This window comes from Aotus nancymaae, unplaced genomic scaffold, assembly GCF_030222135.1.
Source record: "Aotus nancymaae isolate 86718 unplaced genomic scaffold, 86718_ANA_hifiasm-v0.15.2.pri h1tg000039l, whole genome shotgun sequence".
Taxonomy (NCBI): domain Eukaryota; kingdom Metazoa; phylum Chordata; class Mammalia; order Primates; family Aotidae; genus Aotus; species Aotus nancymaae.
In genome coordinates this window covers 10,137,067-10,251,789 of record NW_026988453.1, presented here as the reverse complement: position 1 = coordinate 10,251,789, position 114,723 = coordinate 10,137,067, and the positions used below count along the sequence as shown (strand labels likewise).

At 42.8% G+C, this 114,723-nt stretch overlaps 4 protein-coding genes and 1 non-coding gene across 11 annotated transcripts; 3 read left to right on the top strand and 2 right to left on the bottom strand.

The window, feature by feature from the left end:
- Positions 1-3,711: 3,711 nt before the first annotated feature.
- On the bottom strand, positions 3,712-13,764 carry C4BPB (complement component 4 binding protein beta). 2 transcript variants are annotated; one of them, XM_012459277.3, is made up of 6 exons: positions 13,371-13,764; positions 12,662-12,832; positions 11,329-11,505; positions 6,757-6,850; positions 5,146-5,260; positions 3,712-3,915 (listed from the first exon to the last, which is right to left on the bottom strand). In XM_012459277.3, exons 1-6 carry the CDS (start codon positions 13,426-13,428, stop codon positions 3,754-3,756), a joined length of 777 nt encoding a protein of 258 aa, XP_012314700.2. In that variant the 5' UTR covers positions 13,429-13,764; the 3' UTR covers positions 3,712-3,753. The 2 variants fall into 2 exon arrangements, with proteins under 2 accessions (XP_012314700.2, XP_012314699.2); XM_012459276.3 differs by having other exon boundaries at positions 12,662-12,835; positions 13,371-13,763.
- An 8,192-nt stretch (positions 13,765-21,956) lies between these two features.
- On the bottom strand, positions 21,957-48,637 carry PFKFB2 (6-phosphofructo-2-kinase/fructose-2,6-biphosphatase 2). Of its 5 annotated transcripts, XR_001108491.3 has the most exons (16): positions 48,533-48,637; positions 47,112-47,213; positions 40,754-40,879; positions 40,136-40,232; positions 39,645-39,711; positions 39,434-39,508; positions 39,024-39,080; positions 37,652-37,776; positions 35,261-35,468; positions 34,685-34,831; positions 33,767-33,871; positions 32,894-33,023; positions 32,055-32,117; positions 31,690-31,754; positions 30,156-31,066; positions 21,957-23,962 (listed from the first exon to the last, which is right to left on the bottom strand). XR_001108491.3 is itself a non-coding variant. In XM_012459279.3 (15 exons), exons 2-15 carry the CDS (start codon positions 47,194-47,196, stop codon positions 30,899-30,901), a joined length of 1,518 nt encoding a protein of 505 aa, XP_012314702.2. In that variant the 5' UTR covers positions 47,197-47,213; positions 48,508-48,637; the 3' UTR covers positions 21,957-30,898. The 5 variants fall into 5 exon arrangements, 4 of the variants coding, with proteins under 4 accessions (XP_012314702.2, XP_012314701.2, XP_012314703.2 ...); XM_012459279.3 differs by having other exon boundaries at positions 21,957-31,066; positions 48,508-48,637; XM_012459278.2 differs by having other exon boundaries at positions 21,957-31,066.
- Positions 48,638-50,547: 1,910 nt separating this feature from the next.
- On the top strand, positions 50,548-57,553 carry YOD1 (YOD1 deubiquitinase). The gene is made up of 2 exons (XM_012459282.3): positions 50,548-50,890; positions 51,864-57,553. The coding sequence occupies exons 1-2, from the start codon at positions 50,548-50,550 to the stop codon at positions 52,565-52,567; spliced, it is 1,047 nt and encodes a 348-aa protein (XP_012314705.1). The 3' UTR covers positions 52,568-57,553.
- A 4,407-nt stretch (positions 57,554-61,960) lies between these two features.
- LOC135268261 (small nucleolar RNA U13) lies at positions 61,961-62,067 on the top strand. The gene has a single exon (XR_010336531.1). It is a non-coding gene; the product is annotated as a small nucleolar RNA U13 (small nucleolar RNA).
- A 10,371-nt stretch (positions 62,068-72,438) lies between these two features.
- Positions 72,439-84,943, top strand: CUNH1orf116 (chromosome unknown C1orf116 homolog). 2 transcript variants are annotated; one of them, XM_012459283.3, is made up of 4 exons: positions 72,439-72,613; positions 78,065-78,250; positions 80,674-80,851; positions 82,225-84,943. In XM_012459283.3, exons 2-4 carry the CDS (start codon positions 78,146-78,148, stop codon positions 83,724-83,726), a joined length of 1,785 nt encoding a protein of 594 aa, XP_012314706.2. In that variant the 5' UTR covers positions 72,439-72,613; positions 78,065-78,145; the 3' UTR covers positions 83,727-84,943. The 2 variants fall into 2 exon arrangements, with proteins under 2 accessions (XP_012314706.2, XP_012314707.1); XM_012459284.3 differs by lacking the exons at positions 72,439-72,613; positions 78,065-78,250; positions 80,674-80,851 and adding an exon at positions 81,461-81,614.
- Positions 84,944-114,723: the final 29,780 nt, after the last annotated feature.

Here is a 114,723-nt window from a genome sequence, read left to right as displayed (position 1 = left end):
ATTGGGTTTCCACTATGTGCTGAGTTATCTAGAACGTATTCAGAGTTCAGCAAATGTTAACTGCTACTACACGTCAGGCATCAGAGGGCCTCCGGAAGTTATCTATCCAGTGTTGCTCAGAAGAACACAGTGAAGGATTGGCCATGTTTCTTATCACATGGATCTAAAAAGACCACAAGCACTGACATTGTCCAATTAAGCTACTAATCCTCAAGCTTAAGATTTGTGTGCTCAGAAGATTGCTGTTAAAAGACCATTCTTTCTGAGAACTTCATTTTTTTCTGTAATAAATACTAAAAGTCCCAGAAGAGTTTCAGAAAAGGAGCTAAACTACAACAGATTGAGTTAATCAAGGAAGGTGTTACAGACGATGTGAGATTTGAATAAAAGGTAGAAATTATTAGATAAAAGTGGTAAGGACATTAGGTGTAAAGAAACCATTTGCTAGTCACAAAGGTGAGACACTGATTTGACGGGAATGAACAGAGGAGGATTCCAGATTGCATAGTCTTAAGAGCTAAATTGGAAGAAATATCACCTTTAAAGCTGGTATTTCTTTAAAGTAACGTTTCCCAATGTATCGAAGTCTTTCACTTACTTTCCACAGTGATTCTTGCAGATTTCTCTCTCCAGGTCACCAAATTGTCATATTCCCTCTCAGCAGATGCTCTTACTGCCTACTTTACTAAAAATCATTCTACCTTAGCTTCATCAACGTCAAATTTTCCCTCCTATTCACTCTTCATCCGGAGGAGAATTGTTTCTTCTCTGCCTGCCTCATTTTCAATGCATCTCTCATCCTGAAATGTTGTTTCAATTTTGCCAGTACCTCAAATTCCATCTTTCTTCTTTAGCGTGATGTTGAACTTCTCAAAGGTGTAGCCTATTCCATCTGCCTGTTCCTTCTCATTCATCACTCTGCCTGTAGCTTTCCCATCTGGCTTCTACCCACTCTTCTACTGACAGGTCTCTCTGAGGCATGCCCTTAGGTCCAATTCCAAAATATCTTTAATTAATTTCTTTATGATCTGTCTGCAGCCTTTGTCACTGCTGACCCTTTCCTTTTTGAGACTCTCTTGTCCTTTGGCTTCCATGACACTAAACTTTCCTGATTCCCTTAACTAACTTCTCTTTCTTAGTTATAGTTACCTCCTCTTCCTTCTCTTCATTCCTGAATATAGATATATCTCAGGCTCCTCTTTTAAAAAAAAAAATCCCTTTGTAATTTTGATGATCTTGCTTTCTGTCACAGCTTGAACTATTACCAGTAAGAAGACTAGCTGGCACTACATTTCTATTTCTGACTACTCTCCGAAAGTCAAGACTTGCTTTCTGCCGTTTTTTGTTGTTGTTGCCCACTGGACATCTTGCAATCACGTCACCCTCAGCACATCCAAAGAGGAATTTCTCATTTCCTGCTAACAAGCTTCACTTTCGGACCCCGACGTTTTTTTTGCCTCTGGTTCTCAGGAATAAAATCTCAGATTCACTTTTTAACTCCTCGTTTCCCTCACCCTTCAGTGTTCAATTGTTGACAGGTTGTTTTGATACAAGTCTTGCAATGTCTCTCGTGTCTCTGCTGCTCTCTTTCATTTCTACTGCTGTCAAACCGGTTCGGGTTGAAAGTGCCTCCTGTATGGACGATTGTAGTCCTTTCATTGGCTTCTCTGTCTTAGTTCTTTTCCCTCATCAACCAATACTACAACCAACATTGCGAGAGAAATATTTATGTGTTATCCTTATTACGTCCTTGTTTGAAAGGCTTCCGTGTCTCCAGGGTCTGCTGCCGAAAACAAGTATATATTCTCTGCCTACCAAAGACAAGCGGATATTCTCTAGCATGTCATTCAGATCCCTCCACAAACTGACTTTGACTTCTCTTTCCAGCCACCTTCTTTCTCACCACTTTCTATGCCTCATCTAGGCCAGTCCGGGCTGTGTGCAAGTTCCTAAACATAGGCCATTTTTGCTGCCTCTGTGTCGTACCTTCTAAATGTATTATTATTTGAAATTCATTTTACAAAACTAATAAACACCTATAATGACACCACTCTAAGACAACTGTCTTTATCCACACCTATCATTGTCTAGCCCTTTCCCACAAGAATAAAGGTTTTGCATAAACGCAGTCATAAGCCCTTGTTATTAAATATTCTGTTTTTACTTAAGATTATATTTTTAAGATTTTCTACTTCCTCATAATTATCACTGTGTAAGTCTGCATTACATTTGAAGTACCATAACTTTCTAAAAATTTTCCTAAGAGTGGACATTTCAAATGCTCATAAGGTCCCCCCAGATAGACATATATGTAAGAAGTAGCTTCAATTTCAAGTCATTTTGCTCCAGTTAGATTAATCCTAGGAATAAATTTACTTGGTTAAAAATCTTATTATTGTCTCCATTTCTCGAATATTCTTTCCACCCGGAATGTGCTCCCTAATCTTTGTCTCTAATTCTCACTCAGCTTTGAAGGCCCAAATAACTATGACTTCTTCCCTGACAATGTTGCTGCCTCCTCCCAGACGGAAGTGAACCTCCTCTCATCTGAGCTCTCATAGCCCACTGTTGTCTGAAAAGTGTTTAGTTCATTCTATCCACTCTAAAATAATGCTATGTGTGTACATGTCTTGTCTCTATTAGTAGACACTGGGGTACTCAAGAGTCCATCTCTTATTCCCCTTCCTAACTCTACCTAGCAATTTTCCATTATTTCAAGCTGGCTTATGTATTTTGGTTGTATTTTATCTGATATCCTCGTGTTTCAGGTAGCAGTCAGAATAAGAGATGGGAGAAACTTGTCATGCCAACTCCGTATGACATCTTGATAGAAAGCCATAGGATTCTCATTTCTTCTACCCTCTAAAAAAGGAGAATTGAAAATAAAAACTAATTTAAAATTTTTGTTTCTAAAAAGAGAAGAAATATATTCACTCGTGTTGCACCATCTCAAATCTACCATACAGGACTAGGTTTCATTCAAAAGGCAGTAAGCCATTTTCCTGCAGAAGATTTGGAAACCTGCTTTGATAAACCAGATGGGCAAGACTTGGAGGAGAGTTTGGGTCCTAACTCTGCTTCTGTTCCAATGGGTCATTTCTGAGGATGTAACTATTCTAAGCATCTTTTCCAAAATGGGAGGTTAATTTTTGCTTCATAAGTTTCTATCAGTTTTGGTTTCTTTGTTTTTTGTTTTTTGTTTTTTTGAGATGAAGTTTCGCCCTTGTTGCCCAGGCTGGAGTACAATGATGCAATCTTGGCTCACCACAATATCTGCCTCCCAGATTCAAGCAATTCTCCCATCTCAGCCTCCCAAGTAACTGGGATTACAGGCATGAGTCACCACACTTGGCTAATTTTTTATATTTTTAGTAGAGTCGGGGTTTCTCCATGTTGGTCAGGCTGGTCTCTATCTCCTGACCTCAGGTGATGAACCAGCCTCAGCCAGTTTTGGTTTCATAATTCAAGTCTTATATTAAAATACGAGGCATGCTCTCAGCTGAGATCAGAGTTTCCCCATACTCGTTACAGACTGGAAATTAAGCCCATCATTCTCCAATAACATGTTGCTAATTCTGGTCTTAGACAACCACTACATTTGGCCTTTTCGCCTTCTGAGAACAACACACACACACACACACACACACACACGGTGCATTACACAACTGCAGTTGGAAATTTCAGCCCAATAAGAGGTATATCTGAAACCAATTTCAGAACCAAGAGGAAAATTTATTCATAGGTTTATTTCTATTACATCTGCTCAGCTGCAGTTTTAAACAATTTTGCCTTCAACTCAGTTTTCTTCAGCTCCAGAGAATATTTTAGCTCCTCCATTTTCATGTCATTTTCATTTAATCGTCGTATAAAGTTCTCTATGGCTTTGCAGAGGTCCTTACTCTCCTGAAAGGCAAGCTGAAGAAAGAAAATGTTCTATAAGTTACAAGGGAAGGACTGAGACCTGGCTATATACTCTGAAGCCAGTGAGCAGCAGTCAGCTCTCTCAATGGGGGCTCAGAACCAGGCTAGCTTAAGCAAAGATTTGTGTTTTCAACATGGTGAATAATTTATATTTTCTGGCTTAAATATACTTATTAATATTATCCCAGTGATAAAGATGAACTAAAAGAAGAGTCTCAATGAAAATGGATCTGCTCAGTGTTGTTCGTTTCTTTTTGGAGCCTAGAAGAATTTTAGAGACTTTTCCCATTCTTACACATTATGCTTATATGCCTTGCTCTATAACAGGGATCTCCAACCCCAGGGCCACAAATCAATACCTTGTCCATGGCGTATTAGGAACTGGCCCGCACAGCAGAAAGTGAGTGACGGGCAGGCAAGCAAAGCTTCTTTATAATTAAAGCCACTCTGCATTGTTTGCATTGCTCCCTGAGCTCCACGTCCTGTCAGATCAGTGGTGGCATTAGATTCTCATAAGAGTGTGAACCCTACGTGAACTGCCCACGTGAAGGATCTAGGTTGCCCACTCCTTATGAGAATCCAACACCTGGTAATCTGTCACTGTCTCCCATTACTCCCAGATGAGAATCTAATGCCTGATGATCTGTCACTGTCTCCCTTCACTCCCAGATGAGAATCTAATGCCTCATGATCTGTCACTGTCTCCCATCACTCCCAACTAGATAGGACCATCTAGTTGCAGGAAAACAAGCTCAGGGCTCTCACTGATTCTACATTATGGTGGGTTGTATAATCACTTTATTATATATTACAATGTAATAATAATGGAAATAAGGTGCACAATAAATGTAATGCACCTGAATCGACCCCAAACCATCCCCACTCTCTCCACCCCCATCCATGGGAAAATTGTCTTCCATGAAACCCATCCCTGGTGCCAAAAAGGTTGGGGACCACTGCTTTAGAAGGCACATGAGACAACACCTCCTACCAACAGGGTCTCATGAGGCATTTGCGATGGTGGTGGTGAACGGGAACTCCAACTTCCATTTATAAAAATATGAGTTAATAGTTTATGAGCCCCTTCTATAGCCAGGCCAAGGCCAAGACATTCATAAACAAAATATCCCACATTGAACGGATATATACTGAGCATATGCCAGGAGTGATGCCAGGCCCTGGAGATCCAGCTGTGAACAAGATAGACACGAGCCCCCTACTTACAAGTGCCTTCTCATACTCTGGTTTGGGAGCTTCCTGGATCAACTTGCAGACTGGAGGTACACTGCTCCACTCCCCATCAATGCACTGCTGCTCCTGTGTGCCCACTAAGTAGTATCTAAACAGAAATTAGAACAAGGCTTATCTTTTCCACCTCCTGAATTGGGTAACGGAGACTGGTTTTGTGTAGTTGTATTTCAGTATTTCATGCTGTGATGGAATTCACCTCCCTGCCCTTGAGCCTCAATGCATGTTTAAGTTATCTCGGTATTACAAAGCTGTTAAAAGTGAAACCATTCTCCTGGAGGTGGGAAGGACCCAAGTGATGAGTCAACCCATTAAACATAGAGAAGTGAGAAATTCTGAATCAGGTGTTTACCCACACAGATTTTGTGTGGGGAGAGTGAGAGAAGCACTTTATCATTCAATAGCCTAAAAAGACATCTGGCATCTAAGCTCTAAAAAAAAGTAGAAAATGAGAAACACCTTTCAAATACATCTTAGCAAAGGGACTAAAAAGGAGCAATAGCTTTTAATCAGAAAAACGGAATCATTGCCTGCAAAGTCCATTGAAGTGCCAGGGAGGTCACTTGACTCTGAGTTAATTAGGAGGCTTTAAGGGTCTGTCTGTATACTAAGTCTTTATATTTCTGCACTTCTGTATTTGTTTATTAGTATTTTTATTCTCTGATTTTTTTTTAAGAAAAACATACATTTTAGGCTAGGTGGGGTGATTCATGTTTGTAATTCCAGCATTTTGGGAGACGAAGGTGGGAGGATCACTTGAGCTCAGGAGTTCAAGACCAGCCTGGGCAACACAGGGAGACCCTGTCTCTACAAAACTTTAAAAAATTAGCCAAGTGTGGTGGCCCATGCCTGTAGTCTAAGCTATTAGGGAGGCTGGGGTGGGAGGATCATGTGAGCCTAAGAGGCAGAGGTTGCAGTGAGCTACGAACACAACACTGCACTCCAGTCTGGGGACAGAGGGAGACACTGTCTCAAAAACAACAACAACAACAACGAAAACAACAAACACATATTTAATTTATTTTTAAGTTTTTTAGGCAGTCTCACTTTTCCGCCCAGAATGAAGTGCAATGGCGCCATCTAGGCTCACTACAACCTCTGCCTCCCCAGTTCAAGTGATTCTCATGCCTCAGCCTCCCAAATAGCTGGGATTACAACCATGTGCCACCACATCCAGCTAATTTCTGTATTTTTAGTAGAGACGAGGGTTTTGCTATGTTGGCCAGGCTGGTCTCAAACTCCTGACTTCAAGCAATCCACCTACCTTGGCCTCCCAAAGTGCTAGGATTATAGGTGTGAGCCACCATGTCCAGCCAAACCTATACATTTTAAATAATGTATCTTGTCTTGACAGAGAGGAAAAAGAGATACTTGCATTAGGATAAATAAGATACTTTAGTAGGATCAATCTCTCTTCTAGGGATTGGGGAGAGTGAGCAGAGAGCCAAAACAGCTCTCAAAATCAGAACGAGCTCAGAATCCTGCAGCAGTAGGAAATTAGACAGCCAAGTAGACACAGATGGGTTATTCTCAAAAACAATGCTGCAAGGGGCAAGATCTGGCATTTGACAGGCTGTGTTCACTTACCTGTCTTCACGGTGATAACTAATGGTGGATCCTAAGGTGAAATTATGTCCTTCAAAATAGCCATGAGCTGGATTCCCAGGAGGGCCACAGTCTCCTGAGAAAGGAGTGTAGAAGTGGCAGTTGTGAGGGCCAGGTATACTCAATGAACAGCACCCCTACGTGCAGCTGTTTGATGTCAGCACCTGACATCCTCAAAGCAGCACCTGTGAGATCTGGGGATGTGTTCTCCATTCATTTCCTTCTCTTTTAAATCACATTTGTCCATGGGAAAGAGCTTTCCCCCAGCTCATCTTCTGAGTTACTAGGGATTTAGAAGTAAATGCCTAGTTTTACTTCTAAATCCTCTGACTAGCAGGAGCTCAAGGAAAGAAATTTTAAGTTGTAGTGATGCTAATCGTTAATGTACATGAAAAGAAAAATTGGGCCATAGGTGAGGGCTGAAGAAATAACTCCCTGAGAGAGGAAATAAAGCGTGTGAGTTCAGATGGAAGCTGACGTCCGTTGTGGACAAGAGTGTGTTAGTCCATCTCACATTGCTATAAACAGAGACTGGGTAATTTATAAAAGAAAGAGGTTTAATTGACTCACAGTTCCACATGCTGTACAGGAATCATGGTGCTGGCATCTGCTTAGCTTGTGGGGAGGCCTCAGGAAACTTGCAATTATGGCAGAAGGGGAAGGGGAAGTGAGGCATCTCACATAACAGGAGCAGGAACAAGAGAGAGGGAGGAAGTGCTACACACTTTTAAACAATCAGATCTCATGAGAACTCACTCACTATCACGAGGACAGCACCTAGGGGGACGATGCTAGATCATTCATGAGAAATCCACCCCCATGATCCAGTCACCTCCCATCAAACCCCACCTCCAACACTGGAGATTACAATTCAATATGAGATTTGAGCAGGAACACACAGCCAAACTATATTAAGGAGAGTATCAGAAAAAGGGGAGAAGGCATGAATAGTGGCTCATACCTGTAATCCCAGCACTTTGGGAGGCAGAGGCAGGTGGATGGCTTGAGGCCAGGAGTTAGAGACCAGACTGGTCAATGTGGCAAAACCCAGTCTGTACTAAAAATACAAAAATTAGCCCGGCATGGTGGCGCTCTACTGTAATCCCAGCTACTTGGGAGGCTGAGGTATGAGAATCATTTGAACCTGGGAGGTGGAGGTTTCAGTGAGCCGAGATTGTGCCACTGCACTCCAGCCTGGGCAACAAAGCAAAACTCTGTCTCAAAAGAAAAAGAAATAGGGGAGAACATGGCTGGAAGGGAAGAGGATGAGTCTGTGGAAATGTGGAAAGAAAATTGGATGACGTGTTAGGAGTTGGTGAGTTCTGATTCTGGCTCTTCCACCAGCTATGTAGCACGAAGGAAGCCATTTTGCTCCTCTTGGATTCCCTCCAAATATTATCAGATAAGCAGGTTAATTAATATCATCTCTAAGGTCCCAGTCAGCTCTGAGACCACAGGACACTAAACATGTCGATCAAGAATAGTGGCTAATAATGATTTTGTAGGTGTATGTTACTCAACCATTTGTTTAGAAGACCTGAAACATAAAGGTCTTCTAAACAAATGGTTGAGTAAAAATGGCAAATCATGAAAGAGCATATGTAATATTATTTTTGTAAATCACGGTTACACAAACATAAGCAGAGAAAAAAAGTGTGGAAAGTAATATGCCAAAAACCAATGCCCTTATCCTTAGATGGTAGGCTTGTAGGTAATTGGTTTCATCATTTATTTTCTATATTTTTCTACAACAAAGATGGATTAATATTACTTATGCAGTTAATACACTAATTTCTTAAAGCTCAAAGACTGAGCTCAAAGGATGAATAGAGGAAAGCAAGAAGAATTTCCATGAGTTGTTTGGGGGATTATAGTCCACCAGAGTTCTGGGAACTTTTATGAGTACAATTTTGGACTGAAGGAGATGATGTGGATCTTGGATCTAAACAGAAAGAATGTGCTTTATTTGGAAACTTAGGGAACTCATCCTAGATTTGGAAAATGAAGAGACATAAAAAGATAGGGATCCTGTGGTTAAGAGCTAGAATAGAAACGACTGAATTAAAAGAGAGTGAAACAGAAAACATTTGGAAGAAATAAGGAAATGCTTTAAACTTGTGTCAAGCAAATGATATAAAATGATATTATATGCATGTAATTTAACTGTATGTATGCATATTATAAAATATTATATGCATGTAATTTAATGGTATGTATGCATATTATAAAATATTATGTGCATGTAATTTAATGGTATGTATGCATGTTTTAAATAACCCCAAATCCCTTCATGTAAGAGCATATATAGTTTGTGCTCTTAAACTGCCTGTCTTCATCATTTCATTTTTATTTTTTATTATTTTTAGAGACAGGCCTTACTATGTTGTCTAGTCTGGCCTCAAATTTCTTGGCTCAAGCTATCCTCCTGCCTTAGCCTCCCAAATAGCTGGGACTACAGGCATGCACTACCATGCCTGGCTTTTATTATTTCAGTGGCTACTGCCAAAATACATCCAAATAGTGATAGCACTTTACACTCTCACTGATAAAAATGGCTATTTCCTCAGATCCTGAATGATATTAAATTAGATTCATCTTTTCATTTTTTGCTAATCTGATCAGTAAAAGATGTATATCAAATTTAATTTCAAGTTATATAATCATTAGTATGTTCAATATCCTTTCACATAATTGGGAAACAGAAATACTGTTTAGGGCCATTATTTTGGAATTACCTGTCCGTACACAACTTTGCTTGTTTTCTATTGGGTTGTTTGTTCCTTACTGATCTCTAGGAGATCTTTGTGTACTAAAAACATTAACTCTTTAACCATCAAATGTGTTGCAAATACTTTCTTCAAGTCTGTTATCTTTTAACTTTTATGATGTCTTTTAGTATGTAGAAGTTTTTCTTTTAAAAATTTAATTAAATCTGCCCACTTTCTTCCTTTATGACTTCTGAGTTTTATGTTACTGCTTAGGCTTTCCCCATCCCAACATAATAAATATGTCATCTCATGTTTTCTTTTAATGATTTAATAATTTTGCTTTTTATAGTTATATGTTTAAAATCCATCTGTGAATATGGTATGAGCTACAGCCGTAACTGCATGTTCTTCCAAATAGATAATTATTCCATTACCACTGAATAGACTTTTCCTCCTGACTTAATATGCTCTACTTATCTGTACCTATACTTTGCTATTTTAATGCCATATAATTTGTAATACTACAGTTTGCCATTTTAATGCTATTGTGCTCATGGTAACTTTGTAGTCCATTTTACTATCTAATATAGCAAGTATTCCCTTCCCTTTGATTCATCATTCATCTTTTTCCCAAAAATATTTACAGTGTTAGATGTGTACCCTACTAGGTGAGACCTTTTTAATTAATTTTTTCTTGTTTTTTGAAATTAAGCTTCTGGTAGGCCTTGCATTGTAATACTAAGTCTGCCCCCCAGGACCACGGCATGTCTTTCTCTCGTTCAAGTCTTGGTTCATATCTTTCAGTAAACTTTCATATTGATTTTGTGAAGAGAATTATTTTTACATTTCAAATTCAACTAATAATTATCAATAGAAAGTAAAAATACTGATTTTTTTCAATATTTATTTTGTATCCAAGTATGTATTAAATATTTTAGTAGAATTTCTTGGATATTTGAAGTATATTCTGCAAATAATGGCATCCTGTGATCCAGCAATCATGTTAAGAATCTATCTCATAGAAATAATAATGTAGACATAAGGATATGTGTATATAAAATGTTCATTTCAGCATTGTTCCTAATAGCAAAAATATGAAAATAATATGAGAGATGTGTAATAAATTGTGACATACACATATGCAGTTATTAGATAGCAGGCAATAGAGCTATATGGACTGATCTGGGAAAATTGCCATGTATATTGTTATACGAAAAAAAGCAATTTAAAAATATGTATAGCAAGTCCCATTTCTATAGGTATATTTATATAGATACATACATGCAAAATAGTTATTTAATGCTTATTTAATTTACACATTTTATTTGTGTGTGTTTGTTTTAAATGTCTGTATAAACATAAGAAAATGTCATGCAATAAACACACCCTACTTACTAACTCTGAGACATATGAATTGTAGTGATAGAAAGATGGTCTTTAGCTTCTTGTAGATACTTTTGCAATAGATGAGTTATGGTCTTTTCCCCTTGTTTTCTGTTTACTTTTCAAACAAAGACTTTAAATCACTGTCTTGAAATTAAAAAATAAAATAGCCAATGCTCCAAACTACCCTACATTAGACCTAGCAGGACAGGACCCCTATTTGAGAAAGAAAAAGGTGTGCTTTGGATGCCATTCATTGCATTGGGATGTATCTCTTGAGGTGAGATTTACACCTGTGAGTAAAGGTTCTGTGAGCTCCACTTGTTTCATAGCTGTCTTCTAGATCTTAAGCCCGTCCCTGGTACAAAAAAAAGGAACAAGCATCCCAGGGATGTGGCAAATGTCTAAGTTTACACTATTAAGCAGTATTTTGTGGATTCTTCATGATTTCTCTTATACTTACTACTTTTGCAGATGGGAAAGGGAGGTGCCCAGGTGTGGTCCTCTAGACACTGGCTCCAATTGCTGCCCTTGAGGATGTAATGATCATTGCACTTAAACGTGATTTTGTCACTTACATTCACAGGCCCCGAAAAAGAGACTTCACCATTCACCAGCACAGGGTCAGGACAGTGGCCCACTGAAGAAGAAAATAAGCAATAATCTGAAAGGGCAAGGCTAAAGCCCAACACAGCAAAGGCCAGACCTCCTCAGTCTTCAGTGAGAGAACAGCAAATTAGGGCTAGTACTGCACATTTTGAATTGGGTGAGGTACATGGTACTACCATACCGATACAGAACAAAGAAAGAGGGATGACCTAAGTACAGTCAAAAAGATCTTTGTCATGCACAAGAACCACATGACCTGGGAACTGAAAGTAAGTAAGTGCATAACTGAAAATTACCAATAGCATGCTTGTTGTACTGTTACATTAAGCACGGCTCAAAATTATTGAGCCTATGTTTGAGGCAAGTCTTTCCTTTCTTTTCATCCACCCAAATGTACACTTACCATTTTTAATTTTGTTATGCTTTTTCCCATGGAGTGGAAAAAAAGCAGGAGAGAATGCTCAGGGACATGAGTTTGGTTATATGAATGAAGGATAATAATATTGGTGTGCTCTACTCTGGGCATACAAGAGAACTAATATAACTATTCTTTAAAAAATAGTAGTAATACATGGAATATGGATGAATTATTCCCCATCTCCACAGAGGATACCAGAAATGAGTTTTGTGACCTTGAGCAAGTCAGTTGGATCTCCATTATCACATCTGTAAACTGAGAATATAAACTATTCCCAGTTTAAAATTTGATGGGTGAAATAAAATGATACGATGTACTTCATTCAAAATAATAAAGTGAGGATATACATGAAACAAGATTAGTCAGGTGTGGACAACTGATGAACTTATGTGATGAGTCTATATGAGTTAATTTGACTCTTCTGTCTTTTGTATACATTTAAAATTTTTCATAGTATAAACATTTTTAAAGCAATATCGGGTTAAAGAAATTACAGCAAAAAAAAAAATAGTACTAGTATCTGGAAGAAATTTCTTTATTTCCCATCGGGTGAATTGATACTATTAATTCAACTAAATGGATACTGATCAAGATCTGATCATGGAGCTTCCAAGAGATGCTCCTCCACTGGTGTGCTTTAAAAGAGGGCTCCTAGAAATTGAGAATTTTCGTTTTCTCATAAAGTTTTACCACGGCCTACAAGAAGTAGGATGTGAAGGAGTAAAACAGAATATCAACACAGGCAAAGATGTAGAAAGAGCTAACTTACAGCAGCACTCAGTAGTGGTGTTACCCCACTCCTTAGAGACATTGCAAAAAAGGATCTTCTCTCCTACCAGGTGGTAGCCCTTGATACAAACGTAAGTGCCCAGAATCTGTCCATCCACCTCCTTTGCAACAAATATGCTATTGTCCACTGGAGGAAGTTCTGGACAGTGCTCTGCTGGAAGGAAAAAGAAAACAGATTCATTTGCCATATCATATGCTGTCAGGGAACCGTTATTAGGTTTCCCCATCCTCGTCTTTTTTTGCTGGATTATTGATTCTGTTTCTTATAGTCTTCCATGTCCCTCCCTTCCAGAGGATTTCCAAAGTTTTATTTCCAAAGGAATTACAGAAATTTTACTCAAATTCAGCCACAAGTTGTCCACTCCTAAACAAATGGTTCCCTCCCCAAATGGTGGTCCTGGAGTTTATAACAAGTAAGACCTCACAGGATTTTGAACTTAGTACTCTTCTTGCTCCCAGAACAGAAAAGGAAAGTAAGCAGTAACCACCCACTTCAGAGAGCAGGATCATTATTAAATGTATACTAAGCTGCTACCGAGTACAGAACATTAGGATAATGTGAGATTTTTCAGTAGAAGAAACAAATATCATAAATGCAAACTTCCTTAAAGCTCTAGACACAGTTTCTCATAACCTCACAAATTGACACCAAATGCCTGGTAAGCTGAGTTGAAGGAAAGCATACGTACCATTTGAAGCAGAAACCAGCCACGCAACCACAAGACAGCATGCACACCAATAAAACATCTGGTGATCAAAGTCCTCGCCCCAGGCTGGAATTCACCCAGCCCAGACACCTGGTTTGAATCAAAAAAGATCTTCTAACATGCTTAAGACCAGCCCAACCACCTCCTTTCTAGAGAAGAGGTAATATTAATTTCCCCTCCCTGGAGAAAAAGAAAAAAAAAAATCTTACAACAGGAAATCTGAACAGCTGTAAGAAAGCTGGCATAGGGAAAGACTGCAAAAATACAAAGGGATGCCAGAAGAGCTACCAGTTTTCAAACTCAGTTTCAGAAATGTCCTGGTTTCTGGGAATGCAAATCTAGTTGACCAGTCTTTTTGAACCGAGGGTTTATCCTTCCCCAACAGACGTGGGCCAAATGGCCTTGCCATGACCTTGACTTTTGTCAATATTTGCCAGTGTTTACAGTCCACCTTTTGTAACTCTGGCCAGCACTGGGGGAAGAGAAGGAGCTGTCAATCCCTGCTACTTTCTCAGATAAGACCCAACTTTGAATGTTACTTCATCCTCCTTTCCTGAATATCAGATATCCTAAGACTTTAAGCAGCACCAAGGACAGAAAGCTCAAGGAAGTGAACTTACCTTACCTGCCTGTGTCCCTCCAGATCAATGACTTCCCAGCAAGGAGCTGGTCTTAATTGACTCCAAACCTGAGTCCTGCAGTGACACGTTGTCCTTGCTGGCTGGGCCTGTACCAGGCTTCCTACTTGGTGGCTCTTCCTGGGACAGGATTTGGTCTGAGTCCAGAGTGAACCAAATGAATAAAGAGAGAGGTGAGGGGAATGCTTTGGTCTTGGGAATTAAGCATGTAAAATTGCTTTGGGGGCTCCCATTTCACCTTGCTCATGACTATTATAACACTTGGTTGGTTCTCTTTGCTCTAATTATGAAACTGGGGTAAAATGCCTACAAAATTTCAGGTTTTAACAAAATAATAAAGCATTTAGGACACAGCAAGGTTGCAAACGTTCCTCTCTTCTGCACCCATTGTTACTATTTTGTCATGATTAATTTATGTCTTTCTCCTGAAAGAAATCAGGATATGCCATCCCCAAATATGCCACTTTGACATAAATATTATTTTAAGCTAAAGATATTTGAGGTTCAGTGATATGGAAAGGAACAAAGCTTTTTTGGGATTCTCTTATCTGACTAAGGGCGGCAACCTTGGAGATAAGGTGGCCATAAATTAATTCCTCTTCAGGGCAGATCTATCCTGGAAGGGAGAGCATGAGTAAAACATATTTCAAATTCCTTCTCCAGGGAAATGTTGTGGCCTTGAAGGAGAGACAGAAAGACAAACATTATCACAAACTTCCTTATTTCCTAGTTTTCCCCTGTAATCTCTTATCTTTCCAAAAAGTAATCTGTCATCTTTTCTGTTTAAGATGGTGTCTTGGCACAATGTTGGCTCACTGCAACCTCTGCCTCCCGAGTTCAGGCAATTCTTGTACCTCAGTCTCCCAAGTAGCTGGGATTACAGGCATGCACTACCACACCTGGCTAATTTTTGTGTTTTTAGTAGAAACGGGGTTTCACCATTTTGGCCAAGCTGGTCTCGAACTCCTGTCCTCAAATGATACACCCATTTCGGCCCCTCGAAGTACTGGGATTATAGGCGTGAGCCACCGCACGCAGCCAGTAAGCTATTTTCTTCTAAGTGCCTTTCTTCTCCCCACCTGCACCTATTAAGATGATGTAAAAGTCCCCGATTCTAACCAACTTTTTAAATTACTTACCACTGAGTTTTCCCACATGTACTCACGTTGCATGTATAAATAGAATTTTCTCCCCTGTTAATCTGTCTTAGTCTAATTTGCAGGTCCCAGCCATTGAATATAATACAGTAGAGAAAAGGTGTTCTTTTCCTTCCCTATATTCCCGCATGAAACTGCTAACTCCAGGACAGGGTTTGTGTCTGAACTGTACTTGTATTCTCTTCCACAGTGCTTCATATTGCAAAGCAATTGTCTGTTAAACGAATAAAAGTAATGCAGAAATAAATGAAAAAAACAGTCATCCAGAAACTCTACCACAGTCCCCAAAATCCATATGATCACTCGTCATTTATTGTATGCTGCCTTATAATTTTTGTCTTATCTTTTCTCAACTAATATGCAAATTCCTGCAATGTAAGCATCCTCTAAGATACAATTTTCAAAAAGTTAAGAATATGACACTTATGTAAATATAAGATGAATACGTATCAAAGGTTTAATTCAACTCATTAATTAATGAGGAACCATCCAGATGCTACAACTGGTTCAAAGAAGAATTTGAGGACTAGGAATGCATATAGTCAGTCAGTGGAAAGCATTCTGAAGTGACCTTTCTAATAGATACAAAACTGGTTAATATCCAACAGAGTAACAAACTGTAATATTTGCACCTGGCTTTCTTCCTGGTGGAAAGTAATTAAAACAAAATGAACAAAATGTATTCGCTCTACCATAATCAGGAATCATTTTCATTGTTCTCAGATGAGAATCATTTGCATTCCTATCAATTTGCTGCAAATTAGCCTCTTAAAGAGTTCTAAAAGAGCCTAATTAATACAAAGTCCATCAGAGTCGCATACTCCTGTGAATTGATCATCTCCAGAGGTTCCACTAGAAAATGCCCAGGGACTATTGAGCATTTACTCCAGTGATGTCTTTTTGCTAGTCCTAAGTTTTGAATAATTTTTCTAAACATACCCCATGTTCTACTTCTTGAGGAATGCATGTTCTTCAGTATCTTTTATAGATTTATATACAGAATGTTTATACAATAAATTATTTTAAAAAGGGAAGAAAATCTAGTTTATCCCTACATAAATATAGAGATAAAATAGAACATGTATTACAGGAAATAATTGCAAGTAATTCTTCCTCTTGATGGCTTACTTCAGATTGAGAACTATTAGGGCTTTAGAAACCATATTGCTGATACTATTGTCTTACTAATATTTCTCCATAAAATATTAAAATATTCACACTAAGTGCCTATACAGAGACAATACATATCATCACAGTTTGAGTCGGGTTTTTTCTGTTAAATGTATTAGAAGAAAACTTTGCCTCAAAGGTGCTCGGATTTTAGAATTACAGATTAAAGAGAGAAACAGAGAGTGATCGAGAGAGAGAGAGAGAGAGAGAGAGAGAGAGAGAGAGTAACATGGTGGGTCCTGAGGGAGAGGCAGAATCAGAGATGGATGCAGAGAGACAGAGACACTTTGGAAGGGTTGTCTGGGGACTCTGAAGACAAGTCTCCACCTGGCACTGCCATTGTCCCCCCCACCCCTGCCCCAACCCCACTCCTCCCTCCCCAACCCTCCCTTCCCTAAGGACAAGCAAGAACATCAGAGACAGAGACAGACAGAGATGGAGTCAAAGACAAAGAAGATACTGACACAGTGAATCAGAGAGAGACAGCGACGCTGAAGCACGTGCGAGGTCAGTGCTGGGAGAGGGGTTTCGCCTCTTCCCTCTGCCTCCCTCCTCCTCTCCCCAATGTCTCCCCCTTCACCACCTTCCTGCCTCACTCTGCTCCCCTTCCGAGCCTGCATGTTCTTCAGGGCTTTACCTTGGCTACAGGACAAGATCCTCCTGGAGCTCCTGATGGGTGAATATTTATACAACAAGAGTAAATATACATTATAGGCTTATATATTTTACTATGTGTATCCAATATTAGGTAAATTAATAAATGACCATTTGCAGGCTCTTCTATTCCCTTGAACGTTAAGAAAAATTGGATCTATGCCAGACTGTTTCCTGGAGAACAGGGGTAATAGCTTGGGTGAAACCATTGTTCTCAGACTGGTTTCATTTTTCATGATGGAATAGGCAAGGTGAGCGTAGTGGCTCACGCCTGCAATCCCAACACTTTGGGAGGCCAAGGGAGGTGGATGCCTTGAGCCCAGGAGCTCGAGACCAGCCTGGGCAACATAGCAAGGCATCATCTCTACCAAAAAAAATACAGATATTAGACAGACATGGTGGCACATGCCTGTAGTCTTAGCGACTTAGGAGGCTAAGACAGGAGGATCACCTGAGTCCGGGAGATCAACAGCAACAATAACAAAACACAAAGAAATGGGCAGACAGTAATTAAAGGAAGAGCTCAGGAGGTGAGGAAGGAGGAGTAGAAATGCAAAAGTCACCAATGCCCAATCTGGGGGAAGAGTTGTGGGGAGTTTTATAAAAGGGGCACACGCATTGCAGTGTGTGTAAGATTTTAAGAGAATTAGGGAAAGACTCCTTTAAAAAGTTCTACGGGGTGTCATGAATGGATTCCCTTTGGTCTTTATCTAGAGAATTCAGAAAAGATTTAAATTGCTCTTCTAATTCTTTTTTACACATTTGATGTTTCTTGAATGTCTCACCAAAACAGCCTGGGTCAGAAAAGTAGCCTTAAGGGAGATTCCATAAGAATATAAATTTTAAAAAGAATTTTTAAAAATCAAACCGTGCATGAAACACTGTTGAATAAGATTCAATTATGAGTTTAGATGGATCTGCACTGTGGCAAGATCAGAGCTAATGAATGAAAAATACTCTAAGTTGTAGGGGACCAAAATAAGTCACCTCAAAATATGCCTCTCTGGCATAGGGATTATTTTGAACTGCAGGTAAACGAGACGCAATGGAAACAGAAAAAAAGCCTTCTTGGAGTTTCTCTTAGATGACTATAAGCAGAAACTTCTGAAAAATGAGGACTGCTGTAAATCTCTTCTCCCGAGGGAGCTTTAGGGCCATGAAGAAGTCAGTGTCAAGACGGACGGCCGGGCGCGGTGGCTCACGCCTGTAATCCCAGCACTTTGGGAGGCCGAGGTGGGCGGATCATGAGGTCAAGTGATCGAGACCATCCTGGCCAACATGGTGAAACCCCGTCTCTACTAAAAATACAAAAAAATTAGCTGGGCGTGGTGGCGCGTGCCTGTAATCCCAGCTACTCGGGAGGCTGAGGCAGGAGAATTGCTTGAACCAGGGAGGCGGAGATTGCAGTGAGCCGAGATCGCGCCATTGCACTCCAGCCTGGCCCCTGGTGAGGGAGTGAGACTCTGTCTCCAAAAAAAAAAAAAAAAAAAAAAAAAAAAACACAAACCTTCTCTACTAGTTTCTTTCAGGTATTTGCCTGCCCAAAATCTGCAGCCCTAGAAACTCAACATCCTTTTCCTTTGTCTTGTCATTTCTCTACAAATTTATTGCTTTTGTTAAGATGCTATATAAATCTAAGCTCTAACTCCCCTTTGAGTTATTTATCATGGGGTTCCTCCCAGGTGGGGTGTGCCGCACACATTAATAAACTGTTTGCTTTTGTCTTTTCAATCTGTTTTGTCAGTCGAATTTACGAAGTCTCAGGCAGAGAACCTAGGAGGGTAGAAGGAAAAATAATTTTTTTCCTCTCTTACAAAGTAATGGCAGCCTAACTCCTCAAAGGCAATTGCTTACCTTATTATAGCCCTTCACACCTGCTACAATGTTTCAGTTTCCTCCTCAGGCAGATTGCTACTTTTTCCTCAATAGCTATTGAACTCTTCTTTTGTAACTAAACCCTAATTAGAGCTGGCACAAAGCCACTTGGAATAAAAATATTCCGGCCTGCATGAAAGCTATATGTAGCCATTTGACTATGTTTTGGACAATGAGATGTAAGCATAAGTAAGTGTGCTTGCAAAATCTAGGAAATATTCTTTTTTAATTTCTTACTTTATAGTAGATGTCTATATTTATGGGTTACATGAGAAGGGAAATATCCTTAAAAGAAGTTGGTATGTCCTGTTGCCTTCTTCCTTCCTGCTGGCCGGAGTGTAAACATGTTTCCTGCAAATGGAGTAGCCACCTTCTTCTATGAAGTAGAATCCAACACATTGTCCTTTTCTTTCTTTTTTTTTTCTTTTTCTTTTTTCTTTCTGTTTTTTTTTTGTTTGTTTGTTTTGAGATGCAGTCTCACTCTGTTGCTATGCTATAGCGCAGTGGTGCAATCTCAGCTCACTGCAACCTCCGCCTCCTGGGTTCAAGTAATTCTGCCTCAGCCTCCTGAGTAGCTGCAACTACAGGCGTGCACCACCACGCCCAGCTAATTTTTGTATTTTTAGTAGAGATGGGGTTTCACCATGTTGGCCAGGATGGTCTCGATTTTTTGACCCCGTGATCCACCTGCCTTGGCCTCTGAAAGTGCTGGGATTACAGGTGTGAGCCACCACACCCGGCCACATTGTTCTGAGAGAGAGAGAGAGAGAGAGAGAGAGAGAGAGAGAGAGAGAGAGAGAGACCATGGAGATGTTATTTTATATTTACTGAAATCCACAGCTGAAACGAACTCTAATCTGAAGCAGTTTGAGTGAAATGACTAAGGAATTTAAATTCAGAAAATAATATTTAACAGACTTTATTAAAGCATACTCTGACAGTTTCCCATCCATAAATTCTACAAAGACAATGGATGAAAAAGGAGAAAACCTAGGAAGTGAAAACTGAGTGTGAATGATGAGGCAAACATATCAGTAATGAAGGAAACCCAAAAGGATAAACAAGTTATTCTCTGAAAGTAGGCTGGATGCTTGGTGAAGGGCGTTACATTTACTGAGCATAGACCCCTTTAGAGATGCAACGCTGCTTCCCAGGTGTTCCTATGCTTCTGAAATTATGTTGCTTAATTGCAGAGAAACTGTCCTGTAGAATCTAATCTGATTTTCACAGGTAGAGTGTTGCATGCAACCAAAAAGGAAATTTAAATGCTTTTGGGAATTCAGAAAAGTAGTTGTTCTGCATGTAAAGGGCTGAAGGAATGCAGCTGACATTGGCTTGATGAGAATGAAAGAAGAAAGACAGTGCTTTTAAGAGAAAGAAAATATTATTCTCCATGATTACAGTCATTAAAATCCACATTCTTAAATATCCCAGTATCCAGTAAAAAATATTAGTACATCATACATTCCCCTCCTCTGCTTAAATAGTATCAAAAGCATGTCACTGGCTTATTTTTTCTTGTACATGTTAAAGGAGAGAAATGGACAAGAGGGTATGCAGTGTATTACCTAGCTCCCGATTTCCTACCCTGAGGTCCAAGGACGGGTTTCATGTCATGACCTCACTAAACTGTATGCAGAACGTATGTGACAACCTTTTTCTGGGCAGAGAGTCCTTAGCATGTCAAATTCTCAAATGAGTTCAAGAGAATGAATATAAGATAATGAATGTAGGTTGGATGGTGCAAAGTACTTCTAGAGATCATAAACCTTAGTGATGGGCCACTGTCAGACTCCACAGGAAGTGTCCATGGGGTCGTCACTCCCACCGAGTTCAAAACCAGCTTGGGCAACATAGTGAGACCCAATCTCTACAAAAATTAAAAATAAAAAAAATTAGCCAAGGCAAGCTAGTGAACCTGAAGCCTGATGCTCCTCACAGTGTGTCCTGAGTGAAGACCTTGGAGAAGTTTGAGAAATGGTGCAAGAATCAAAGGTACAGGAGAAAAGCAAACAATGACCTCACCTAACACCGAAGCACTCTCTGAGTACTCATTTTCCAATGCTGGTATCTTTGCTAAGTTACCAGCAGCATTTTAAAATAGTGTGGCATGTGTCTGCTGGGTCTTAACTTATCTTGTTCTGAGATATCATTGGCTTTATAAAAATTCCCACAGTGTTGAGTGTGTCACTCAGTAATGGTGCTCATTTACCTCTCTGTAAAACCCTGAGAATGATTCCAGACACCCCAGCCTTTTACAAATGATGACTTGATGGCTGAACTAGAGAACACTCGCAGAAGTGCCTGGAGATATTTCCAAGGCAACTGTACCTTGACCCTACATCCCCATTGCTGTCAGTCCACCCGCTAGATTGTTAAAGCTCCATGTGTTCATCAGTACCTATAACCACTGTCTCTCATCTGATTTCAAATTGGAGAATTCGCAAGTCATTTTCATTCTATCAGAAGAACCCTTGAACTTAAAGAATTTGGAAAGACTGTTGTTATTAGGAACATTTCATTTTATCTCTATTGCAACCGACCTCAAAAGAGTGTTCCAAGTTGCTTTATCATATACATTTATGTAACTATTACCTAACATTATTTGGAAGGTCATTCATGAGGGGGAAAGCATCCCCAGCAGAAAGAGATGGGTCAGGTTATAGACCCACTGTTAACCTTTCCTTTCCAATAATAAATTCTAGACAAAGGTCAGGGACTTTGTTTTAGTCATTGCCTGGCAACTAACAGGTAGTCGCTAAATATTTGTTAAATAAATGAATGAAACTCTAGGATGTCAATAATGCGTGGTAGTCACAATCGTACAGATATCATTTTGAAATGCTGGTGGAATTTGAACTGGTTAAAATTATTAGTTGGAAATATACATACAATCTCATAATTTGGAAACCATTTTAAAGAAGCTAGTTTCAAACACATTTTGGACAATGTTATTAATATTTTACATATGTATAAGCTACCAAATGTTATCTTTTTGTGTGTTACCTTAAAATTAATTGTATTTTTAATTAAAAATAATTTTATTTTCTTATTACAAAAGCAATACATATTACTCACGCATTTTAGCATGATTTTATTAATCCAGAAGATAAACTTTCCTCCAGAGAAATGCATCTCTTGGTTTACACTTATAATAAAAATCAATGAGAAAAAAAAGTATTCAAAAAATCCACTGTTCCTTAACATTGTTATTTTCCTTTTACAGAAGACAGATATCTTCATTCTGGAAATGTAACTTAAATTAATATGACATTAAACTTAAAAGCTCAAACTACCTAAATTTCTACCAAAAAAAAAACAAACAAACAAAAACCAACAACATAAATTACATTACATTCTGATTAAATACATGCAAACAGTGACACAAAGACTCAAAAATGCCTTACACGGATAGAATAAATAAGTATATTGTCTGATCATCAAAAGACAGTTTTTGATGCAGAGAGAAAAATCATTACAGTACAGCATGCGGTAGGCAGCCAGATGAAAATCATCTGCTACAGAGTAAGAAGCCTTCCTGAAGGCAGCTTTGCATGTAGAAAAGAAGCTCCGAGTTGCTGGATGCTGAACTGCCTGCAGCCCAGCTCATCACGTCTTAGGTAATAGAGTCCTGTATCATCCACAGTATAAAAGAACCATTTGAGAAAAGCTACATTTTATTACTTTTCTTGCTACTCACCCTTTTGCCCAGCAGGTGAGCATTTGAGTGAAAAGGAAAAAAAGAAAGAAAAGTAAAGCTAAAAACATACTATTCTTTAAAAAAATAGACTTTACTTGCAAGATATAATATCCTTTGGGGATTCCATACTCTCCTTCAGGAACAGTGACATGTCAAAATCACATTTACAGAGATACATTCATACATTTGACAATCATTGGGAAAGAGTTATCTGATTTATCTGTAAGAGAAACTGAATGACTAATGCACTGAGGCACTGGTCCACAACCCTGCCACCCTCACTTTTACATGAAACACCAGTGACCACAATAGTGACAAGTGGCCAAGAGGCAGGTATCAGAAGACTGCTGCTCTCCAAGTCACAGACGCACCTTTCTCAAGGACTGCATCATGGTGACAGACCCCACAGAGGAGCATGTATCCTTCCACCTGTTGTGAAACCAAAATACTCCCTGATAGGGAGCCTTCTTGACTTACTCATGTCATATAAATGGCACTCTCCTTTTCTCTCTAACCCACATTCCCAGCCACCCAGGAGAACTACACAGCCCCATCTTCAGCTATGAGAGGCACATGCATCAAACAGAAACTATAGCAGTTACAAAAGGGAACTTAGAAGATGGGTACCCATTTTAGGGAGTCTTGCTGTCAGATCCTGTCTGGAAGGGCCTGGAACAAGAAAAAACTTCTCTAAATGAAAAGGTGGCTACTGACACCTGTTCTTCTATCACTGCAGAAGAGAGGTTTTAGGGACTGAGTTTCTCAGAACACCCTCCATTCACCTGGTGATTTCTCTCTTGTTTCCAATGTGGCAAATGGTAACTGCTGGCATATATATACTGGACTCTAGCCTGCTCGCCTGGAACAGATGCAGGGACCAGCTCTTACTGCATAGGAAAGGCTTTATGGAGCTCAGTCTTCTCACTTGGAAAGTAACTCTGAAGAGGTGCATTTGCACTCTGGGCAAAAAAAGAGCCAGCAAAGGATGCAGACAGTCACAGATAGGATGTTAAGTGTCTATACAGAATGAGATTGACCAACTTGGACCAAACCCAGTAAAGAGATGATAAAAAGTCATTGGTTCACGTTGCTAAATGTTTTGAGGCACAGGGAAGTTTAATTTTTCAGTATAACTGATATTCCTATTAGGCAAAAGGGAAGGAAATGTGGTGACGTTTCTTCAGGTCTCATTTTGGTAGCCCCAATAGTCCAGTTCCCACTTAACTTCCTGTTCTAGCCTCTGTGGAGCTGACATTCCAAGCTTTTCAGTAGATCCCAGTCCTTTGGAGAGGTGTGGCCTGAACCTCCACATCATCAGCAAGCCAGCATGAGGGACGCTGCGGAGGGGCGTCTGCGCACAGCCAGTGTGGTCTCTGCTGCCTACGAGCCAGAGCGGAAGAGACATAAACCTATTACACCACTGGCCAAGCAGCAGACATAAAAGTAGAGCAGACTCCTTCCCCTACCTTCCCTCCTCCCTTAACCTCCTCATCCCCACATCCACACACATGCATGAACACAACGGCATGCCTACACACACACCTTGACCCTGGGGAGTCAGGCAAACTCGAATGGCGTAGTCATGGGCTTCTTTCCCTGAGGAGCTGACCTCGTGACCATATTGGACCAGGCACTCCTTTCAGACCTGGACCATAAGCTACATACCCAAGATATGAAGCAGAAGCAGTCAGGATCCCTTTGGTAGAAGGAGATCGTGTAGGCTAAGTCAGCCAAAAGACAATGCCAATAAAGTGGCATTGTGGTCAGTGCTACTTGGCTTCTGAGGAGGGTCCCTACTTGTAGTTATAGGAGTCCATTCTGAAGTCAGTCATCAGAGCAGATCAACTTCTTCCCATAAACTGGCATCTAACATTTTACCTTGTGGGAAATTCTTCCCCAAGAATGGTGTTTCTCAAATGTTAAATGTGCATACGAATCACCTGGTGGTCCTGGTAAAATGAGGATTCTGACTCAGGAGGCCTGGGATGGGGCCTAGGATTCTGCATTTCTAATGAGCTTCTGGTCCTTGTTAAGGTAACAAGGAATAAGGCATGAGGACAGTAAAACAATCCCATCTGCGTTTCCTGTCCCAAAAGAAATGAAATGCTGTTTTGTACCATTGACCGTAATCTCTTTAGAAATGGGTAAATCACATTTTAGGAGCAACAGTCCACTAAATGCTAAAAAAATCTTCAAATGTTTTCTTTATAATAGATAATATGAGTTACATGTTGCTAACATGTAGCGGGAGTTACTGCATAGTGCAATGAAATGTAATTGTTTTTTAATTCTTGCATAAGTACCAACAGGTACACACAACTATTGAAGTTCGTGCACTTTCCCTAATGTTCTTCCTATCTTTCCCAGAAGGTGGCAGAAGAGATCCATGGCTATACCATGGTCTTCAAATAACAGTGAGAATTTTGTTGGCTTGTCTGAGTCTGAATCCTTGCACAGCATGAGGCAAAGTTTTAGGGATGGGGAAGTGATGGGAAACACAACTGAAAATACAAAACAAAAAACCCAGAAGGCTTCTGATAGGTTCAAATTACTCAACAATTTTATTTACCCATTCTACACACACACGCACAAAAACACATTTCAAATACAGTTTAAAACACCTTAAATGGATCTGAGTGGCACACTTTGTTATCAGTGACACCTGATTAAATCAGAATGTTGCTAAAGACCTATGTTCCTACTTTCAACAGAGCAGTGCCTCAGAAATCTGCAGTAGAACTCTATTTCCTAGGCTCCCCAATGAGACCCATTCCCATTCAACCCAGAGGTGCTCAGCCCCACACAATTCCCCTTCCCAAAGGGCACCGTGCATTTGGTGAGCCCTTTGCTTTGGCCGTAGCAAAACCATCACCATACTAGCATAAGTTGATCTTCTTGTTACGTCAACATAATAAAAAATGTACATAAGCAATTCAGATACAAAAACATTGAGTAGGTAAACATTGGTCATAAGTATCCAGTGAAAGGCTTACTGGAAAAAATACTTCTGCCAACCCTTAAAATCAATTTCTGAATGCCAAATTTCCTTCTCACTTTTATTTATTAGATTCAGTGTAAAAGCCAAATGCGTGGCTGACTAAAAACAGCAGCCCTCTCCAACGGAATGCAGAGTTCCAGAACAGGGTAAGCTGGGGACACAGAAGCTTCAGAAACAAACAGCAAAAGTGAAGTCCTGCCCTAAAGCAGGGGAGTGGATGAGATGACCTCAAGTAAGGGTAACAACTCCAGGCTCTGAACAGGCATTCCCTTAGCTGAGTTCACAAAATACCATAACAGTGATGTGCAACCTTTATCTTTTACAAAATAAGGAGAATTTGGCCACTACTATACAAGAAATGTCTATTTAAAATCATAGTGTACAAAACTCCCCTATAAAGAAAACATCTAGAGTGCTTAATTCCTTTCTTTGTTAGACACATTTAATAGAGAATTACAATAATATACATACACTTCAATGGGTGCAATCAGACAGCAGGCAGACTGTGACTGTCAGCTTACAGACTCTATAGTCAGGCAATACCCGGATGTTACTAGTCTATCAGTCAGCACACAGACGCTACTAGAGTCTGTCAGTCAGTTGACATACAGATGCCACTAGAGTATCAATCAGTCAACACACGGACACTAGAGTCTGTCAGTCAGTCAACACACAGACACTACTAGAGTTTCTCATTCAGTCAACACACGGACACTACTAGAGTCAGCCAGTCAGTCATCACACAGATACTACTAGAGTCTGTCAGTGACAAACAGATCCTACTAGTTTACCAGTTGGCCAACATATAGACACCACTAGTGTCTTTCAGTCTGCACACAGACTCTAAAGTCTGCTGGTCAGTCAGCACAGAGATCCACCTAAAGATAATCTCCTAGACAGTATGGGTCTAAATTAAATCCCTAGACACACTTCTGATATCTGTGTTACCTTGGGGGTGACCCACTAATGTTGCAACCAATGTTGTTCAGGTTGTTATATATTTTTAATAAGTCAAAATCCATCCTAGAAAAGCTGGGTAAATCTATCAAATTTCTTGACAATGAACACAATATGGCTTCTGGGCTTGGCAAAGACAATGAAATGTGCATAAGACTACATAACCCAGATGCAGTTCTTCTGATTACTGGATACTTTTTCCCTTGCCATGGGCCACCCTAACCACGAAGGAGTTTCTGTCAATTAAGATCTCCTGCTCACAAAAAAAAAGTAACACAGATGAATTTATTCCCAAACAGCTATATCATGTTTCTTCAAAATGCCAGTGTCTCCGAAGATCAAATGTGGGTTGCAAAGAGGATCATGCAGATCCTCATATGGAATACTCAGCCATTCAGTCTAGGGGTACAAACATATTGTATCCTTAACGCCAACTTCTTCGGAAACAAACAATAACAACAACAACAAAACCCAGAACCAAAGCTATGGGGCAGATCCCCAGCACAGCGCAAGGTTTTACACGCTGTTCTTATTCCACTTTCCGACTCAGTGTAAAATCATCCCTTTACTGAAACAGAAACGACAATACAGGTAAGAGCTAAATTCCAATTTAGGGATTAGGAGATAAGACGAGAAGCAGGTTCTCTAAATCTGCTTAATAAGAAAACAGAATAATTTCCCTTTCCCCACTTTAGACAAGTAAATTTTTAAAAAATTTTTCAGGCCGGGCGCAGTGGCTCACGCCTGTGATCCCAGCACTTTGGGAGGCCGAGGCGGGTGGATCACGAGGTCAAGAGATCGAGACCATCCTGGTCAACATGGTGAAACCTCGTTTCTACCAAAAATACAAAAAATTAGCTGGGCATGGTGGCGCGTGCCTGTAATCCCAGCTACTCAGGAGGCTGAGGCAGGAGAATTGCCTGAACCCAGGAGGCGGAGGTTGCGGTGAGCCGAGATCGCGCCATTGCACTCCAGCCTGGGTAACAAGAGCGAAACTCCGTCTCAAAAAAAAAAAAAAAAAAATTTCAGAGGTCAGGTCTCAGTATGTTGCTCAGGCTGGTCTCAAACACCTGGGCTCAGGTGATCCTCCCACCTCAGCCTCCCAAGTATCTGGGACTACAGATAATAAGCCGCAGTCACCAGCTTATTCCAGTAGATTAAATGCTAATGTCTTTATCTATTTCTCATGACATAAAACCTATGGCCTCAGCAAAGAGTACTTTTAAGTCCATTTTTATTTTGTAGGACTTGTGATAGACACAGTCATAGCAATGTGTATATACTACAACATGCATTCAAGTAAGAAGACCAGGAGAGAAAAGATGAGAAGTAGAGACGAAACTTCTTTAAAATGTGGAGTAAAATTCTTTTCCATTCTACATTCTCCTGGCTTCTTCCTGCTGGACTTCTCTGAAGGGATCTTGCTTTAGAAACCAAAGGATGCTGAAGCCCTTGTTTGTCAAATTCTAATTTCTCATGTTCTATTTGAGGATAATAAGACCCGCCTCAGCTCCTCTTCTGAGGAAAGCAAATGGCATGGGGGAGAGTGGGGAAATAATGTCAGGCTGAGAGCCAGAGTGGACATCCCAGTGACCTGTCTCTAATGCTGGGGCTACTGACAGGTTAACACAACGCTGGCTTGTTAGACAAGTCTCCTCTTGCTAAGAGTAGGTACAGTGTTAATCCAATCTGTGGATCAAAGTGCTCCCTCTTCTCATTCATTAGTTCTGAATTACTCTCACCTCACAGCAGAAGAAAAGACTGAATGCCCATTTGGGCTACATAACTGGGAGCAAATGTAGACAACGCAACCTTGTAAAAGTGCCAAACGTGCCTCCCCAACTGTATCTCCTTCTCACATTAGTGGTGGTGGAGGCATCCCCATCCCCCAATCCTTGTAGTCTCATAGCCATAGGACAACAGAAAAGTCAGGAGAAGCGATGTGATGGTGAGCACTTCTAGACTCAGAGTGTTGCTATATTGCAAATGTTCATTTGTTACAAATTACGTCATGTCTCTTAAAATAACCTTCCTCTGGGCGATAACCTTTTCTTCTACTTCTGTGTGTCTTTCTCCTATCCCTGCCCCCACCAGCCCAAAGCTCCACAAAGACACTCAGTACGCATTATATAACCGCTAAACAGGAATAGCAGGTTACTTTACATCTTGGACATAATTTTGAGACGAATCTAGGTAAGCAGCCTTTAGAAGCTGGCTCTGGTATCCTACTTGGGACGTACGAGTAAAAGACTCGGGGTCAGGGAGTTATTGCCTGTGATGACAACTTTATCATCCTGCAGAGTCTGTAGCTCTCTCCAGGGTGCTTAAAATTCCCAGCTTCTATCTAGGGACAATTAATTAATTCAGTGATTTCTTCCACATCGCTCAGCAATGGAAAGGATTAAAGACGGGACTAGAACCTAGTATAACCCTCTAAAACACAGCAGCCTGCCTTCCAGAGGGTTATATCATTTAATATTATGATCTCCTCAAACATCAGTCCCAAAGAACTGTCCTTTAAGGACTGAGAAATTCAGAATTCCTAGGCTGACACTTTTGTCTGAGGAACTACTATCCCAGTATTTTTCCACCTAACTTCCTAAGGTGGAGTTCTTAACCTGGGCTATGTCAGAATTATCTGGGAAGCTATGTAAATACATGCATGTCCAGACCCAGATCCCAGAGACTGTGAGTCAGTATCAGGCGTAAGGTAGACACAGGCATGTTTATGATTCAACATTTCTAAAGGGGATTCTAAGGAATACTCCTGGATGAGAACCACAACAAAAGATCTTCCGTTACCGTGGAAGCAGACAAGCCGGTAACTTTAAGGTGGGGAGTCACCTATCTCTTTTTAAAATCCCATGAGAACTCTAAACTTGCCTCTCAGAAAAACATACATATATTTGTACATTTTGCATGCAAAATTGGAAAAGAGGATAAGCCATCATGGTCATCAAGCAGCTAAGAATTCCTTCTCTAAACATTTTCTGTTTAACCCTACAAAGCAAATGAAATGACAGAAGTGACTAGATAAATATAAACAGTTAAGAGCTAGATCCCACAGGGTTCCGAGGACTTCTCTGGACTTCAAGATGAGATAGTTTCTCCTTATGAACAAAAGAACACTCCAGTGAGAGAGATTAAATTCATCATCAAGCTTTTTCAGATTTGGGAAATAAATGCTAATGTAAAAACTATTTTGTTTTGATGTGTCTTTCTTCTTAAACAGGGTGTGAAATTATGCGAAAATAAGCCGTTTTAGTGAACTCTTCTCTGACTCTTGCCTTGAGCAATTCAAACATCAGTGGTGACTCCTGAATCTAACTGCCCTTCTAAACCGCCCCAGAGGATACTGACTTTGGCAGGAAAAGTTGCTGTGATTGGCAAAGAACCCGGGAACCATGGGAGAAAAGATGTGACTGGTATCCAAGAGCCCCGCATGAGCTGCAGCCCACCCTGCTCTCCAGAACTCCACTCTGCAGACTTCAACAGACCCAGGCCTGACTCTAAGTTAAAAATAAAAGCCAAGATATTTCCCACATCCTCAGAGCCAGATTCCCCCAGGGCATCAAAGACTTAGGACTGTTTCTCGTGAAAGGAGGCAGGAGCTCTCACCCTATGTACACTTGCAAGCTCCAGAGTATTCTGTGGATGTTCTGTAGCCTGGGCTGGCCCTTGCAGGACCTGGCTGGAGAGGAAGGGAGAAAGGAAAGGAAAGACTCCTCCAGTCCAGATCCGTCTGGACCCGCTGCAGAAAGCATCAGCTGGGCCAGACTTCTCTCTTGCCGATCACGCCTTCCTTCCTAGACAGACACCACAATGCCATGCATTACACCGGACAATCCAGAGGGGACATGAAAGTGGGAGAGGAAAGCAGTCAAGTAAGCACTGTGAGGAAAACACACATTGAAGAGACAGAAGTGAAGGAAGAATGGACGTTTTGTCCCCCCACCACTCACCCACCCTCCATCCCCCCAACACTTTACCCACACGAGGACATTAGTGAAGTAAGACACCAGGAAACACAGAGAAGAACCGAGAGCGTGGGGCGTGCTCAGCCCCAGTGGAATGTATCTTTTTCCTCCTCCTCCAGACCATTCCATCTGAGAATCTGTCCTGAAAGACCCAATTTGCTAACCTGCCCCTGGGTGGAAAGATGTTTCAGACTGGAGAACAGCTAAGGTTGTCCTATAAACATATAACCTCACGTTCTATGTTAAGATTAATGGTGAAGTGTCAGGGGTGGGGGTGGAGGGAGGAAGTTAAATGACTCCTTGATGATTAGTGACAAGGGCAGGAGGCCAGGGCTGGAGGGAAACACACGGTCACACCACCGGAATGCTGACTTGGGTCTTCGGCTAGTCGGCCCCTTCTTGCATGTCCAGGGCACGGAGAGGGCTGAGGGGCTTGAGGGGCCGGCTCCCAACACTGTAATTTCTTGGACGCCTTATTGTATTCGAACTGGACAGAGGCGTAAAGCTGTTCCTTCTCATCCTTACAGGGGTTTGGTTCTTGGGGAAGTTGTTCTGATTGGAAATGGAGCAACACCACACAAATGAAAGCCAAGCCAAAAGCTCACTCATACAGGTTAATAACCTGTAACCACAACAGCTTCCCTCACTCCTGCTCCTCTGCACACAGGGTCCCTCAGAGGACATGGGCTGTGGCCTGGCCTCCTAGCACCAGGGAGCTAAAGGGGAGAAGCTCCTTGAGCATAACATTCCAAAGCAGGAAAAAGACCCAAAGAGAAGAAGGGGCTTATTGAAGACCACACAGAACCAGGGACAGACCTAGGAATGAACCTCCAACCTGTTGACCCCCACCTTAGAGGCTCCTCTGGACTCTGCTTTCTGAAGGAACACTTGGGGTTGGAGGGGGGTGGTAATTTGCATTTCTCTTCAGCCAAATACTTTCCATATTTAATTGAATTTCCAGGAGCCAACATTCAAGGTTAAGACTCGCGAAATGGGCACTAATTTTAAAAAATAATAATTCCAACATCTCTTTCAGACCCAGCAAACTATGTAAAACATAAGTTCCGAATCTGTTCCCTTTCGTACATAAAAGAAACCCCAGACTCTTAATTCCAAAGCTTCAAAGACTCAAGGTGGCAGGGAAACTGGCGTGTTCACCACGGGAAAATACTTACAGTTGGCTTGTCGCGGTGTGTGTTCACGGCCTCCACGTTAAGCTTAATTGTTTCCACTTTGCACCCTGGGAAAACAGAGGAAAGAGAAGCCTTAAGGAAAAAGCAGAAAGTAAAGAGGTGGGTTGTTAGCTATTTCTTTTTCCCAGCTGGAAAGTTCCTTAGTCTCATTATAGGAAAGCATACCACAAAGGAATGTATGCATTCTGCAATACATACAGTCACGCACAGATAACTTTAAAAACAGAAGGCGCTGATGGAATATGTAAGTACATAGGGATAATGAAGCTGAACTCTAGAAAAACTTCAGAGAAAGTTCTGACCTTCCTCAATTCCCAGCTCCCGCCAGCCCCTGAGCGCATAGTTACCGTAGGCCACAGGAGTAAGTCTGAAGATGGTATGGAGAGGGCATCTCAAGTATGGGAGCTCATCTGAAAGCAGAAAGACCAGGTGAGGGAAGTTTCTTAGTATTATGGAGTAAGGTCAAGTTAGTGGAAGAGCGACCCTCTGGAGCTCATAATGAGTTTCCCTTACCCTGACCACCTCCTAGAGTTGTATGACTCCTCCCTTAAACCCCAGAACACAAAGCCACCCAACCTTCTGCGTGGCTAAGGAAGGAAATAAGGCCATCTTAGATCATTCTATGCAGGCAAATCCGGAAGAAGTACTGTAGTCAGAGAGCCCCACGGAAGGGGTTCACCTGGGTACAGCAAAGGCCAGTAATGCCTGCCCAACAGCTTCCCAGCAGCTCAGGACACTGAGCTCAGCCTCCACAACGCAGGCTTCTCAGTAGCTCCAGAAGATCAGGAAGAGAAGTATGAAAGAAGGCAGTGGCACCTTCTTACTGCCTTTACCCAGAAGCAACTGCTACTCCTAAGAGACTACCCGCCTAGTAGGCAGTGTGGAAGGCTGGGAATGTCCAACCACTGTCTTGATGCTGCCAGGAGTGTCAGCATGACACTGGCCCTTGAGCCAGGCAGGATCAAGGAGCACCAGCAGCAGCCACTTTCCATTGGAAGTTCTTCGAGCAGCAGAGTGACTCAGCAAGTCATTGACTCAGTGGCTGCTGGAAGCCCCGCACTGCTGCCTGGAGAAGGTACTCTAATTTGAGTGGAAGACAGGGAGGTCTGTTTCCCAGGAGTCTTGGTGCCACTGTGAGTCTGGCCCCTCCCCCAGCTGTGTCTCCCAGCCCCTCCCTCAAAGGCACCTGCGCCCTTATCCAAGAAGTAGGCCAGAAGGCAGCGCATGACAGCCTGGTGGGAGATGACGAGGACGTTGCCCTGACGCTCCAGCTCCATGATGACAGGCTCCAGCCGCTGCACCAGGTCCTGGTATGACTGTGGAGGGAAATGGGCCAGGCTGGCAGGAGGCCAGGTGCAAGCTGCCAGCCAAGTCCGTGGCTGGACCTTGGAGTCTAAGGGCCACTTCTTCAGCTGGCTTTCCCCCTGGAGGCGCAGTGAGTTTGCATCACTACCACCTGCTAACTGCCCCTAGCCCTGTTATCTCTTGAGAAAACTCGGATCTTTCAAGAGCAATATTCAGACCAAGAAAACTATAGGTCAAGATGAGGACATGTGAGTTCAACTTGTGCGTGTGTGTGTTTTCTTCCCACAGAGTGATACATGCAGGAGACAACAAGAGACTTCTAGGGATTTCCTGTTCAGTTTTCCTTACTTTTGCCTCACACATCCCTAGAGAATGGAAGCCACTTAGACAAGGAAACAGCCGAAAACACAGAAGATGATAGGGAAACAATTCCTATCCCATATATTTACTTGGTGACTCCACTTGCTTATGTGGAGGTGGGATTGAGAGAGTACAAGGAAAACAAGCAGGAAAAATGATTGTGTCAATTCTAAAACATACTGAACACAGGGGATGCCTTTGTCACCCTTATCCCTGGGACTGTTAACAATTAATGAGTAATTCGATGGTCTAAGCTGAATGGAACCACAATGATCCAAGGGAAGGAAGATAAATGATGCCTAGACCCTCCAAATCACATTCACTCCTTCCCCCAAATTAAAGCTAAAGCCTTAGCAAGGGCCCAGGCAGTCACTTTACATGACAAGGGTCTTACCTCCCCACCAGGATAGCGATACAGATACTTCTCTTGATCTCGAAGTGCAAACTCTTCAGGGTACCGCTTCTCAATCTCTGCATAGGTCATCTCTTCACACACGCCCTGCAAAAAGCCACCTGAACCTGGCTTGAAGAGGTAGACCGTCTCACACCGGCCCCATCCCAAATAAGGAAGATGACACTGAAGAATGCTAGTTTCTTACTACGTGCCAGGCACTGTGCTGGGTCCTTTCATGTATTACAGCCGCCTGTGACCAGAGTGTCACAGAGTGTCTGTGACTTGCAGGGTGAGGACCACTGCAGGGTGGAAGCAACTTCTCTAGCTCAAGCTACCATGTTCTCCTACTACTGGGGGGAACTTATAGGTCAAGAAAGTCGAGAGGCTCAAAGGAACAGGAAGCAGAGAAAGAAAGAAACTGAAGGGACTGGAGACCTGCAGGAAAAGTAAAAGGGTAGAAGGAAGGAAAGAAAAAGAAATGTCTACTTTTGTTCTCAAGAAGAGAGAAAGCCAAGAGAAATTTCGGGAAAAACTTTTCCTGAATAGCTGACCAAATGATTTAAGCAGAAAGTAAAGAAGTGGGTTGTTAGCTATTTCTTTTTCCCAGGCAGCAAATATACAAAGGAACAAAATGAGTCCTTGTTAGCCCCACTTTCCCCAGGTGCCAGAAAGGCTGGCTCAAAAATTGATTTGGGTCCCATGATTGGCACAGGTACCGAAGCAGGCAGGAAACTCCCGACTGGAGGTACAGCTGTCCACCCTGAGCCTCTGAACTGGCCGCAGAGTCGGCCTCCTCAGGGCTTTTACTTGGTGTTCTAGCTTCCTGGATAAAACTGTCCAAATAGTGACTTCTGAGAGTTCCTGCCTGAATACGAGACTCTCATTGGCTTTTCTGGACCTTCAGAGTTTCCTACTCACAGCATCAATCTCATTCAGAATCTTCCACTGCTCATAGGGCACGCCAAGAGATTCAGCAGTCTGTATGGTCCTCTTCAGCTGGCTTGTCCACACTTTGAGGTCTGTTATCTCCTGTTCCTCCAGAAACTTCCTTAGAGCTTGGGCAAACTGGAGTTTAAAAATAAAAATTAAGGGAAAAAAATCACACACAGACACACACACACACGCACACACACACACAGGGCCTGCTAACTTGGCCTTTAATGGACAACATGATAACCATGGTCAAAATCCTCTTGGGTATAAACCTAAGAGGAAATGAACTTTAACTGGAGCACCCGGTATACTGCTGAGTACACAAGTTATGCCCAATAAGTATCTGATGGCTGAATGATCACAGCAGAAATGGGTCCAGGTTATCTACACGTCAGCACAGAGCTAGACACAGTAGCAAGAGCACACCTCGATCACCTGCCTGACTGTGAAACCACGGCCTAAGTCCAAATGGGATTTAAGTAAGGAGATAAAAGAGATGACCTCAGCCATGCCCTTCTACCTCTAAGCCTGGAACATCCAGTGTGCTGACTAATTACTCACCTGCTTTCCCCGTACCGAGAGGCCAGAGTCGCCCCCAATCTTCCCCAAGAGATTGAACTCGCTCTCCCCGTGCCGGCAAAGGTAAATGGTGCGAGGCTGGACGTGGATATTCATGAGGTAGTAGACTATCTTGCTCTGGATGTAGTCCTGGACTCTGTTGACTAAAAATCGCTGGCCCACATTTATCACCTTGATGAAAGAAAGATCCCTGGGACAGGGCAGAAAAAAAAATTCCCTGGGTATGAAAATCTGAGAATAAGAATCAGAGTGAAAAGGATTTCTACAGGGACTTGCAGGTTCCCAGCTGCTTTTCCTCCTCTCCCCTGTCACACCCACATTTATGGAATCAGATGGTAGGAGATTAATTATTCCTTAAAACCAAAATGAAGTACAATTTCCTGAACTTCTAGTCAGTCTGCACCATTTCCTCAGTGCCTGTACTGTGCCATGTAATGTAAATAAAGATGATAAACAGAATTCAGGCTTCCCATCAAGGGCTAGAGACTAGGTGACCTGAAGATTTTGCTAAGCCCGAAATTTGGTGAGAAGAATAAGTCCCATTTGAGGCAGTTGAGACCTGGGCAGAATATGGCATGACAAGCAATGAGGGGAAGGGAGGAGGGGGCAGAAGCAGAAACAGCAGTGTCTAGACACTCCCTGCATCTACCTCATCATGCTTCTCTCAAAGACACTTTCAGATATTGCTTGCTTTGAGGCCAACACGGGATTGTCCTCTTTATAAAAGTCCTAAGTGTGGCCAGGCGCAGTAGCTCATGCCTGTAATCCCAGCACCTTGGGAGGCCAAGGTGGGCAGATCACGAGGTTAGGAGTTTGAGACCAGCCTGACCAACATAATGAAACCCTGTCTCTACTAAAAATACAAAAATTAGCCAAGTGTGGTGGTGGGTGCCTATAATCTCAGCTGCTCGGGAGGGTGAGGCAGGATAATCGCTTGAACCCAGGAAGGCGGAGGTTGCAGTGAACTGAGATTGCACTACTGCACTCCAGCCCAAAAAAAAAAAAAAAAAAAAAAAACATAAGTGCTTATTTTAAATAAAAAATTCAGAAAAAAAGATGGAAAGATACAAATCATCCATCACCCTACTACCAGAGATAACATCTACCAACATACACATGTATTTATATGTAGAGATATGTGTGCGTGTGTGTGTGTATTCTTCTGAATATTTTTCTAGGTGAGATTTTGTTGCAGCTGAAGAATACTTTTATGCCAAACCACGAAGAGGTGGTTTTCAGCCTCCATATTAAGGGGATCCTGGGAAACCCACTTGAAGGAACTGAAAGGCTCACAACATTAAGCAGACCACTGTGTTAAGTGTGCCATGCACATGAAATGGGCCATTTGCTTGGCTGCAGGTCTGTATTATTTGAATAGAGCTGTTAACTGCCCTAAATGCATGTTTTTTTACAAGGCCACATTCCTGCAGATTTCCATGTGTACACCATTTTTCTTCAACATGGACTTGGTATTTTGTTACAGCTAATATACTTCACACATGACAAGTTAATCTATATTCTATACCATGCTACCAACAGATGCTTCCACAGTAATGATGGCTGGCATTGATCAGACATTTCTCTGAGTCAGGCATGAAGCCTGGCATTGAGATGTGGAGCAATGGTTCCCAAGCAGAGGTGATTTTGCCCCCCAGGGAACATCTGCCATGTCTGGAGACATTTTTGGTTGTCACAGCTTGGAAGTATTACTGGCATATAGTGGGCAAAGGCCAAGGAAGCTGCTAAACATCCTACAATACACAGGACAGCTCCTACAGCAAAGAATCACCCAGTTCAAAGTGCCGATAATACTGAGATTGAGGAAATCGTGCTCTAGAGACTAGAGAGAAAAAAATTAATGATAAAAAACACTTCCGGCCAGGCATGGTAGCTCATACCTGTAATATCCAGCACTTTGGGAGGCCAACGTGGGTGGATCATTTGAACTCAGGAGTTCAAGACCAGCCTGGCCAACATAGGGAAACCCTATCTTTACTAAAAATACAAAAAATAGCTAGGCATGGTGGCACACGCCTGTGGTCCCAGCTACTCGGGAGGCTGAGGTGGGAGGATCACCTGAGCCCAGGGGGCAGCCGTTGCAGTGAGCGCTGATTTCACCACTGCACTTCAACCTGGGTGACAGAGCAAGATCCTGTCTCAAAAACAAAAACAGAAACAAAAAAAAACCACTTCTGCTTTCGTGTACAAGATGCAACCCACATAAAAGCCACAAATCCATACCTTATTTCTCTGGGGTGATGTTAACACTAGATTTGGATTATCAGAAGGAAGTTAGATAATAGAGGGAGAAAGGTTATTTTCCCAGATGAGACCTTTGCCTTGGGCCCTTCAAACCATGGCCTTAAACCTTACTTGTCATAGTTGTCTGGGTCAAGGGGACGGTAGGTAACTTTGTAGCACTCAATTCTCTTCAGGAAGTCCTCCATCACGTTTTCCCTGTTCCTTTCGGGGTAGTCAGGGCTGGACACCTTAACCTCCTAAAATCACAGGAACAGTAAAGGCCTCGTCAGAGGTCTGCCCTTAACAGCCCTCCTACGAATAGCCACTGCTATAAAAAGAAAAAGAACCCCATAAAAGTCGCCTTTCACTGGAATGTTGGCACTCCACTCATTGAGCACCCCCTCCCCCATCCTGTGACCCTGGCAACCAAAAAAGTAAAGACAACTGGGGAGTCATGTGCCTGCACTTGGCCGCAGGACAGAGGCGGTCACGCAGCCGAAGCTGCTCCTGGGCCCCAATCCCTTTATGTACTTTCCTGAGAAAACAGAACAGGCTCCAGTGTTTCCCCATTTCAGAATAGGGTGCATGACCCCAGTGCCTGACTTGGGACCAGATCCCTCTTCCTCAGATGATCCCAAGTTCCAATCGCGGGGAGAGCACCTGCATGAGACCACGTACGGATATCTACTCAGCCCAGCAGGGCACGACCCATCCAGTGTGGACTGGCGTATGCTGTGACCCACAGGGCATGAGGAGCTCGATGTACAGAACACTGACTGGAACACTGGACAATTGCTGAGGAGATAACCTTCCTGTAGGTAAGTCCTGAAATGAAGAGTCTGATTCATTCCTTTTTTGTTGTTTTTTGAGACAGGTTCTTACTCTGTCACCCAGGCTGGACTACAGTGGCACAATCGCAGCTCACTGCAGCCTCGACCTCCCAGGCTCAGGTAATCCTCCCACCTTAGCCTCCCAAGTAGCTAGCTGAGATTACAGGGATGTGCCATCACACCCAGCTAATTTTTGTGGTTTTTGTAGAGACAAGGTTTTGCCCATGTTACCCAGGCTGGTCTTGAACTCCTGGTCCCAAGCAATTCACCTACCTCAGCCTCCCAAAGTGTTGAGACTACAGGCGTGAGCCACCACACCCAGCTGATTTATTCCAACATCTAGGTCTCAGCATCCAGATAATACGCAGAACACAGGGCTGAAACTCCTACAACCTAAACCCTGGTCTCCATTCAACAGCTAATTCTTACTTGATTCCCTAAAACCTCAGTTTCCCTTCCCAAGAGAAGAGTATAGAAGTACCAGATGGTGCTCTGGCAGATAGAAAAGATCTCTTTGAGATGTTAAACATGTCCATTTCTCTCTTTCATTACCCAAAACACCCCTTCCCCACAGAACACACACACACACACACACACACACACACACACACACACACACACATACACATAGCACAAAAGGTGAAGAGGAGATGACAGGTAGGGGTGTCACCCACCAGAATATTGGCAGCAATGACATCAGGATCATCACAGACAGATTCCACAAAGAATACCTGGCCATGGAGAGAAGGCAGTTATAAACAAGTTGAAAATGCCAGGCTGTCAATTAAGAGCACGTGCTCATCTACCCCACCCAGCCACCACATCTCCCAGGATTTTCTTCATGAAAGTGGCCTTCAAGTCCTCCTCATAGCTCTTACCACATCCCCTGGGCCTCAAACATACAGGCTAAAGGTCTGAGAAAGGACCTGAAAGAAAACACCCAAGGACTGGGGGTATGCTCTGAGAGAAGAGGTTCAGATATCCCATCCTGCCCTCACCCACTAGAGTCAAAGAGATCCGTGCCCCCAGCCTGACTCCCCACCTCTACTCATCCTTTTTCTCCCAGCATGGAGTCAGATCCTACCTTGAAGGCATTCTGTTCAGCAAAATTCAAAATCATATCTCTCCTCTCCCGGGTGGTATTGGTGGCATCAAACACCTGTGAAGAACACACACAAGGTAAATGAGCAGGAACAGAGAAATGGAACCCCACCAGGGCAGACTCAAGGTGGGGCTGGGTAGCCAGGCGCTGCAGGGGTGAGGACCAGGAAGAAGAAGAAACAGATAAAGCTTACCGCAATCTGACCATTCTCCTCGGTGAGATACGCCTTAACGTCTTCCAGCGCCACCAGAGCACACTGTCTGCCAGGAGAGCAAATGAAAGCAGCAAGGAGAGCTAAGCTCAAACACAGTGAGAGACACAAACATTCGGGTGGCTACAGGAGTCACATCCCTACTCACTTAGTTTCCCACTGCTGAAAACCTTCCTCTAACTAGATCTTTCAGCTTACTCACTGAGGGTTTTCACACCATCCTGTAACCCCCTCCTGCCCCTGCCCCAATGCGCAGATCTTAGCCCTCATTAGAATTCTCCTGCAAGCACACAGGTATCACCCTGAGTCCTGTTCTTCTGCCCACCCAAGCCTAAGGTCACTTGCCCATCAGGTAACTTCCACTTAACTTCCCCGTAAGATATTTACTGAGATGAAACCAAGCCCTGTCACACCGAGTCTCACAACAGCTGAGAAAGAGCTGACCTGGAGATCAGGCCTTAAACAAGACTCACTTGCGGATCTTCATGGCCTCCTCATTGTCATGCCGAAAGAAGTCGTAGGACTTATAGGACTTGACAGCTTCACGCCGATACACCCCAAGATTAAACACTGCAGAAGACACCCAAATCCTTCAGCAGCAAAACAATATGATGGCCCCACCAAATGGGACTTCTTGCTTGGCCTAATGTCGGAGTGGCCAAGGGGATGAAAAAAGCAGCATGGTAGGTTGGAAAAAGCATCAGATTAAGAGTCAAAAGAGTTGGGTTCAAGTCCTGACTTTCTAGACCTTGGGCAAGTCTTAAGCTGTCTGAGGTTTCCATGTCCTCAGCCACTCTGTCTAGTTCGCAGAGACACTGCTAGGGTTGGATAACGTACATGTCAGACCTCTGAAAATGTACAGCCCTATGTTCTAAATCTTAATAGTCCTATCAAAGGCATTCTCTCAAAACTAGGCCAATCCACCCATGCCAGAAGTCTGGGAACAGAGAATAATGCCAGTAAACCAGACAGCAACTGCTATTTCTTCCAAAGCACTCTATAGCATTGATGCCAGGAAGAATAAGTCTCCCAGAGACCTGTGAGGCCCAGGAACTAAGAAATTCTCTTCCTGAGGAATAAGCCACACTTACCTTTGGTGGGCACTCCAATCCAGTTGAGGTAGCGTGTTAGTTTCTTGGACACATAGGTTTTACCCCGGGCTGGCAAACCAATCATAACGATGAGAGTCGGGGAGTTGGTCATGTAGGAGGCCCACGCTAGAAGAAAATGAAACAAACTAAAATGAAACGACTAGGGGCCTACTAAGGTTTATACACTGAGCTACGAACTTCATAGTCATAATCTCATTTTATCTTCATAAACCTCTAGAAAAGCAAAGGTTCAGGAAGTCTGGGAAGACAAATAAGGAGATATCAGGCAGGTCTCCTGAAACAGAGTTAAAGGGTTGAGCAGACTTCCAGAAAATGCCCAAACCAAGCACGTCTCTTCTCCATGTCTGAGGTCTTCACTGAGGTACCCAAGGTAGAAAGAGGGGAAGAAGTGGCAAGGATAAGAAAGAAAGTAACCATGGTGGGGCCAGACATGATAGCTCATGCCTGTAATCCCAGTTATTTGGGAGGCTGAGGTGGGAGGATCACTGGAGGCCAGGAGTTCAAGATAAACCTGGGCAGCATAGAGAGACCCTTGTCTCTTTATATATACATATATATATACACACACACACACATATATATATATACATGTATATATATTTAACTTAGCCAGGTGTGGGGGTGTGCACCTGTAGTCTCAGCTACTCAGGAGGATTGCTTGAGCTCAGGAGTTCAAGGTTGCAGTGAGCCATGATCACATCACTGCACTCCAACCTGGGCAACAGAGCAAGACTTTGTCTCAAAAAAAGAAAGAAAAAAAACAATGACATCCTCCTTAACATAAGAATGCCTGGCAATATAAAAATGATAGAGCTGAGAAGGAAGGTCTAATGCTTGGACATTCTACCAGTGCAGAACTGAGCTGGCTCCTATAATAGGTCCAACAGAGTTTCTGTCTCCAGGATCCCACTCATCCCTTCAGAAACATGCACAAGAACTAGCTTGTCCACTGCAGAAAGCCTTGCCTCAAGCTGTTTTGGCCTTTGCACTCAGGCCATGAGCTCCTCTTTAAGCCAGAATTTCTAAAGCATAGTGAGACTGAGTTGGGAAAGCCTACTTGATACACATTCTGAACAGACCTCAGGAAGCTTCAGGGTGGAGCTAGCCCACACAGGGCATCAGGGCCAACCTGCCATCATGGCCCATGTAAAAGCAAGACAACTGAGAAGCATTAACAGTCCTCAGTTTACCCTTCCTTAGTAAATTAACTTACTTCAGGAATGCTCATTTGCAGAGATAAGTCTCACTGGACAGGCAGGGCAAATGATGTCCGGGGATAGCTGACTTGTCTAGGGACACATAATGAGTCAAGGGTACAGCTAGCTGGCACTAGAACAGCGATCTTTGGGCTTCCTTGTAGCTTTTCTCCATAAAAAGAGGCTCCTCATCACTTTGCTCACAGGGGCTGGCTCCTCCCGGCCCATCCTGCTGCAGAGGAGAGGTGGGAAAAGGACCCGCACTGTTGCCAGCCACTGTCCTGGGGCCAAGAACCACACTGAGGTCATCTGGGATGGCTCAGGCTCTGCCGGCTCGAATGAGGGAAGACCCTGCACAGGATGGGGTAAAGGGAAGAAACACCTTCCCCTCCCACTTCCCACTACTGCTTCCCAGAAGGTGCCCTGAAAGTTGCGGCTGCCTCTCTACCTGGGGCTAAGTGACCTTGTGTGATTAAGAAACTATTCTGTAAGTTGGAGGTACTTGGATGGGAAATACAATACAACTTTCATTTTTTGAGAAATAAACGTAAAAAGATCTCAGTGGAGAAGTGGGTGGAGGGGCCTGGGTAGAGAACCAACCTCGGAAGGAAGAGTTTCCTAAGGGTGTTTGGCAAGTACTCAGAATGACCCTGGGGGTGAGGAGGAAGAAGTGGAGGCCCAGACCTGGGGTCAGAGGGTCTGGCTGTTAGCCCTCTACCCACTGTACACATGGAAAATTCCTGATTCTCAGCAGGAGCCTCTCCAAGGTAGGTAAAAGAGCCACATAAGTGATTTTCATCTCTGTCCAAATAGGGAGCTCAAAGGCAAGCAAACTGCACCCTGCAGCCTCAGCTGGCATGAATCCCTGATCACTGACCCCTAACAGGCAGATAGCCTCCGCATGGGATCAGCTGCCTCAGGTTTAAGTAGTAAAATCCCCTGAGTCTTCACTTTCTCCAGCTCAGCTCAACGCCTCCTCTCAATCCCCCCATGATTTGGCTCATTACCTTCACTCCTAGGCCTGCTGTGTCCACACCTTCCAGCCCATTAGGCACTTCCCCCAAAGGTCCTGTTACCCTCCCTAAAGCTTAAAATGAACTGATACTTGGGAGCTGCTCTGAAGGCAACCAGGGAACCAGCTGCTCTATGTTTACCCATGTGGACAGAGAATGCTAAGAACAAAAAAAAACTCTATCCACCAGGGACCTCCCAAGAGCCCTCCAGCAACGCACCTCTCACCTCTTCCTGGAACACACTCATGCACACCTGTTACAACCAGGGCTTCTCATTTTCTGGAGTACAAAACTAAACCACACTTCCTGTCTCAAATTGCCACACTGGCAAAAGTAGGAACATTCTGTCCTGCCCCTTAAAACACAAAACTACCTGCCACCACCACCTGATTAATTTTAGAGACGATATAACCCATCTCTTGACATACAATAGAAAACTACTCAATCCTGAAATTTTCTTCCACCTGCTTTAAGCCAGATTCATCTACTTTTCTCAAACTTAAACTTATTTTCCCTTCACAAACTTGCTTAGATAAAATGAGGATTTGAGGCTGGGCGTGGTAGCTCACACTTGTAATCCCACACTTTGGGAGGTCAAGGTGGGTGGATTGCTTGAACCCATGAGTTTGAGACCAGCTTTGGCAACATGGTGAAACACCATTCTATTAAAAATATAAAAATTAGCCAGTCTCAGAAACCAGTCTCAAAATAAATAAATAGATTTAAAAAAGAATTATTTACAAAAAAAAAAGAAAGAGGACTTGATAACTTCCCTCATGTAAATGGAAAAACTCAAGCTAAGAGCTTTGCCCATGGTCCCACAATAGACAGTCAAGGTCAGGGCTCTGACCAGTCTCCTGATCTCATGACTGCCCATTCAGTCCCAGCTGCCAGTTCCTGTGCCTCATGTCAGCACTTGACAAAGGTACCCTCACGATAAACCCAACTATGCTCTCCATCCTAATCCTGAAGGATGGTCTAGGAGAGCAGTGGTTCCCAGCCTTTTGATGACCCAGATCATCTTCTTTTATTGGCTCTAAAGAGAGATAACATTTAGAAATATGCAGCCCGTAACGCATGTTTTATTAGTAATATTTTACCTTTATTCATCAGAAGTCAGAACTGCTGATTATCTCCTGCCAGTTGACAGGCACGAAATAACCAAGGTCATACAACTACAGTCAAACACTAAGAAAGCTGATATTTCAGTTAACCACTAGGCTATAGTTGACACTGCCCAATTTCCATCAAATATCTTGAAATATTGAAAACAGTTTATAATACAGAACTTTTTAAGAGGGCAAATTAGTAATACCGATGAACATTTCCAATGTGTCTATCTTTTCTATTTCTGTAGGAAAAGTTGCTGGCACAAATGTGCAAAGATGTATGTGTAAGAATGGTCACTGCAGCACTCTTTGTGATGATGAAAAACTGGAAATAATTTAAATGTCCATCCGTGGAAAGCTGGCATATCCATACAATGCAGAATGAGGTAAATTTGGATTTACCCACATGAAAAGGATGTTCACAAGACAGTAAGTTATTAACAACAAAAAAAAAGGAAATGACAGCTGAACAGAATGTGAACAATATAAACCTACTTTTATTAATAGGATATACCAAAATAAGATGTCTAAAAGAATCATACGTGGAAGAGATAGGAGTTTTTTTTTACTTTTTGCTTTCTAAATTCTTTCTGTAGTTTCAATTTTTTATGAACATACATTGCTTTCATGTTTAGGGAAAGATAAATGGAAGAAATTGTCTGTTTCAGAACTACTCAAAAAAAAATTTTTTTTAAAGGAAAAAAAGCATGTAGATTTCTCCATTTCTGCTTTCATAAGACTTGCAACCAGTCCTCTGAGCACCTTAAAGTCACCTCGGCCAGTAGCCCCTCTTCACCTCATCCCTGGAGCAGCTGAAGTCCCAGTAATGCTCCTTGGGAGGTTTTGACTCCCTGAAGTCATTCTTCAGCCCTGAAATCCTTAAGCCCAGCCACTTCCCAGAGTCAAAGTTGGCCAACGCAGGTGTAATCAGCAGCAAGGGGACAACAGTTAAGCTAGTAATGAAGCAGCTGCTGACGTGAACACTAAGCAGCTAGGGGAACCTGCTCCAAAGCACAGCTCCAGAGGAAAAGGAAGTGAACACATTCCCTCGGAACTGTATTTTCTCCTTTGACTATGGCTGCAACAGTCTCACAGCCTGCTTGGGAGGTGGAGAGAATGGGGTATATAAACCACGATGGCTTCTTCTTCTCTAAGAAAAAGGTGTTTAGAGAAGCTAGAGCTTGCAAAAAAGAGATGCGAGCCCAGAGCAGGAATTAGAGTTTAGAAGACAGGAAAGAAACCAGGGATTACTGTTTCCTCGACTAATTGAAAGCCCTCAAGGCAGATGAACTGCAAAAGAATTAGGAAGGCAGGTAGAAGAGATTCCTACCATGGAGAAAAAAGCAAAGCTAGGACTGACACAGGGCATCATGTAGTCAGAGACTCCCACAATTATCGATTCCACCCCTCAGCCCCAGCTCTCTTTTGGATCAAGCACCCTAGTAACGCGAGTGTACCTCCCTTTAAGAGGCATGTCCCAGATCCCCAATCTGGGTTACAATATTGTCAAACAAGAGGAGAAAACATTCTTCACTGAAAAAATAATTCTTCCCAGGCCTCTTTTAAATAATGAGCTTCCAATATACCATCTGAGTGTGATTCAATATAAACCTTACAGGAATAAATGCAACAGGCAGATTGAGTCACCTGTGAAAAATAACACACACTAGCTATATGCCCAACACTCTTCTAAGTGCCTTCCCACATTTAGTCATTAAATCCTCACATCACACTTGGGGGACATACTATTAGTATCCTCACTTTTAAAAAAAGTGAACTGAGGCATGGAGAGGATAAACAACTTGTTCAAGAGCTAAGAAGTCATAAACCCAGGATTCAAACCCAGGCAGTGTGACTCCAGAGGCTACACTCAAACCTCATGCTATTCTAGTTATCTCTCATGGGGTATTTTGCCCTTAGCACCTGGCTTCTTGCCCTGGCAGAGAAAAGAGACCCTAATTGTAGACCCTAACTGTGCCAACCCCAGTATCTCATCTAGCCAGCTGCTTCTGTCCAGCAGGCTTCATGGGAGCTAGGTGAAGAGAGATTATCATCGTTAATCATGAAACTGACAAGGGCATGACATCAAGGTCAAGGCTCTGGGGAAAGCTTTGAACATAAGACGAGTCCTGATCTCATGCTGGTTGGCTGTTTCCACCTGCTGATAAATATATATATATATATATCTCCACTGAAGTTGAGAAGAACTGACAGGATTCCATAGGGAAGGTGCAATCCAGAAGCAGAAGCAAGAGTTAGCCTTCCTTGAAGTTCCCCAAAACATATGGAGAACAGCATCCCAGACCTTTTGGGAAGCTATGCAACCTATAAACATGCTTAGAAATACAGATGCATGGGGATAGGAAATGATGCTTCATCTCCCCACAAACCCTCCTGCTGTCTCTAAAAGACAAGCATGGAAATGCTCAGGTGAAAGCTGTCCTCAAATAAATGAGCCTACAGGGAAAACAGTTTACCAGGTACAAAGGCTAAACCTGTAAGAAAGTAAGATGCCCAAGACACTATGAGAAGCCAAGTGTCAGGGCTCATTCCCCCAAGCCCGTAGGGAATAAAGCCAAGCAGCACTGGCTCCCATCTGCTATTTCTACAATGAACAGCAGTCTCCCAAAACTTAGCCCAACAGATAAAGCTGCTAACATTACCAGCTCCAAGTAATTCCTGCACCTGCAACTGTGCCTTACTCATCGTGCGTACAATGATGTTTGTTCTAACTTCCATCGGGAAGCCAATGTGCAAACATCCCAGGAGACAGAGATTCAGTTTAAGAAAGCAATAAGAAACTTCTGGGCTACACCGGTAGTCCAGCCCCAAGAACAGACATTTCACTAAGTCTACTGGTTTTAGACAGGACATTCCACCCTGGAGACTTTGTATTAAATTTCCATGTCAAAGAATTATTTATCACTCCCACCAAGCAGCAGAGTCCAGGATTATAACTATATTCCCAAGATAAATGCTGAGAGAGAGAGAGCAGTCCCTCCTCTTTGCCAGAACTCACAACATTTCTTCTCTGACATTCGAAGATTTGGGGGTTTGCTTTCATAGCTGTTTTTATTCTGTTCTGAGGAAGATGTCCCAGACATGGCAGCTCTTCAGATGTCTGAAAGAGAGAAGTAGAATGTAAAAAAAGGGAAGGGGAAGAAAGAAGACGTAACTCAAAAAACTCAGTGCATTGGATTCCTGTGGTATCAGTAAAAGCACCCCGGGCCAAGAGTCAAGTTCAGTCCTGTTTCTCCCAGTTAACAGCTACTTCTCTAGCTCTGTTTCCTCACCTATAAAAAGAATTGCACTAGAAACTTACATTTGTATGCTGACTGACAAGTATACATTTACAGAAATTATCTTCTTCAGTCCTGCCAGTAATCTTGTAATTAGGCAGATTTTGCTACCATTAGTTCTTCTCCTCATTTTACAGATTGAAAATTTGAGATTCATCGAATTAAGTGGCACGTTAAGTTCTTTCAGGACCTCAGATTCTAGTTTTAAGAATCTGGGCAGTGTAGTAGCAGCAGTTGGGGTGGGGTGGGTTATAAATAGACCAAGTTCATTACCAAGAAAGTAACTCCAATCTAACCGTAGGACTCGGTTTTGGAAAAAGTGAGGCCGGGTGCTGTGGCTCACGCCTGTAATCCCAGAACTCTGGGAGGACGAGGTGGGCAGATCACGAGGTCAAGAGATCGAGACCATCCTGGCCAACATGGTGAAACCCCCGACTCTACTAAAAATACAAAAATTATCTGGGCGTGGTGGGGCGTGCCTGTAATCCCAGCTACTCGGGAAGCTGAGGCAGGAGACTCGCTTGAACCAGGGAGGCAGAGGTCACCGTGAGCAGAGATCGCACCACTGCACTCCAGCCTGGCGACAGAGCGAGACAGACTCCGTCTCAAAGAAAAAAGAAAAGAAAGAAAAGAAAAGAGTGAGAGACATGGGAAAATCTCGAACACATTCCCTGAAGGAAAAACAGTAACTGGACCCCAAGACAGCCTTAGCACGCCGTTATTTCTACTCTGGTGCATTCTCACGCCCTGCTCCGCACCCTCTCCCCAGTTACCCTCGGGACTCAGTCTAAAAAACACCGGACAGCTGAGGTGGTAAATGACTTCCCCAAGGTCACCTCAGAAAGAGGGGTAAGCCCTGATTCGAATTGGAGTGGGAAACCCCTGAGCTCATGCCCCAAACTCAGACAACAGGGGGCTGGTGAGGACGGAAGGTCCTGCGGCTTCAAGAGCCTTACACGATTCCACCGCTGACCACACAAATCCTCCAACCCAAACACCGGCTGTGGCTGCCGGTCCCAGAACGTCCGCGCTCCCTGCCGTGCCCGGGGACCAACACCTCGCCCCGCACTTCACCCGGGGGCACGCAGCCCCCTCATCCAGCCCGCTAGACCCTACCCGGCGCTGCGCGGCTGTGGCTCACCCTACGATCTCTCCTATGATCCCTCCCTGCCTTGGCCCCGGCGCCTCCCCAGTAACGCAACCGAACCGACAGCTGGCGGCCGGGGAGGCGCTCCAGTTGCCGGCAAATCACGTGAGCCCGTCTGGCCCCACCCCTCGAGCCTTGGTCCTCACCTGGAGAGAATCATCCACCAATCGGGGGCCTGGAGGACCCAGGGGGCGGGGCCAGGTCGCAATTGCCTACGCGGGCTCCGGAAGGCGGGTGGAAGTGGGAACCCGAGAGATCGCCAGCTCCCGAGTTTCCCAGCGCCGGGGAGCCTGGTGGCATCGTTGCTTAGCAACTAATAGGGCTGGGGGCGGGGTTAATAAAAAGCCTGGCTTTTTTTTTTTTCTGACTCTCGCGAGAGTGAACTATTCAGTAGGCGCCTTGAGAGGGAGTGTGCTCTTTGGGTGACGAGAAAGTGTTGCAAAGATTAACGCTCTCATTCCTGAATCCCAGCAGAACCTCGTTAGATCCCTAAATGGGAACGTAGCCTTATAAAGATGTTTTTGCTAGAATAAACTACCAGGACACTTGAGCTGATTATACCTTAGGGTGTTTACATATCCCTTTCCACAGGTCAGAAGCTGTAGCCTAAGAGAATCAACTACTCTCATCGTTGAACCACAAGCGTCCCTGGACCCACCCATACACCGCAGTGGACTTCTAACCACTCCTACCTTCCCTCCTACCTGCCCCCAACCCAGGCTGTATCATCTGTGGTGGTCGTCCTGAAGAACCAAGGAGGAAAATTGCACCAGAAAATAAAAATTGAGTCATTAAAGGTGTGAAAAGATGGAAAGATTACATATAATTTATTCAGAAGCGAAGTCTTTTACAGTGGAGGTGAGTTTGCACATTCCACGTGAACTACACTTTTCATAGTTGCCCCAGCGGGCCCATCTGATGCCTGATAAACCCACTTTAGGCAGGTAGGACTTGCTATCTGGATCCCAGCTGGATAAAGAACAATGAGTATGGATTTCTTGGAAAAAATAAATATAAATTCAGGGATGTCTTTATTCCTCCTTCACCAAGAAATTAAATTCATTCTTCCTAAAGTTCAAATAGTTATCTCCTCTTTGAGGCTTTTACAACTCCCAGAGCACTCTCGTTGCCCTCTCTGTGTCTGTACAACTCTGTCTTTATTCATTCAGCAAGTATTTGTTGAACACTTTTTATTTACGAGGCACAGTCCTGGGTTCTAGGCATACACGGTTGAAAAGGTACACGTAATCTAGCATTATCACGTTGCTTTGAAATTCAGTGGCTGTGTGTCTCACAGTCCACCCTCTCTCTCAACCGCAATGAATACTTGTTACACTGAAGGCAGGAATGAAGTCTTCATATTTGTATGCCCAGGAACTGAACTGGAATCTGATGACATTTGTTTCATGGCTGCTCCTTACACTGCCACCCCCTGAATGAGGCAACTGCCCTGGGCCCAGATGCTGACCTCATACTGTGCTTTCTGATGTGGCAAATAGACGTTTTCAAGCACAGTCTCAGGGAGGTCAAAAGGCCAGTCCTTTGGCCCCTGAAACTCCAATGAGTCAATGTTTAATGCAGCCACGAGTCTAGTCACAAGTATGATTGTTTTTGACTGGTCCTTTGACTCACTGACCATTCCTGGCATTCATTTGCGTTGTGAACTATGATTCTGTTTCTCCTGGTGTAGTCTGGGTGTAGTGTGGAAGCCCCAAATTTCCGACCTCATTAAGTACAAGGTCACATTCCAATCTCCACGGCTTCATTCAGGAACTCCTATCCCCGCCCTCTTCTTTGAGCATATATGCTACCCATGCGGAGGGCACCTCACTCGCTCTACAGTTAGCAAGACCCGTTGTCCTTTAGGAATACGGAGGTTTACATCTTCGTTCTGAGGGTGCGGAAAAAAAATTGTTACCACTTTAAAAGTGTTCGCGCTTGCTAGGGTGCTAAGGCAGAAGCCGCGCCCGAAGCGTCGCGAGAACTGTAACCACCCGCAACTTCTCGCGATGTTTGGCCCCGCTAAAGGTCGCCATTTTGGAGTCCACCCGGCGCCTGGTTGTCCCGGCGGCTTCTCTCATCCTGCTGCCGGGACCAAAGCTGGCCCCGCGGGTGTCTGGCCTGTGGGCAGCCGGACCGACACGATGTGGCGGCTCCGCTGCAAGGCCAAGGACGGCACCCATGTTTTGCAGGGGCTGTCCAGCCGAACCCGGGTGCGGGAACTCCAGGGCCAAATTGCCGCCATCACCGGGATCGCCCCCGGCGGTCAGCGAATCCTCGTCGGATACCCTCCCGAGTGCCTGGATCTCAGCAATGGGGATACCATTCTGGAGGACTTGCCCATCCAATCTGGTAAGGAATCAGGGCTGGGGCCAGGGAAAGTCCCGGGAGGACGGAGAGGGGCGTGAGAGAGAATACAAAGCCAGTTACGGTGGCTGTGGGTCAACTGGGGCTTTGAGACCAGGGTGAGGATAGATCAAAGAACAGAGAACTCTGACGGAAGCCGGGGCAAGTGTCTCGTAACTCCTGGTCTTTACACAGGCTTGAAAAGCAACCCACAGCCTTGAAGACCCCCTTCCCCAATCCGCTTTCTGGTCGGCTTTGAAACTATCTCATTTTGTTTTCCCTCGGCGTTCACGAAAATAAAAAGAAGCAGGGCCTATTTTCTTTGTCCTTATTTATGTCTCTTTTTCCCTATATCATTGATCAGGTCTCAAGGGTGCAGGATTTTTTTTTTCTTGGTTCATTTTTGCAGTCGCCTTCATAGATACTTCGTTTGACAGGCATACTCATTTTAGAGTTAGCTTTTAAACACCCACTGAAAGCCCTTTCAAGTTCTAACCAGGAGAAGTTTATTTCTGTGCCATATTAAAACTTGAACATCAGTGTTGATAATTAAAAGCTTTCAGTTGCTGTATCAAGGACGCTGTAAACACTCAATAGAGTAGATAAGTTTCCGGAGAAGGAGAACCCCCTAGTGGCCTACTCTGTAGTGAGCACCTTCTGTAAGATACTGTATAAGGAAATGAAATTTTGTTTTTGAATGTATCTTTTTAAGTATGCCTCAAGTTGTATACTCCAGACCCCTTGACTAAATTGAGATACAACCTGAAGTGTTTTTTGTTCTTTGTTCTTTTTTCATCTTTATGAAAATTCAGTGAACAAAAATTGTTACTGGTCACTTATTTGCAGAGCTGTATTCTTCTTAGTAACCCCAGTTTATGCTTTAACTCCTTCAGTTTGTAATTTACAGACTTGGCTAGTGAACACTCAGTTTCTTCTGTAATTTCTCTGCAGTTCTGAGTTCTCCTTTTTTTTTTTACAGGTGACATGCTGATCGTTGAAGAAGACCAAACCAGGCCCAAAAGTTCACCTTCACTTACTAAACATGGTGCTTCTCGTTACGTCAGGGAAACTTTGCCTGTGCTTGCCAGAACCGTGGTCCCAGCAGACAACTCTTGCCTCTTTACCAGCGTGTACTATGTCGTTGAAGGAGGAGTCTTGAATCCAGCTTGTGCTCCTGAGATGAGACGCCTCATAGCACAAATTGTAGCAAGTGATCCAGACTTCTATAGTGAGGCAATACTGGGAAAAACAAATCAGGAGTACTGTGACTGGATCAAAAGGGATGACACTTGGGGAGGAGCAATAGAGATATCAATTTTGTCCAAGTTTTACCAATGTGAAATATGTGTAGTGGATACACAGACGGTAAGAATTGATCGTTTTGGGGAAGATGCAGGATATACCAAAAGGGTTCTGCTTATTTATGATGGCATCCACTATGATCCACTTCAGCGTAACTTCCCTGATCCAGACACACCTCCTCTGACCATTTTCTCCTCTAATGATGATATTGTTCTCGTACAAGCACTGGAATTAGCAGATGAAGCTAGAAAAAGGAGACAGTTTACTGATGTCAACCGCTTCACCCTGAGATGCATGGTATGTCAGAAAGGATTAACTGGACAAGCAGAAGCAAGGGAACATGCCAAGGAGACAGGCCATACCAACTTTGGAGAAGTGTGATCTATGCGTCAATGAGGGTTGAAGCCTACTACCTCACAGATCCAGAAGGCTCTGGGTTTTCCAATAAGCTATTGTAACCCTAAAGAACAAAAGGACACAATGCTTGAACCATCCTTTTAACTTAAAACCACTAAGACACTGAAATTCCTTGTTAAGATTAAAATTAGTGTGCAAGTTTACAGATGTGTGTCTACAGTGGCAGACTGTACATACATGCCTCTTTGTGCTGGAGTGACAGAGGTGATCCTTGCCACCTACTGATGCTGACCTGAAGATTGAGATTTAGTATTATAAACTAGCACCCAGCAGCTTTAACTCTTAGAAGAAAACATCACATTTTGGGTAATGTGGAAGGCCTGTGAGGCCACTGGGCATTTACCACAGTGTCTCCAGTAACTGAGCCTTTTAAAAACTCTGAATGAGTTAAGTTTCTAAATTATGAATTGATTTCATCAAATGAAGATACTCAGAATTGTCCAAACTGATTTTATATTGCAATTTGGTAGACTATAAATGTGTGCTTAACCACTGATAGGTACGTCACAAGCAATTTTTACAGGGATGAGTTTCATCCTTGAGAATGTTATCACAAAACAGGAACTGATTGTGCCCTGTTTAAGCTATCTAGTGTGTAAAAAGTAGAATGTATGAGGGAAAAGGTGCCTGAGCAGCTTACTGAAGCTTTAAGAGACCGTTGGCCTCGTGTTTTAATGCAATTCTTGTATTGGTTTTTGTCATATTGGATAACATTTTAAAGTTAAGCAGGGTATTTTTTTAATTGAAATTCCTTGAAATTTGAGTGCTCAGTTTTTCCTTCATTTGCATAAAGATTTGTCTGGAGGGATTTAGTTTTCTCAGCTTTTTGTTAAGAGCACTTTATCCAAAAAATTTTTTTCAACTAAAATTATAATGCTCTGCTTTGGGTTGGTTTTTGTAAGATTTTTTTGCATACCTAAACAGCGTTTTTGTGCTGGCCTTATCCCTCCACTAATGTTATTTTAAATAATTCCACATTTCTGCAAATTAGCACTTTGCTTATCTGCAATCTTTTACTTTGATTTTTGAAGTAATTGGAGTAATGCTGTTGAATGAATTTGTTTCACTTCCAAAATAGGAAAATTTTTAAATCCTTGCCTTATGCAGCTTTCTCAGAATTCTGCTTCTTCCTAATACTAGATGTGTAGCCATTTGCTTGGTGGACTAATCCGCAAGGCACACCCTCTAAAACTTAGCTTCACTACAAGATCTTCCAGATAAAGTTTTCTACCTCTTTTCTTAATTATTCTGATCAGGGATGCTAAATTATAATGTTATGTATTATCTCACATAATGTGAAGAGGCTTAATGTTGTGAAGTTTTGTTGTTGGTCTTATTTTTTATTAAGTATCTCAGAGTATCAATGGTATACTTTAAAGCACTTAGTTCTTTTTCAGCATATCTTCCTAGCAAATGTTTTTAAATTGACCTTTACTTTTAGCAATTCACTTGGTGAAGGTGGCCATATAAAATTAAGGAACATTTGAACAATGTAGGAAAAAAGTACTTTTAAGGAACAATTCACAAAATATGTTTGAAATCATCAGATGACATTTCTTGAATACCTTTTGTGTGCATAGTTATTTTAGACAGTATAAGCTATTATGGTTAGTATAACTTAAAAGTGTTTAGTTTTCTATTTTACTGAGCCTTAAAAATAGCACTTGTGAGCTTATGATACTTAATGTTTGGCAATCATGTTCAAATTAATAGGATTGAAAATATCTGGTCTGGATGGTTTTGGTTTTGCATCTTTTTTATTTCTTCCAGAAAATATTAAATTTAAAGCTGTAAATTAAGAATATACCACTAGACAACAGCCATCATTTTGAGCTTTATGCATCATTACTCATAAAGCTTGCCTTCCATTGCTACTTCAGGAGACAAATTTGACATTTCCTAACTGAAGCTGTAGATCTACAAGTTTATTCATGCAACAAATATTTATTGACTAATTTATACTGTGCCAGGCATGTTTTGACATGTTTCTGTCATATGTTTTGGTATGTTCCAACATAAATTTCTGTCACTTTAAAATTCAATATATATTGTCTATAGTGGGTAAATTTAACCAATGAAAAGGAATAGAACACTGATATTTTATAGATTAAACCCCTTCATTGTAAGTGCTTTGTTTACATATTAAGTGTCCAGTATTTATTCAGGGGATCTTATTTCATTCTGTTTTATCTGTTATCAAAGTTGTCCATTTACCAGTTGGACACTGATACTAAGTCAAATTCCTTTCAAAAATGACTCTAATCATCTGCTGAAATTCGGCACTAGTACTTTAGTGTTATGATCATGGAAAATTCAAGATGAAGGTTTATTTGCAGGCCATGTGATTGAATTATTGAGGATTAAAAACCTAAACCTTTGCTCATTCTAAACTCAAGCTTGTAAGCCTCAGAATTTGCATTTTTTTTTTTTAAACTGTGCTTATTAAACTCTTGAAATTATTAATGGGAGTAAATTCTCATCTTGGGAATTTTGAAAATCTATGGACTTAAAACTTTCAGGAGGATTAAATGTCTTAAGTTTTGTACTAGAGCAGAATGAAATTCTTCCTATTCATTCAGTGTTTGCCTGCCATACAGGAATTTTTTTTTTTTAAATGAGGACAGTTTACATTAGTGACAAAGTGAATAAAAACCTCACTTTCTCACTCCACTTTTCTGTTACTCTTCTTTGGATTAAAGGTCAGGTGTAGTGCTTTGAAGACTCATTCCTGTATGAAGTGATTTCAGAAGCTAAAATTAATGTCCCTGGAAATTTTGCAATGTGTTAGCCAAGTGAAGACATTAGTGTGTTACATCTTTTGCTAATGGTTCATGGTTGATTTCTTAATTGTTTTCCATGAAATTAGCATAGTCAAGTGATGCCCTTGAAGCTTGACTACTGGTCAGTTTGACCCTGTTATTAGCAACTAATGTAGTCATGCTGCTTGATTATTCCATGAAGTCCCAGCAAAATAATAATCAGGAATTAACTAACATTATGTTATGTACCTATGTAATTTGTCTGTGTCCCTAAATGCCCATGTATAACTTGCTTCTCTAGTTTATTCCTTTGTAGGGATTAAAATGTGAGTGTTGCAAGTTGCCCTAGCTAAACATGGTTTTCTTATGTCTTTTTGGGAAAAAAAAAAAAATGGAACGGGAAGTATGCAAGATTAAGCAACAGAGCAATTTTTTTTTGACAAATCAGGTGGCCTTCCTAAACATGTTAAGAATTATGTTCTTTCATGTGTCAAAACACATTTATTTTGTTTGCAGCACTTTACAAAAAAGGTGAAATAAAAGTTTACATGTTGGCCCTCTAGGGATCTAATTAAGGACATTAAAGTACGATTCTTGAGCTACTAACCATCAGCTCTTCTTAATCAAAGATTGCCATCAGTATATAGTGTATCTAATGGCATGACATTCTGGTGTTTTGGTAACAGTAGAACTCAATTTCAGTAACTATTAGGAGCACAGTCTGTGCCCTAGCGTTAAAAATGTTACTTATTATTATAATGTGAATATCTTGTATTATTCATTGTACAATGCAGTATTCAAATTTGTCCTTACAGTGCAAAGATGACTGATAATTTCTAAAAGATTAGATCCTTAAAACTTGTTTGTTTCCTAGCAGACTTATTTTAAGGAAGCTGATTTTTGAGTCAGAGGCCTTAAAAGTGTCATATACAAGTGACATCATTTTAAGTCCAAAGTGAAACGCTTGATTTGAATAAGCTAGTTTATTAACTAAAGATGTTTTCTTATGAAGTGTTATAATTTATATTTCAGCACATTTTATTCAACTTTAAAATGTTTCTGGTTGTGAGAGAGTGTTTATTTTTCTCAGAATTAGCTAGCATTTTGCTTACAGTCCTTTGAATATTTGACTTAGAATTATTGATGTTGAATGGTAGGGTGCTGATTTAAGTCCTGATTCATACACATTTGAAGGAGGTCGGTAAGCCCCTCATGGTATTTTAGAGTGAAGGGAGGAAAGGGCCAAGAGGATAAGGTAGCACTGAAAATGGAGAGGTTGTCAAATCGGATGCATTCCTCGTCATGAATTATGCTTTTCCAAACATTTTTAAAGCAACGCCTTTGTGTCAGCTCAACCCTTCTTCCCCATTTCTTGGCATAGAGTGTAGCATGGCCATAGGTGAAAAAGCTTGTCATTAAAGTGTGAAACCATTAATTATAAGCATTTTGCCATGATGCCCTTTTATACTTACGTTTTAAAAAGTACTAACCAAGTTTAGGAATAGTGAGGATATAATTTGATTAAGTTGTAGGTAAACAGAAAGGATAATCTTAGGCTCAGAATTTCCACTATACATGAGACTGACTTTATAAACTGGTATAGACTATGTAGCGTAGCTCATAAGTTACTTAAAGGACCAGGGGACCTAATTGTGTCAGTTTTCCAGTCACGTTGGTGCCATTCAGGACTCAAGCTGTTTACAGGAAATATGTACTTAGCAAAGTAGTAGTTTTCCTTGAAAAAATTTGAATTCGGCTTAAATACAGAATAAATATGGATAGCTTGTGAAAAGGATTAGAGAATACTATTCCTGTAGTTTCTGTATTAATGCAGTAGGGACAGAGGTTCCTGATGCAAAGAGAAAACCACAAGTAAAGACTGTTAAATTAGAGCTTTAGAATATGACTTGAAAAATTAGTAGGGATGAGCAAAACAGCATTAAAAATATTTTTCTTATTGAAGATGGACAGTGTTTTCTTGTTTTAAAATGTTTTGACTATTTGCCAGCATTTTTTAACGTTAATGCACTGCTGCTACCTGGAAGATGTCTAATTTCATTTTCTACAACTCTTACGTGATTTTGCCATTGTCATTAAGATGCATTGATTTTATTTATGAGGTGTATGATTTTAAATATCTAAATGCTGTATTAAGTGACTTGTTTCAAAAGAATAAATGAAGTGAAAACGTTGTTTGAGTATATTTTGGGATCGGGGCAGAGGGCCAGTGAACAGCTATTTTACTCAAGTTGCATATTTATTATCAAAAGCTAATAGACTGCATCTTTGACTAAGGTACCAAAATCTACCAAGTATCACCCTTTAGGCAGACTCAAAGAATGAGACAGGAGAAACTAAGGTACTTCTCCTTAACACTGAAAGGCATTCAAAATTCCCATTCATTGACTACAATTTTTTTCTAAATAAAATCCTGCAAGTTGTAATTCAATATTTGTTGCTGACAAATTGTCAATGTGGAAAGGCTTAATATTTCTTTTATAATAGACTGCAGTCTTTGTGAACTTAGATCTATTTGAAAACAGCAACATCACTATGGGAGAATATATTTCATCTTTGGCAATGTCAACATTTAAACATGTATTTGAAGCAACACTGGGGCTATTAGAATTGGCCAGAGTTCAGGTCCCCTAACTAAACTGAACTACTTACCCATTCATTCTCATTGAAAGCTTACAAATTATGGCGGTAGAACTGTAATAATATCAATTTGTACAGCAGCATAAAATATATCTCTGGGAGTCAGCATACATCCAACATAAGAATAAGCCAAGCCAAACCTCACATCACAAGGTTCATAACTGTGTGAGTTGTGTGATGGTAGCTTATTGAATAATTAATTGTGCCCATAAAGCAATGCTTCTCAAAGTTAGTCATCACATTACCTGGGAACTTGTTAGAAATGCAAATGTTCAGAAGAAAATCAGAAATTGATGAGACCCAACAATCGATAAGCCTACCAGGCGATTCTAATGCATGATAAAAAAAAGCTTGGGAATCGTGACCACCACCATGGTTGCTTAAATGAACCATTAATCAACTTAGGAGAGATCTCTGAGGGTTTATACCAGTTTTGTGTCCTTAGCTTCACATGCAATTCATTGTCATTCACTACTTAATGACAGTTACTAAATTTATACATAATGTAAATCCAGAGAAGACTAGTAGAACAATGAATGACAATTCAAAAATCTCAACAAGCTGAAAAACCCTAACGTTGAATATTCCTAAATGTCAAGTCCTGGTCTTGAATTCTAAATCCATTATGTGAGTCCAGCATGGGGGAAAACCTGGCTTTATAGTTGATTTGACAAAAGATGTAGCAGTGGCACTTAATTCTAATTCTGATCCCAATAAAGTACTATGGCTTAGGCTGCAAAAATAGTGGCATCTTAATATTTGAAAGAGCAGAAAAAAAGGAAGCAGTAGTCTTAATGTTGGTCATGTTGCATTGGAGGTTTGGATGTGGCTTTTGCATGTAAAATGTGGCGAAAAACAGGTTTGATGGCCATCGTGGAGGCTAAAGAAATGAGGAAAAAAAACATTGACATGATAGCTAACTTCAAATTTTGGGAAATGTATAAAAGATGAATTAGATTTATTCTCTGAGGCCCTAGAGGAAAGAACTCAGACTAAAAAAGGATGAATATTGTTGCAAAGTAAAATTACATTAAAAACCTAACGAGAATGAAAAGGGATACTATAATATCAAAAAAAATAAGTAATGGAGGTATTCTTTTGCATTATGAGAAATAGTGATAGAAGTCATTAGGTCCCTGCCATCTTAAAAAAAAAAAAAAATCTGTCTTACAGATGCTAGAGAGGATGTGGAGAAATAGGAATGCTTTTACATTGTTGGTGGGAGTGTAAATTAGTTCAACCATTGTGGAAGACAGTGTGGCAATTCCTCAGGGATCTAAAACCAGAAATACCATTTGACCCAGCAATCTCATTACTGGGTATATACCCAAAGGATTATAAATCATTCAACTACAAGGACACATGCACATGTCTGTTTACTGCAGCACTGTTAGCAAAGACCTGGAACCAACCCAAATGCCCATCAATGTTAGATTGGATAAAGAAAATGTGGCACATATACACCATGGAATACTGTGCAGCCATAAAAAAAGAATGAGTTCATGTCCTTTGCAGGGACATGGATGAAACTGGAAACCATCATTCTCAGCAAACTAACACAGAAACAGAAAAACAAACATCGCATGTTCTCATAAGTGAGAGTTGAACAATGAGAACATATGGGCACAGGGAGGGGAACATCACACACCGAGGCCTGTCGGGGGCTGGGGGGCATGGGGAAGGATAGTATTTGGATAAATACCTAATGTAGATGACGGGTTGATGGATGCAGCAAACCACCATGACACATTTATACCTATGTAACAAACCTGCACATTCTGCAGATTTATCCCAGAACTTGAAGCATAATAAAAAAATGTTTTACATGCTAGTTATATGATAACTACAAAAAGAAAAATGTAGTTTTTCTGTCCTCTTTACTATCCCATTAAAGCTTGAAAAAAGAGTGGCTTGTGCTCTTAGTTATGCAGCGAAGGCTGCAAGGCAGTACTTACATATTCGGCAAAGCGTATACTGACTGCATGGGTAAGTATCTATGCTTATCTTATCTCTCTATGCCTGAATGAGACATTCAAGAATGGAAAAGCAGGCATTTCAAATATATTTTCTATTTTGTTCTGACTTGGATTGTCTTTGTCTCTATTTTGTTTATAAATCTTGAGGATATTTACCAGATGGAAACAAGGCACAAATGTATTTCCCTAAACTCATTGAAACTTTTATGATTTCCTCACTTGTGTTTTAAAATTCAAGAATTTCTAAGAAACTACTAATAGCTCTCAGAGAATGAATAGTCTCTTTCTTTGCTTTACTCTCTGCCACTCTTTTAACTTCTCTGCCCTCTTGACCTCTTAGAATTCCTTCCACACACAAAGTGGAGTTTTCTGATCTGATTCCCATGGCATTTCTCTGTATTCAATTGGAGAACTTCATTAGTGAATCTTAAGGTATTGGACCACGTGTCATAATGACTCGGCCATGTTCCAAAACCCTAAAGATGGTACTCTGGAATCATTGCCGTAAGCTAAAAAACTATTAATCTGGAGTTGTTTGGAGTTGCTGCTGACTCAGGAGTCAGGTTTGAAATCAGTACCAAAGTTAAGTAGAAAATATAGACAAAATTATTCCTGATAACCCTTACCTCTCTCATAGAGTGTACAGACATCACCATAACTTTGTAAGCCCCACACCAGTGATGGAAGAGTTCATGCTCACTCCCGTGGTGCCTGCCACTCTCTGAGGTCTCAACCTGCAGTGAGTGTGGTTCACTAGAGCACATCCATTGGTGGACCCTGGACTCCAATCTCTGTGCCTCTTGTTCTGTTAAGCTGTCAGAAACATCACTCGGCCTCTCAGCATCTCAGCCACCCATTCTGGAAAATGATGTTTCCAGAAGAATGGCTGCCCTCAATTGTTGGACACAACACACCAGACCTCTGTCCTCACCTTGATCCAGGCCTGTGTTGTTAGTGCCTACCAAATTCTTCAATATCTTTTTGGCTCTCCACTGCAAACAGCAGGAGAGTTTGTCTGAATTACCTAGTCCAGCGTTCCTGGAAGTGGAAGTCCTTAGCGGCACCTTTCCTGTGATAATCAAGAAACTACTACAATAAAATTGTTTTTGTTTTTTTTAAAGATGTACTCTTGGAAATATCAGGTATGAAACAAATGATGTAATAATTTTTCTGTCAACAATGGAGGGAAGAAGGGGTTGGTAAGAATTTGTCAGGGTTTATTTAGAACTGTCCAACAGGAAAAGACACTTTATCAAGTAACCATGAATATTTTTCTAACACAGTTCATTTCCATTCTGTTGGATATTTACATTGAATTAAATAGAAACATCATTTCTTATGGAATAATAATCAATTTTTAGAGTCTATTACATAGGAAATTTCACAAAATTACTCTAATTATGAACAAAATTTTACAGTTATTAGAATTCCAAACTTTCTTCCACTGTGACTTTACTGTTTTGTATTGGGGTTGATAAATCTTTCTCTAACGAATTGTATTGAATTGAATTACTGCTCCCAGAGCTTTAATATTATGGAGTTAATTGATCAAATTGAGTTTTTCAACCTACAAAACTAAGGAACAGATTTTGCATTATGTTGACATACTGCCAAAATTACCCTCTCTTTAGTACATCCTTTCACATCCAAAGATCTAGCCTTGTTTTTCTTACTCTTACAACAAAGATGAAGAAAATGATCTTGAATTTGGCTAGAAAAAGCTAAGGTAATAATTTATCTCTGAAGATTGTTAAATGGTTTAACAAATCCTTATTGAGCTTCTACTTATTGCAAAATATGGTGTCAAATACCTCAAGATTGCAACAATATTAATTCAGTTAATAAACATTTTTGAATGCTAATGTCATACCAGGAACTTCCCTAGGTGGTGGGTATACTTTGAAGGGAAAAAAAAAAAAAAAAAAAACAACACTTTGAAGAAATAAAAATACAAGTGCTATGAGATCCTTTTGTAGTTCATAAGTGTGATGATTAGGGTGTTGCCCTCATGTGTGAGATGTGATGACTGTCTCAAATCTTGTTATGATGTCACCACATTACCTGTCTGATGTGAAAAATAAATACAGATGCTATGAAAAGAATAATTGGATTGGAAAATTGAATTAAAATTGATGAATCGGGGAAACACTTTGAGAAGGTGATGTTTAAGCTGGAATCTGAAGCATGAATAAGAACTAATCAGTTGAAAAACAAACAGAGAGAGTATAGCATTTGCAAACATGATGTTGCAGGAGGAAATGAAATATTTTTCAGACTAGTCTGGTCATAGTATGATAAACAGGGGAAGGGGACATGAGATAAAGTATTAGAAGCAGGCAAGGGTCCAGATTTGCAGCATCTATAAGCTGTATTAAGCATTTACTCTATTTCATATTTATTAGGTGTTATTTGCTTATTTTATATTTGTGCCCATAATTAGTTTATAAACTCCACAAGGGCAGGGACTAGCTGTGTCTTTTATTATTGTTGTATTCCCAACACCTAATAAGGGGCTGAATATATAGTAGACATTCAATATATAGTTGAATGAATAAACACGTGAATGAGTGAAGTCAACGAAATGTATTCCTGTAAAGGAATAAAGTTATCCTAAGATCATTGGGAGGATAGTCGAGCATTTTAAGGAAGACATCAGATTGATGTTCCTCAAAGTTTACTTCAACTGCCCTGTGGAGAAGAGATTGAAGAGGGTGAGAGTGGAAGTGGAGGACCAGTGAGAAGGAGGCCACTACAGTAACATATGGAAGTGATGATACTAAGCGTTATCATAGTTAGCATTTATTGAGTGCTTACAGTATTCTCAGCATTCTTCGTGTATTATCTGTGTAATCTTCACAGTAACTCTAAAAGTTATGTCCTATTACTATCATCTCTATTTTACAGATATGGTTACTGGGAATTATAAACTGCCTCAAGGACAAATAGCTAATAAGTGAATGATGCCTGGGCCAGGTAGATGTCAAGAGAAGAGGATAGATGTAAAAAATTTGGAGATAGGATCTCCAAGACTTGGTGATGGGGAATAACATTTACTCAATCAACTGGTCGGAAAAGTGACATTTACTGATTCATGGAAAATGAAGGGGAGAAGTATTTGGAGAGAACAGAGAAAAAAGGAGTTAAGACATGTCAAGTTTGAGATGTTCATGAATCATATGGAAGCAGAGATCATGTAGGTATCTATAGATATGAAGTTCAAAAGATGTATCTAAAGACAAAGATCTAAATTTTGGATTCATTGACCTCTAGATAAAAAATATGTGAATGGAAGAGAGCAAATAGAGAGAGTGTATATAGGGAGGAAGACTCAGCACCAAACTGCAAGTAACATTTAGGAGCCAGGTAACAGAAAAAGAACCAGCATTTAGAAGTCAGTTGAAGAAAGAGCCACCAAGGATAACTGAGGGTTCAGGAGAGATTAGAGAAGCAAGAGAACTTTATGTCATGAAATTCAAGAGAAAATAGTTTTTTTTAAGAAACTGAAAGTCGCCGGCTGTGTTGGGTGTCATGGAAAGATCAAGTTAGGTGCCAGGCATGGTGGCCCACGCCTGTAATCCCAGCACTTTGGGAGGCCGAGGCGGGCGGATCACCTGAGCTCAGGAGTTCAAGACCAGCCTGACCAACATGGAGAAACACTGTCTCTACTAAAAAAAATACAAAATTAGCTTGGCCTGGTGGTGCATGCCTGTAAATTCAGCTACTCCAGAGGCTGAGGCAGGAGAACCGCTTGAACCTGGGAGGCAGAGGTTGCAGTGAACCGAGATCGCACCATTGCACTCCAGCCTGGGCAACAAGAGTAAAACTCCATTTCAAAAAAGAAGGAGAAGGAGAAGGTGAAGGAGGAGAAAAGAAATATCAAGTTAGAGAAGAATTCAAAGAGTCTATAGGATTTGGCAAACTGGAGTTCGTTGATGACCTTCGCACGAGCTGTTTTACAGGAGTCATGGAGAAAGTAGTCAGATGGAAATGAGTCAGAGTAAATAGGGATGTCTGGTTAAAGATAACAAGTTGAACATATTCACTAACCTGTACTCTCCCAAAACTTGAATAAAATGATAGTCATGGGATTATGCTCAAGACAAAAAGATAGAGGGGTAAAACGAAATTTCGGAAGTTAGCGAGCTGCTAACTTTCAAGTAAGTTAAGTTAGTTAACAAGCAGTTGGATGTGTGGTAACTGACAGCAGATTTTTAAAAAGCTGATGGGAATTATTTTAGGAGAAAGGTCAAAATGATGATACAGGAGAGAAGGTTGCAGGGATAGAGTTGGTGGGATGAGATTCAGAGCACACGTGGATGATGGGGTTTTATAGGAAAACCATTTTCTTTTTTGTACCAAAAGGGAAGAAGAAGAAAATGCGTGCAAAGGAAAACAGGTTTGCAAATTTGGGGATGGGAATGTGGCACTCCTGCCTCTTGACTACTGTTGTCTTACTGAAACTTTAAATTGGTGACAAAGTTGTTATATGAAAATAGAGTGAAAGAGAGGTGGACACTTTACGGAGAGAGAAAGAGTGGTCTCAGAAAGTGGGAAATCCAACTACCTAGAGAAAAGTGGTAATTGCCTGCAGTATAGAGTACACACTTGAGGTTGCTACGCATGAATTTACAGTGGTACCAATCTGCCTGTTATCATCATCGTCTACATCATCAAACCTCAAACATCAACATAAAGATGTTAGTGACTCAAAGGAATCCAGCAACACCAAATAAAAAAGCAAGAGCAGGAAATGCTGACAGGTTGAGTCAACCATTAAAGGTGACATTTCTGGGAACCGAGACACCAGCAGGTAGGAGGCAAATGGTCACAGTCTATTTGGTCTGTCTTGCTTAGAGCTGTTGCCATGTGATATAGTGTGGACGTTCCATCCCCTCCAAGTCTCATGTTGAAACGTGACTTCCAGAGTTGGAGGTGGGCCTAGTGGGAGGCTTTTGGGTCATAGAGGCAGATCCCTCATGAATGTGTGGTGCTGTCCTTTTGGTAACGGGTAAGTTCTAAGTTCTCACGTGAGATCACGCCCAGCCAAACCTCTATTCTGTATAAATTACTAGGTCTCAGGTATTCCGTTATAGTGATGCAAACAGACTAACATTATGTGGTAAGTGTATGTCCCATGGCCTTGTCTACTGTTAACGAGTCATTATAGCGAATAAAAGAATGTTAACAAATGTATACTGAGTATGCATGTTAGCACCTCCTTCCTCTCTCACCGCGCGACACTGCCTGCTCTTCCTTTGCCTTCTGTTATGATTGTAAGCTTCCTGAGACTCTCACCAGAAGCTTAGCAGATGCTGGCACCATGCTTGTACAGCCTGCAGAACCATGAGCCAAACAAATCTCTTTCCTTTTTTTGTTTTTTTTTTGAGACAGGGTCTTGCTCTGTCACCAAGGCTGGAGTGCAGTGGCAGGATCATGACTCACTGCAGCCTTGATCTCTGTCTCAAGCCATCCTTTCACCTTAGCCCCCAAGTAGCTGGTACTACAAGTGCACATTACCATGCCTGGCGAATTTTTGTATTTTTAGTAGAGACAGGGTTTCACCATGTTGCCCAGGCTGGTCTCAAACTCCTGAGATCAAGCAATCCTTCTGCCTCGGCCATCCAAATTGCTGAGATTACAGGCATGAGCCACCATGACCAGCCAAACCTCTTTTCTTTATAAATTACTAGGTCTCAGGTATCCTTGATAGCAATGCAAACAGACTAGTACACCATGTGGTAAGTGTGTGTTCCATGGCCCTGTCTACTATTAGTGAGTCATTATAGCAAAGAAAATAAATATTAATAAATGTATACTGAGTATGCATTTTATGCAAATTCAATGAAAACTATTCCAAGAAATAACTAATTTGGAAAGTAAAACAAAATTTTAGATTGGGAATTTCAACAAGTGATTCTGTGTAGGGCTGTCGGGAGCTACCTAGGAGATCCCAATAATTCCCCCTAGGAATCCAATAATGTTACCTGGCATTTCCACTATTTGAATATTGGCTTTAAGCTATAGTTCTTTGCCAATGCTATTAATCTTGATATTTCTTATTTATTAATTTTTAGATATCCGTAATAATTAGTAAAGAACATGAAGAATGTTAGGAGCATTTTATTATAAGAAATATAAGGGAAATCAGTTGTCCCATGGCTAGATACATGTTAAATCACCGCACCGTGAAGCATCATCAATTCAGGGCCTTCATAGGGCATCTCAGATTCACAGACATATTCATGACATCAAAAGGTCAAAAGCCTCTGAAAACAAGCCTGATGAGCCAATGCCCATTACTTCTAAGAACAATGCAGAGTTTAACAGCGTGTCAAAGGACAAGATTCAGGAAGAAGCAATATGTAAAATTGTAGCAGTAGATGGATTATCTTTCAACATGATCATGAAGAATAAATTTTTCAGGACAAGTTTCTTAAGGAGTTCAGTTGCCAGGGAGTTTATCAGCAGTTTTGACATTAATATATAACTATTACAATAGAATAGAAGAGTAATACATAGAAAAAAATTGGTGCCTTTTATGAATCCAAAATTTACAGGGAGAGAAAGAGGACAGTTATATCCTCGCGGTTTGAACATACAGATGTGTACATTGTGTTAAGAGACTACAGTGGAGTTGTACGTAAAATTCTATTCCAAAAGAAGGTCATGCTTAAGCTGAACTCTGAAGGAAGCATAATACTAAGCCAGGATGCCAAGGGTGGGAAGGGATCCAAGCAGAGTGTACCACATGGGCAAAGGCCCAGAAGCGTGAAAGCACAGCAGTTTCAGAAAGAGTGGATGTGGCTCTAGTCAAGAATATAAATGAAGTTATGCTAGGAGAAGCATGTACCGCCAGCTCATGGAGGTCTTTTTATGTCATAACAGGGACTCCTCTGAAGCTAATCCTGAATGCCAAAAAGACCCATCACAGTATTTTAAGAAGACGGACAACTCAGATGTGTGTCTGTAGAATGGAATAGGGGCAACGAGTAGGTTCTGTAGTCTCCTCCACCTCTAGCGGTCCACGATCTCACTGACAGTGAAATTCTGAACCAGAATAGGGAGGACAAAGAATCGGAAAGAGGTATGAAAGCTATCTCACGAGATGTATTCGAGAATGACTGTGAGGTCTTCTCACGCCTGGGTGAGAAGTACGGTGATGCCACTAGCTGGGACGGGATAGAGGAGAGAGGACATTTGAGGGGTACTGGACATGCTGAATGTGAATCCAGTTGTGAACACATTAAGATTTGGCATTTCTTGAAAAATTCGCTGATGCTAATTGGTGATCTTAGCCCTCAAACTTTAATTAGTTCTAGGAAGTAAGGGGCAGCAGAGTCCTCCACATTTCTATGATAGGTGAACTGAAGAAACCCTGCTCTCAAAAAAGAAAGGAAAAACAAATACTCCCTAAAACTACTTAACGTTAAGTGATTTCAGAACTCCTTCATCCAAGTTTACTTAATTACGTGCTTTAGTCCTCATCAGATTATTTTAGTCTTAACGCTAATGTCACTTTGGTGAGAACTTGGTGATCTATTTGATGTCTTAATCTATGCTATCAGTCCCACGTCTTACAGCCAAATTATAATTATCCTCATCTGAATTCTTCCCTAGCTGTGCTCTCTTTAAAGAAAGCTCTCATTTTCCCAACCCCTACTTGAGGAATAAAACCCTCTCTTCCCCCAATATTTTAGAGGTCACACTCAGAGCCCCAGCATATAGTATCATGCCCGGTAACATGAACATGCTGGGTGCCAAGTGTTTCTTAAGGATGGTGACAGCATATGTTCAAAGTAACTTAATTACTTTTCCTTTGGAGAGGAAAGGGAAAAGTAGACGCTGCTAGGATGAGACTGTAGTGTGAATAACTAAGCATCATGAACGGTTAGAACGGTGGTCCACAACTATTTCGCAGAGTCTATAAGGGGCATAAGGGGAAAGTTGGACCAATGACTGTGGTATATTTCAGTTTTCAAGTGGTGTGTGTGTGTGCGTGCGCGTGTGTGCATGTACACCTAGGGGGAAGAGAGGTGCCTCAGTAGGGAGGTTGCGCTGGGAAAGAAAATCGTAAACTAGCCTCTGACAGTCAAGGAGATGACTTGACCACAATAGCTTGCAAGGATGGAGAAGGAGGGAACAGCTGAGTCAGGTGAGCTGGGCTGTAATTAGTTTCCACAGAGTCTGGTCATCAAACAGACATTTACATATTAAGAGCAATGACACACATAATCCCTCAAATGATGACCTATGTCAACCGGGAAGCCTTACTCTATCAGGCTTTTGACTGACTTTGGAAATCCTCCCTTTTCTGTAGTCCAGGCCTCCTTTCCAATTCTCTTGAAATGTTAGAGACTTGGTACATTTCTAAGCAAAAATAAAATAAAACAAAAACAATAAAACAATATGAATTCCAGGGAAAACAATTTAAGTACGTGGAGAATGGGAAACACAAAATTTGAGATGTATTTCAGCTACAGCATATGTGTGTTTGCAGGGAAGGGAGGCTCAAGGCTTGTAAGTAACTTCAACTGTGATGTTTACGTTTTATTTCCTGGGCTGGGTGTTAGGTATGGTTGTGTTTGTTATGTCAGGGTATCTGAAATATTTCATAATTTACAGAAAGAAAACATTTCTGAGAAGAAAGGGAGGAAAAGAAAAATGATTTTGTCTATGTCCCTGCTTCTACCTGGTAAAAGATAGGGGTTCCTCCTGGTTATCCTAATTTTATTATAACTGGAAACTATGTCTGTTCACAAATAAGACTGTGTCTACTATCCTCTTGGAGGTTAATTCTCATAAGTCAATTTTTTTTTTAGCAAATGTTCAAATCACACACCTATGAAGCTGGATCGACTTCAGTGACTTCATCCATGGGTGTGACTTTGGTTGCACTGAACTGCTGGTTTGGAGATGCCCTTCCTGTTTTGTTAGTATTATGACATCATACATGTTTGAATGACACACCAGGGAGAGAGGTCATAGCCCGAAGCGCTCATTCAGCTATGATATCCATAGGCTGCTGACAGGGCACTGGGTTATCCCAGGCTTCCTCCAAACTCCTTCCTGTCTATTAGTCCTGTACCACCTCACCTTTACCTTGGCCTCAGGATCACCGTGCTTTTTCTTTGCTATCCAACCATTATCACAGAAAGAGAAAAGAGAAAAGCCATGTGTCATCTTGTTATAAAACATATTAATAGCTTCAAGTAGGAAATGAAATGGAAAAGGACGAATCTAATTGCTGGAGTTACACCTGCAGATTATCTGTGTATTTCATGATTCCCACTTGAGATTCTATCCAAAATAGAGGCGGACTGGCATTGTGCTGATTCATGACAACCTTGATGTATTACTGCCTGAATTGAAATCCCTGCCTTGCCTCTTCCTAGCTACATAGTCTTGAAAAAGTTTTTTCTCCTGCCTCAGTCTCCTGAGTAGCTGAGACTACAGGCTTGTGTCAGCACCATGCCTGGCTGATTTTTTAATATATTTTTAGTAGAGACAGGGTCCCGCCATGTTAGTTAGGCTGGTCTCAAACTCCTGACCTCAGGTGATCTGCCTGCCTCAGCATCACAAAGTGCTGGGATTATAGGTGTGAGCCACCACGCCCAGTGACATTTTTCTTTTTTTTCTTTTTCTTTTTTTTTTTTGAGACAGAGTCTTGCTCTGTCACCAGGCTGGAGTGCAGTGACGTGATATGGGCTCACTGTAACCTCTGCCTCCCAGGTTTAAGCGATTCTCCTGCCTCAGCGTCCCGAGTAGCTGAGACTACAGGTGCGCACCGCCACGCCCAGCTAATTTTTGTATTTTTAGTAGAGACTAGGTTTCACCATGTTGGCCAGGATGGTCTCGATTTCTTGACCTCATGATCTGCCTGCCTCAGCCTCCCAAAGTGCTGGGATTACAGGCATGAGCCACCGTGCCCAGTCCAAAATGTTTTTATCATCTCAAGTGTAAATCTTGTTCCTATGAAGCAGTCACTCCCCATTTTCCTGCCCCCAGCACAGTGGTGCATTTATTTATTTTATTTTAATTTTTAAGATGAAGTCTCACTCCCATCATGCAGCCTGGAGTGCAGTGACACAATCTCAGCTCCCTGCAACCTCCACCTCCCGGGTTCAAGCCATTCTCCTTCCTCAGCCTCCTGAGTAGCTGGGATTACAGGTGTGCACCACCAAGCGCTGCTATTTTTTTGTTGTTGTTGTTGTTGTATTTTTAGTAGCGACTGGGTTTTGCCATGTTGGCCAGGCTGGTCCCGAACTCCTGATCTCAGGTGATCTACCTGCCTTAGCCTCCCAAAGTGCTAAGATTACAGGCATGAGCTACTGCACCCCGCCTAGTGGTGCGTTTATTAAAATCAATGAATTTCCATGGATACATCATTGTCACTGGAGTTCATAGTTAATATTAGGGTTCACTCTTGGTGCTGTGTGTTCTATGGGTTTGGACAAATGTATAGATGTGTCCATCATTATAGTCTCATACAGAGTAGTTTCACTGCCTTAAAAATCCTCTGTGCTCTGCCTGTTCATCCCTGCTTCCCCTACCCCTGGCAACCACTGATCTTTTACTGTCTTCATAGTTTAGCCTTTTTCAGAATGCTAATCACACAGCGTGCAGACTTTTCCAATTGGTTTCTTTCACTTAGTAAACGCATTTAAAATTCCTCCCTGTCCTTTCATAGCTTGAGAGCTTCCTTCCTTCCTTCCTTCCTTCCTTCCTTCCTTCCTTCCTTCCCTCCCCCCTCCCTCCATCCCTCCCTCCTTTCTTTTGCTCTTTCTTTCCTTCCTTTCATTTTCTTTCTTTCTTTCTCTCCCTTCTTTCTTTCTCTCTCTCTCTGTCTCTCTTTTTCTTCTTTCTTCTTTCTTTCTTTCATCTTGCTCTGTCACCCAGGCTGGAGTGCGGTGGCGCAATCTCGGCTCACTGCAACCTCTGCCTCTCAGGATTCAGGCGATTCTCCTGCCTAAGCCTCCTGAGTAGCTGGGATTACAGGCACCCACCACCATGCCCGACTAATTTTTGTATTTTTAGTAGAGATGGGGTTTTGCCATGTTGACCAGGCTGTTCTCAAACTCCTGATCTCAGGTGATCCACCTGCCTCAGCCTCCCAAAGTACTGGCATTACAGGCGTGAGCCACTGTGCCCGGCCGAGAGCTCATTTCTTTTTAGCACTGAATGGTATTTCATTCTCTGGATACCCCACAGTTTGTTTATTCATTTATCTACCAAAGGACACCTTGGTTGCTTCCAAGTCTTGGCAACTATGAATAACGCTGCTATAAATACCCATGTGCAGGTAAAAAAAAAAAGTTTTTTAACCTCCCTGTAAAATTTAGATATTAATAAATGCCTACTTTTTGAAGTTAAAGACTAAGTAAAAAGATACATAAAAATGCTCAGCACAATACCTGGAAAAATAGCAAGAGCTAAATCAATTTTGGCAATTACTGTGTACATTGATTTTAAATTTCCTTCTCGCCCTTTTAATGCTAGTAAGTGGAATACCTCAAATGCTGATAGATATCAAGGATAACCTACCTCCAGGAAGAACCAGCTTCCAGGCAAAAATCCTATCTGGTTAGAGTGATCTCCGTTTCTTCCCCAAAAGCAGCAGATTCTTCCACCTACTCTCGTCTCCCTGCAAGTGCCAAATATCAGTTCATGAAAGGAGGCAGGAGTTGCTAAACTGGTTGGTAGCTTATTTGGTTTTTATTTCAGAATATGTGTTGCCACCTTCCATGTGAACAGCTAAAAGAGAGCAGAGGCCCAGATAACAGAGTGCATGTTCTCTCCTTTCAAGCTGTCCGGTTGCTCTTTCATCAGGCTGGGCGCCTCTTAGCGGATGAACGGTTTTATTTCCCCCAGAAATAAATTAGGCCAAGGAGATAGTTGGCGAGCACTGGCACGAGACTGGCCCAGCGACAGCATCCCTATCCTTGGGATACCCTCCTTAGTGGATATGAATGGAATTGCTAAGATTATGAGCTCGTAGTAGGCTTGGGGAAGAAAATGACTTTCAACAGCTAGAAAAGCTAGCCTCAAAACTGACCACAAAGGAGTTTAGCTTAGAGAATTCAGGAGAAAACTAAGCTCCAAGTGGAAGAAGGCGGTTCTAGATGGAAAACCTGTTTCATGCAGACCTGTGGAGAAGCACACTGCCCAGAGGACTGTCTGTGTTCCTTTACACCAAGATTAAATATATCTACTACGTCTGCCTACTCCCTCCCTGTCACCTGCCCTTCCAGTCTCAGCCCAAACCAGCTCCTCCTCCTTCCAGCCCTCTTTTTTAAAGAGCTCTTTATTAGCTCTAAACAGGGAAGGGGAAGGCAGGAGATGATTGGCTAAGTGGGAGCAGCACCGCCCTGCTCATTCCCCTCCCATTCCCTCCCTGAGGAAACAGCTGGAATGAGAGGTGGGGAGGGAGGCTAGGATTGGCTGAGTCAGTGGCAGGGTGGGGAACCGTCAGGACAGACGAAGCACTTACCTGTCTAGGTAAGTCAGGAGGAGGTCAAAAGGAGAAGAAAACAGTAGGAGGCAACGAAGCAGCCTCTGTCTCTGCCCTTTGAAATAGAAGGGTATTTCTTTTCCTCTCTTCAGCCCCCAACCCAGTGGAGGTGAGTTAATCACTAACCAACTGTTGCTTATCCTGCAGCAAGAGGAGGGGTTTCCTGGGGAATCAGAGCTACAGGGGAGGAGAGGCGTCCCTCTATACCCCAGCTCGGGCGCTGCCCTCTTAGCCCCTCAGTTCTCTGAGTCCCTTCTGGGATCAGATCAGGTGGGTAGTGACTTGAGGTTGCAGCATTTTTGTGGAGACCAGGGCTGGGAGGCATCTTCTTTTTCATTTACCCGTTTAGGTTGGATAGGCATATTGTGCAAACAACAAGAAAAAGAAAATAGATTTGTTTTGGAAATTTCCATCTCCGAACAATTGAAATCGAGTTGTGATTTTGGAAAAGAAAAGTTGAAATAGAGGGAGTCAAAATGGGGGAAGAGTATTTTGGTTTTCCATTGCGTTTGTGACAGGAAATTCTCCCGTGACTTTATCAGCTCGGTGTTGATCTTTATTTAAATAATGGGTGCAGTGTGTGTGTGTGTTCGATCATGCTTGTTTGACGATGGAGCTCTCTGTGGACAGGTGTGTTAGTCGTGAGCTGTACTAGGTTGTTTGTAAGGGGATATGAGGTTTGTTTGTGGGGAAAACTTCAACTCCAGCTACCAGCTCATCTTTAGAAAACTCATGGATAATCTAGCTGCAAAGTCAAGTTTATTTGGGTTCTACTCAATTAACTTTCTGACTTTGCCTGTTAATAGATGCAGAGTCTGGCAAACAGAAAGCTCCCCGGCTGTGCCTGGCCTCACCCACATGAATATTTCCTGGCTGCATGTGAAGTCTAGTTAGAGTTCCAAGTGGGGCTCAGGCCAAGGTAGTGTGGCAGAGTCCGCAGAGAGAGAAGCAGACCAGAGTGGTGGCTTTGATTTGTTTTCCTGCAGGTGTCCCAGTTGGCAGTTTGTGTGGCAGATTTACCTGCAGAAGGAAGGCAGATGTAGGAGTCGAGTCAGAGTAGCAAGTTGCTTCTCCATTATCTGACCTGGGGGGTTTAACACTTTGGTCCCTAACATTGACTCTTCCTCCTGCTGCAGAGAAGAGGGAAGTGGGAAGATCTCAGTGCCAGCTCCAGGGCCTGGCACACACAGCCCTGAGTGAAAATATAATGGTTTTCCAGTCTTGGCAACTGGAGATTCAGGCTTGAGCTTACCTCACACCACAGAGCCAACAGCCCACACTCACTGACTGAGGGCTGCCCTAGATGGTGAACTTAAGAATAAAGAGTGCCCACAGTGTCTAACAAAGCTCTTCTATGCAGAGAGTATTCTATGTGCTCCTTCCCTCAAATCCACTGGTGAAAGAAAAGATGACAATGTTGCCTAAACACACACAGAAACTTGCCCATGTGCTCATAGAGACAGATATGCACATAGTGCAAATTTTAGTCTTTCTGATATTTTTCTTAGGATATTTTCCAGCCTAAGCCACGTTTCTGGGTAGTCAGCAAGAAGCAGAGACCTGAATTGAGAAGCAGGAAATCTCTCTGACTAGTAGGCAGAGAAGCAGAGCTCTTGGAGGACATGTGAGTGAGTTCCTGGGAGGCGGAGGATGAGAGGGACCTGGATCTGATGAGAATGTACAGACAAGCCAACCTGGGATGGGGCTGGAGCCCTCTCCCCACTACACCCTCTCCAGATGCCAAAACTTCACCTTTATTTCCTCTCTTCCTAGCTTGGCAGTATTGAGTATTTCAGTCAGTGGAGTAGTTAATATTTAATGTGTCTTTGGATGGGTGGCCCTGATTATAGGCACTGCGTATTTCTTAACCCATTCCCTCCTCCTGTTAAGTCCCCAAAGAGGTCAAGGGTTAAAAGACACTAAACTCTCACCTTGAGTGTTCTGCTTGTTTCTCAGGCTTCTTATCAGGGTTTCAATGGCTGCCTTAAAATAGCCCCCAAGTTCAAGGTTATAAAGTCGGTAAAAGGAAATGCAGCATTTTTTTTTTAACCTTTCAGATTCTTTAGGTCAGAAAACTAGGTGTGGAGATGAGGTGACAGTGCCTCACTCAGCTTTGGTTTCGGATTCAGATTCCTCTCTGCAGGGATTGTGTAATTCCTAAAGACATGATCTTCCTTGGTAGTTGGTGTCATTTCTTTACTGTGGAAATATCTGCTGTTGAGGTAATACACTGGCCTGGAAGTATAAAGCTGAAGCAGATAATTTTCAGGGTTTAAGGTATGAAGTTGTAGGAGAGGGGGGTCTTAAGGCTTTTAGTGTTTCAGTCAGGCATGGCCAGTAACCATTCTCAGGGGCATGCCCCTCTTGCATCCAGATAGTCCCTGAGATGCCGTGTGGAGGGCCGCCCTGTATATGCAGATATAGGTCATTCGCCGTTTCCCTTAGGAAGGGGTAGTGGTAAGAGCTCTAACTTTCTCATCTGTAAAATGAAGAAAACGTCACATCCTGCCTATGTTTCCAGTTTACGCAGAAGATCTAATTAGCACATGTGAGAGCACTTTGCGAACTGTGGCATGCTGTGTTCTTGTGAAGCAGTGCTTTTGCTACTGCTTTTATCTCTTCCAACTACTTGAGTACATCTTAGATTCTTTTTTTTTTTTTTTGAGACATAGTCTCGTTCCGTTGCCCATGTTGGAGTGCAATGGTGCAATCTTGGCTCACTGCAATCTCTGCCTCCCGAGTTCAAGCAATTCTTCTGCCTCAGCCTCCTGAGTAGCTGAGAGTACAGGCGTGGGCCGCCACACCTGGCTAATTTTTGTATTTTTAGTAGAGACAGGGTTTCACCATGTTGGCCAAGCTGGTCTCGAACTCCTGACCTCATGATCCACCCACCTCGGCCTCCCAGGACATCCTAGATTCTGGTAGGAAAGAGAGACTAGAAAACCTATGTAAAGTCTAAAGCATACTTGGAAGCACAGGGTAGTAATTTTCTCTGAAAGTAAGAGGCAGCATCTGCTCATCCATTCATAGAGAATATTATGTTAATTACAGTGAGTCACTTTAAATATTTATGCCCTGATTTTTACACAGAAGAAAATTGGAGCCCAAAACTAGACCCTTAGATCTACGCTGACTTTTTGACAACAATGTCTTTGTCTTACACAGTTTTGTACCACCAGTACCTATTATTAGGTGCTCATTAATGTTAGTTTAACTGAAAACATTGCCCAGATTCCACTGAGCCATGTATTATCTGGGAAATTAAATATTTAAGAAAAAACTCACAGTAATAGATTAGAAGCCAAGAAGAAGCCTTCCAAAAGTTCAACCCAATAGACCCTAGAACGGATGGCAAGTTCATTCATTCAGCATTTTTTGAGCGTTTCCTGTGTGCCTAAACTCACAGAGATGGATCTCCTTTGCTATAGTGGCCTCAACCCTATAGAATGTTAGGAATGGGTTAATCCTCCCTGAACTTGGCCATCATTCATGGAGTGGGTGGCTGAGATGACTGAACTTCATCCACATGATTCTCATGTTCCTGTTTCTTCTGAGTATTGGGAGGCTAACCTCAAGAAGAAATCCTAAGAACTGCCTTACCCCGGGGCCGGGCGCGGTGGCTCACGCCTGTGATCCCAGCACTTTGGGAGGCCGAGGCGGGTGGATCACGAGGTCAAGAGATCGAGACCATCCTGGTCAACATGGTGAAACCCCGTCTCTACTAAAAATACAAAAAATTAGCTGGGCATGGTGGCGCGTGCCTGTAATCCCAGCTACTCGGGAGGCTGAGGCAGGAGAATTGCCTGAACCCAGGAGGCGGAGGTTGCAGTGAGCCGAGATCGCGCCATTGCACTCCAGCCTGGATAACAAGAGCGAAACTCTGTCTCAAAAAAAAAAAAAAAAAAAAAAAAGAACTGCCTTACCCCATGTTTATTTATCAGTGGGCTTCTTTGCTATCACTGCCCCTCCAATCCCCTCCATATCTCCTAGGAGGATCTGGACCCCTGTGAAACAGATGGCTTGCTAGATATCTTTCCTCTTTTTTCCCCAATATCCTCCCTCCACACCTGCCCCTCTTGAGAGACTCCTCCCAAGCAGAAGAGGAGCTCCATGGGGCTCCATACTTGTAGCTCTATAGGGTTGGAAGGCTGACTCACCCAACCCAGCCCGAACCTGACTTTGGCATTGGAAGTGATGATTAACAAAGGCCAAGAGGACATCTGCCCTCACATCTAAACCCCAAGCCTCCAGATCTCAAACAGATCACGTTTTCTTCTAAAACTTTTTACCTAGTATTTGGAGGGTAGGAAGGATGAAAGAAAATGTAGGATGGCATTATAGGGAAAATATGGATTTAGAATAAGACAAACTTTATTCTAATTCCGGCTCTCCTCCACCTCTCTATTTGATCTTGGAACGGTCTTTTCATCTTAATTCTTTTAGAATTTCATTTTAACATAGGACACTCACCTCTGGCCTGCCTGTGTTCATTGGAGCATTTCCCACAAGCAGACACATAAAAATCCTTGGGACTTTCAGAGGGAAGGTGGCACTGCCTTCCTTTGCTACTACTATTGTTAACGATTACCTTGAAACTTTCTTTCCCTAAGGAATTGGAGTTGGGAGGGAGCTACATGGGACACTCCTCTTGTTCATTTGGCACGGGCTAGGGAATCTCACTGGGAATATGGGCAACAACAGAGGCACTAGAAGGAAAATAGGTTTGTGTCACCCGCTGCAGGTGCCCTGTTTATGCCTCCAGGCTAGGGAGCTAAAGATGGACATAGCAGTGGTGGTTGTGATGATGTTGATGATATTGACTTGAGAGCAGGTGACAATTTACACTGTGCAAAGTGTTTTATATAGAGTATTATGTTCTCACAATAACCCCATGAGATAGGTATTATTATGGGACCTGTTTCTTTGCTCAAGCCAACAGTCTTCGATTGAACCAGAATCCTTCTTTTCTAGCTCTTGTTTCTCTTGTTTCAATTTAGTTTGATCCCGGATGGATCTTGTCTTTTTCTCGTTACAAGAACAATAACAGTTAACTGTGGACTCATGAGGTGTTAGGGTATTTACTACCAACTAAACTGTGCTAACTGTTCTTTCATGTAATCCTTATACTAACCTTATTTAATGCGGAAAAACAGACTCAGAGTAATTTGCCTCAAGTCACATAACTGTAAATGGCTAAACTGGGATTTGAGCCCAGACCCAACTAACTCCAGAACCCAAGCTATTAACCCCTGTAATATGTATTGCTTATAGTAATGAAAATGTAGGTTAAGCTCCCTGGTTGAGAGAAAAATATAAGAGTAGTAGTAGAAGTTTCTCTCTGACTAGACTGCCTCTCTACCACCTAAGTCCGTCCTTCTGCATGTATTTGAGCCAGCTCCAGGGTCCTTCCATACAGGCCGGAGGTCTTGGGCAGTGGCTGTTCATGGCCCCCTTCCAGCTCTCTGCTTGCTTGGTGTCCTTCCCGCCATGCCGCCCAGGGCCTGGGCAGAGCCTTGCCGAAGCCTCGGCTCACATGTGGCTTTGATTCTTCTCTTTTCAGGCCCGGCTTGGGACATTGTTCACTTCCCCTCACTTCCCCTCTGGGAGCCCCCTTTGCCATCCCTGCGCCTTGTTTCAGGCGATGCCCGAGAGGGAGGTGTGGCCAGCGGGGACTGGCTCAGAACCCGTGACCCGTGTCGGCAGCTGTGACAGCATGATGAGCAGCACCTCCACCCGCTCTGGATCTGTACGTAATACTCTCCCTCCTGCAACCTGGTCTGCTCTCTGCACACCTGCCCTGCCCTGCCCTGCCCTGTCCTGTCCTTTCCTGCCATCCATCCCGGCTCACTGCACCTTCTCTTTCATCTTCCTCGTTGGGGAGTGAATCACAACATCAGTGGGTGCTTTCTGCCTGAGTCAGCCCTGGCTCTATAGAGAACAGGATGGGATAACCTTAGACAGCAATAGGGCAAATGAGACTTTTTCCCACAGTTTTCATTAGGTTGGGCATTGGGTTGAGCAGAGAGAGCAGGCCTGTAATCTGAGGTCATGGTGGAAACCAGAAGGTAGGTTCTTGTAGCACGCGGATTATTGAGGTTCTCTGCAACGAGCAGCATTACTTTAGTCTATTACAAAGATCAAAGAAAATAGGTAATTAGGAGCCTAGGTTCTGGAACCAAACAGATCTGAGTTCTCTACTTATAAGCTGTATGACCTTGGGCAAATTACTTAATTTCTCTAAGCTTTAATCTCCTCAGTTTTCAAATGGGATAATGTTTATACTTAATTCAATTTGTAGGGAGTAAATGAGATACAGGTAAAGCACCTAGCATATGCCTCTGTGTAGAGAACAAACAGCCTTTCTAGAGCAGAGACTAAGAATCTTCCAAAGTCACTGTGTTTAGCTACTTGTGGGTGGCATTTAATAAACTGTAATTTTTCTGGGCATGAATTTAAATCTCAGTTGTTGTAAGGCTGGTGTGAAAGAGTAAATCTGTCCTGCATCTAGATGCAAACATTTGTTGTTCATGCTTGTCACGTACATAAGAATCCTGGAGAATTTACGCTTTGTCGCTTTATATCCTATGGAGGTATTTGGAAATTTAAGGATTATAAGGGTGTCTACTGAATGTCAAGAGTGTCTAAGACAATCAATGGATTTTGATACGTAAAAACAGAGTACAGAAAGGAGCAGACACGCACAAATCCAAAGTGCATGAAATCACACAAAATTTCTTTTTGACCCTAGATAATGGGGCTGTGGAGACATCTTTCTATGTCTGTTAGGCTGAGGCCAGTGCAATAGTCACATACCACTGGACACAGATTGTGACAGGGTTTAAAAATTTCAAAGTGAATCATTCATGAAGGAGAAACTCAGAGACAGCATATCCTTGGCAAGGCTATTTTACGGGAAAGAGGACAATAAAGATGTTTTTCTTCAAGAAACTTGGAGTCAGCTTCAGGGCTGCCAGGGGCTCTATTTGGGGCTTCCTTTCACATGGAGGCCTAAGTCAGTCAACAGACAGGTGGCTCTTTAAGGGGCAGAAGCAACTGAAAGGGTCATTCTGCAACCGTCTCTACTCTCTCCAGGATATTTTTAGAGCTTTCTCAAAATCTTCCCTGGCTATCTGGGTGGGCCTGAAGAATATACAACTCTGAAGTGTCTCAAATATTAGGAAAAGGGGTGGAGACGCCAAGGAGGGACTCAGCCAAAATTTCTTACATTCCAGTTTGCTCTTTTGTTTCCTCTTCAACCTCCTCTGTGGAGGAGCAATTCCATCAACCTTCTTGTCCTGGCACAACATAGAGAGTGACTGCCTGAGATGACCGTTATTGTTTTCTTCCAGACACCTCTGTGTACTCCCTCATAATGAATATGGTCTACTTTAAGATCCACTTAATATTTAATACTAAGCTGCTTTTCCCTCCTCCCATACCATCCAGTTTCTCCACCAACCTCCCCCTTTAAGTTAATATTTGCTTTAGAAATGCACACTTATTTGAACATTAGCCAGAGCCAAATGTCATCAAGAAAGTAAATTACAAGGGGAAAATATCTCCTATGGAATGCGTTTCAAAGTCAAGTATAAATCACTTAGTACATTTATCTGTGGCTAGTCATGCCGCAGTTCCCATTGGCCTGGCAGCCTGTAGTTGGCTGCCTTTCCTGTCTTTCCTCATTCTGTCCTTCACATACCAGATCAAGTATGCAGAAGTACTTTTAAAAGTTAGAAGCAATACCACTAACGTTCCAGGTCAAATTGTTATGTTGCCCTTCTAATTTGGGGCACCTCTAAATCAGAGATGCCCAAAGTGAAATGTTTGACAAAGGTCACACAGAGGAATTGGAATTGGAACTTGGGACTGCTTCTCATCTGTGCCCCTAAGTATTCCAGCCAGGACGGAGCCAAAGAAAGGCCGCGGCCTTGTGCCTCCCCAGCTCGGGACCTGGGTGCTGGTGGGCCAGCCCCTGACAGTCTCTGTCCTCCCTGGGGCCTACGGTTTCAGGAAGCAACTCAGCGGTTTGCAGAGTAGCAGGAGGGAAAGGTTTCCAGCTCTTCAGCATTCCTTCCCCTCCGCAGGGTGGTTCTCAGGCCCCGCCAGTTTCTGCGGAGGGAGCTCTTTCTCACAGCTCTCTCCCCCTCTCCTGTTCTCGCTCCCCTACAGAGTGATAGCAGCTACGACTTCCTGTCCGCTGAAGAGAAGGAGTGTCTGCTCTTCCTGGAGGAGACCATTGGCTCACTGGACACAGAGGCTGACAGCGGACTGTCCACTGACGAGTCTGAGCCAGCCACAACTCCCAGAGGTTTCCGAGCACTGCCCATAACCCAGCCCACTCCCCAGGGTAAGGCAGATCTCTCTGGGGTAGAACTCCAGCAAAACCCAGGAAATCAAGATGTCCCTCCGGCCACTTTCTCCCTTGCTTGCCCTCTGCCCCAAGGGTCACAGGCAGAAGAAGGAGCAGCCACACTCCCTACCACTCTCCTGGCTAAACAGAGCTTTATCCCTGGAGGGAAGGAGGAACCGCTGGCAAGCCAGCTTCCTATGTCTTTCTATAAAGTATCAGAGCCCTGGAAGGGAAAGGGGGTTGACCAGCTCCCATTCTCCTGTGGAAAAATTCTAAAGAGATATGACCACAGGGGCGGGGGAGGCAGTCAGGGAGGGCTGGGTGGTTGGCTCTGGAGAGACTGAGTCAGTCTAGGGAGCTAATCTGGGTGGCACAGAGGACAAGGGCAGGAGAGATAAGGAGAGGGAAGGGCTCCCCAGCTGCAGTGGGAAGCACCTTGAGGCCCTCGTCAGAGAGCGTGGAGAGCCAGTGGTGTTGAGGCTCAGCAGAAGGGAACAGAAGAACACCAGCTGTGGTCATGTGTGGGGCCACGTGTCCCAGAGTGTGACGAGCATTTTACTCCTGAGGGCAGTCCCACTGGCACTGGGGCTGCAGTTTTTCGTTGTTTCATTTAGCAAATATTTATTAACAGTTAGATCCTCCCTGGAGCTAGAGCTGTAAATGGAGACGTAGGACTTTTTGGCTCCTTGAGACTGATTCACTGGCCCCATGGGCCTGATGCACCTGCCTAGCTCACTGGAAGGAAAGAAGTCACTTTCTGGTGTGGGGACACTATGACTATTACAGAATCATCCAGGTGCTCATAGAAAGTGAAAGTAGAAGGAGGCAGAAGCCTGGCTGAATCAAGAGCAGATCATTTATTCATAGGCTTCCATTGGGCTCAGTTATCTGGAGTCCCAAGATAGGTAGAAGGAACTGTCCCAAATTTATCCCCAACTCTGGTTCCTCTGTAGAAGCCTGAGGAGAGGAAGAGTCAAGAACTTAGAGCAATCGGGGGTCACTCTCTTGCCACCCATTATGGAAAATTAATTCTCAGTCAAAAAGGATCTGCCATTATTATTTGTAGAAATGGGGTCTCTTATGGTGCCCTGGTTGGTCTTGAACTCTTGGGCTCAAATGATCCACTTGCTTTGGCCTCCCAAAGTGCTGGGATTACAGGCACGAGACACTGCGCCTGTCCCCAGATCTGCTATTACTGATCTATTAATCTAAATGATATCCAGACAAAAGTTCTGCTCCTGTAAAAATGAAACAAAATAAAACTCATTTGTTGTTAGTTTGGGATCAGAGTTCAGGAAATAATTGCTTTCCCCTCTGCAGCAGGGCCCTCACCTCTATCCACTCTTTTATGTTCTTTCTGATCTTCACAGGAGGTCCAGAGGAGATCATCACTCAGCAAGGACCAGCGCCAAAGACAGTGACTGAGTCCAGCTCGTTCCGTCCTCCTGAGCCCGAGGGCCTGGGCCTCAGATCTGGCTCCTATAGCCTCCCCAGGAATATCCACATTGCGAGAAGCCAGAACTTCAGGAAAAGCACCACCCAGGCTAAGAGTCACACCCCTGGAGAACCCGTGAGGCTTGCGCCAGAGCCTGAGAAAGAGCAGGTCAGCCAGAGCAGCGAACCCAGCCAGGCACCTGCCAGCCCCCGGGAGGCTGCCCTTGACTTGGACGTGGTGCTCATCCCCCCACCAGAAGCTTTTCGGGATACCCAGCCAGGGCAGTGTAGGGAAGCCAGCCTGCCTGAGGGGCCAGGACAGCAGGGCCACACACCCCAGCTCCACACACCATCCAGCTCCCAGGAGAGAGAGCAGACTGCGTCAAAGGCCATGTCCCAAAAAGCCAAGGAAACAGGCTCAACCGGGTGCGCACAACAACCCCGGCCTCCTCCTGCAGTGTTGCCTCAGAATGTAAGAGCTGAAGATGCTCCCCTCCCATCAGGGGAGGACCCAAACACCCGACTGGCTCCTCTCACAGCCCCTAAGCCCCGGAAGCTGCCACCTAATATTGTTTTGAAGAGCAGCCGAAGCAGTTTCCACAGTGATCCCCAGCACTGGCTGTCCCGCCACACTGAGGCTGCCCCTGGAGATTCTGGCCTGGTCTCCTCTTCACTGCAAGAGCAGAGGAAAGCACGTAGAGAAGCCCTGGAGAAGCTGGGGCTTCCCCAGGACCAAGATGAGCCTGGACTCCACTTAAGTAAGCCCACCAGCTCCATTAGACTCAAGGAGACACGTGTCCAGCATCCATCCCCAGCTCCAGCTCAGGCCTCAGCAGCTATTCTTGCTGCAGGGAAGCCTCTGGCTCGAGCTCCGGCTCCATCTCCAGCTCCAGCTCAGGGACCTTTGCCAATGAAGTCCCCAGCTCCAGGCAATGTCGCAGCTACCAAATCCATGCCAATTCCTATCCCTAAGGCCCCAAGGGCAAATAGTTCCCTGACTCCACCAAAGCCTGACTCTGGGCTGACTCTCCAGGAGAGCAACATCCCTGGCCTGAGACAGATGAACTTCAAGTCCAACACTCTGGAGCGCTCAGGTGTGGGGCTGAGCAGCTACCTCTCAGCTGAGAAAGACGCCAGCCCCAAAACCAGCACTTCTCTGGGAAAGGGCTCCGTCTTGGACAAGATCTCGCCCAGCATCTTGCGTAATTCTCGGCCCCGCCCGGCCTCCTTGGGCACAGGGAAAGACTTTGCAGGTATCCAGGTAGGCAAGCTGGCTGACCTGGAGCAGGAGCAGAGCTCCAAGCGCCTGTCCTACCAAGGGCAGAGCCGTGACAAGCTTCCTCGGCCCCCCTGTGTCAGTGTCAAGATCTCCCCAAAGGGTGTCCCCAATGAACACAGAAGGGAGGCCCTGAAGAAGTTGGGACTGTTGAAGGAGTAGACTCTGCCACCAGCACTGCCAGTACCGCCCCCGCCCTGGCTGAACAAGAAGAGACGCAGACTCCACGTGGGAGCCTTTGCCATCGCGTAACTCAGGGCTTGGGCAGGGGTAGGGTTCTCTCAGATGCTCTCTGCTCAAGATGAACAGGAGGGAGAGATTTGAATCCAAGCATACGTTTATATTCAGAGTTTTGTGCCATTGAGTGCCCACATGGATCATTCCGAAGGTGATCTTCACAGGAGGGTGTGTGTGTGGCGGGGGCGGGGTATATCACTGAAGCTATTTATGTAACACGATGAGTCATTGTTCAGAATTTTGCTCTTGTTAGAGGTTTTCTTACATTGGGTAGAGTCAAGCCCAGCCAGAGCCGATAAGAAAAGTCAAATGAGACAACGGACATGTCAGTGACTTGAACATTAGTTGCATCCAGCAAATGCAGGGTCGCATGAAATGCGGGCCTCCTGGAATCCCTATGGTAGATGGAGACTGGCTCATACCTTGCCAGATCTCTCTCTCTCTCAGTTCCAGCCTTCTGGACAACGCCTAGGCTAAGAGGAGCTGGTTCATTATCTCCTCACCCACTGCCTTCTCAGTATCACCAGTCCTAAAGACAGGACACATCCCCGTAACCCAAGCTCTGGGTTGACTGAGAGCAGAAGAGCTCCTGCTGGTCTGAGAAGGCGGGATAAGTGACCACATACTCGTGCCACTACCTCCACCAGGGAGAGTCCTTCTCCACAGGCTTGATAAATTCAGTTACAAACTGTGCTGTGGTCCCTGACTCTGCTACTCCTGTTCTTCCTGCTTTCCTGCTCCCTATCTCAGCCTGCACGGACCCCGGGGCTGGACCAATATTGAGATGGGAGCCCAGCCCACGGGCTTTAGAAACACCCAAGAACTGTTGTTGATGCAGGTAGTTTTAAATTTTTCTCAGTTCCAGTGATGGGAAACCTACACAATACATCCTCTGCCAGTCTTAGTAGGATATCAGAGGTGAGAGGTGCCTCAGAGAAGCTCCGGCCCAGTGCTGCTGGGGAAGGGAAGTGACTCACTCCGGGTCAGCCTGCCTGCTGCCACCTCTCCTTAGCCAGTGCTGTTGTACATCCACACAGCACCCTCAGGACTCATAGTCACTATCAAAGACTCAACGCTAAGGTCCTTCAAGATCTCAAAGTGTCTTCTGAAGCATCAGAGATTAAATATTGTTCAGAATATTAGTTACTGCTGTGGCTTTTAATTTAATCTTTGGAAGATACCTATATGGTGATTCATCATTAACCAGAACACCTCTCCCCTCAAATTCCCTGACCAAGTTGTGCAGCTTGAGCAAATGCCAAAAGAGGGTATTATAGGTGCGTGGTGTGGGCTTGCAAATACAAGCTTGGAGGTTAGACACGGCTAGACATGACTCCTGCCTCCCCTTAGGAAGTAAATCTTACTCATGGCTGTGACCTGCTTGGAGTCCAGGATGCCCAGAGGTGAGGGGCAGATAAAGGAAATGCTGTTGGAAAGGTGCCTTTTAAGGCTGCTGAGAATTTCTGGGCTGTGTTCTGATGGACACAGCACCTTGAAAGCCTAGGATTTCTGAAAATAATGACAAGGTAAAGGTAAGGACAACAAATACTCCACCCTGTCATGGAATGTGGGGTGTGGGTGTGGTGGTTTCTATGTACCTTTGCTCATACACGCACACCCAAAAGCCTGTGCCTCATTCCTGGCCATGGGTGAGGACCTGGTCTGCTGTGGCTCACAGGGACTCCCACAACTGGCCAAGTTATGCCTTATTACAGACCCCTGGAAAGAGAGAAAGCTGCCTTCTGGAGGACTGATTCTGCTTGCTGTATTCAGCTGAGCTGATTTCTGTGTCTATTTCAAGCCATAACCTGGGGAATGATCACCTTATTCCGTATTCATGAATTGCCTTGATTAACAGGGAAACTGGGAATAGCAATAAAGTCAAACTTGGGTGGAATCTGGACCCCAGCGTCACACAAGGGTGATCAGGATGGTCAAGGTCATCAGGAGCACAGCCTGTTAAATTCCCACACCCTGGGAAAGGTCATTTGTCTCCCAGACACGACAAAGTCACAGACAGCCTGCACCTGCCACTCAGCATTCTTACCCTAGTGATACGCCCATTTCCTAGTTTTCCTGATCTGAGACTCCCTTCCCTTGGTATTTAAAGATACTGTGCTTCTCCACATTCTCATCCTTCAAAGAGCATATTTTGCTCTAAGGATGGTCTTTGGGATTCAAGAATAGAATAATAAATCCAAAGTTGGTCATTCTCATTTTGAAGACAGACAAGAGGATCCAGTGAGGACATCCACCTCACTGAAAGCGGTGCTAGGTCCAGCTGAAGTTGCTGCATCTATCCCTTTGTATCCATATAGGGTTGCTCTTCATTCAGCTTGAACTGATGTGGAGGGAGGTAAGAGTAGGGTCAGAATTACTCCTATCCCTTTTCAAAGAGTTGTGGGTAGAGGTTTATAAAGGCCATTCATTTGACTTTCAAAACAAAGCAACAGCTCTACTTCCACTTGGCCTTAGACCTCTGCTACGCCCTGCCATAGCCTTGGTGCCACTGGGCACGAGCCACCTGCCAAATATAGGAGCAGCCTCTCCCAGCCTGGCATGGGGGTGGTCTGTGCACTCAGATGTGCTGACAGCTGCTCTTGTGAATCACGACACCTGTGCACCCTGGGAATTCTGCACTCTGAGTCCGTGGGGCAGGACCACGCACCATCTCACACAGAGGTCAACGGATGAGCCCACTGACTTGTACGTGCCTTCCTCCACAGTGGGAAGTATAGTCTCGCAGAGGCTTCCCTGTAAGCTGGGGGTGGGCAGGTGCATGAACGTTGACATTTGTTTTATGGAGAAAGGGGAGGTGAAAGATTGGAGAAGGTCCCCATCAATGTTCTGAGTTTGAGCTGGAGGTGTAGATTGAAGAGTCTACAGGGTCTGTGAGTGTGTGAGATGAACCCTCCTGTCCTTTGATGCCTGGTTTTATGTGTAGGCTGAGAAGGACCCCACTGTCAGTGTGCAAAGCTGTAATCTCATGGGCTAGAGGAGAGGGGGCTAAGGGGATGGACAGGAGAAGTTGTACAGAATCTAAGCAGGAATGCAGATAGAACGCATCTAGGCTCTTTCCTCAGGAGAGTGAATGGAGCATACAGATCTGGCTCAAATTCAGCCTCCATCACTTACCAGTCGGGAACCCTGGTGATGTCACTTTAACTTTCTGAACCTCAGAGTCTTCACCTATAAGATGGGGAAAATAATACCATCCTTTCAAGAATGTTGAGATGAATAAGTGACATAAAACATGTGAAACTCAGTTCTGGACACAATGTAGCTACTCAGTAAATGTTAATATTATCTTCTGGGTCTCATTTTTTTCTTCTCAAAGGAGGTGAATGTAGGGAGGGTTGGATGCCAAGAGCTCACCCAACTCACTTGTGAGAGAAAGATAGAGCCTGCTGCACGTAAAACTTACAGCACAACCAGCCTTCGGCACAGCCTCCAGGTGACTCAGCTTCACCCACGCCAGGCTTCCTGGAGTTTGAAAAGGTGGCAGTTGGCATGGATGTGATGTGTGCGTTCTGGTGCAGCCAGAACCAGCTGTTTCCAGCTTCTGTATCCTCAAACCCAGCTACTTCCCCTTGATCATCGGTCTCTTTCTGCCCATGACCATAGAGCTCACTTCCTTTTGCTTCCACTTTCTTTCTTTTGCTGTGTGGTTCAAAGAATTCTATGCTGTTCTACAGTTTTTTTATTTTTAAAATGGATGTAAGAAAATAAACATACAACAGGAAGGAACTCCTCAGAAAGAGATAAAAGCTAGAAAAGGTTTTAAAATTCCTGGAGCATTTTTCTTTTAAATAGCGCCTTCTTTTAAATTTGTTCATCTCCGGAATGAATCAGGCATTAGTTATCAGGAGGCAAGACGTGCCTTGGATGAGGTCTCTAAATCTCTTCAGGTATGGGGACGTGTGAATTGCTGGAGTCATGACCACTGTCATAATCATCACTGACTGTTAGCATACACGTGCTGTAGAAACAGATGACACTCTGATTCCAGGCTGTCATTCTCTCTTACGCATGACCTAGTTGGACTGTTGTCCTTATCACCACTTGCCACATACCCAGAGTTCCACACTGTGGAACAGGCAGAGGTCTGGATCGGGTGAGCTTTAGTGGGTCACTTCATCTCACTCTCAACGTGAAGGACTTGGACTTTCTCCTAGATCCAAAAGCCCTGAAATGTATGTTTCGGTAAATCCAAACCAGTTAGTTAGGAAAATCAACACCTGCCAAAAATAATTGAAAAATAGTCTAAAGTAAACTAAACCTCAGAGAACTTGAGCCTGGAAGGAAACTTTTAGGTTCTTTAATTCAACCTCCTACCCAAAGAGGAATAATCTCTATAGTTGGAGATATATCTATATATACATTTCTGACTGTCTATGGTCAGAAATACACACACACACACACACACACACACACACATATATCCAACTATCTATATATAGTTATGTGGTCAGAAATATGGATGAATAGATGGATGGAGGCTTAATGGGTGAATGGATGGGTGGATGAGCAGATAGATGGAAGAAGATAGGAAAGAAGGGAAGAGGAGGGGAGGGAAGAGAGATTGAGAACACACAGTGAACAAGAACACAGGCTCAGGAGCCAGGCTGCCAGGGTCTCTGCACTTCACTTTCCTTTTCAGTGATTACTTTTTCATCCTTTAACTTTCTTTGTGTGTGATTCAGGGAACTCTAGGCTGCCCTACAGTTATTATTTATCTTAAAAATAGAGGAAAATAAACTTAGATTGTAACAGGATGGAACCCCATAAAGTAAAGCAATAATAATATTTACCCCTTGCAGTTGTTATGAGAATAAAATCAAATGAGATACTACATATAAAAAAAAACCACAGCACACTGCTGAATAAACAGTGTCTATTCATATTATCACATGGTCATGTAATTCAGATACCAACTGGGGCCCCGTGAGGACTGATTGATCTTGGCCTGCACCTAGATTCCTCAGACCTGAAACAGTCAAGGCCCTCCTCCACTTCTGCACTTCCGTCCCGTCTGCATCTGTGTGTGCTGCTTCAGAGCCTTCCCACACCTGCCCCCTTCCCAATCCATGCTCTGCCCTCCCCATGCCACCCTCTCTGCCTCCGCTCACTACTGGTCTAGACCCAAAGCCCAGGCCTTTCACTGATTCCCATGGGAAATCAGGTTACATTAAGCATTTTGTTGTTTCCTGAGTTTTTTACTGAAGGTCGGTGTGGGGGATGTCACGGGACCTAACACAATCAAGCGGCCTCACATCACTTCCCATTCCACCCTTTCTTTCCTCTCTTTTTCTTTTCCAACTTATAGCACAACCAGCAAATCCTTCTCGCCTCCACCCCACACTTGAGGGCTCTTAGGATCCAAGCATCAACTCCCAGAGACTTTCCAAAAAATGTCTCGTACGTGAAGAGAGTTGCTGCTCTGAACTCTGCATCTCTACAGATGGGAAGATCATTCTGGTGGCTGGGTGGTGAGGGGACAGAGACGGGCTGGGTTGGGTGTGAAGGAAACAGTTAGAAGCTACTGCTGTAGTCTGGGAGGGAGGCGGTGGGGCACTGTGCAGCTGTAGTGGTAGCAGAAAGAAAAGACAAAAGGTTTGAAGATGTTCATCACTGACATGATTTGGTGGACGTATTAATGAGGGCGAGGAAGAGTGCAAGATTGTGAATCATGATTTGGCTTCAGGCCTTAGTGACTGGATGAATGCTAACACCACTTACTGAGACGCAGACCACTGCGAGGGGCTGAGATCTGGGGGTCCCCTGACGGGTCTGTGTTTGGACGTGTTGCGAGCACAGCGCTCTCTACCTTCCTGCCTTCATGCCTGGAAGTGGGACTGAGACTACAGCACAAGCTGACTTGCGACATCAACAGCTTCTCCAACTCACACCAACCCCACCGCACTCTGCCCTAGCGGGTAGGCAGGACTCTGGGAAGGGCTCCTTTAGATCAGTTCCCAGCTCTGTTCAGTTGCTTGGATCTGGGGAAATGTTTGTTATCTCCTCTTTGAGTGACTCTCCTGCCCTCATCCTTTAGGCCGGGCTCCTCAAGGAGCCCCAGAGGACTCCCTTCATTTTGAAACACGCTCCTCTTGGCTCCTGGGCGCTGTGTGCTCCTCCTCGCTATCCTTTGCCCGCTCATCCTCAGGGCTCTACCCTGTGCCCTCTTCTCAGCTCTGTCTTCATGTTCTCCTTTAAATGCATCAAGCTTGTCCCAGCTCTGGGACTCTACCGTGGCTGTTCCTTCTGCTGGAGTTCCCTTCTCCTTATCTTTACATAGCTAGTTCCTTCTCATCCTTTAAGTCTCAAATTAAATTTCAGATTTTCTGAGAAGCTTTCACCCAACTCAAGAGACTTATATGAGATATATATTTATGGACATATCGGGGTATTTGTTTCAGTGCTGTGCAGATGTTAGTAACACTTCTTATCCTCCAGCCTAGAGACAGAGACCCAGAGCAGCTCTGCATGGAGCTGCTGGCACGGTGCCTACTGTCTGCACAGTGAAAGGAGGCAGGCACAGCTTTGGGCTTTAGCTGCCCAGCAGCGTGGGGACCACAGCTCTTGTCCAGGAACTGGGCATCCCAAGTGGGATCCTACCAGGCTGAAGACCCCTTCTTCTCATGTCCACTTCAACTAAACATTTATTGAGTTCCTCTTAGGAACCAAGAATTCTCATGTCCAGTAAATATCTCAAGTAATCCTCATAATAACTGCACACATTTCTATCTAACCTCCTGTCAGTTAGATAACTAAGGCTCAGATAGTTTACTCAACTTGCCCGAGTTCATAAATTAGTAATTATTAGAGTCATGGACTTGAACTTGGGTTGACCTGTCATCAAGGCCAGTGCTGTTTTGCTATTACAAAGCTGCCATATAAAAATAATTTCACTGATACCTCAAACAACAAAGATAGAATTACCCCTGTTTTACATATGAGGAACATGAGTTTCAGAGAGCTCACGGGGTTATAAGAAGAACTAGAGACAGAATCAAGGCCCCTGGTTCAGTGCACTCATTCATTTGTTCATTCATTCATTTCTCAGTTTCCTGGGTTTGAACCCTCTATCCAAGACTAGGAAAACAAAAATAAGATATATCCAGAAAATGAAGGAGCTCTTGTCTTGCAAGAGGAACAGACAATAAGGTATGATTATATTCAAAACATACGGATATAGAACGTAGAGGGTGGAGCTCTGAGAGAGGAGGGGAACGACCTGGAGAGAAGAAGGTGTTCCAGACAGAGAAAACAGCATGTGCTAAGAAAGCACAAAGAAGTGTGGTGAGTGTGGAGAGCTGTCCGTGAAGTGCAGTGCCAGGGACGAGGCCAGAGGAGCAGGCAGCAGGAGACTGTGGAGGGCTCATGTGCCGTGCAGAGCAGTCTGACCTTTATCCTGCGAGCAGTGGAGTGCCAATAGAAGATTTAAAGCAGGGAAGTAGCAAGGTCAGATTTGCATTTTATAAAGGCTCCGGTCAAGGCTGTAGAGAATGGAACATACTGCAATGATACCTCAACAAAGAAACCCGCTAGAAGACTTTATCAGTCAAGGATGCTTTTGGCTGCAAGTAACAGAATCCCCTGTGCCTTAAATTAAAGGGGGTTTATTTTTTCTGCCATGGTGAGAAATATGAAAATGATGGCGCTAAGACCCGCTGGCTTGAGACATGGGCACCATATGCTGAAGATGAAGTAGGAGCCCTCCATGCAGTGGCTGGAGAGGGCTAGTGGAGGTGCAGTAGTGGGAAGCTGTGAGTAGACCCCGGGCGTCTCCTGGAGGTGGTGCTGCAGGCCTGTCTCCCACAATTCTAGAATTGCCCTCCCTGACATTGTTTCAGATTTCTCTAAGAGCTGCAGGAGGATCTCCTCTTTCTCTCTTTCATGCTGTCCACCCGCCCTCTTCCCTCTGGATATTTTTCTTGGACTAGACAGAACACCCTCTCTAGGACTGGGCCATGTTATCCCAAGGAAGCCAGCAGGGCCAGTCCTGGACCCTCACAGCAATGCTGCACCCGCAGCATCTTTATTCCCTTCTCACCTGGGGCAGGAGAGCAGAATTTTCTATTAGGCTTTAGCAGGAGAGGGGGTTAGGCGAGTTCAGCTAGTTTCAGGAGTAATTGATCAAGAATGGCTCTGGGAAGAGGGAGAAACTGTTGCAGATTATCAGCCATTGTTTGGGCAACTTGGATTTTATCAGCAAGGGTGTGGAGGAACAGTTAGGGACTAAAGTCAAGTATATTCAAGAGGAGTTAGGGAAGAACTGACACTGCAGGGGCTAAGGATACAGGAGGGCCACAGGCAAAATTCTCAGTCCTTCTGTGTCTCTCACACTATTTATAGTCATTTAGGAATGAATGAACGTGCTCTTTTCTCTGTCCCTTTGGCATCAGCACCAGCCCCCTTCCTTTGCCCCAGCACTGCCTGTGCCCAGCTTCCTTCCAGATATAGAGGCATCAGGACCCAGCACATGTGCCTGGATTTAGACAAGGTGGCCAATCCCAGATGGGAGATAGGGGAGCCTTGTGTTTCCTGGGAGAGGGATGGTCTCACTGAAGGCAGAGAGAACCTGGGGGGTCCTTGACGACCACTCAGCATTCTGTTATGCCCAATTCCAACTCTCCGGGCTCTTGCCAGCCATTGGACAAAGCATCCAGAGGTACAAAGCATGCAGGTACAAACATCCAACACATGGAGGTAGAAAACCAGGAGGTGTAGAAAAAGGAAGACCCAGGCCAGCCAGGGCTGATGGTCCCAGCTCCTCACCTGACCTCTGTCCTGGTACTCTGGGATGGCTACCATCACTTTCAAATGACAGGGCTCATTGTTCTTTATTCCTCCAGCTCCTAGCATAGTTCCCGGCATCTGACAGGAATTCAGCAAATACACATGAGATGAATCCTAGAGTGAATTCCTAGCATACAAGAGTAAGGAGTGGCTTTACTCATAAGCCACTTGTCCAAATGCCTGGTCGCCCTGGGAGAACTCAACTTTTCTGTCATTACCCCGAGTCTCCACCTTCAGGGAGTAGAGAATATCCCAAACGAACTGACAGTACACAACTCAGCCGCAGGAGTCAAGAGTATCTAGAATGCTCTCCTGGAGTATGTTTCATTTTCAATGAAGTAAAACCCTCCTCTCTGGGCCCAGGGCAATGTCCCTGTTGACCTCCTCCTGGGGCTGTCTTTCCACATGTGCTGCTGCTCTCCCACCTCTCTGTCACCCCCTCGGTGTTTCAGCCCCTCTGCCTCCCCTCTATCTTCCCTATATCGTGGGCCTGATCTTGTGTCTAGGATCTGTCCCACACTGGCCTCTCTGGTCCTGATCTCCAGAGAAACCCGTACTATTGCCTCAGTGTTCAGGCAACAGAACAAGCATGCACAAGCACTAGACAGTGAGCTGAAGGGTGAACATCCCAGGTCATCTGCAGGGAGTACTGTTGCCTTAGATGGTACTTATGCCTAGGATGGATCTGGTACACCCTAGCCATTGTTCGGGCACTTTGGATTTTATCAACAGGAGTGCGGAGGAACGGTTAGGAGCTAAAGTCAAGTATGTTCAAGAGAAATTAGGGAAGAACTGCCAGGCAGGGGCCAAGGATGTAGGAGGGCCACAGGGGAAAATTCTCAGTCCTTCTGTGTCTCTCACACTATTAACAGTCATATGGGAACGAATGAATGTGGTCCTTTCTCTGTCCCTTTGGTGTCAGCACCAGCCCCCTTCCTTTGCCCCAGCACTGCCCTGTGCCCAGTTTCCTTCCGGATACAGAGGTATCAGGACTCAGCACATGTGCTGAGTCACTCTGTTTTGTAAGAATGGCACATGCACTTGAGCAATACACTGCCCTTTGATTTTTCTTTAGAGGCTTTGGTACAAATAAATGAAAATAGCTATCTCCACTAATGCATTTTCTGCGATATGTAAATGCACGAGCTATTATGTCGGCCGATGCACAGCATGTGCTCCCTCCTCCACAACATGTAAAATACTTCACATTAACTTAACCAGCAGCATAGACATTTTTGTGCCTTTTTTCTTCTTTCTACAGCTGAATCGGATGAGCTACACCTATAATTGGTGACACAAATGTGTCACAGATGATGAATTCGGTAGAGAAGAGAAATAGGCCAGGGGAAATGTGAAAGAATTTTAATATGTCTTAATATTTGGATATAGGTAACTCACTTTTTGCCAAAGGCACAATGGATTTATCTCCCTAGTTCTTTTGATATTCAGTGAAGGGGAAAGGTAAAAGGAAGGGTGTTCAGAGGATTGGAATAAGAATCGCTCGGCTCAGTGACTTAAGTAGAGTGGGAACTTAATAAGTGAGCAATGAATTAATTTAAGTGGAAGTGATAAAGTCAGAGGGAGAAATGGCTGATGGCAAACACCCAGCACAGGCAATAGCTCAGGGAGCACGTCTGGCCTGTCCTGGGTGAGGAAATGCCCAGCTGTCCTCTGCCTTCCTCCAGTCCTGGGTCTGCCTGCCCCTCACTGTCACCATCCTGCTGTCTGATAACAATCACCATCTTTTCCACCAGCCCAGCACTTCTGAGTAAAAAGAAGCACGTCCATGGTCACAATTTCATTTGGATCTCAAAACTAAAAAGATAAGGAAGATTAGATTTCAAATGTTATTTTACAGATGAGGAGCCTGAGGCTCCTGGAGGCTAAGTGACTGATCCAGAGTCCCAGAGTGGTACTTCCAGGGCTAGACCCCAGCTGCCCTGATTCCCCACCCAGGCTGCTTCCCCAGTTCTAAGTGCACCTCCTGAGACTTGGCCTTGGATTCCGCTCTCCACGTGGCTCCGCACTGGACACTTCTCCTAGGACAGACCCTTCACTGCTCCTGACTTCACTGCTGGACTTGTTAGAGCAGATGCCACTCATCACTCCAACCATCATTCTTTTAGAGCTGGGCCCTGGAGGTGGGCACACTTATGTCAGCTGAGGAAAGTCTCTGTACCCAAAATCCACCACCCTGTGACTTCCCTGCTATGCGATAACCTCCTAACGAGGCTTCCTGCCAGCTGAACCTTGAAATATAGTGGAAGGGTTTCTGGATTTGGAGGCAAAACACTCAAGCATTTGTTCTGGATTCTATCTAGATAAATAACCCTGGGCGAGTTAATCAACTCTTTTAACTCCAGCTTCTTTATCTGCAGAACTGGGATAATAACACACGCCATGCAGTGTAGTTGAGAAGATTAAACAAGCTATCTTTTGGAAAGAACCTGCTAGGTGAACAACAGACGCTGCCATTCTTTCCCTCCATTGTTCTATTCTTCCTCCCTCTTCTCTTCCCCTGCCTTCCTTTTCTTTCCTCTTTCCTACAGTTCATCCTACACAACACTCTCAGGCTGACCTTTCCTGAACTTTACTCACCCCAGACTGCTCCCTTGGTCACAAATCTGGAATGACTTCCCGTTGCCAAGCCCAATAGCATCTCTGTCTGCCATGCAGGTCTGGTGGCTCCTGGACCACCAAAGGCTTTCTCTCCTCCGACCCAGGACGTGCATGTCCAGTGGGTGGGGTTCCTGTCCGTGCTGACTTGCTCCTCTCTGCTCTTGCTTCTGTCATCTCATCCTCCAGGAATGTCCTTTCCCACCTCTCCCTGGAGGCTTCCCTCACTACTCCATGGGTCTCTCTCTACTCTGATTTCCAGTTTCACTTACTGTCGGTATCAATTTCCTTGGCATGAAATCAGAGGAAACTGTATCTTCAGGTTGTTTCCTATGTGCCTATCTTCTTCAAGAAGGTACTTGCCTGTTCCTTGAAAACAAACCAAGGTCTTTTACCTCTTTGAGTTCCCCATTGGGCCAGCAGAACTTAGTGGTAACAAGGGATGAAATGTGGACTTACATCTCTAGGCATGGGTTCAAATCCCAGGTTTAGGACTTATGACCTATTTGATTTGGGAAATCCTGCGTTCTTCAGCTTACAAAAAAATTATTTGGCTGGGCACCGTGGCTCACATCTGTCATGCCAGCACTTTGGGAGGCTAAGATAGGTGGATCGATCACTTGAGGCCAGGAGTTCGAGACCAGCTTGCCTAACATGGCAAAACCCAGTCTCTTCAAAAAATACAAAAATTAACTGGGTGTGGTGGTGGGCACCTGTAATCCCAGCTACTCAGGAGGCTGAGGCAGGAGAATCTCTTGAACCTGGGAGGTTGCAGTGAGCTGAGATCATTCCACTGCACTCCAGCCTGGGTGATGGAGCAAGACTCTGTCTCAAAAAAAAAAAAAAAAAAAAAAAAAAAAGAAATTATTTAACTTCTTTATCAGAAGGTCACTTTGTTAACATATTTGTCCATTGAATAAATATTTGTTCATCACCTACCTGTGACAGGCTTCTGTTTTTCCACGTATATGAGCTCATCTAATCCCCATAATCTAATGTGATAGCTTTAGCCCTGGGACTCCAAATTCTAGCATCGAGTTTGTGGAAATTAAATTAATTATGAGTTCATATGAAGATGCACCATAATGGACACATAGTAGGTGCCCAGAAGTCCTTGCTGAATCTGAGTGTTAGGTCCTCATAAATACTTACTAAATCGAATCAAATTGACTCACTCATCCACAGTACTGAAGACATAGTTAATAGAACTACAGGCCCTGTGTGGTGGCTCATGCCTGTAATCGCAGCACTTTGAGGGCCACTTTGGTGGGCGGATCACAAGGTTAAGAGATCGAGACCATCCTGGCCTACGTGGTGAAACCCCATCTCTGCTAAAAATACAAAAATTAGCTGGCTGTGGTGTGCATGCCTGTAGTCCCAGCTACTTGGGAGGCTGAGGCAGGAGAATCGCTTGAACCTGGGAGGCGGAGGTTGCAGTGAGCTGTGATCATGACACTACACTCCAGCCTGGTGACAGAGCACGACTCCATCTCAAAAAAAAAAAAAAAAAACAAAAGAACTACAAGACGCTTCTGTCCTCATAGAGCATTCAGTCCAGCAAATGAGATAGACAATAACAGCAGTAATTGTAAATTACACTTGTGGTACATGCAATATAGGGAAAGCATGGTGTATTCTGAGAGCACATAAGGGAAACTAACACAGGCTACGATGAGTAGATTTCTCTGCAGAAGATCCTGAGCTCAGATCTGGGGATCTGAATAACCTAAGTAGGAATAGACAGGGGAAAGAGCTTAATGATGGGGACAATGGGAATTGCAGGAAGTGGAAATAGCAGGCTGCAAAAGTCCTGGGCGAGAGAACAGAGGGCCCCTTCCAGAAACTGGAACTTAGCTTAGCAAGCAGCCAGGAGAGGGGGCAAGATGGGGCTGAAGGCAGGCTTGCGGAGGAATCCAGATTTGACACCCAGTGGGGTGCCGTTAGGGATCTTAGGCCAGGGAGTGACATGATCAGGTCTGTGTGTTTGGAGGCTCACGCTGGCTGCTGTGTGGAGAAAAATGAAAGAACAAGGGTGATGCAGGAGAACAGAACGAACTTAAAGAAAATTGATGCCTGAAACACTCCTGATAAAGACTCCAGAGTGTGGGCCTGAAAGTGACTTCAGGGGCCTGTGCTCCGGGGGGCCGGAAGCAGCCTCCAGCCCTGAGCACCCTCTCTTCCTGACTTCCTGATGCACGCTTGTCCTGACCCACTGCATCCTGTCTTACTCACTCTCTGCCTTCTCAATGGGACATTCTGGTTTGGTGCGGGATGAAGCAAAAACAAACAAACCTTCAACCACCTGGTTCTGCAGGTCAGGCTACCATGGATGGGTTTGAACCTGCCAGTTCAAAGCTGGCTCCAAGGCCAAGACCCACCTGGCCTGGCTGAGAGTGTCCTCTCCACATTCTTGTCTCAAACTCACCCTTTGGAGGGCAGAGGCAGGGCCCTCCTCCATCCCTTCCTGCCCAAAGGGCTGGCAGCAGCCCAGCCTCTGCTTACATAACCTGAGCCCGGGAATTGCTTCATTCCCCTCTTCGGGGCTGGGTGGCTTCTGGGGGTGGGATTAATAGGTAGGTTCTGTGTGATAGATGGAGAAACAGGAACCAGTTTCCAGTTCCTCTAGTTCCACCTATTAAGACCCAAAGGTCTAAACTTTGGCTATATTCACAGTTCAGACACCCTAGGATGAAAGGGATCCCCAGCACTCACTATTCAACACTCTCCTCTTCTGGGTGTGAGGAATCGGAGTTACTTGTTGCTAGAGTCAAGAAACTTTAGTTCAGACTTTCCCTCTGTCACCCATGTGGGGAAATCCTGTAAATTCCCTGGCTTTGATTTCCTCAACTATGAGACGGGGAAATCATCACTCCTGTTGTGTCACCCTCACAGGAGACAAAGAAAATCAAGATCAAGGTTCTCAGAAAAGTTAAAAACACAATACCAATTTAAAAGAGCATTAATAATATCAATAATAATAATAAACCTTATATCCATAGTGACCCATCTTTGGCCATCAAAGCACTGAGAACCCTTTAGAGCTTGAAAACAGTGCTCCAACAAGTAGGGCTGATGTTCCCCACCCCCATTTTCCCTCCTGTCCCGAGCCCCAATGGAGTCAAGGCTGGGGCAGAGGCTCAGTCTCTCTCACAATTCTGCTGCACTGGGCTAGCGACACTGAACCCTCCTAAGGGCTACACAGCCCCCTCTCCCAGCCGAGACACCCAGAAGTTCCATCTGACTAAAGTAGCAGGTGCTTCCTAGGTAAGGGGGTGGAGATTGCTAGCTCAGAAATGGTGGTTGCCACTGTCTCAGGCAGGATTAAAACCAGTGCCTAAGATTGAGAAGATTCCTAGAAGGATTCAGTGCCCAGAGACCAAGCAAAAAGAGGTTACTAAGGCCAACCGGAAGGTAAAATGCAGAATAGCTACATGGGCCTTCCCAGTCCCAATCTTTCTTCTCCCCAAGGACTGCTTTCTCCCCTAAGGTTCATGTGTGTCTTTCGTGTACAAAAAGTCATTAGTGCAAGCCAAACAAATGAATCTCTAAGAATGCACATGCATACATTAATGCACATACCTACACTGGAAGTGATGAAGTCAGAGGGAGAAATGGCTGATGGCAAACACCCAGCACAGGCAACAACTCAGGGAACACGTCTGGCCTGTCCTGGGTGAGGAAATGCCCAGCTGCCCTCTGCTGTCCTCCAGTCCTGGGTCTGCCTGCCCCTCACCGTCACCATCCTGCTGTCTGATAGTAATCACCATCTCTTCCACAAGCCCAGCACTCCTGAGACAAAACCACCAGATACAAACCTGAAATCCAACAAAATCAGATTTATTGCCTCAATGCAGTGAGGGAGGGTATTCCAAAGGAACGACAGAATGATGCTCAGCAGGAGTAAGGCAGGGACACATCTTGTGTAAGATTTGGTGTCCTGCTGTAGGATTTTAAGGAGAGTCTCAAGGAAGCGGGGATCTGCTCTGAATTGGGTGCCCTTTCCGACACAGGATTAGTATATATGGAAATTAACCAGGGATTGGATGCTGTCATGAAGCTAGGGGAGTTTAGCAATTGGATATCTCCAATAATAGGCCCATTTCAGCAAGGTGGGCCTACAAGCATCATTGCTGAGACAGCAGTAGTAGTCACTCAAAAAGGGAGACTTCGTGACATTTTGCAGCTGCTGCATGACTTTAGGAGAAACAGTGTTTTCTCTTAAAGTCTCAGCTGGCTTTACCTGTGTCTGTCCTTCCAGCTTGATTAACAGCAGGGCTGCTTTTTATGTCTTCATTCTGAGCTGATTTTTCACTCTTCAGTTGCTTGCAGGTTTTATACTCTTTCACCTACCACCATTGCTTATAGGACCTTTGGGTTGAATGACTCTCTCCATACACATATGTCACCTGATGGTTAGAAGTGTATTTCCTAGATTCAGACTGACTGCATCACATTCCGGTTCCACCACCTGCTTATCTCTGAGATCTTGGAGAAATTATTCACCATCTCAGTCTCAGTTTCCTCATCTGTAAAAGAGGAAAGAATAAAAACTCTTGCCTCATAGGGTTGTTGTAAAGATTAACAGAATAAGACATGCAAAGTTCTTTAAACAGTTCCTGGCCCTTAGTATTCAATAAGCCTTAGTTCTTTTTTTAATTAATTTTATTTGAAAGATAACCTAATTTCTGATTTAAAATGTTAGATTTGCTATACACATTTTCTCCTCTCCCTTCAAAGATTCTCTCCAAATAATAAACAGTATTAAAATATATCAACTCCAAGCCGGTAGAGAGGTTATCAGCAGATGGCAGATGTCAACAACTACTTGAAAGAAAGAAATGAAACGGATGGAGGAGTGATAGTGGATGAACAGAGGACAGAAACCCAAATGAAAAAGGAGATTTAATTTTTAGAAATTAGGAAATATACACATAAATAAGTACATGTATATCCAAATAGATGATAGACTCACTGTATATACATATATATATATATATAGAGAGAGAGAGAGAGAGAGAGAGTGCGCGCATGTGTGTGTAGGGAGAGAGAGAGTTTAAACTCACGTTAAAGAATAGTGTGTACTGCTAGTATAATGCCATGAACACTGGTTGATCCATCCACTACCAAGCATAAGATAGAATATTATCAGATCCTTTGTGACTCTCCTGTGGCCCTTCCTACCACATCTCTCCCTCCTCCTAAGGTAACCACTATCCCAAATGTTGTGTTACTTATTCTCTCAATTTTCTTTATACTCATTCACCTATGTAGCCAGCCCTGGGCAATGCATTGTTTAGATTTTCTCTATTTTTGAACTTTATATAAGTGAAACCACACTTTGTGTATTATTTTGTGACGTTTTTTCACTCAACATTGTTTTTAAATAGCAGTTTTATTAGCATGTAATTTACATAACATCAAATTCACTTGTTTTGTTTTGAGACAGAGTCTCGCTCTGTCGCCAGGCTGGAGTGCAGTGGCGCAATTTCGGCCCACTGCAACCTCCGTCTCCCGGGTTCAAGCGATCTCCTGCCTCAGCCTCCTGAGTAGCTGGGACTACAGGGCTTACCACCACACCCAGCTAATTTTTGTAGAGATGGGGTTTCACCATGTTGGCCAGGATGGTCTCGATCTCTTGACCTTGTGATTTGGCCACCACGGCCTCCCAAAGTGCTGGGATTGCAGGTGTGAGCCACCAAATTCACTGTTTTCAAGTGTACAATTCATTGGTTTGGGGTATATTCACAAAATTGTGCAACCATCACCACCACTTAATTCAGAATACTTTCTTTCTTTTCTTTTTTTTTTTTTTTTTTGAGACGGAGTTTTGCTCTGGTTGCCCAGGTTAGAGTGCAATGGTGTGATCTCAGCTCACCGCAACCTCTGCCTCCCGGGTTCAAGCGATTCTCCTGTCTCAGCCTCCCGAGTAGCTGGGATTACAGGCATGCGCCACCACACCCAGCTAATTTTGTATTTTTAGTAGAGACGGGGTTTCTTCATATTGGTCAGGCTGGTCTTGAACTCCTAACCACAGGTGATTCACCCACCTCAGCCTCTCAAAGTGCTGGGATTACAGGCGTGAGCCACCACGCCCAATTCCAGAATACTTTCATTACCCCCAAATAGAAACTTATTAACAGTCACTCCTAATTCCCAATCAGCCTAACTCCTGACAACCATTCATCTACTTTCTGGGTCTATGGACTTGCCTATGTAAGCAGTCATGCACCCATATAACAACATTTTGGTCAACAGTGAACCACATACACAGCATTGGTCCCATAAGATTTTAATGCTGTATTTTTACTACACCTTTTCTATGTTTAGATATACAAATACTTACCATTGTGTTACAATTGCCTACAGTACTCAGTACAGTAACACGCTGTTCGTGTTCATAGCCTCATAGTAATAGGCTATACCATGCAACCTAGGTGTGCAGTAGGCTATACCATTTAGGTTTGTGTAAGTACACTCTGTGATGTTCACATAATGATGGAATTGCCTAAGAATGCAATTCTTAGAACATGTACCCATGGTTAAGCAACACATGACTGTAAATGGAACCACACAGTGTGTAGCTTCTTGTGCCTGTCCCCTTTCCCTTGGCATGTTTTCAAGGTTCAGTCATACTGAACATGTATCAGTACTTCACTTTCATAGCCAGATAATACCCCATTATATGGATACACTACATTTTTGTTCAACCATTCTTCAGCTAATGGCCATTTATGTTGTTTTCTCTCTCGAACTATTATGAATAATGCTGCTGTGAACACTACAGTCTCTTGCATGAATATATATTTTGATTCTCTTGGAGAATACGTAGAAATAGAATTGCTGGGTCAATTGGTAACTCTATGTGTAACTTTTTGAGACTGTTTTCCAAAGTGTCGACACCATTTAACATTCCCACCAGCAACGTAAAAGGTTCAAATCATACTGTGAGATCCATTCCTATGAATGTCTGTGACTATTGTTTACCCATTTTTGTACATACCACATTTTAAAAATGAATTCTACGGTTGATGGATATTTGGGTTATTCCCAGTTTTTTACTGTTATGCACAATGCTTCTGCGAATATTCTTCTACAGGTCATCTGGTATAGAGGATCAAGCACTTCTTCAGGCTTAGCACAGTGGCTCATGTCTGTAATTCCAGCACTTTTGGAGACCTAGGCAGGTGAAGCGCCTGAGCTCAAGGATTCATGACCGGCCCAGGCAACATGTCAAAACATTGTCGCTACCAAAATATACAAAAAAAAAAGTAGCCAGGCATGGTGGTATGTGCCTGCAGTTCCAGCTACTTGGAGGGGCTGAGGTGGAGGATCACTTGAGCCTGGGAAGTGAAGGTTGCAGAGAGCCAAGATAGTGCCACTACACTCCAGCCTGGGTGAGAGTGAGACCCCATCTCAAAAAAGAAGAAAAAACAAGAGCTTCTTCAGAGGTGGGATGCTAGGTCATACAATAAGCAAATTTTAAACTTTCTTAGCGAATGTGGAATTGTTGTTCAGTCTCATTCTATTAGTCACTTCTAACCTTACTGTTTCAGAGTTCTTGTTTCTCTAAATCTCCAGCTGTAGACATTAACAGATTTCTTAAAATCTTGGCTAATGTAATGAGTATGCAATATTCTCTCATTGTGGTATGTGTTTATTTATTTATTTTTATCTATATTATCTTATTAGAGCTTCAGAAAACCTCATGAATTAAACGAGGTAGTTACTTCTTTACAGCTTTGCAACTGAGGCACATAGTGTGGTCTTAACTATCAAAGGTCAGACAAACAATATGTAGATCTCAGACCAGAATTCGAATCTTCTGATTTTACTATTGTGATCCTTTTCTTACATTGCCTGTTGTCCAAATCATCCTCTAATAAGGGATAAAACCAGGAACATAGGGAAGTCCATGCAAGGTCTGGATACATTCTTCAATATTATATGCACGTTACCGAAGGAGATAAAGAAATACATTAGCAAGTGTTTAACTTTTATGGCCAACACTGTTCTTCCACCTCATTAGATGTAGCCTCAATAGGGTTCTTCTTATGATTTGAATCCCTGTACAACAGTAGATTTACAGATGATCGATACATGGTTAAATGGAAATTTGAATATATTCTTTTCATTAACCCTTTCAAATATACACCAAGCTCTAATCTTATCTTCTGCCGTGCTTTTCTAAACAATTGTGTATTTTAAGAAATTAAGTGCCATTTTAAAGAATTTTGTTTTTGTTTTTTTTTTTTTTGGTTTTTTATCTTATTTATTTAGAATCTGCTTTTTTTTTTCCCCTTTCCAACTTTTATTTTAGATTCACGGGGTGTATGTGCAAGTTTGTCATGTGAGTAAATTGTGTGTCAAGGGAGTTTGGTATGCAAATTATTTCATCACCCAGGTAATAAGCATGGCAGCTGATAGGTAGTTTTTCGATTCTCACCTTCCTCCCACCCTCCACCCTCAAGTAGACTCGGGTGTCTACAGTTCGTTTCTTTGTGTCCACGTGTACTTAATGTTCAGCCCCCATTTGTCAGTAAGAACATGCAGTATTTGGTTTTCTGTTCCTGCATTGATTTCACTGTGGTTTTTAAAGTGGTGTTCTCCTGATGAGCCTTTTCACTGAACGTCTTTTCCTATGATTCTGGCCCATTTAGGTTTCTTCTTCAGCGAAATGTGTGACGTCTTTTGCCAATCTTCCTCTTGGTTTATTTTAATTTTTCTATGATTTGTGGGTATTTTTCTTACATTCTGTATCTAAATCCTTTGTCAGTTGTATGTGTTACAAATATGTTCCCCCAATTTGTGGCTTTTCTTCCCCCATTCTCTTCATGGGATACTTTCAGAATCAGTGTAAAACTATTCAATGTATTCAAAAGTAGACAATGTATTCATGTATTAAAATGTATCCATCTTTTCCTTTAGTTTGTGATTTATTTATTTTCCTTTTAAAGAAGCCCTTCTTTGCCCTGAAGCCATAAACTTCTCCCATATTTTCTTCTAAATGTTTAATTTTATTATATTTTCGAGTTCTTAATACATCTGGATTTTTTTAAACTTATAAACAATAAATGTACTTCTTACAGCTCTGTGAAGTGCAAGATCAAGATGTCAGCATATTTGATGCAGGGTGATGGCCCATTTCTTTGTTCATTAATGGTGCCTTCTCACTATGTCCTCACATGATGGAAGGGGGCTGAATTTTGTGTGTGTGGACGGTGTGAACTAGGGGCTTGATTTTTTTTCCTCTGTGGTAAAAAAAGTCATCAATGTCACCCCTTTTATATACAGGTATCTACATTTCTGGGCTCTCTTATCCTTTCCATTCTCCATTTGTCCACCTTCTTCTAATATGACATTGTCTTATTTATTCTACTTTTATACTTTTTTTTTTTTGAGCCAGAGTCTCGATCTGTCACCCTGACTGGAGTGCAGTGGTGCAATCTCAGCTCACTGCAACCTCCACCTTCCAGATTCAAGCAATTCTCCTTCCTCAGTTTCCTGAGTAGCTGGAACTACAGGTGTGCACCATTGCACCCAGTTGATTGTTGCATTTTTAGTAGAGATAGAGTCTCACCATGTCAGTCAGGCTGTTCTTGAACCCCTGGTCTCAGGTGATCCGCCTGCCTTGACCTTTCAAAGTGTTGGGATTACAGGCATGAGCCACTGTGCCTTGCGGATTCTACATTAATCTTGATACCAGAGAAAACATGCTCTCTTACCATCACCACCAATCTCGTTCTGCCTCAGGAGGGTTTGGATATTCCTGGCCCTTTGCTCCTCTAAGCAGACTTCACGATAAGCTTGTCTCATTCATAGAAACCATAGTAAGCTTTTGAATGGAATTTCTGTAATTTATAGAATTAAGACAGAGAAAATGGACATATTTCATCAAATTGATCTTCCTTTCCCATAAATATATTGTCTTTCTATTTGTTTAGATTCTCTAATAAATCTCCAAAATTTGTATTGTTTTCTATGTGAAAGATGCATATCTCTCGTTAGAGTCATTCCTAGATATCATTTTCTTTACAATTAAAAAAACTTTTAAGTGATATTTTTCTGTTCATTTTTGGTATAGAAGTGAAATTAACATTTGTATATTGATTTTATATTTGTGGGCTTTGTTAAACTATCTTAATAATTCTAATAATAAATCTGTAGATTATTTATCTCTCGTGGTGTATTCATATCATTGGCAAATAATGAGAGTTTTATTTCATCCTTTTTAATTCTTATACCATTTCTCTTATTTTTCTTGCCTTGTCGAGCTGGCTAAAATCTCTCTTGCAATTTTCATTTTGTTGCTGACTTTAACAACCATACTTTTAATGTTTCACTGTAGAGTTTTACAAGCAGATTTCCTTGCTGAGGTCAAGAAAATTACTTTCTATGTTTAGTTTACTAAGAAGTTGCTTTATATTAACAATAAATAAATGTTAAATGTCACCTAATGCTTTTTATAGATCTACTGAAATGATTATCTCTTTAAATATCTTAATGGGATAAATTACATTAATATATTTTCCAATATAACTTTCAAGAATAGACATATACAATATATATGTCTATTCTCTCTCTCTCTCTCTCTCTCTCTCTATATATATATATATATATATATATATATATATATATATATATATATAATATATGTATATAGAGAGACAGGGTCTCACTTTGTCACCCAGGCTGGAGTGCAGTGGTGCAAATATACCTCACAGCAGCCTCAACCTCCCAGGCTCAAGCTATTCTCCCACCCCAGCCCCCTGAGTAGTTGGGACTACAGGTGTGCACCACCACACTTAGCTAATTTTTGTATTCTTTTTTAGAAACAGGGTTTCACCATGTTTTCCAGGTTGAACTTGAACTCCTGAGCTTAAGCAATCCTCCCACCTCAGCCTCCCAAAGTGCTAAGATTATAAGTGTGAGCCGCCATGCCCACCTCATGTATTAATTCTTTAAAACATATGTGGATCATATCCAGAATGTCTTAGGTTTTTTAAAATCTATATTCATGAATGAGACCAATCTGTATTTTTTCTTTCTGAGACTGTCTTTGTACAGCTTGAGGATCCGTGTTCCATCAGTCTCATAAAATAAATTTGGGAATATTGCCCCTCCCACTATCTTTTATAAGAATTTGAGTAAATTTAAAGTTTCTACCTCTGTCTCTTGAACACATGGTAGAACTCACTTGTATAATTGCTTGGGAACTGGGTTTTCCTTATGATTTAATGTCTTTAGTAGCTATAAAACCATTCCAGCTTTCCATTTCACAGAGAAGCAATTGTTGCCAGGTTTTTTCCTAGAAGTTTGTCCATTTCACCTAACAATACAAGTTTACTGGCATAAAGTTATTTATAACGTTCCCCTATTATCTGTTATCTCATAGTTAGCCCCTTTTCTCATTCCTGACATTCTCTGTAAGTACCTTTGCTTTCCTTATTTAAATAATTTTGTCAAAGCTTTATTAATTACTTTGATATTGTTGGGTCTCTCATTTTATATTTCTTTTCTATTCCATAAAGGTTGTTCTTGTCCGATTTATTTTCCTAAGACATCGTTTTATAGCATTGCCTCATATTTGCATTCTTCTCCTTCCCTTGGGCTTCCTCTGTAATTCTTTTTCTAACATCTTTATTTGGATACTTAATCCAACCTAATTACTTAATGTTCAGCCTTTCTCCTCTTCTTTCTTTCTTTCTTTTTTTCTTTCTGGGACCCTTTCTCCCACTGTTGCCCAGGCTGTAGTGCAGTGGCGTGATCTAAGCTCACTGCAATCTTGCCTCCTGGGTTCAAGCAATTCTCCCGCCTCAGCCTCCCGAGCAGCTGGGACTACAGGACTACAGGTGTGTGCTGCCACACCCAGCCTTTTTTTTTTTTTTTTTTTGTCGTATTTTTAGTAGAGACAGGGTTTCACCATGTTGGCCAGGATGGTCTCGATCTCCTGACCTCGTGATCCGCCCGCCTCGGTCTCTCAAAGTGCTGGGATTACAGGCGTCAGCCACCGCGCCTGGCCTCTCCTCTTCTAATACAATCAATTTAAGGTTATAAATTTCCCTCAAATTTCTACTTCAGTTTTAAAACTTAGTATTTTTTTAATTCAAATATTTTTCTAATTTATATCATCATTCATATTTTAATCCTTGATATATTTAGAGGTCTTTTTTTAAACTGCCAAATATGTTGCTTTTTAAAAATAGGTTTTTGTTATTGAATTTTAACATAATTGTTTTGCAATAGATAGTGAGATGTGTTTGATACTGATTCTTTGAAATTTGTTGACAGTTGGTTTATAGCACATGGTGGTGGTCAATTCTTGAAAATTCGGAGTTTTTCTTTAAAAGAGTATATGGTTTTTTTTTTTTTTAGGGAAGTCAAATGTTTGATTTATGTCCATTAGATCAACCTTGTTTTAGTCATAAAGATATTTTTAGAAACGCAAAGACTGGATAAATGTATTTACCAAACCTTCTTTGGTTAGTAAATTATTAACAATGTGCTACAGCAAGTGTGGGAGAGAGGCAAGCAGGGAAAACATGGGACCCAGGAAACAGTGGCTCTCATCAGGAAAACGGTGATGGCCCAGGTGACAGCTAAGCAGCAGGTCTTGTGAGCAAATAATACCTACTGGAGCAAGACCTTCCAGAGCTCCAAGAGGAAGGTGTGCAGCAAAAAGCAGGACTCAGGCAGTCTAATATGATCCTTAAGATTTTGGGAAAATGTGGCCCAGGACAAAGTCCTATCCACTGTTGTGCCAAAGCCGTAGTCCAGAGCTGGGGGCTTGAGTTATCCCCAGCAAACTAATGAAGGAACACAAAACCGAACACTGTATGTTTCCACTTACAAGTGGGAGCTAAATGAAGAGAACACACGGGCAGATGGAGGGGAACAACGCTCACTGGGGCCTGTCAAGGGTGGCAGAGGGAGGGAGAGCATCAAAAAGAATAGCTAATGGATGCTGGTCTTAATAGCCGGGTGGTGGGTTTATCTGTGCAGCAAACCACCATGGTACCTGTCCACCTGTGTAACAAACCTGCACATCCTGCACATGTACCCCAGAACTTAAAAGCTGAAGAAAAAATCAAATTAAAATTAAAAAGGAGAATAAAAGAAAAAATTATTATATAAGAGAAAAAAAACTGGGGGGCTTTGAGTTTATTAGGACATCCAGAGCACATGCCCCAGGCTGCTGGGTTTTCCTCGACAGAGTGGAGTGGGTTGAGATTGCATGGACTGTGGGGAAGCTGACCAGTAGTCACTTGGTCTCTAACTGGAGCGGAAATCACACAGGTGCTGGCCTCTATCCTTGTCAAGGGTGGTCAAACCACTGGGGTTCACAGAAAAAGCCATTGGAGTGATAGGAGAAAATGTTCAAAATTCCATTTATCTCACTCTTTTTATTTGCTTTGTATGCATATTCTGATGCATATAATATATTAGGAAAGTAGAAAGTGTTTACGTATGTATGTATGTGTATGTCTGTGTATAAATACAGAGTACATGCATATCTAGAAATTTTTAGGTCATGAGGTGCATAATTACAAATGCTTGGAGACCCCTTGTAAACAATAGCTGTGTAGGGGAGAAACACTTAGATACTCTCCCAAAGTTAGGCAGAAAAACAAGGACAGCGACAATTGCTGCACAGTGATTGTGTGCTAGGTGCTCTGGAGATGCTTTTAACTGATTATTTCAGCTAATCCTCAAAACGGCCTTTCACGACGAATACTGTTTCTCTTACTAAATAGGTGCAAAAACCAAGGCACAAAGAAGTACGACAACTTGCTTAAACACACATAATACGTGACCAGTCCAGAGTTCCAATCCAGGTGGTCTCCAGGGTGCATGCTATTTTCTATTAGCCAGATGTTCTTTTTAACAATTTCAGCATTTCCACTTGTTATACGTTGAATTGTGCATGCCTGAAATTCGCATACTGAAGTCTTAATACCCAGTACCTCGGAATGTGACCTTACTTGGAAATAGGATAACAGGAGATGTAATTAGTTAAGATGAGATCGTATTGGAATAGGCTGGACACCTATCCAGTATAACTGATGCTCTTACAAAAAAAAAAAAAAAAAAACCCAAACAAACAAACAAAAAAAACCCACCCATTGAAAAGGTAGCTAGGCACACCAGGAGAATCTCATGTGAAGGTTGGAGTTAAGCTGCCACTAGCCAAGGAACTACCAGAGCTAGGAGAAGGGGCTTGAACAGATCCTTCCCCAGCACCTTCAAAGGAAGGTGTTTCTCCTTTCTGAACTGGTCACCTTCACTGCTGGTCCACAGGAAGCTCACTTTTTCTGCCTGGATAGAGTCGGAGGTGCAGGCCAATCTCAGGGTAACAGCAACTCTGGTTGGCTCACTCTACTCCCAAAGCAGCTAGATAACCTACCTCACCTCCTCCCTGACAACCACAGTGGGGAGTCAGCTACTGTCCTAGCAGCAAGGAACACACACTCTCTAAGCAGTCAACTGAAGCCCATCTCACTAGACTTGAAGCAAGGGGCAAGTACCATCCCTCCTTCACTGGGGCAGGGAGGCCAGTCTCAGCACAGCCCTCTGCAAAGAAATCTACCTTACAACCTCCCAATCTCCACCTCTCCGATCCTCAGTGTGAAGAGTCACCTCACTGGCTGTCTGTGAAATTTTCTGCAAATCTGCCTCTCATCTCACTTTGGGTCATTTATCTCTTGTGTCTTGGCAATCATGTTGAAATATCTGACTTAGTCTGCCGTCACAAAAACAATAAACAGAAAACTAAGCAGATGACCCAGAAAAGGCAATTCACAGAAGAATACAAACGATCAACAATCATTTGAAATTCGTTCCCCCAGTGACGAAATATATCCAAATTAAAAGAAGGTGCCATCTTCACTGATAAGGTTGGCAAGTTCCCACAGTTTGAAAACACCCTGTGAGGATTTGCAGAGACCCTTTATATATACCTCTGAGAGCAGTGTAAATGTTTTAGCTGGCAATTTTTCAATATTGCATCAAAGCCATTGAAATGTGATTTTGGGGAAAACACTGGAAGGTATATAAAGATGAGTGAATAAGGATATTCGCTGAATCATTATTTATATTAACAATCCCTTATATTAACAAGCGATTGGTTATTTACCACTAAGGAGTTTGTCAAATATCTTATAGTCATTGTATATTATGTAATGCTTTGTAACCATTTGAAGTCATATTAAACAAGATTAATGACATCAGTAAGTAAGCCTTGATATATTGGGAAATGAAAAAACATTGGTTGAAAAACGGTGCTTACAGATTGGTCTAATTCGGTGGCGAAATATGTGTGAGAGATTAATCTTAAGACATTAAAACTGTGTGTCTTGATGTGGAAGGGATATGGGTACATTTCAATTTACTTCTTTGTTTTCATGTATTTTAAATATACAACTGTGAAATGGTATTATTACTTCTATAATGAAATCCATTTTTAAATGATAGTTTGCTTCTATCTCTGTACAGCTGTCTCTGGAAATTGGTTTGATGTATTGGGAGAGATACTCACTGCAAAAGGAGAGCCGGAAAACTGCCCGACAAGGACAGGGTGAGGGGAAATGCCACAAGACTAGCAGAGCAGCTGGATGGGACAGGCTTTGTAACCAGTGCTCTATTAATAAATGATATGCCCGTCCTTCAGTGAGCCCCATCAGCAAACACTGGTTCTGTGCCCGCTATGGAGGAAAAGAACGATATTCTGTTTGAGCCTCAAAGGGCTAATTAGGGAGATTAAAAACTGCATGAAATAATTACAAAGGTATGCACTAATAAATCCAAAATAATATAGCACTGGCTGGGTTATATATGTGGTAGGGGTGGTACAGAGAAAATAATCAGCGTTCTGAGACTTTGTTGAGAAAAAATACATGAATAAATAGGTTAATACTATCAAAGCTCCTCGAGATGTGCTTCAAGCCTATTGTGCATGTTAGGCTATCATTACATGTTTATAAAAGCAAGGGAGAGACAAAGAAGGAAAATAGGAGGAACATTTCAGGAAAAAGTATGGCTAAGCCAGTGGTTTTCAAAGTGTTGTCCCTGAACCGGCAACATTCACATCACCTGAGAACGCGTTAGAAATGCAAATTATTGGGCTCCACCCCAGACCTACTGAATCAGAGAAACTGGCTGCAGGGTCCAGCCATTTGTATTTCAACAAATGTTCCAGGAGATTCTGGTGTAGCTAAAGGTTGAGCACCACTGGGTTAAACAAAGTCTTGGAAGCTGGAATGAGCAGGCTGTGGGTAAGAGAAGTGGCCTTACTAGAGAGAAAAGGCCACATTAGGAATTGATGGGAGACAAGATGGGAAATACAGGGGCTAAGAAGACTCTATATTGTTGGAGGTAACATAGATTAAGCTTTTTCACAAACAACATGACTGGTAGTTACACATAACTAATATGAAGGAGATTTGCTAAGAAAAAAAAGTCCACATTCTTTACTGATTAACTCAACAATTAACTTAAGATTTTCCCTGTCCCATGTATTTGCCCATATGTATACATAATGTTCACACAGTTATAATGAAGTCCTGAGGTTCTGTTTATTCTTGCATTTTGTAGTAGACTAATATTTTGATACATTAATCAATATTTCCATTTTTATTTTGGCTTCTGCTGTTGTATTTCATATATATATATATATATATATATTTTTTTTTTTTTTTTTTTTTTGAGACGGAGTTTCACTCTTGTTACCCAGCCTGGAGTGCAATGGTGCGATCTCGGCTCACCTCAGCCTCCGCCTCCTGGGTTCAGGCAATTCTCCTGCCTCAGCCTCCTGAGTAGCTGGGATTACAGGCACGCGCCACCATGCCCAGCTAATATTTTGTATTTTTAGTAGAGACGGGGTTTCACCATGTTGACCAGGATGGTCTCGATCTCTTGTCCTCGTGATCCACCCGCCTCGGCCTCCCAAAGTGCTGGGATTACAGGCGTGAGCCACCGCGCCCGGCTGTATTTCATATCTTAACTCTGCCTACACTGTCTCTAGAGGGTTGTTACAGCAGAACCAAATAGTAAAGCAATCAAATGTTGGGTTATGAATTCCACAGTTGAGATCTAGACATAAGACAAAGGTATCTGGAAGTAAATGAACAGTCAGAGGCAGTTTTCCTCATCCATAAAGGCTCGATAAAGTTGCCAACTAGGGCAGAGCTGGAGAGACTCAGAAAGAAGAACAAATGCGTATCCTGGGTCCATTCCCCACCCAGCCTGCACCCCAGAACCTCAGAGATGAGGTTGAAACTCCCATCCTGAAAAGAGCCTAGAGAAATGACAAGTGTCACAGAGGTCCTTCTGCTTAGCGCCATACGAGGGCAGCAAAGGCTACACGTGACCCAGCTAGGACCTGAGGACCCAAGACAACCTCTCAGATCTCCACATGGCGCCAGGGTAATTTGATGATGCAGATGGAATGTGGCTAAGTCAGAGACTGGCCTGAAAAAAACCTCTGTATTAGGGAACAGAGGACAATTCAGGTCCTTTATGGATCAATGGTCAAAGAAAATAGAAGTCAATAGGCATCCCATCCTGGTGGATGCCCGTAAGAGCAGGTAATGACAAACTACTGGGTACTACCCCAGGGAAAAAGCAAGCAGCTGGGAATAGGGGATGGCAATAGGACTTTGAATTGCCTGAGGTCACCCAGAATCAGCATAACAGGACACACACCAGGGGTGTACCACTAGTCAAAATGGGTCTTGAAAAGGAATGTAAATCTTACTATAGAAAATTAAAGAAAGTTACATTTTTGCTACAACTAAGTGCTAGTCTAAGATACATACTTGCTACAATTATATAAGATGTTTTTCATGTCTGACAACACATTATTATTGTAGTTGACAATATCCCCATCAAGTGGCTACATTGTGTTTCATTTAATCATTATTGAAAATTAAGATTGTTTCAATCTTTAAGTATAATATAAACACTGCAACAAAATAGTTATTCTGCAACACATATTTGCCACCTACCATTATGCCAGACTCCAGACTAAGCATGCTGATTCAGACATAAAAAAATACAGTGTCCCAGTGTCTGGTGAGAGAGTCAAATGTGTAAAATGATCATCACAATGTAACATGAATGTGATTATAAAAAGCATAGACAACTTGTGTCTATTTTTAAATTATTTCCTTAATATAAATTCCAAATAGTGAGATTCCTGAATTATATCAACAAATTGCTTTCTTATAGCATCAGTTTAATCTGTAATGAATAATAGTTTCTGATGGCCCACTAAAAACCATCCCAGCAACCCGACCACGGCTGGTCATCCCTGGACACCATGAACCACACTGTCCAAACCTTCTTCACTCCCGCCAACACTGACCGTCCCCCCAACTATGAGATGCTGAAGGAGGAGCACGAGGTGGATGTGCTGGGGGTGCCACACAACCCTGCTCTCCCGACATCCACTGCGTTCACCTACTCCGTGAAGTCTAGGGACAGGAAGATGGTTGGCGACCTGACCAGGACCCAGGCTGATGCTTCCACTGCCACGTGCCTAAACATCTGGGCCCTGATTTCAGGCATCATTATGACCATTCTGCTGATCATCATCCCAATACTGATCTTGCAAGTCTATCAATAGAGCAAGAGGAATCATCCAGGCCAGAGGCCCTGCCTGTGACCCGTTTCCCACGTGCTCCAGCTTCCATTCCTCGCCCTGCCCCCGAGCCGAGTCCTGTATCAGCCCTTTATCCTCACACACTTTTCTACAATGGCGTTCATTAAAGTGCACGTGTTCCTGGGAAAAAAAAATGTTTCTGTTATGTAACCATGTAACATCCCTTGACTTTTATATGTGCTGGAGGTATTTTCCAAGTCTTTTGTTTTTCTTTTTATTTATTTATATTGTTGAGTGGCTTTCAAAGTATTTTAATTTCTCTTTTCCTATGTTCTTTCTTATATGATTTTAAAGCTTAGAAAATTACTCCTTTAGAGATAGGGTACATATTTACTTCCATTTTCTGCTAGTTTTTAAAAATGATTTGGTTTTTCTTCAATTGTTTAATTAATCCATCTGGAATTTATTTTAGCAATTAATCAGAGCAATTTATTTTCTTAATTGCTAACTAAGACTATCTTCCTTTACACATTATTTGATGACATTTATCAAATACACAATTCTCATTGTAAAAGAATAATATGTTTTGAGACATTAACCTGGTAACTCCTAGACTCTGATTAGCCTATGACTCCCAAACATTGAATTGATGGCATCCAGAGCTTCATGGAGAGGGGAGAATCATCAAAAATAGGAGAGCTACTATTTCATGTTCTAGGCTACGTTGAGAACGTCGAACAAAAAAAAAAGAGGATTTTCAGCTAGCCAGAGAACTAATTGTAAAACAAATTATTGACCACTGATCAGAGAAGAACATGAAATATGATGTTAGTGAAGCCCTCACCATAGAGGAAGGAAGAAGTTCCTTCTAATGCTGGGATTAGGATCTGGGTGAGCGAGGGAGAAGAG

What these genes read in the sequence shown, in the direction of transcription:
- C4BPB (XM_012459276.3), bottom strand. Translation starts at nt 13,428, where the DNA reads ATGTTTTATTGGTGTGCATGCTGTCTTGTGGTTGCGTGGCTGGTTTCT. An exon ending in CACCACTACTGAGTGCTGCT is followed by an intron (nt 11,506 to 12,661) that starts GTAAGTTAGCTC and finishes TTTCTTCTTCAG; the next exon opens with TGGGCCACTGTCCTGACCCT. An exon ending in CAGAGTATGAGAAGGCACTT is followed by an intron (nt 3,916 to 5,145) that starts GTAAGTAGGGGG and finishes TTCTTTCTTCAG; the next exon opens with CTTGCCTTTCAGGAGAGTAA.
- PFKFB2 (XM_012459279.3), bottom strand. Translation starts at nt 47,196, where the DNA reads ATGTCTGGGACATCTTCCTCAGAACAGAATAAAAACAGCTATGAAAGC. An exon ending in TCTCGGTACGGGGAAAGCAG is followed by an intron (nt 34,832 to 35,260) that starts GTGAGTAATTAG and finishes TTTAAACTCCAG; the next exon opens with TTTGCCCAAGCTCTAAGGAA. An exon ending in ATCGCTATCCTGGTGGGGAG is followed by an intron (nt 33,024 to 33,766) that starts GTAAGACCCTTG and finishes TTCCCTCCACAG; the next exon opens with TCATACCAGGACCTGGTGCA.
- YOD1 (XM_012459282.3), top strand. Translation starts at nt 50,548, where the DNA reads ATGTTTGGCCCCGCTAAAGGTCGCCATTTTGGAGTCCACCCGGCGCCT. An exon ending in GGACTTGCCCATCCAATCTG is followed by an intron (nt 50,891 to 51,863) that starts GTAAGGAATCAG and finishes TTTTTTTTACAG; the next exon opens with GTGACATGCTGATCGTTGAA.
- CUNH1orf116 (XM_012459283.3), top strand. Translation starts at nt 78,146, where the DNA reads ATGCCCGAGAGGGAGGTGTGGCCAGCGGGGACTGGCTCAGAACCCGTG. An exon ending in CCTCCACCCGCTCTGGATCT is followed by an intron (nt 78,251 to 80,673) that starts GTACGTAATACT and finishes GCTCCCCTACAG; the next exon opens with AGTGATAGCAGCTACGACTT. An exon ending in AACCCAGCCCACTCCCCAGG is followed by an intron (nt 80,852 to 82,224) that starts GTAAGGCAGATC and finishes TGATCTTCACAG; the next exon opens with GAGGTCCAGAGGAGATCATC.